This window comes from Solanum lycopersicum, chromosome 11, assembly GCF_036512215.1.
Source record: "Solanum lycopersicum chromosome 11, SLM_r2.1".
NCBI classification, from domain to species: Eukaryota; Viridiplantae; Streptophyta; class Magnoliopsida; order Solanales; family Solanaceae; genus Solanum; species Solanum lycopersicum.
Window position 1 is genome coordinate 35,052,480 of NC_090810.1, and position 144,179 is coordinate 35,196,658.

Here is a 144,179-nt window from a genome sequence, read left to right on the forward strand (position 1 = left end):
TTCTTCTCCCGTGCCTTTGTTTATTTTTCATTTTTTTTCTTTTTGTTGTGTAGTTCAAAGATCTACGTTGATCCTATGTTTTACTTACAAGTGCAATGATTCATTCTAGTCCCATACATCCAATAAATTATGTAAGTAATCCAAAAGATTAAGTAAATGATTTGACTACCCTTACCATAAGTTAATCTTTCTATTCATGTTAAATTGGGCTTGAAGTATTTATAAGACAATTTTTATTGGATATTCCCATTATTTTATCATTTACTTAATATAAATATTATGTGTATATATTCACCCTCTAAATGATTGAGACATTATGTTTTTCTCTCTTTATTGGCATACATTTATTGCCTATTCCCATTATTTGATCATTTGCATAATCTGTAAATACTGGAGCATATATCTTTTTTGGCATAAGAAAATAATTTATTAAAACATCATTTTTATCAACCACTAATGATTTGATATACTTTAAGCTCTTGCTTTCTTAGTTCACTTTGAACTTACAATTCTTCTTCTTTCTTTCTTACTTTCTTAAAGAAATCTTTAGCATAAAGATCATGTGAGCTAACATTAAATCTAGTGTCTGCCCCACACCGAAAAGGGTTGGTTCACCAATCAAAGTGAACCTATATCATATAAGTTAACATGAAATCAAGTGTCTGCCCTACAGTGAAAAGGAGTGATTTACCGGCTAAAGTGAAACTAAGTCCACTTTCTTCCCCACACCGAAAAGAGGTGGTTCACTGTTAAAGTGAAACTAAATATTTTTGTTGAGCATTAACTGACATAGATCATGTGAGCTAAACATGGAATACAGTGTCTGCCCCACACTAAAAAAGGGTGGTTCCCCTGCCACAGTGAAACCTAATACTACCTAGCTCTTTTAGGTGGAATCCACTAGCTAATTCCTATGATGGCACCATAGTTCGAAGACTAGGAGATTTCAGAGACTACTTATTCACGATGGTGGTAGCCTCATGTCATGAGGCTTACATGTTATTTCACAATCTCATTTCTAGTCTAAGGGTGCTTTGTTCAATTTCTTATCCTTTTTAACCTTTAGAGTTGGCACATGTATTATGGAAGCTTGTTTCTAATATGAGTATGATAAACTCACTGGATGACATGTAACCCCTTTATTTAATTGATTAATGTGAACTTATACCTTACATTATAATCATTGTGTTATTGAGACTTGTTTCACAATTTCTAATACACTCTTATGTGATTATCTTTAACATTTTCTTTATGGTGCAAGTGAGACTTGTCTCAATTCCTTTAACACCCCATTCTAGACAATTTCAAAACGTCATAATGTTTTAGTTATTTCACTACTCACCTTATCGTTCTCAATGTAATTTTGCACATTATATCATTATTTATGGAAGTTCTAAACTTATTAAACATACTACTATATTCATAGTTAATTTGTATAGGGTATGTTGGGTCTTCTCCTAATGATTTTAATACCCTTGGTTATGAGTTCATTGAGTTACATTGGTCATGCTTAATTTGGTCTAACTTAGTCATTAGCCAATTTTTTTTATCATAATTTCGGAATAACATTGTAAGTCAATTTATTGGACTAAATCAAACTATGATATTATCACTAGCCAAGTCATTTATTTCATAAATACATTATAGTAATCTAAACCTTCATTTTAAGAAAGCCAACTTTTAACATTTGTTTAGTTTATAAGAACAATTTAATCTTCTTAAACACTATTGGCATAAGCCAAAATTTCAAATATTATAGTAATATAAACCTTCATTTTAAGAAAGACAACTTTTAACATTTAATTAACTTATAAGAATAATTTCGTGTTATATTGGCCACGCTATAAAGTTGATTTGGCATTGAAGATTCATTAACTATCTTTGATTCACATCTTGTTTCTTCTTTAAAACCTTAAATAATTTCGACAATAATAAAACCCTTTGGACCATCATATGTTAGGTACTAGGATGTTTCTTCAGTTAGTTACTAGGCTAGTGTCACCCGATTAAATCTTAGGTTGTCGGGTGCACTAGTTTGTTATTTTTGGTTAGTCCTAGGTTAGTTATCTAGTTAGGTAAGTTATTTAAAGCCTATATTTCGTTAGGAAGCTATGCCACACATGTATTGAGTAGTGTGAATGCCTGCCCCCCAACCGCCCTAACCGAATTTAGTTGGTCTTGTCCCTTGGCCGGTTTGCACATGTGCTTGCACAGGTGTTGCTGCTTATTTGTTGTTGTCACAAGTATCCCCATTATATCCTTGGGAACATCTTACTCTACATGATTATTTTAAATGATCATGTGCTATGGTACCTAGGCTTGACACTTTGATTCCTCATACCTAATTTGTGAGTTAAGGATTAAGCATTTTAGTTTAGGGTCTTCATTGCAGTTACTTTTCCTAAACAAGCTCGAATTGGGGATTTTGAACATCAATTTATATTTTAATATGTAGAAATTTTCTAACACCCTTAAGTCAATATGCTCAAATATGACAAATATTACTCAATATTGGACATTAGAATGCCTATGTAGCCTAATACCTATCCTTAAAACTTAATAGACTCTTTACTAGACGAGTGCATATTCTAGAATGGTTCATTATCTCCAACTTAGGAACATTTTGTCACAAGCCAAAACCATAAGGTAGAAGTTAGGGCGCAATCTCGAATTATGTCACGGCGTCGTCAAAATCTCAGAGCTCTTAGATAAGCCTTTCATATCATACATTACATATACATAGTTTAAAGTAGTGCATAATTAAACCTATTCACAAAAAAATTGTATATAATTCCAAATCTTTGTAATATAAAAATATTAGGAAATAATAAGTCTCAATCTCATCATCTTAAGAAACAAGAATACTTGGGACACGGCGCATATTTCAAATTTCAAATATAGAAATACTTGGTTTAATACATTACTTCAATAAGAAACATAAAAGATGTATATATGCCCTCAAGTAATGTGAGGACATACTTCAAATTCTCTTAAATGATGTTCTAAGTCTAAGTCTTCACTTTTAAAAGCTCCTCACATACCATGAACTATATAGATACAAGTATGGAGTTAGTACAACCACATGTACTTAGATGGCTTATGCATAAAATTCATTAATACGGACTTTATTGGAAATATGCATATTTTAATTTAAAAATTATATTTTACTCACAATAAAATCATAAATCAATTTAGAAATCAATAATACACTTCTAGCATGTAAGTTCCTCACTTAAAGTCACCCTAAGATAGAATCATGCTCACAAAAATCACCAACACATAGATTATATGACATTTTCTTCCCAAAGTATATGAAAAGACCTACTTAAGTAAATTAAGATAAAAAGTCCATGGTGACCTCTTCATGATAACCTAAATAATCCTTAAGACTACCTAAGGCTTATATCATGTCCACAAAATCTACAAACTTCCCTAACTAGAGTCATACTCAAGACTTCAAAAGATAAGACATGAAGAAAATATCTCTTATGTCCTCTTCACACTTTAGCTATGAAATTCTTAAGTCACTTTAGATTAGGTACACATTTATTTACATAGTCCTTAACATAATTAATTTGTTCATTAGTTCATTCATACTATTACATATCATAAAGGACATTCAAATAATGGTCTTGAAAAAGACCTAGGAACTCTACATAACACCTTCAAGGTCTATTGTGCAATGTCTAGATAGAGTCCCATACCACAACCTAAACTCCTCAAATTCTAATGGGTATTCCATATTATGAGAATAGAAAATAACCTACATAGACAATGCTAGGAAGACATGGAATCCGAATTTATATCCTACTCTGCTGAGGTTGTTCTACTTGCCAAAGATACATCCCATGTAGGCACATCGTTAAGGAAAATGAAGGGCTTCTTTGTATTCTAGTCTCATACTTAACTAGAACTATTTCCCATACCATACTAACTCGGTTCTAGCCTTCTTTCTCGTAGAGTAATTCATATGTTAGGTTCACATTAAAAGGGTTCCATAAGTAGTTCATAACCCAGCCATATTTACCATACCAAGGAAGGTGCATTAGGCATACGTTACCCTTAAGTAAAGGTTTTCACATAATAGACTCTCATATAATCATTTAAAGGAACATGTCATTAATACATTCATGACTAAGAGCTGTAACACCCAAAATCAAGACATTGCATATTCATAATCATATATACATAAAGCAAGATATACAAGTTAATTAAGACAAGACATCACATATTTCACTTTAACACATAATGCAAGTCATTCTAGAAAAACCTCTAAAAGAACCTAACATCTTCAAGTAATCATATATGTCATCATAACATCATTAATATACTCCACAAAGAGTCATAATGTCAATTACGAATAACCAAGATTTAGTCTAACACTATAATAATAATGTCAAAGTCATCGTCTAACATGATCACTTCAGGCAACATAAGTATATATGACGATATAACATCACATGTAGATAGATAACGTCAAGCTTCACATAATTAAACTACACAAATAGCCACATAACTTCAAGTAGTTGTGAATAAGGTCATGCTCATAATATTGCATAAAATAACACCGACAAGGCCACATCAATTGCAAGTAAAACACATAATACCGCCATCAAAAGTGTACCATACCAATAAAAATAGAATCAAAGTATAATTAATATCAAATTAATGAAATCCGTGAAGCGTATCCCTTATTCACACTTCAATTTTATGCTAAATCGTCCATTTCATCATCCCAAGGCCATAACCAACAATTAGAGCAATAATCACAAAATCAAATGAAATCTCTATAAATTAAATGTAGGTTTAACAATATAGGATCAATTATATAGCAATTGAATATAATTCTTATATCATTAGAGAGACCATAAGAAACTACATGACAATTTATCAATCTTAGGTTAATTTCAAGCAACCAACATTATAATAAAAAGACTAGGGTTCATCAAAATTCATGGGTACATAGGTAATTTAGATTTAAATCACCAACACAATATAAATTTTATCATAATTCAATGTTTAGAATTTATTTATGCAAGAACCCATGATAGAATCATGAAATTTGACAATTCTCTTTAGAAAGCATTGAAAAACATGTTGAGAATAGGGATCCTTCAAGAAACAAGTTTCAAGGATCAAAAGTCATTCCTAAAGTATGATAATTCTTCACTTCGATGAAGAATTTCTACACAAAACCCCTTACCAAGCTGCCTTTTCAAGTTGGACTTGAATGGAGGTTTTGGAATATTTTCTAAGTGTTTTGGGTTTATGATATTAAAGAATGTGGTCTTCCATGTGATTACCATTTGTATACTTAATTAAAATAAACAAAAGCCCCTTAATAAACCTTCCATGAATTAATTTAAAAATGGGATGAATTTTCCAATTTACCCGTAAGTGGACATCAGCACCTACGCAGGAAGGCAGGTCATGCGATGCCAGTCCTTGACAGGGCGTCACCACCTCGGTAGGCCATCATAGGACTCCTTAGGTGGCAACAGTAGCTGTTCAATCTTCCTCTATTAACCCTTGGATAAAACCCTCACGAGGGAACCCTTTGACGGGGCGTCATAGCCACGACTGACTGGTGACTGCTCCGTCGCCATGGTCTCCCTGGGACAGCCTGCACACTTTTATTGGTTCATTCCTAACGGACCCTTCAATGGTCCTTGGGGATAATTTGCTGGACATTTCCCAACCGAATACGATCATATATAAGTTTAACACCTCTTAAATGAATTTCATTCAAAACGAACTCGGAAAACTCGATGAAACTCTTCTAGACGTACAAGGTCGACTCAAGGCATATCTTCGAATGCCTTGGACGTTATTGGTCGTCTAACCTTAAAATTTTGCGAAACTATAATTTTTGCCTATAAATGATATATTAACTCTATTAAGAACCTTAAAACACCATTAAACACACATAAACACATAGAACCACATTTTAGACATTTAGGTGACATTGTCGTCGAATGTCTTGGTCATTCCTTGATGTTTGACTTTCAACACCTCTAATACTTTAGCTACTGCATATATACAATTTATTAGACATATTTCGTACCTTAGAAAATTAATACCAACATGTTAGTCTCTAGTTAGCCTATGTCATTTTCAGGGTCTTACAATCTCCCCCACTTGGATAATATTCGTCCTCGAATGACACTTGCCACTCTCCGAAAACTTTGATGATTAGAGACTCAACTAGAAGCTAATTATCATCCATACAACACATAATTACAAAGAAAACATCAATTTCACATAGTCAAGAGATCTACAACACAACAAGAAACTAGAAAAAATATTCTATAACTCATGATGCTACAAAACTAACATTCTTCATTCCAACTAGTTAAACCTCAGTTTATTGTCAATACCCTATTCATATAAATCAGTTCTAACCATCTTACAATTTTTTTAGGCAAACAAATCAATTAGTCATTTTTTCAAAAATATGGCAGCATGCAGTTTTTAGAGAGACAATGACTTTTAAGCAATTTTTTTTCGAAAATCTACATTCTATTCAATTCATGATATAAACATGGTAATATGTAAAGTAACATCATATAAATACATCTTACAAAACAATCATGTCTTTAAAAAACACACAATGCAAGAAGTTAATGAAATTCAATTTCAACCAAACTACTAAACATCATGAAAAAGCAATAATTTCAAGGAATTCTATCCCATCTACAAAATATACTCCACCACATAGAAGAAACTCATATCTTAATAAAAGAAAGAGAAATTACCAACATCATCATCACTCTCCTTCTCATCTGGCTTCTCCACTCTAGAACGTAGTTCATTGAAACGACTCTTTGTTGAAGCATCATCTTTTGAAACTCTAGGAGCAACTTGCTTACCATCTCTACGCCTAGAAGCAATCATAGGACAATCTCTCATTTTGTGTCAATCATTACTACAACTAAAGCAATTCCAGGTACACAATAGACACTCACCATAATGTTTTTTTCCACAATTTGCACAAGTAGACTTTCCATCCTTGGAACCACCACCTTTCTCAAACATAAACTTAGCACTCCTAGATCAATCTTAGGGATTGAACCGTATTCATAAGCCAAGTTTTCTCTTGATCACTACCACCAATCCTTTCCTAACTTCTAGCTTTCTTCCTATGTTTAGACTCTTAAATTGATTGATCATACACCATGTTTCTAGCTAGGGTCATATGATCATGCAACATAGTGTTACAACATTCTTCCACCACTATGTCGGCTAACCCCGTCACAAAATGACTCATTTAATCTCCTGGATTAGACACAAGAGAAAGTTCATACCTAGACAAAGTTGTGAATTAAAAAGAGTACTCCACAACACTCATATTGCCTTGCTTGAGATTGATAAGCTCCTCCACTTTAATCTCTATCCTCTCTCGGGGAAAGTACATACCAACAAAAACTTGCTTAAATTCTACACATTCATTAGGACCCGATCCTTCAGGCCTATTTTCCATCCATTGAGTGTACAAAATATAAGAAATGCCCTCAATTGGTAAGAAGCAAACTCCGTGTTCTCTTTAGATGTAACCCCCATAGCACTCAAATATTGTACATTCCATCAAGAAACTCTTGGAGATCCTCAATTACATTAGGTCAGAGAAAGATAGGTGGATTAATCATAAAAAAATCTCTCATCCTTGATGTCATAGTGCTCTCCAAAACACTAGGCATCATATTCAAATTAGCTTTCATAGTCACTACTCGGGCTACGGAAATCAAAGCCTCTCTAATCTACCTATTAGACATCTCCGGAACCTCAATACCTCCTTCCACATTAGGAATAAGATCACCTTGGGGAGACACTTGGGCATATGGAGCACCTTTATAACCTTACCCACCTTAGCTTAGCATCGAGTGAAGAAAATGAGCGGTGTTGGTTTCCCATGAAGGAAGATTCATCATTAGGTTCTCATAAGGTGCTGACTTCCCTTGGACGAAAATTTAACTATGGCTATACATGAAGTGTTTACTCACCTTTGAGGAAGATTCAATCATGGTTTCTCTTGACATGAGGACTCCAATTCTCATAAGTATGGAGAGGGTCCAAATACAATATCGCTTAGTAAAATAAACTATGCTTGCCCCATAGGATAAAACAAGTGATATCACCTAATATGCTAGAATGATGTTAATGTCCTACTTTTGCAAGGTATGTACGGTTCTAAAACACCAAATTCCATGTTTAGCACCTATGGTCTTAGTATAGGTTAAGGCTATAGTTTACCTAAAGTATAATGGACAATGAAAGTAATGTATGGACCCTAAGTAGGATAACCTAAGGGAAATTGGTTTGTGTAGGTGAAGGTATGGGATTTTACCTATGCAATGCACAAGTAAATCTTAAAGGGAGTTCTAGGAAGGTGTTCTAGTGTATATAATTACGTTTTTGTTCCTTATGTATGACATTTTAGTGTTGTCTACTTGTTGTGATTATATAAATTGTATGAGTCCTAATAAGTCTATAAGATGTTGTCTTCCCTTATATACATAATGTGGGTCGTATTGGCCATATGATGATGGTCTTTTCTTGACATGTATGAAGTTGTCTATACTTGTCTAGTTGATGTATGAAGTACATGTTAAGGCTTGTAGTCTCTTGGTAGGTTTACATAATATGTGTAAGGTTATGGGACTTCACAGGCACATTGCACTAGTAGACTTAGGATGATATTATGAGTAAGGTGTTCTAACGTCTAAGTGAAGTGAAGTCTAAATACACTATTGATTGAATAATGCCTCATATTATAATATAGGTAAGTCTTGACTTATGTGTACACTTGTAATGAGTTCTGTTATGTTGTTCATATAAAATGTTTGGTCAAATGTGAAGTATGCTTCTTATGATATGCTATGCTTCTATGTATATAAGTTTGATGATTAATATAGTTTGTATGTAAGATTACCATGTCACTTTAAGATGATGCTTGAGTGTGGATAGTGTAACATGTAATTATCTATACAATGCACCAAGCATTGGTAGAGGGTACTTGGGAAAGTCAAGGAGTTAAATTAAATAAATCTCACTTTAAAGAGAAAAAGAGGTTATTGTAAGTTACTTTAAAGTGGTCCTAAATGGTTTTTAAATGTAATGTGTGTTTTTATTTGATATTATAATGATTGTATATAACTAAATAAAGTATGTGATTGTATGATGCTTGATCTATAAAATTTTATTAAGTTTTCACAAAAAAGCATGATGCATGGTTTCAACGTAAAATATCCCCTTTTAAACAAATATTTTTGCGTGGTTCTCATACTTAATGCATTCTTGTACTAATACCATTATTCTTTACCTTTTACACAAAGTGTAGGTTATGAATGCTCAAACGATGTCTCTAAAGTGAAGGGCTTGATATGATTTCCCAAGCTTAATAAAAGGGTCCTTATGTTCCAAGGATTTCATTTGTCGAGTTTATATTAAATGTATTGTAATAGCATAAATATTATGTTATGTTGTTAAAGGGTAGTATCCCTATTGTACTATATTGATGTTGAGTCTATGATGGAAAAAGAGACTTAGAGTCTATATATGTGATGACGTATATTTTATATATATTGGGAGTGATGTTCTAGCATATGATGTGCTACGAATGTTTTAAATTTTCTGCTAAATTTACCTATGACAATGCGATAAATGATAACTATGGGCTTCTATGAGAATTTCGAGAGGTCAAGTATGTCACATTACATAGAGGGTATGTTCCCGTTTGTGAAAACCATTGTATGAAAGCATGACGTTTATAAAAGTCGTTTAGGGTCAAAAGCCTCATATTTCTACATCTAGTACATTCTCGATCATCGGTTTTAAGTCGCGACACATCTATAAGAAAGAGACAATTGATATGTATACAATGATTTATGTTAGGGTATGGTCATAGCTTGTAAAAGAAGTTGTTACATTTGAATTGAGCTTCCTTTTTTAAATGACATGTTGCTATATTGTTTGCATGATGATAGCGTAATGTTATTGTTTGAGTTTGAAATGCTTTGAAGAAGTGTAGTAAATAGCTAAAAGATGCATACTGCCTTATATATGTTTAATGGTTAAATGTTTGTAACACTCTGGAAGTACCATGACTTAGACTAGAGCTTAGATAATTCAATAATTGTTGAAATTATGTTTCCAGACCTATATTAATGTAACAAACTCATTAAGAAAAGGTTAGAGCCAAAACGACAAACAAAGACATTGATGTCCGGAAACTAGCTAATTCGAACTAGTTGGCGTCCGTATGTCTGGTTAAGGTTTTGAAGTATCAAATAAAGTCCAAAACATGTAACTAGACTTTATATAGGTAATATGTACTAGAAAGAGTCCAAAACTCTTGTAACAACATCCCAACGACCATCCGAGAGGTCCTTGGAAGGACCCACACATGGGCAAGAAGTCTTTCAAAGCAACCTATGAGAGTCAAGGACCAAGGGGCCGTTGCACGATGTGCAGACCACACAAGGTTCAATGCCTCAAGAATTATGAGGAATCCTTGTGACGGGGAGCTGTCACGAGTCTCACTACCTCGACCCAAAAATGTCGAAAAAGAATGGGAATCGGCCCCTTAACGAGTATCCACTTCCATGATTTGTTACCCTCATACTTTTTGTAAGATAACTTCACAAATAATCCCATTTAAGTCAAGGGTAGGTCAATTTTAGACCACTTTTACACACTTCAAATATGATAACGAATTCCTCCCATCTCTCTCAAGAACACTCTCTTTTTCATACCCATTGAAGAACAATAAAAATCTTAAGGAAGAAGACAAAGATTTCAAGTTTTTCAATCAAAATTTATGGATTATTTGTTAATAAGGTACGAGTTTTTCATTCTTGGGATTCCTTTCTCCAAGAGGTCCTTTCAAATATTGTTTCAAGATTTCAACTCCTAGGGTTTTACTCTACAAAACTGGTTCTTCCTAACTCTAGATTTATGAGTTTTGATTAAGTATAATGATTTTCTATGGTAAATTAAGTATGTATTTTTTGGTAGTTGACTTGGAATGTTTGAATTCGTGTGAAGCATGTTTCTTCTATAAATGATAATTTTGGATTGGGTTATATTTACTACTTTACATGATGTAAACATTGGAATTGGAAATATGGTTTGAATGAATTCCTCAATGACCCTCTCCCTTATCCTTAAATAGGAAACGGTCTTGTCTACTACTTGAAGAGTTTGTATTGATTATGTTATTGATTATTTCAATATGTTGTTGGTTGATTGTTGTATATTGAACATCGGTTCTTTATGAAGGTCCTTGGAAGCAAGAGGTAAGTCTTCTAAAGTCGTGATTACCCTACGATGCATATGTTAGCCTATAAATAATGTTCTAATTATAATGAAGTATTTATTATGTTGCTATGAACATATGTTCTGCTACGAATATCTTAAATGCTAGATCATGATAAGGATATGATATTGCAAGTTTATGATGTTCTCTTGTATGCTTTACATATGATGATTATGATAGACTAATCTAACAAATGAAGGGTCGTGAGGAAAGGAAACTATCATCTAAATCTAAAGAGATTATGATCATGTTTATACAAGGAGTTAATATCCTATGACTTATAAGAATTATGAATAAATGATGATTTAATCATTATTCAAAAAGGGACTATAGCTTAGCACCAATTGAACTAGATATGAGAGGTGCCCTTTCTGTAGTTTGAAGGTAGGTTCACAATGATTCTCATGATATATTGGCTGTCATGTAATGTGGAACTCTGGGTCTGCAATATATCTCCTAGTTCTTGAACTATGGTTTTCACATAGTATACTAGCTAGTGGATCCACCTTGAAAGCAATGTAATGTTTGGTTCTACTTTCGCTGGTAGACCACCTTCTTACAGTGTGGGGTTTCATGACACCGTATTCCATGTTTATCTCACATGGTTTAATATTGGTTAAGGCGATTGTTCCATCAAGTAAAATTAAAGATAAGAAAATGGACATTTACTAGGGTGACTTGAGGAGTCTACTTCGTAAAGGTAGGGGTATAGGACTCTACCTAGACATTGCACAAATTGACTCTAATTGAAGTCCTCGGAGATTGTCTTTATGTTATATGATAAAATGGGAGGTATAATGCTGATGATACATGATGTTACCCTTATATGATGTTGGTTATGTTGATTAACATGTTATTGTCTATATTTTTGTATGAGGTGATGACTTTTTTTGTGTAACAAGTCATATGAAGTAAAGCTTTACCTATGGTCGCCTATCTTATTTATTTGATAATTTAGGGTTATGGTCTTCACATGATCATTGCACTTGTATTATTGGGATGAGAATCATTGGTAAGTGTTTTGCATTTTAAGTTGATATGCACTATTGAACATGAAATGTTATATGACTTTATGATATTGTGTCTTTGATTATTACTATGCTTTATGCTGATAGTGATCCTTATCTCGTATATGCCCTATTGTATGTGCACTAAAGGTTTTCAAATGGCTTAGCATGCTTCGAGAAATGATCCATTTTCATGGATGTCATTAAATGTTCATGTGCATATACGCATACTTAGTACATGTGACATACTAACCCCTTACTTTATATCACTATAAATGTTGGTTTCTGCATTGAAGATTAAGAAGATCGATTGAAGAAGCTTGGACCTCTTTCTCCAGGTGTTGGTAGGTCCTGATGTTAGGGGATGCTATCTTTTCATTATACTATTTGATGAAGACTTTATTAGTTTTAAGAACACTCTTTATTACGTTTTATGTTCATTGGATTCTTTTGTGTTAATACCTATATGGATTATTGACTTTTAATGGGCTAAGTCCTGATTCGTATTGGTTAGATGGTTCTTACGTTAGAAAACTTTTAGACTATCGCTACGTATGTCTTCATGATTGCTAACAATGAAGTCCAAGTAAACTTCACATATTATGAAATTTTTTTAAATTTTTCCACAAGTTTAACTGATGACATGTTATGAGTAATCCTAAGGGCTTGGCTATGTCCTCTAAGAGGACGACGACGACGGTCACATCTAGGGTGTACTCTATTGATCCTTCCATTGAAGACTCATAAGGTCAATTGAAGAAGCTTTGAACTATTTATCCAAATTTTGGTAGGTCCTCATGTTTAGGGATACTATCTTTTCATTATTCTAGCTTATTAAGATTTTAGTTGTTTTAATAATACTCTTTATTCCATTTTATGTTCTTTGGATTCTTTTTTACTAAGGCCTATATGGTATATTGACTTTTTATTGGATAAGTCCAAAATAGTACTCTTTAAGTTCTCCTTATATGAGACAACTTTTACACTATCTCCACGTACGTTTTGATGATTTTTAAGTATGATGTCTAAGTACATTTCACATAGTATGCAAAAGTTTTAAATTTTTCAAATTTTTTTTACTAATTACATGTTATAAATAATGGTAAGGGCTTGTCTTAGTCCTCTAAGTGGATGACGACATCGGTCACATCCTGGGTGTACTTGTCACTACCCGCACCTATGCCCTAGAAGTTAGGGCATTACTTAGGTCATGGACCGACGCACTTGACCTGTCAGATATCTTGTACAAGGCCTTCTGTATTGTTTATCGCGTATATACATATGAAAAGTAGTGTGAAATAGTAAGTTTCACAAACATTCTAGTAGTCTTTACTTCATATAAAATCCATAGAAAATACTAAGTCTCATTTCATCAAATCCTCAGAACAAGAAAACTTTAGGACACGACCCATACACAATGGAAATATAGTACTACTAAGCTATTACAATACTTCAATAAGTGAAATAAAAGATATTTATGCCCTCAAGTGAATTGAGAACATACTTCCACTTGCTTGAACAGTCCTCTAATCAAAGATTAGCTCACAAAAGCACTTTTACCTATGAATCACTTTAGAGATAGATAAAAACATGGAATTAGTACAAAAACATGTACTAAGTATGACATAATGCATGCAAATCATGATAACTAATATTTATCATAAATATGCATCTTTTTTATTTAAATACCATAATATTAGCAGAAGAACAACATTTAACACCTTAGAAATACATAAGAAATAACTTTGTCAATTTAGGACATGTTTAGAAAACCTTATAGTGAAGTCTTGTCACATTACAGTGACTTAATACACTGTTTTAGTAAAGTATCTCAACTTTACAAAGAGCTCTTCCTACCATGGAATTGTCTCACTAAAAGTTATTCTAAGACGTACTTAAGTAAGATAATGAGATATCGCCCATACAACCTCTCTAGGCACACTTAAATTATCCTTAAGGCCATTTATAATGAGATATACATGCTGACAATACACCAAACATATAAACTTGAGATCCTCTTACCAAGGGTTATTCTTAAGGTTAACTTGATTGAGTTGTGGAGCGACTGCCCATTGAATCCCTTTCATACACACTTAAGAGATAGGATAAGATCATTCTCACTTAACACCATAGCATTCATAGAATATGACAATCACCTTCCAAGGGTTATCAAAAAACCTACTCAAGCAACTCAAGAAGATAATGCCAGTGTTTTACCTCTTCAAGATTACCTGAGTTTGGATCATGTCTACATAATCAAACAAATTCCTAACTAGAGTCATTTTTAAGACTTATCTAGGTAAGATACGAAGGAACCATTCCTATGCCCTCTTAACCCCTTCACTAGACAACCGTTAATTACTCTATATAAGTACTTATTCATTTAAAATATTTATTAACATAAGTCATTAATTTTATTAGTTCATTTTAGACTCATTTATTAGATCGATACATTAATGAAATGGTCTAGGGGAAGACCTAGGGACTCTCACTAACATCTTCAAAGCCTATTGTGCAATGTCTAGATAGTGTCTTATACCACCACCTAAACATCATAGAACTTCTCCGATACTAGTAGGTAACCCATATGATGATAATAGGACATAACCGACATAGACAATGGATGGAAAGCGTGGAATCCACGTTATAACTTACTCCGGTGGAGGGTGTTCTACTTTCCAATGGTAGAACTCGGACACATCCCATGTAGGCATATTTTTAAGGAATATGAAGTGGTTACTTTGTACTAAAGTCTCGTTCTTCACCCGATCTACTTCCCAAACCGTACTCACTCGGTCCTAGTCTTTGTTCTCATTGAGTTATTACATAAAAGGTTCATATAAAGGATTTCCATGTCAAGTTCCTAACCTTATCACATTCAACCTACCAATTAGGTCCCTTAGGCAAACCTTTCAATGGCTACAAAGATAGTTTTAATGACTTTTCTAAGGATTATACGATGTTGTTCCAGCCAACGACAAACCAACCCTTTGTTCATCATTCATTACAAGAAGGATAACCTTCTAACTATGAACTCCAATGTTCATAACCCACTGGGTACAAATTTTCACATTAAAGACCTTTCAAACATCATTCAAGGTCTCATATCATTCATACATTCAAGACTAAGAGTCTTTAGCATCCTAAGTTGGGACATCCGGGTAGCAACCCCTTAGAAGTAACATGGCGTACATGATCTCTCGAAGGTCTTATGGAAGCCCATAATTTATCATTCATCGCATTGTCATAGGTAAATTTAGCGGAAAATTTAAAACTTTCTTAGAACATTTTATTCTAGAACATTACTTCATATATATATATATATATATTAAATATCATCATACATAGTTAAAGACTCTAGTCTCTTTTTGACATCCTATACTCAATATCATAAGAGTAACATTAGGTACAAGGCCTTTACGACATAATAATAAATATAGAATTACAACACATTAAACATAAATTGACATAAGACATCCTTGAATCATAAGAATTTGTTTTTGTTGTGCTTGTAAAACACATAAAAACCTCCTCAATAATAGAAATCCTCCTAAGCATCCTTAGCCTACACTTTGTGTAAAAATATTTAGAGAAGAATGAAGTTAGTACAAGAATGCACTATGTTTGACAACCATTCAAAAACATGCATTTAAAAGAGACAGTTTCTTGAAATCATATTTCATGCCTTTTTGAGTAAACCATCAAAAAATACTTATACAATAGAATTTATATCAATCACATACTTTATATAGACATGTTCAAAGTCCAAACATCATATAAATTCACATATTGAATTTAGCTATATTTGACATCACTTTACATTGAGCTCCTTTCAGTTTGCAGCAAACTACATTCCTTTCACAATAAAGTTCTTCATTTAACTCATTAACCTCCCAAGTAACCCTCTTGTGATACATGGTGCAATGTATCACCTTAAGGTCACACGGAAAACCATACATACAACTTACATAAGCAAATTCATACCATCATAGGAGTATAACACAGCAAAAGAACATCTAAGATAATAGCATAAGAACCTTAAAGTAAACTCTAGTCATTATGCATATATACTTGTTTTACTACACATAGAACGTTAAGATAGCTTACTCATAATCCAAATCTGAATCGACTAGTGCAATGTACAAGTGAATCCCCATAACATCACACATACTTAGTAGACCTACCATTAATCCACAAGCCTTAACATCCAATGCATACATAAGGAAGTAAGGTAAGACAACTTCATTCAAGTAAAAAAAACATTAATCATATAGTCATTAAGACCAGAATACAACATATAAGGACAGGACCACCTCACATAGATCCATTAGGACTCATACCATGCACTTCATACACAACTAGAAAATCGGTACAAAGTCATGCATCAGTAAAACATACATTAGAATACCTTCATAGGACTTCCCTCAAAAGTAACTTGTGCAATGCATAGGTGAAGTATCATACCCCTGCCTACCCTAAGAGACTACCGTTAGGTTATTCTAGTTAGAGTACTTACTTTACAACCATTGTCCATTTTATTTTAGGGAAACTATAGCCTTAACCGACACTAAGACCATAGGTGCTAAACATGGAATTTCATGTTGTAGAGACTTACACCAATGAAAGATCTTCTTATCTAGCCAAGGTAGAACCTTTACACATGCTAGCATATTAAGTGAATTCACTTTTTCATCCTAAATTGCCAAGCATAGTTTACAGAATGAAGAGATATACATAACCCTCTTCATGCTCATTGGCATTGGAGCCTCATATCATGAGAAAACAATGGTGAACTTTTCTTCTTAGGTAATCAAACACCTCATGTGGAACCATAGATTAATATTCCATCAAGGGTAGTCAAACCTTAGGGGAACCCAATGGTGAATCTCTTCCAAAGCAAGTCAACACTCTATTAGAAAAAAATGGTGAATCTTCCTTTATGGGAAGCAAACACCTTTCATTGTCATGATCACTCAGTGCTAAGTTCACATTTTATGAAAAACCTTTATTGCTTTACTGCATAAGACATAGTCTAAGGATATTGATTCTTTATATGCTTATACAGTATTCAATCACCTATCTAGTTTTAGGGTAAACATGAGCAAATATTTTAAGGCCAAACTATTGTATAGATATTCATTCACGTGTCCGTGTACCTGTATGTGGTCAAATCTTTCACATAATACATAAATGTCACATATGTTCATATATGAATGCACAAGTCTATAGGTATAACTATATGAGCAATCCTTTCATATAAAAACACCAAGACACTATGCACATTCATGTTTCATCATATCATATAATTTAACACATAACATATAAGACATTAAAAATATGTATTTATATTCGTTTTCATGTTCATAGAAAAACAAACTAGGAAACTATCCTATAAAGGAACACACGTGCAATGCATAGACAAAGTCCCATACCATTGACCATACTAGTACACCAATCAAGTCATCCTAGTTAATAAAATACATAACCAATGTGTGGGGGGGGGGAAGCGGATTTGTAATATTAGAGTAGAGAAAAGATTGTTGGATGAAGGATGATTTATTTATGAAGGCAAATGCCTCTTATATAGACATACATAATGACCTTTAATCCTTGCTAAAGGACGATTGGCCTTTACTATTTACATAGTGACTTGACTCTTACTATTTACACTGACTCTTACTATTCATGATTATTATTCATGAATAGGACACTAACACTATTTACTTTTAGACTTTTTTACAAAAAACAAAATAAACTTTGGCCAAATGGCCGACATACTATTACAATACTTTTTACATATGGCTGATATTCAGCCGACACAAAACGACAAACATAATAAAGACATATCTTTCTTTATCTCATACGAATCTTTTTTTCTTTATCTCTTTATCATAATTCAACTGTTGGTATTACGTTATCTTCTCCATTACACTTGGAGCATCTATGATCTGGGTATTTGTTGCTGATAAGTTTACAATAACTTACTAATAACTCTTCTGAAATAAATCCTTTTTTCAAGGCTCTTGTAGTTGGTTGATCTTCTGGCTTTAGCAATGACAAAATCCATCGCTGGACTTCATCCATATCTGATTTCCTTAGCTCTTTGTAATTAGAATAAATCATTACTTGATCTTGTGCATAATAACTCCAAATAGCATTGCCATTCAGATAATTATTGGCTAACTCTTGTACAATTGTTGCTTTTCCAATCATTCTTTTATTCGCATAAAAGCCTGGTATCTCTATCTTTGGTATCTCAGCTTGTTTTTCTATCTCTTCTGGTATAATCATATCTCTAGTCAGGCCAATCTTTATAACTTTTATTGGCGACTTTATCTCCTCATATAATATTTCTTCTGGTTCTGTATAGAATTTTATAAAAAATAGGTTTCCTTTAGTAATTCTTTTATATGTCATAAATGTTTTATGTAATTCTGGTATTCCAATTATTTCTTCTCCATCGTATGTATATACTGTATTTAGTAGTCCATAGCTATAACATGTTTTAACTAAATTTGGACTAGTTTTGGGTTGTGCTATAAGTCTGTTATATCCTTGTAACTTCTGGGTTATATAGTCTTCTTCGGGATTTTTTGTTTGAGTAGATCTTGGGTTCAGGTTTAAATATGTCTGAATTTTGTATATGTTTTCGATGTAGGACTGCGTAATATACTTGTATCTCTTTTTGTCGTTCTGTAGGCTAACTGCATATGTAGATGTTTGTGGTTCTACAGGTATTTGTATCTGTGGTTTTTGGATAAATGGTTTTACGAATAGTTGGTTTAAATTCATATTTTTTGGTTTCTAACTACCTCTTTTGCTTGTACCTGCAGCTGAATTTAAACAAACTCTGTTATGGGATTTTTGGAGTTTCCCAACTTCTCCTTCTAGCTCTGGCTATTTTTCGTCTGCCGAACGACGTAGCTCCGCATGTTTATAGTCATGCTGCTTACTTGTAGATTCTACATTTTCTTCTAGCTTTTGAAATCTCAAGCCCATACTATCCACTTTTGTACAAAGTGTAGTTAGGGTTTTGAGTATGTTTTCCATAAGATTATCTTGTCCTGGCTGTGTAACTCTGTCTTGATAAGTAGTCTGCAATCATATTTTTGTCAGTTTTTATTACCTCAATCGTAAATGTAAAATTTAATATATTTAATACTAGTCTCCTTATTTCTTTTGTTGTAACTGAATCATCTAATTTTTTTGTTATCCACCATTTTACCTGTGTATTATCTGTTCTTACAATAAATTTATTGTAAATAATATATGGTTCAAATGCTAATAAACATTTATATAATGCAAATAATTCTTTTCTATTTATTTCACATTTTATTTGTGCTTCTGTATAAGATCCTGAATAATATCTACAATGGTGTTCTATTTTTTCTTTTTCATATTTGTATTTTAAAACTCCTCCGTAACTATGATCACTCGAATCTGTTTCAACAATATAAGTAAATGTTTTATTTTCATCGGGAAAATATAGTTTTGGTAATTTTTTACATAAATTCTTAATATTTCTTATATGTTCTTTGTCTTTATTATCAAAATAATATTCTACATCTTTTTTAAGTTTTTTATGTAATGGTTTTAGATGTTCTGCTAATTTTGGTATGTATTCTCTTACCTGAATTACTAATCCTAGAAAGGATTGTAATTTCTTTTTTGTATCTATATTTTCATCAATAGTAATTATTTTTTGTACTATATGAGTTTGCATTTTTATTCCATTTTTATCTATTTGTATTCCTAGAAATTCTATTTGTGATTTCATAATTTCTGCTTTTCTTTTACTCAAACTTATACCTGTATTTTTTACTATATGTATAAAATTTTCCAATAATCTTATATGTTCATCTTGTGTTCTAGAATATAACAATATGTCATCTATATATACGATACAGTTTTCTAGCTGGTTAAAATAGTTATCCATAAAATGTTGGAATCTACCTGGTGCATTTTTATATCCAAAAGGTAAAACATTCCATTCATAGAAACCTTGCGGTACTGTGAATGCTGTTAATTGTTTAGATTCTTCTTCTAATTTTAGGTGGTAAAATCCTGATTTAAAGTCAAATTTGCTAAAATAATTATATCCTTGTATTTGTCTTATTTTTAGTATTTTGTTTGGTATCGGATAATTGTATGTTTTAGTTTTAGCATTTAGATTACGGTAATCTATGACCATTCTACTTTTACCTCTTTTTTGTTCACTATGTTTTATAACTATAAATGCTGGACTTATGTGTTTACTATTGCTTTTTTGTATGTAATTATTTTCTAATAATTCATCTATATGTATTTTAAATTCCTTTAAATCATCAAAGTTATATTTTAATGGTTTCTGTGTTATTATGCTATTTTCATCTATTAATTCAATTTTTACTTTTGTCTTATGTTTTTCCCATCCTTGTAATGGATTTTCGCTATATAATTGTTCTAGTTGTTCATTAATTATTTTAATTTTGTCTATAGCAAATATAATAATTTCTAATTGTGTTATTTGTTTATTATTTATATTTTCCATTTCTTGGTTTATTTTTTCACTTCCTTTTATCCATTCCATAGGTTTTCGTTGTTTATTATTTACTCTTTTTGCTCCTATTTTGTTTCCGCATGGTGTGGTAAACCACCAATGTGTTTTTGTTATTATGTGTGGATAAAATCTATCTAGAAATGGCATTCCTAATAACATATCTTTTGTGGTAAATTCAAAATTATACATTTCTTCTATTGTTAGTATCTTATCCCATATTTGTATTTTTATATTTTTTGCTTTATATTTAATCATACTTCCTTCATTGTTAAATCCTGTTACTACCATAGGTGTTTTTAATTTTTCCCATTTATCTTCTGGTAAGCAATTATATTTACATATATTCGCTTCTGCTCCTGTATCTATCATAGGGGTATAGTATCTGTTGTGATATCCTTCTACAATAATTTTTGCAAGTATAAATATTTTCATCTATCATTTTGTTCTTTTTATAATTATTTTCTTATTTTGACAAGTTATTGTTAATTGTTCATTTTCTATGCTGTATGGTTTAACCTTTTCTAACCATTTTATTCCTAATGTGATATTATGATTTCCTTCATATATCTTAAATTGTATTTTTAATGGAATTCCTCCTATAATTATTTCTTTTTCTTTTGTTTCTTCATTTGTATTTACTATTTCACTAGGTAATCCAGGGCATATATGTCTTGTTTTCATAATCTCTTCTTCTAATACTAGTTCTCTTGTTATATGATTTTCTTCTTGTCCTGTGTTTATTAAGATTTTATATTTTCTCTGGTCCATTATACCTGTTATAAAATAATGATATTTTGTCATTTCTTCTAAATCTTATGATATTTCATATTTTCTTTTAGATGAACTCATTCTTGATGAGGAAGCTCTAGTCATCATATTTAATGTGTTTGTATTTGGTGTACTTGAGGTACTCAATCTTTCTTTTACTATCTCCAATTCTTCTTCTGTATCCATTTATTTATAATTCTTCTTCTGTATCCATTTATTTATAACTATAGTCATTATTATCTATTACCGTAATTATTCTTTCGAAAGGATTTTCTATTTTTATTTTATCAATTTTATTTCTTGCTGTTATTTTATGTTTTGTTGTTAATATATAAAGATTTTTACATCTTGCTGTGAATACCTTACTTCCTGGTGCTAACTCTATTCCTGACATTTTCCAATATAATACTAATGATTTATCTATATTTGTAACTGTTAATGCTACTGTATAATTAGCACTTATTATAAATTTAAATTTTTGGTATATTAAATTTCCTTTAACTGCATTATTACACTTTTTTCTATAGGATGTTTTATTCTATCATCTGCTAAATATATTTCAATGGGTGTATCTATTCCTTCTCTAAAACAAGCTTTTATTAGTATTTCTGTTCCTCCTAAATGTACATATTTTATAGCTTCTTTATTTCTTATGTTTTGTATTTCTTTATTTATTATTAGTTTGTTTATTATAGGTATATATGCTTTTCCGCTTGTATATTTACCGTCTATGATGTGTTCTTTTTGACTAACTACATAGTATTCTTCTTTCTGTCTTTTAAACCAGTTTTTTAGTATAGGTATGTCAAGTATTTTTTCAACACTTAAATCTAATTCTTTTCCTTTTATTTGTTCAAAAAGTGTATTATCAAATATAATTTTTTGGTGTGATGATTCTTCATCTTCATAGTTCTCTTTAGATATTATTTCGTGTTCAGACATTATATTTCTTCTTCATTTGTTTCGTTATTATCTAGGTTAATATTTTCTTCTCCATTTTCAGTTTCTATATCTGATACTTCATATATACTATCATTTTCACTTAATTCATAATCTATGTATTCTATTTGCATATATTTTTCATCATCTATAATTAATTCTGCTATTTGTTTTCTTTTTGGATTTCTAGGTAATTTACAATCTTTAGCTATGTGTCCTATCTTTCCGCAATTATAACAAGTACATTGGGATATCTTTCTTTTTTGTATATATGGTCTTTTCATTTTATAGTTTTTTACATAATACCTTCGTCTTGGTTGTTTATATTTATACTTTATTTTGTTTTTTCTATAATTTTTATATCTTTTGGATTTTTGTTTTTTAATTGTACATCCAAATTGTGGTGCCATTTTACTTTTACAACATGATAAATTTTTATTTATTACCTTTTCTATTTTTAATTTTTCTTTTTGGTTCTCACATAATTGTGTAAACCATTGAGATAGAAATTTTATTCTAGCTCCTAAAGTATCTACCATTCCTTCATTATTTTTGTACTAAATGGTTCTGGTAATTTTGTAAAATATTGTTTTCTTATTTCTTTTGCTTCGTCTAAATTGTATTTAGATTTGTAATAGTATTCTTTGAATGCACAAGTATATTCTTCTATATAACACATTTTACATATAGCCAATTTTGTCATAAGTTGTCTATTTATTATTTTTTCCCTATTTTGTTCTCTTATATCCGTGGTCATACCTCCAAATTCATTTCTTATTGCTGATTCATATTTTGTCTAGTATATTTATATTTGTTGCTGATGGGGATCCATCCATTTTCTTATCATTCCTAAGTACTTCTAAACTTTCTGGGAATAGATTTTCTATCCATAATTTTGCTGTTCCTACGAATGTTCTTTCTATGTATCTCGGTGTTTTTGTTGTTTCTATTTTGTTATCTATTAACTGTTTAGATATATTTCCTGTCCATAGTAATATTGCTTTATTTACGTCTGTGACACAATCTAAGTCTAAGAAATTATATTGTTCACTTATTGGTTTCGGTATCCAATTTTTATTCAATCTACTGTTCCATATTGCATTATTTCTATCTGATTGTTGATAACTTTCTGTATAATAAGTTGGTGGCGTCCACCTAGGACAACTTCTAGGGTTATTTCTGGGACTATTATCTGGGGTTTTGACTCTTGACGTACTAGGTCTATTCATATCTCCAGTGTTTATTTCCAATTTTTTTATTTTATTTGTCTGTTCTAAGATTTCTGTATATGTCTCACTTATGTCACTTACTTCTGATTTTTGGTCATTTTCATTTTCATCTATTTCATTTACTTCATTTATCTCAATATCTTCATTTAATTTTGTTCCATTTCTTTTATTTCATTAGTTAATTCAAGCTCTTTATCTTTTTCCTTTTGTTTTTGTTTATTTTCATATAATAATTTTAGCCTAGCTAATTCCTTTTCTAATTCACTTATTCTTGTATTTTTTATTTCTTCTAAATGTTGTACTTCTTGTTTCGCTTGTATTTTTATTTTTTCAATTTCTTTTGATTTGTCTATTTCTTCATTTTCTTTTGTTATTCTTATCATAGCTGTTAAACTATCTTCTAATTTTGCTGTTTCTTTTTCTAACATTAAGTATAGATTATTTCCTATTTTTTATATCTTCTTCCTAGATTTGAAAATATTATTTTTATTATTATTCCGTCTTGATTTTCGTATGTTTTTTGGTCTACTGCAAATTCTTCTTTATTCATTATATTTTATGTATTATATTATGTTGTAACTCATATTCAAGACAATCTTATTCTAATTTTAACATGGATATATCTTTTCTTTGTGCTAGTATTGATTTATTACATACTTCTGCTAATATGTTTTCTTCTAATCTTCTTTTTCTATGTTGTAATTCTTGTTCTTTTTCAGCTATTTCTTCCCTTATTTCTTCTATTAATCGTTGTTTATAGATTTCTCTGTTCATACTCTTTTTTCAAATAGCGGACATATTTATATTCTGTTTGTGAAATTATGTTTATCAATTGATCTTTTTTATGATTATCTGTTTTGACTAGTTGTGATAGTTCATATTCTGTATATAAAGGTCTTAATCTTTTCCATATTTTTCTTACCTTTTTATCTATCTTGGTTCTTTTTATTTTATTTTTATCCATCATAATTTTTTATATAATATTTTAAAAAGCTTATTTAATTTATGTGGATATTTAATCTTTTTTTACTTGTAATTTCTACCATATCGCCTTAGCCAATATTCAGTCATATTTAATCTCCAATATCTAAATCATCATATAAATCATACATATCATAATAAAGTTCATCCTGTATGCTTTGTATGGTTAACTTAGTCGAACCTTGGGTTGTTATTTCTATTATCTCATATGTTAATAATTTATCATAAATTGCCATTTTTGTATCAATATTAAAATTTTTTAGTATATAAAGTAGTAATATCTTGTAATCAACATCATCGTTTAATAGGTAAGTTTCCATTTTTATCATTTTTATTTTCACTAAAATTTTATTCCTTCCAACCTCTTAATAAATTATACTTGCTTATTATGCCAAAATAATGATTTAATAATCATCTCGTCTGGTCACTACTACAGCTTTCTTCTTTGATTAGTTACCCTAACAGCGCCTCAACTTTGTTTACTCCCCTAAATGGCCTTCTCTGCTTACCGGTTTCAACCTTAGGATGAGCATACCTATGTGGTAGTTCCTAAACGTGTATACAAAAATACTTGGGGTGGAAACATCCGGATACGACTCCAATTTTGACCCGCAAGGGGCCCTAAAAGAGGTCCAAACATTGGAGTTCAACACTACCGGCAGTGCCCAAACGACGACCCAAACGACGGCCTGTAGACAAGGAAACGACCCATGTGTGGTCTTGTCTATGGATTAAATTTTATTTCAGATTGAGGGGTCTCTAAAGCAACCAATGAGATACCATCGACAAGACGTGGGTGATACCACAGACCGTCAATGCATCCGTCGATGGGTCAGTGTGTTTCTGCTAAATTTCTATTAACTTGAGGGGTGAAGTATTAAATTAAACCCAAGTCTTATTAAATGTGAGGACGGTTGTTTTGAATGTCTATGGGTATTTTAAGATTATATAGGTCATTAAACTCTCATTATATTCCTAGCATCTAAATCAAAACATATTCCGTCAAAAAGTTTCTTCAAAAACCTCTATGTCAGTTCAAAGTGAAGATTGAATTTTAAGATGGGTATTCAATGGAGTTTCTTCTTCAATTTTGATTGGGTTCTTCAAATAAGGTTTGAGATTTCTTCATCTAAGGCTTGCTATCACCTTATAAAAAATTTCAAAGATGATTTTCAAGGAATTCAAAAAGATCAAAAAGTCTAATTTATACTCTAAGCCTTAGGTACTTGCATAAATAGTTTCCAAATGTTTAAATATGATGAAATTGATGTATTATTGATTTTTTCCAATGAAATTCTCCATGAAACCTTGACATTTACAAATCTATCAATTTGACTAATATATGGTTTATGTGATCATGCTTTGAGAATGATGAATTCATGTGAAGATTGTTTTGGGCTATAATTCATGTAAAGATTATGGTTATGTAAGACCCCAAACATGACCTGGGTTAACTAGAGCATAAAATTTTGTCCTTGGTTTTCTAAGATACTAAATATGTCTAATATGTGGAATAGAGGTAGTAGCTAACGTATTATAGGGGTTTGAACTTAAATGTCAAGGGATGACTAAGAGGTTTGACGACTAAGTCACCTAAATGTCTAAACTTTTGTTCTATGTGTTTATGTGTCTTTCATTGTGTTTTAAGGTTCTTAAATGAGTTATTATAGCATATATATTCATAGGTTAATGTTTCGTCAAGCTTGAAGGTCGAATGACCAAGAACGTCCAAGGCATTCGAATTCTTGAGTCGACCTTGTACGTCTAGGCGAGTTTTGTCAAATTTTACGTGTTGATTTTGGATGAAATTGATGTTAGAGGTTTTAAAATTATAGAATATTGTAGTTTTGCTGGAAACGTATGGGAAATTATCCTTAAGGACCACAAAAGATCCCTTGAGGAAGGACCAAAAATTGTTGGCTTGGCAATCCCAAGTAGACCCCAAACGACGGAGCATTCGATGGTTCGTAGGCCTATTGACGCACCATCAAAAAGTGTTTTTGATGGGTAAATATCCATGGCAGGGAAAGAAAGTTTGTCACTCCACTGTATACAATGATGGAGGGCTGTGACGGCCCGTCAAGGAGAAGAGTCGCATGACCAGTTCCTGCGCAGGTGTTGCTGCCTAGTTAGGGGTGAATTTCATAATACACCCCATATTTAAATTAATTCATGGACGATTATTTAATGGTTTTTTGGTTATTTTAATTAACTATATAAAGGTTAATCACATTGAATACCTCTTTCTTCAAAATAATACACCCAAAACATTTAGAAAATAACCCAAAACCTCCGTTGAAGTCCAGCTTCAAAATGCAGCTTGGTGAGGGGTTTATGTGTCTAAATTCTTCATTAAATAGAATAATTATCATCCTTGAGGTATGGATTTTTATAATTTAACTCATTTCATCAAGGATCCCAATTCTCAACATGTTTGTCAAAATTTTCTAAAGTGAATTGTCTAATTTCATGATTCTACCATGAGTTCTTGCATAAATTAATTCAAAAACATTGAATTATGACATAATTCATATTGGATTGATGATTTCAACACAAATCACCTATGAAACCATGAATTTGGATAAACCCTAGATTTTGACAATAATGCGGGTTACTTGATATTAAGCTAATATTGATGAATTGTTATGAGTTTCATATGGACATTCTAATGATATAAGAAGTATAATAAATTTTAATCTAATATATCATATAATGTTAAACATAGATTGAATTGATAGATTTCATTGGATTTTATGATTATGTTGGTTACGACTTTGGGTGAAGGCCTTGTGACGTTGAATTGGACGATTTCGCATTTAATTGAAGTGTGAATAAGGGAAAGAAGGCATGCTGCTCAGATTTCTTTAATTTGATATTAATTATTCCTTGATTCTTTTGTGATTGGTATGGCGGTGTTATGTGCTTTACTTGCAATTGATCTGGCCTTGTCAGCGTTACTTTATGCAATATTATGAGCATGTCCTTCTTTGCAACAACTTTAAGTGATATGGATATTTGTATATTTTCATTGTGCAAAGCATTACATTTTTTATATACATGTTAAGTTATATAGTCATATATGTATTCTTCTAATTATTTTGCCTTAAGAAATTATGTTAGACCATGACTTTGACATTATTATTATAATGTTAGGTTAAGTATTTGTTATTACTAATTGACTTTATGATTCAATGTGGAGTATATTAATTATTTTATGATGAAATATATTATGAAATGAAGATGTTAGGTTGTTTTAGAGGTGTTTCTAAAATAACTTGTATTATGTTAATAGTGAAGTATGTGATGTCTTGTCTTAGTTGACTTGTATGTCTTGCTTGATGTATATATGATTATGAATATGTGATGTCTTGATTTAGAGTGTTATTACACTTACTCTTGAATGTATGAATTACATGTAACCTTAAATAATTATATGAGAGTCTATTATGTGAAAACATTGACTTAAGGGTAAGGTTAAGATTGATTGAAGTATAAGACGTAATCGTATCTTTCAAAGTAAAGGAATGACGGACTTAAGGTTTTTTGTGTGGAGCGTCATCATATTAATCCTTATGAAAGTCATCATGAGCTTTTTGTCTCCATTATGAGGTCGACCTAGTTGACCTTCCTTGGTAGGGTCAATGTGATTGGGTTATGAACTTGTTATGGAACCCTTTATGTCAACCTAATGTATGAATTACTCTATGAGAACGAAGTTTATCACCGAGTAAGGTAAGGAAAGTAGTTATAGTAAAGTATGATGGTAGAATACAAATAAGACTTGTATATTCCTTAACCATGTGCCTACAAGGGATGTGTCTAAGTTCTTCCATTTGCAAGTAGAACAACCTTATCGGATTAGGATAGAAATCCGGATTCCATGTCTAGCTATCGTGGTCTATGTCGATTATTGCCTATTCTCATCAAATGGAATATCTATTAGCATTTGAGTAGTTTATGGAGTTTAGGTGGTGGTGTATGATGCTATCTAGACATTGCATAATAGACTTTGAAGGTGTTTTGTAAAACTCTTAGGTCTTGACCAACATCATTATTGAAATGTTCTTTGTGTGATGTATGAGTCCTAATGAACTAATGAACTAATGCCTTATCTTAAGGAGTATGTAAATAAATGAGTGCCTAATCTAAAGTTACTTAAGTATTCCTTAGCTAAAGTGTGGAGAGGGAATAAGTGATGATCTCTTCATGTTTTATCTTTTGTTGTCTTGAGGATGACTCTAGTAAGGGAAGGTTGTTGATTTTTTGACATGATCTAATCCTTAGGTAGTCATAAGGATTATTTAGATAATCTTGAAAAGGTCACTATACACGTTATCTTCTTGATTTACTTAAGTGGGAAGATAATGTATATGTGTTGTTGACTTAGTGAGAACGATTTTATGATAGGGAGTGTATAAGATCTGTTAAGTGTGTGTGTAAGGGATTGTATGGGCGGCCGCTTCACAACTCAATCAAGATAGACTTAGAGTTAACCTTTACAAGAAGAATCATATGTTGATATTTATGATAGCTTTGTAAGTATGTATGTGACTCATTATAGGTAATCTTATAGGTAATCTTAAGGGTCTTTTAAGCACATCTAGAGAGGTTGTATGGGAGGTCTCCCTTTGTGTGACTAAGCGAATCTTAGGATAACTTTAAGTGAGGAAATTACACGCTAGTAGAATCTTATCTGTTTCTTAATTGATTTATAATGTTATTATAATTATAATATGATTTTTAAAAGAAAACATGCATTTCCAATAAATTCCATTTTCATGATTTTATGCATATAGCCATACTTAGTACATGTGGTTGTACAAACTCTATGCTTTTATCTATCTATAAAGTTCTTGGTAGGTGAGGAGTTTTATGTAATGAAGACTTGGACTTAGAAGATCGTTCAAGAGAAGTTGAAGTATGTCTTCACTTTAATCAAGGGAATATATGTGTCTTTTATGTTTCTTATTGAAGTATTTTAATTAAGTATTTCTATATTCGAATTTTTAAGTATTGACCGTCCCAAGTATTCTTGTGTCTTAAGATGTTAGGATAAAGAGTTAGTATTCCTATTACTTTTAGATGAAAGAGATTTTGAAGACTATATTATGTTTTGTGAAAAGTTTTAATTCCGCACTACTTTTAACTATGTATATGCAATGAGTGACATGAAAGGGCTTATCTAAGAACTCCGAGAGTTCAACGACATCGGTTACAATCCAATATGGTACCCTATCTTCTAGGGTATTGTTTCGGGTTGTTAGAATATTGGTATCACATCATAGGCTGGTGGAAGCAGTATTAGTAATCAATAAATCTAATCAAGTCACGTCTAGTATAGTCTTAACCATCGAAATAAGTCACGATACATCTATGGGAGAGAGAATATAGGACAATAGATTTTCCCTTGTTTTCTACTACTATGTCGTGTGGTAGAATTAATTTTATAATTATTTTTAATATGATATTCCTTGTGTTTTCTAGGATATGAATACTAGATGATTTGCCTCTAGATTGTTGGAAGAGGAGCGGGTGAATGAAAAGGTTTCCCCTCAAGTAGAGCAAGCTGAGTAAGTTCCTCAAGGCGGGCAAGGAGTTTAAGGTGCTCAAGATGACCAAGTGCCTCCCCAAGGAGATCTTATTCCTTATGCGGAAGGAGGTATTAAGATTCCCGAGATGTCTAATAGGGAGTTTAGAGAGGCTTTGATTTCTATAGCAAGAGCCATGACTATGCAAGGTAATTTGAATATGATTCCTAGGATTGTGGAGAGCACTATGACATCTAGGTTGAGAGATTAATCCTACTATCTTTCTTGTCTCTATGTTAAATGAGGATAACCAAGATTTTCTTAATGGAGTGTACAAAGTTTTGAGTATTATGGGGTAACATCTAGTGAGAAGGCGGAGTTGGCTTTGTACCAATTGAGGGATGTTTCTAAAATTTTATACAGCCAATTACAAGATAATAAGCCGGAAGGACCGGAGCCTATTGAATGGGAAGAATTTAAGGAAGCATTTCTTGGTATGTACCTTTCCCAAGAGAGGAGAAAAATTAAGGTAGAGGAGTTTATAATTCTCACGCACGGCAATATGAGTGTTGCGGCGTACTCTTTGAAATTCTCAACTCTGTGTAGGTATGCCCCTTCTCTTGTGTCTAATCCTAGAGAGGAAATGACTAGTTTTGTGACTGGTGTAGCCAACTTAGTTGTGGAAAAATGTCGTACCGCTATAATGCATGACATATGACCTTAACTAGAAACATTGTGTATGAACAATCAATTGAAGTGCCTAACTTAGGAGGATTCTAGAAGTTTGAAAAGAAGGGTTGCTAGTGATCAAGAGCAAATTAGGATTAAGATAAGGTTCAATCCCGAGGATAATCTAGGAGTCCTATGTTCAAGGTTGAAAATGGAGGGTTTCCAAGGATGGCAAGCCTACTTGTGTAAATTGTGGCAAAAAACATTATGGTGAGTGTCTATTGGGTACCGGATTTTCTTTAGTTGTGGTAAAGATGGGCCTAAAATGAGAGATTGTCCAATGAATACCCTTAGAGGTAGAGAGGGTAAGAAAATATCTCCTAGTGTTCGAAAGGATGATGTTTCAATAGAGAGGCTTTTCTATGCACTCCGTTCTAGGGGGGAGAATCCGGATGAGAAGAAGAGGGATGATGATGTTGGTAAGTTCTCTTTATTTTGTTAAGATATGAGTTCCTTCTTAATGGGGGAGTATGGTTTGTAGATGGGATAGAAGTCCTTGACATTGTTACTTGTGCATGATGTTTAGGAGTTCAGTTGACATTGAATTTCATTATCTTCTTGCATTTTTTTGTGTTTTATGAAGCCATTATTATGGTGTAAGATGTGTTTATATGATGTTTTTTTTGCATATTTGCATGTTTAAATAATGAATTACTCAAAAAAGTGGATTTTTAAAAAAAATATTATTGCTTAAAAATTCTTTGTTGCATTAAAAACTGCATGCTGCCATATTATTGAGAAAATAACTAATTGATTCGTTTGCCTAAAAATATTGTAAAGTGGTTAGAACTAATGTATATTAGTAGGGATATTGAGTATAAAGTGAGTTTTTACTATTTGGATTGAAGAATGTGAGTTTTGTAGCATAATGAGTTATAGAATTATTTTCTAGTTTTTTGTTGTGTTGTGAATCTCTTTACTATGTGAAATTTATGTTTTCTTGTTTATTATATATTTTATGCGATGGTAATTACATACTATTTAAGTCACTAATCTTGGAAGTGTTCGGAGAGTGGCAAGTATCATTAGAAGACGCATGTTGTCCAAGTGGGGAAGATTGTAAGACCCCGAAAATGACCTAGGTTAACTAGGGCATAAAATAATTTTATTTGTGTTTTAAGGTCCTAAATATGTCTAATATTTTGTATAGAACAAGTATCTAAGTTATTATAGGTGTTGTAAGTCAAATGTCAAGGGACGACTAAGACGTTTGATGACTACGTCACCTAAATGCCTAAAATATGGTTCTATTTGTTTATGTTTGTTTTATTGTTTTTGAGGTTTTTAAATGAGTTATTATAGCATTTATAGGCAGTGGTTAATGTTTCGTGTGGATCGGAGGTCAAACGAGCAAGAACGTCCAAGGAGTTTGAAAGATATGCCTTGAGTTGACCTTGTATGTCTAGGCGAGTTTCATCGAGTTTTACATGTTCGTTGTGGATAAGATTTATGTGAGAGGTGTTAAACTTATAGATGACCTTATTTTGGTTAGAAACATTGGGGAAATTATCCACAAAGACCACCAAAGGGCCCTTGAGGAAGGATTAAAATTATTTGGCATGTCACTCCCGGGCAGATCCAAAACGACGGAGCAGTCGACGGCTCGTAGGCCTGCTGACGCCCCGTCAAAGGGTTTAGTGGATGGGGACATAACCAAGACAGGTAATAGACAGAAAATGTATCCAACAACAGAGGGCTATGACATCCTGTCGTGGCTGTTACGGCCCGTCAAGGGCAAGCGTCGCATGACCTGTTCCTGTGCAGGTGCTGCTGCCAAGTTAGGGGTGAATCGGTAAATATACCTCACTTATAAATTAATTCATGGAAGGTTATTTAAGGGTTATTTAGTAATTTTAATTAATTATATAAAGGGTAATAACATGGAAGACCTCATTCTTCAAAGTCATAAACCAAAAACACTTGAAAATATCCCAAAACCTCCATTGAAGTCCAACTTGAAGAGGTAGGTTGGCGAGGGTTTTTTTTTGTCGAAATTCATCATAAAAGTGAAGAATTATAATCCTTGAGGTATGAATTTTTATCCTTGAAACTGGTTTCTTCAAGGATCCCAATTCTCAACATGTTATTCAAAGTTTTCTTAAGTGGATTGTCCAATTTAATGATTATACCATGGGTTCTTTCACAAATGATTTCTAAACATTGAATTATGATCTATATTGTATTTATTATTTCAACATAAATTATCTATGAACCCATGAATTTGGATGAACCCTAGTTTTTTACTATAATTTGGGTTACTTGATATTAGGATAATATTGATGAATTGTTATGCTATTTCTTATGGGCTATCTAATGATATATGAATTATATTCAATTGTTATATAATTGATCCTAGATTATTAAACCTAGATTGAATTGTTACAGATTTCATTGGATTTTATTATTATTGCTTGAATTGTTTGTTATGACATTGGGCAGGTCTTGTGATGTTGAATTAGACGGTTTAGCATTGAATTAATGTTTGAATAAGGGAATGAGGGTATACTTCCCGGATTTATTTAATTTTATATTAATTATAATTAGAATCATTTTTTTAGTATGGTCCACTTATGGCGGCAGTATTATGTGCTTTACTTGCAATTGACGTGGCCTTGTCGGCGTTACTTTATGCAATATTATGAGCATGGCCTTATTGGCAACTACTTGAAGTTATTTGTGTATTTCTGTAGTTTTTTAGGTCTGAATAATGACATTTTCTATCTACACGTAAGGTTATATAGTCATATATGTGTTCTTCTACTAATAATGCCTTAAGTAATCATGCAAGACTATGAATTTGACTTTATGATTATAGTGTTACTTTAGGTTTTGGTTATTCCTAATTGACATTATGAGTCTATGTTTAGTAAATTAATGATGTTTTGATGACATATATGATTACTTGAAGATGTTAGGTTGTTTTAGAGGTGTTTTTAGAATGACTTATATGTTAAAACTGAAGTATGTGATGTCTTGTCTTAGTTAACTTGTATCTCTTTCTTGATGTATATATGATTTTGAATATGTGATGTATTTATTTAGGGTGTTAGAACTCTTAGTATTTAATGTATGAATGATATATGACCTTAAATGATGATATGCGAGTCTATTATGTGAAAACCTTGACTAAAGTGTAAGGATAAGATTGATTGAAGTGTAAGCAATAATGGTATCCTTCAAAGCAATAATGGAGTGATGCAATTAAAATTTGTTGGCTGGAATGGCAACATATTAATCCTTAGGAAAGTCATCTTGAGCTTCTTGTTGCCATTGTGAGGTAGCCCTAGTGGACCTTCCTTTGTAGGATAAATGTGATTGGGTTCTGAACATGTTATGGAAACCTTTTATATGAACCTAATGTATGAATTACTCTATGAGAACGAAGTCTAGCACCAAGTGAGTATTGTAAGGGAAGTAGTTCTAGTTAAGTATGAGACTAGAATACAAAGAAGCCCTTGATACTCCTTAACCATGTGCATACATGGGATGTGTCTAAGATCTACCATTGGCAAGTAGACCAACCTCATCGGAGTACGATACAACTCCGGTTTCCATGTCTATCTATGTTGGTGTATGTCGGTTATTGCATTTGAGGAGTTTAGGGAGTTTATTTGATGCTATTGGACACTATGTAGACATTTCACAATAGATTTTGAAGGTGTTATGTGGAGTTCCTAGGTCTTGTCCAAGACCATTATTTGAATGTCCTTTATGTGATGTATGAGTCCTAATGAACTAATTAACTAATGACTAATATTAAGGACTATGTAAACAAATGAGTGCCTAATCCAAACTGACTTAAGGATTCCTTAGCTAATGTGTGGAGAGGGAATAAGAGATGATCTCTTCATGTCTTATCTATGGAAGTCTTGATGATATCTCTAGTTAGGGAAGTTGGTTGATTTTGTAGACATGATCTAAGCCTTAGGTAGTCTTAAGTATTATTTAGGTAATCTTAAAAAGGTCATTATGGATATTATATTCTTCATTTACTTAAGTAGGTCTTATGATAGCCTTTGGGATGCGAATGTTATAGCATCTATGTGTTGGTGACTTAGTGAGAACGATTCTATCTTAGAGAGTCTATATCATCTCTTAAGTGTCTGTGTGAGGGATTGTATGGGTGGTCGCTTCACAACTCACTCAAGTTAGTGAGAACGATTCTATCTTAGGGAGTCTATATCATCTCTCAAGTGTCTGTGTGAGGGATTGTATGGGTGGTCGCTTCACAACTCACTCAAGTGAGACTTAGAGATCACCTTTGGTAGAAAAATCTTACCTTGATGTTTATGATTGCTTTGTAAGTATGTATGTAACTCATTAGGAACATCTAAAGAGGGTGTATGAGCGGTCTCTCTTTGTTTGACTTAAGTGAATCTTAGGATAAGTGTAGGTGAGGAAATTACATGTTAGAAGTATCTTATGTGTTTCTAAATTGATTTATAATTTTAGCATGATAATAATATGATTTTCTAAATAAAAGATGAATATTTCCAATAAAGTCCGTTTTTTAATATTTTTATGCATATAGACATACTTAGTACATGTGGTTGTACTAACTCCATGATTTTGTCTATCTATATAGATCTTGGTAGGTGAGGAGCTTTGAGAAGTGATGACTTAGACTTAGAAGATCGTTCAAGAGAAGTTGAAGTTTGTCCTCACTTGACTCGGGGGAATATATGTGTCTTTTATGTTTCTTGTTGAAGTATTGTCATATACTAAGTGTTTGTATATTCGTATTTTGAAGTATAGGACGTGTGCTAAGTATTCTTTTGTCTTATGATTATGAGGTTGAGACTTAGTATTCCTATTAATTATATAACGAAAGAGATTTTGAAGACTATATTATGTTTTGTGCAATTTTTTAATCCCGCAATACTTTTCACTATGGATATGCAATGAGTGATATTGAAGGGATTTTCTTAGAACTCCGAGAGTTAGACGATGCCGGTTACAATCCATGATTGTACCCTTTATTCTAGGTTCGGGTTTCGTACTGTGACAAGCTTGGTATAAGAGCATAGGTTGGTGAAAATAGTTTCACGAATAAAGAAGTCTCATCAAGTCGCTTCTTGTAGAGTCTTGACCATCGGTGTGAGTCGCGACACATCTACGGGCGAGAGGCTATAGGACGCTAGAGTTTCCTTTCTTTTCTACTCCTAAGTTGTGCGAAGAGTAAATGTTATTATTATCCTTCTTATGAGTTTCTTTGTGTTTTAAAGAAGATGAATACTAGAATATTGGACGCTAGAAGGTTGGAAGAGGACAGGTTGAATGAGGAGGTTCCCCCTCAATTTGAGCAAGTTGAGCAAGTTTCTCAAGGTGGCAAAGATTTCAAGGTGCTCAAGATGCCCATGTGCCTTCCCATGGTGATCATATTCCTTTTATGGAAGGCGATATTGATGTTCCGGATATGTTTAATAGGGAGAATATAGAGGCTTTGACTGCTATAGCCCGAGCGGTGACTATGGAAGGTAATTTGAATATGATGCCTAAGGTTGTGGCGAGCACTATGACATCAAGGTTGAGAGATTTTCTGAGTATGAATCTTTCTATATTTCTTGGCTCTAAAGTAAATGAGGATCCCCAAGAGTTTCTTTATGGAGTGTACAATATTTTGAGTGCTATAGGGGTTACATCTAGGGAGAAGGCGGAGTCGGCATAGTACCAATTGAGGGATGTTTCTAAAATTTGGTACACTAAATGGAAGGATAATAGGAATGAAGGATCGGGTCCTATTGAATGGGAAGAATTTAAGGAAGCTTTTCCTTAAATGTACTTTCCCCGAGAGAGGAGAGAAATAAAGTTCGAGGAGTTTATCAATCTCAAGCAAGGAAATATGAGTGTCGCGGAGTACTGTTTGAAATTCTAAACTTTTTCTAGGTATGCCCCTTATCTGGTCTCTAATCCAAGAGATGAAATGACTCATTTTGTGACAGGGGTAATCGACTTAGTGGTGGATAAAAGTCGTACCGTTATGTTGCATGACGATATGACCCTAGTTAGATTCATAGTGTATGAACAATAAATTTAAGAGTCAAATTAGGAGGATTACTAAAAGTTTGAAAAAGAGTGGTAGTAGTTATCAAGAGCAAACTAGGTCTAAGAATATGGTTCACTCCCAAGGAGAATCTAGGAGTGCAATGTTCAAGGTTAATAAAGGAGGTGTTTCAAAGGATGGCAAGCCTACTTGTGCAAATTGTGGCAAAAAACGTTATGGAGAGTGTCTATTGGGTACCGGGAGGTTCTTTTGTTGTGGTAAAGATGGACACAAAATGAGAGATTGTCCAATGATTACTTCTAGAGGTACAGAGGGTAAGCAAGTTTCTCTTAGTGTTCCAAAGGATGATGCTTAAACAAAGACGCGTTACTATGCACTTCGTTCTAGGGTGGAGAAGCCGGATGAGAAAGAGAGTGATGATGCTATTGTTAAGTTCTCTTACTTTTGTTAAGATGTTAGTTCATTCTATGTAGGGAATTAAGGGTTGTAGATGGGATAGAAGTCCTTGACATTGTTTCTTGTGCATGATTTTTAGGAGTTAAGTTTAAATTGAATTTCATTATCTTCTTGCATTGTATGTTTTATGAAGCCATGATTATGTTGTAACATGTGTTTATATACTGTAGTTTTTCATATTAGCATGTTTATATCATGAATTGTTTAAAATGTGGATTTTTGAAGTAAAAAATTGCTAAAAAATTCGTTGTTTCATTGAAAACTGCATGTGCCATATTTTTAAGAAATTAACTAATTGATTTGTTTGCCTGAAAATATTGTAATGTGGTTAGAACTAATGTGTATGAGTAGGGCATTGAGTATAAAATGAGTTTTTACTATTTATATTTAATAATGTGAGTTTTGTAAAATAATGAGTTAAAGAATTGTTTTCTAGTTTCTTGTTGTGTTGTGAATCTTTTGTCTATGTGAAATTTATGTTTTCTTGTTGATTATGTGTTGTATGGAATGAATATTATCTTCTAGTTGAATCTCTAATCATGGAAGTGTTTGGAGAGTGGCAAGTGTCATTCAAGGACGAAAGTTGTCCAAGAGGGGAAAATTGTAAGACCCCAAAAATTGACCTGGGTTAACTAGAGACTAAAATTTTGTTACTGGTTTTATAAGGTCCTAAACATTTATAATATTTCGTATAGAAGAAGTAGCTAAAGTACTATAGGTGTTGGAAGTCAAACGTCAAAGGACGACTAAGACTTTTTGACGACTAAGTCACCTAAATGTCTAAAATATGGTTCTATGTGTTTGTGTGTTTTTCATGGTTTTTTAAGGTTATTAAATGAGTTATTATAGCATGTATAGGAAGTTTTTGAAGATTTTTTATGTTTGGAGATAAAACGACCAAGAACGTCCAAGGCGTTCGAAAGATATGCCTTGAGTCGACCTTGTACATCTAGGCGACTTTTGTGGAGTTTAACGTGTTTGTTTTGGATGAAATTCATGTGATAGGCGTTAAAATTATAAACTGTCATATTTTGGTGGTAAACGTCTGGGAAATTATCCCCAAGGACATCCGAAGGGCCTTGAGGAAAAACCCAAAATCGTTGGCATGGAAAGCCAAGGCAGACCCCAAACGACGGAGCAGTTGAGGGCTCGTAGGCCTGTTGACGCCCCCTCAAAGGGTGTAGTGGATGCGTAATTAACCATGGTAGGTTAATGAAGCTTGTCCATCCACTTTAGTGAACAACTGTGGGCTGTTACGCCCAATCGTGCCTATGAAAACCGGTAAAGGGCAGACGTCGCATGACCTATTCCTGCGTAGCTGGTGCGGCCAAGTAATGGGTGAATTGGTAAATTCACCCCACATAAAAATTAAGTCATGTACGGTTATTTAAGGGTTATATTTGTATTTTGATTAAGTATATAAAGGGTAATCACATGGAAGACCTCATTCTTCAAAATTATAAACCCAAAACACTTAGAAAATATCCCAAAACCTCCATTAAAGTCCATCTTGAAGAGGCAGTTTAGTGAGGGGTTTTTGTGTCGAAATTCTTCATAAAAGTGAAGAATTTTATTCTTTTATAGGTATGGATTTTTATAATTGAAACTTGTTTCATCATGTAACGCAAGTCTAAACATGTTTCTCAAAGTTTTCTCAAGTGGACTGTCCAATTTAATGATTCTACCATGGGTTCTTGCATAAATAATTTCTTAGAATTGAATTACAATATAATTGATATTGTATTGATGATTTAAACATAAATTACCTATAAATCTATTAATTTGGATGAACCCTACTTTTTGACTATAATGTTGATTACTTGATATTAAGAGATTTCATTAGATTTATGATTATTGCTTGAATTGTTGATTATGAATTTGGGTAAGGGCCTTATGAAGTTGAATTGGACGACTTAGCATTGAATGGAAGTGTGAATAAGGGAATGAAGGTATTCTACCCAGATTTCGTTAATTTGATTTTAATTATACTTATATTCTATTGTGAATTGTATGGTCCAATTATGGTGGCATGTTATATGCTTTACTTGCAATTGACGTAGCCTTGTCAGCGTTACTTTGTGCAATATTATGAGCTTAACCTTATTGGAAACTACTTGAACTTATGTTCCTCTTGGTGTACATGTGAAGTTATAAAGTCGTATATGTATTCTTCAACTTATGTTGTGTTAAGTAATCATGTAAGACTATGACTTTGAAATTTTGATTATAGAGTTAGGATAAGTCTTGGTTATTCCTAATTGACTTTATGAGTCTATGTGGAGTATATTAATGATGATATGATGGCATATATGATTACTTGAAGATGTTAGTTTTTTCTATAGGTGATTCTATAACAACTTGTAGTATGTGTTAAAAGTGAAGTATGTGATGTCTTGTCTTAGTTGACTTGTATCTCTTGCTTGATGTATATATGATTATGACTATGTGATGTCTTTAATTAGGGCGTTAGAACTCTTAGTATTTAATGTATGAATTACATGTCACCTTAAATTATGATATGAGAGTCTATCATGTGAAAACCATGACTAAAGGGTAAGGTTCAGATTGATTGTAGTGTAAGTCATCATGGTATCTTTCAAAGCAAAGCAATGATTGTATTAAGGTTAGTTTTCTTGAACCGCATCATATTAATCCTTAGTAAAGACGTCATGAGCTTCTTGTCGCCAGTGTGAGGTAGCCCTAATGGACCTTCCTTGGCAGGGTAAATGTGATTGGGTTATGATCTTTTTATGGAAACCTTTTATGTCTACCGAATGTATGAATTACTCTATGAGAATGAAGGCTAGCACCGAGTGAGTATTGTAAGGGATTAATTCTAGTTAGGTATGATACTAGAATACAAAGAAGCCATTAATATTTCATAACCATGTACCTACATGTGATATGTCTAAGTTCTACCATTGGCAAGTTGAACAACCTTATTGGAGTTGTATAGAACTCTGGATTCCATGACTAGCTATGATGGTCTGTGTCGGATATTGCCTATTTTCATCATATGGAATACCTATTGGCATTTGAGGAATTTATGGAATTAAGGTGGTGGTATGGGACGCTATCTAGACATTGCACAATAGACTTTGAAGGTGTTATGTAGAGTTCCTAGGACTTGTAAAAGACCATTATTTGAATGTTTATTATGTGATGTATGATTCCTAATGAAGTAATGACTTATCTTAAGGATTATGTAAATAAATGAGTACCAAATCTAAATTGACTTAAGAATTGCTTAGCTTAACTGTGAAAGAGGGCATAATAGATGATCTCTTCATGTCTTATCATTGGAAGTCTTGAGGATAAATCTGTTTAGGAAAGTTTGTTGATTTTGTTGACATGATCTAAGCCTTAGGTAGTCTTAAGGATTATTTAGTGATTCTTGAAGAGGTCATTATGGACGTTATCTTCTTCATTTACTTAAGTAGGTCTTTTGATAGCCTTTGGGAAGAGAATGCCATATAATCTATATGTAGGTGACTTATTGAGAACGATTATATTTGAGGGAGTCTATAGGATCTCCTAAGTGTGTGTATAAGGGATTGTATGGGCGGTCGCTTCACAACTAATTCAAGTGATATTTAGAGTTCAGCTTTGGTAGAAGAATCTTACCTTGATGTTTATGATTTGTTTTTAAGTAAATATGTGACTGATTATATATAATATTAAGGGTCGTTTAGGAACATCTAGAGAGGGTGTATGGGCGGTCTCTCATTGTGTCACTTAACTGAATCTTAGGATGACTTTTTGTGAGGAAATTACATTCTAGAAGTATGTTATGCGCTTCTAAATTGATTTATTATGTTATTATGATTATAATATGATTTTTTTAAAAAAGACGCATATTTGCAATAAAGTCCTTTTTCATGATTTTTGTGCATATAGCCATACATAGTACATGTGGTTGTACTAACTTCATGCTTTTATGTATCTATATAGTTCTTGGTAGTTGAAGAGTTTTGAGAAGTGAAGACTTAGACATAGAAGATCGTTCAGGGAGAATTTGAAGTATGTCCTTACTTGACTCGACGTTATATATTCGTAGCATGCAATAGGGGTTAAATTTCGAAGATCCAAAATTCAGAATAAATCATGTAGCATTTGAAAATAAGAATGAAATGTAGTTGATTTAGAGATCAGAACCACATACCTTATATTGGAGAAGATGAAAACAAATTAAGGCACACAACTCTGGTGATCAGGAGAAGAACAATTGACTCTGACCAGCTGACTACTTGAAGAAGCAGGGAAATTGAAAGAGTAAATATTAGGGGAATTTTGGAAGGGATGAGGAGTATGATGTTTTAAGGGGAGGAAGAGGGTGTTAGGGATTTTAAGAGGGAGTAAATGGGGTAAGTGAGGGAAAGAAACGGTTAGAATAAAGAGGTGGGAAGTAAAAAGGTTAAAAACGTTAATACTCGTCGGTCGGGTCGGGTCGGATTTACTGGTATTTATCCGACGAGTCCCCGTCGACAATCCGTTACAAGTGTGGCAGTCCATCATCGGTGACCTAATTTATAAAAAATAGAAAAACTCACCTGGGCACGACGAATGCTTGCGACGGTCCATCGCAGGCGCGAAGGTCAGTCGATGGGTTCGTCAATGAGTTTTGCAGATTAATTTTTTGTGATATACTACCTGCAAATTTAACTCCCATGATGATATTATTTTTGTATTTTCTTGACACTTTTTGGACACGTACCCTAAACGACGCTCTAGATAACACTTCTAACTAAATAAAAAATCTTGAAAAAACTTATAGTTTGATTAAAGGATACATATTGGGTTGCCTCCCAACCAGAACTTGATTTAACGTCGCGGCATGACGGAGGACACTTCATTACTCAGACTTCATCAAGATGGTATGCCTCAATCACTTCATTTGCCATTTCAGCATGACCCAGATAGATTTTTATCCGTTGTCCATTTACCTTTAACCGCACAGCCTCCTTGTTTGCCAACTCAACCGCTCCGCGATGGAATAGTTGCGTGATCAATTAAAGGCCAATCCATTTGGAATTGAGTTTGCCCGGAAACAAGCTCAACCTAGAATGGAATAAAAACACCAAATCCCCAACCATAAAAAAGTATTACTCAATCTTTTTTGTCATGGTACTTCTTCATATTTTTTTTGTAGAGTGCTGAACTTTCATAAGCTTTAAGGAGAATTTCATCGAGCTCATTCCACCCATTTAACCTCTGTTGTGTAGCCTAATTCCAATCCATTTTCAACTTCTTCATTACCCTTATGGCTTCATGCACTAACTATACTGGTAAGGAACAATCCTTCCCATATACAAGTTGGTATGGGGACATACCTATGGGAGTCTTGTATGATGTCCGACAGGACCAAAGAGCATCATAAAGTCACCTCGACCAATCCGTTCTACTAGCGATCACTGTTTTAAACAAAATATGCTTATTCTCCGTATTGGACACCTCATCTTGACACTAGTTTGAGGATGGTAAAGAGTGGACACATTATGACAAACCCCATATTTCTCCAATAGTCCCTTAAACAATTTGTTGCAAAAGTGGCATCACCCATCACTACTAATAGCCCTTGGTGTTCCAAATAAGGAAAATATATTCTTTTTAAAGAAAACGGTGACACTCTTCCCCTCAATATTTGCGAGTGTGATAGCTTCTAGAAATTTAGACACATAATCAACTACCAGTAGAATGTACTTCACCACATGAGAACTCACAAAAGGGCCCATAAATTCAATACCCCACACATCAAATAACTCAATCACAAGAATGAGAGTTAAAGTGAGCTCTTGCTTTCTTGAAATGCCACAATCTCTTTCGCATCGATCACATGCTTTGGCAAACTCATGAGCATCTTGATTAATAGTTGGCCAATAGTAGCCACATTGTAAGATCTTGTGAGCGGTCCAGATACCACTATGATGTCAACATAAGGGTGAAGAATTGCATGCCTCCACAACACTCAACATCTCAACGTATGATACACAACACTGAATAATCCCATTGACACAACTACAATACAAGTATGTCTCATCCCAAAAGAACTTTTTCACATTATACATGAAAATTTTCCTTTGATGCAAGTACAAGTTCGGTTGGATGATACTGCTAGCCAGATAAATCGCAATATCTATGAACCATGGAGTCAAGTCTTGAGTTGCGGCAATTACATGGTCTTCGGGGAAAGTATCATCAATTTATGTTTTATCCCCCAACTCTCCTCTCATTTATTTATCTTCTAAATGGGACAAGTGATCAACAACTTCATATTCGGTCCCTTTTGTATCACTAACCTTAATGTCAAATTCTTTCAATAATAATACCCAACGAATCAACCTCGGTTTCACATCCTTCTTAGCCATCAAATATTTAAAAGTAGAATGATAACTATACACTATAACCCTAGTGCAAAGAAAATAGCAGCAAAATTTCTCATATGAAAAGAATACTGCAAGGAGCTCTAGCTCAGTCACAGTGTAGTTCTTTTGGGCTTCATTTAGGGATTTACTAGCATAGTAATTGAGTGAAGGATTATGTACCTTATTTTCCCCAATACACAACGAAGAGCAACCCCACTAGAATCACATATTACCTCAAATGGCATGCTCCAATCAAGCGAAATAATGATAGGTGTTGACACCAACTTTTCTTTCAACTCACCAGAAGTCTTAAGACAAGATTCATCAAAATAAAATTTACACTCTTTCTCAAGCTACTTGAACAAAGGATGCAAATTTTTGGAATAATCCTGGATGAAACTTTGGTAAAAATCTGCATACCCAAGAAAGCTTCTCACACCTTTGATAGAGATAAGTGGGGGAAGTCTCTCTACTACCTCAACTTTAGCTCGATCAACCTCTATGCCCTTCTAAAAAATGTGATGACCCAATACAATTCCCTTTTTCCCATGAAGTTACATTTTTCCATATTTAGTACTAGATTTCAGTCTTCACACCTCTTAAGAATCTTAAACAAACGACTTAAACACTGTTCAAGGGAGTCACCAACCATAGAGAAATCATCCATAACCACCTCAATAGTGTCTTCCACCATATCAGAGAATATCAACATCATCCATCTCTTAAATATGGCGGGTGCATTACAAAACCCAAATAATATTCTCTTGAACGGAAAGGTCCCATATGGAAAATTAAAGGTTGTTTTCTCTTGATCTTCCGGTGCAATAGAAATCTGATTATACCCCGAATAACAATCATGAAAACATTGCCACTCTTTTCCGGCAAGTCTATCCCCCCTCTAATCAATGACAGGCATATGAACATGGCCTTTTTTGGTCCATGCATTTGACTTTCGGTAATCTAAACACACCCTCAAACTAGTTACCGATCTTATCGGAACAAACTCATTTTTTTCATTGGAGACCACAATCATTCCCTCTTTTATAGGTAGACACTGAACAGGGCATACCAAACTACTATCAATGATTGGATATCTCACTGCGGCATCCAACCACTTAATAATTTCTTCTTCATTACCTCTTGCATTTGTATATTTAGACGTCTCTTATGATCAATACTTGGCTTATGATCGGGTATGAGTTAGATTATATGAGAACAAATGCCGGGAGGGATCCCAATAATATCTACAATAGTCTACCCAATAGTTGTTATGAACCTTTTTAACACTTTCACCAAACTCTCAACTTGATGCACGTTCAAATATGATGCAATAATAATCGGCAAGGTGTAATCTTTTCCCAAGAATTCATACTTCAGATGAGGTGGTAGAGGCTTAAGTTTTAATTCTGGAGTCTCCTCAATAGGCGGTTTTTTTGGGTGGAGATTCGCAATGTTGCATAACGAACTCAGATTTCTTTATTTTAAAATGAACATTAGCTCAACAAAGTGCCGCAACCAATTGCCCATACTCTTCAATGTCATCACTATAAAAATTCACTTCCACTAATGCTTCTACAATCAGAAGCTCTTCAATTTGTACTTCAGAAGACTCTTCAACTCTGTAGGATATAGCAGATATGGACCTACAAATGTTGAAGGTCACTTGTTCATTGTTCAATAAGAATTTCATCTGCCCTTTTTTCAATATCAACCAAGGCTCTACCTAAGAAAGGAATGGCCTCCCAATAATAATAGGCACTTCAAATCGGCCTCATAATCAATAGTCACAAAATCAGCTTGAAATATAAACGACTCCGCTTTTACTAGCACATAGAGTATACCAATGGGACTTTTTACCGTTCGATCGGTCATTAGTAGACGCATCGTAGTGGGTTTTGAATCACCCAAACCTAACTTATTGTAAATTGAGAGAGGCATGAGATTTATACTTTACCGAAGATCACATAATGCTTTTGGAAAAGTTAATAGCCCGATTGTACAAGGAATAGTGAAATCACCCGGATCTTCTTTCTTTTACACTAGAGATCTTGTAAAAATGGCACTACAGTGCTGCATTCTATCAATTTCCTAAAAAATGACTGATCTTATCTTTTTAACCAAATCTTTCATCAACTTGGCACATTTGGTCAAGAGCTTCTACCGAATGGACAATGATAGAAAGCTGTTTCTACAACATTATAAAACACTGGAATTTATCATCCTCAATATTTTTTCCTAACCATTATGGAAGAGGAGATGGTGGTCTAGGCATGGGGATCACCTTTTGGGGAATTTCAAAATCTTTTACTGTTTTATATTCTAACTCTCCACTAACCTCCACCACTGTATCATCATCTCTTATGACTTTTTCTACACCAGCCGATTTAGGTGGATCAATGGTTCTGTTACCACCCGGAGTAGTGATTTCCTTACAATGCCCATCATTTTTCAAAATTTAGACAGTATTGCTAGGAAGAGTGCCCAGTTGCCATGTGTTCACAGTTGCAGACAATTGGACCATTTTCAACTCAAGATGCTAAAGCGAGATTGCAAGTGTAGCAACTCTCTTCCCTATACTTGCTATGTCATTTCTTAACTCTTTAGTGTGCGCATCACTAGCATCGAGTATCCTCTTCGTTTTCAGCATCATATCCTCAACTCACACCATACTACCTCCATTATCCCTAGGATCAATTTCACGATTTTGAGGTGGAACATAGGGTCCAATCCTATCAGTTTTGTTACCATAGTTATCCCGGTCGAAGTTATTGTGGAGGTTGTAATTCCCATCTCGGACATAACAACCGTTGCGGTTATAATTACCATAGTTCCAACCTTTGTTTCCTTTACCTTGCCGCAAATTCTCCTAGTTTGAGCCTTGGGCATTCGGTTGAAAACCCCATCTGTTCATTCAATACTTAGGAGTCCTCCTCATAGTAATATTCATCATTTGGCGGTGGTGGTTTAGACAAGTAGTTCACCACATTTATAATTTCCGCATCCCCAGCAACATGTTTCAACACAAACCCAAGCTCATTTCTCATTTGATCTATCTCTTCAAGATGATCATCTTCGACTGAGTTCTGTGAAGATTGGACTATGAAGATGTTTCTCCCAGTATCTAGCTTCCTAGTACTTCAAGCTTTATTATTTCGAGAGATTTTCTCTAATTTTTCAGCAATCTTAGCATCAGGACACTCCCCATAAGAATTACCCGTTATTGTATCCAACACTTATTTGTTATTATCATCTTGTCCCAGATGAAATATTCTTTCAGGGACTCATCATCTATGGGTTGATTTGAGATACTTTGGAAGAATGAAGTGAACATATCCCAAGAACTTCTAACTGACTCTCTCGGTAGTGCCACAAAGTTGTTCACTGTGTCTTTGTAGTTTAGTTTCTTTGACAACATGTAGTATCGTGCAAAAAAAGCATCCCTCAGTTGATTCCAAGTGAAGATTCTGTTATAGGAGAGCTAAATAAACCAGATAGGAGCCTCTCCCGTCAGTAAGAGAGGAAAAACTCTTAAGACCGATTTCATCAATATTCAAATCGGGCCTCCCTACAAAACTTTTGCATAGTGCCCTTACCTTAGCGATATGGGCATGTGTATTCTTAGAAGGTAGCAATGAAAAAAAATTCGCGTGGAGTGAGAATTTGCATTAGACTACTATTACATCACAAGTGTGGCCGTGTGGTAGAGGGGGCAAGACGAGTGGCCCATCAGAGCCTACGATATTTTTATAGCCCCTATAGAACTCTTGAGGGCGTGGAGTGAGAGGCTATCTTCGTATTTCAACCTCCCCATAAATATCAGGTATTATAAGGTCACGAGCGTCGACCAATGAATGCATTTGCGGGTCGACCTCATAACCTTGAATGCCCAAATTTTGATTCAATCATCTTAAAGTACGCTCAAGTTTTGAATAAGGTTTAGTTACGGGTATTCCTCTACTCTGTGTGTTTGGCATGTAAGGAAGTTAGATCTGTAGGAGACAAAAACAAAAATAAAAAGTGTAATTAGGAAAATATTGACTAAACATCGGTAATAAGATTAAAGTTAATCTTAAAGCCACAATCCCCGACAACGGCGCCAAAATTTGATATGCTCTAATTTTCATTCTAGAAAAGAAGTAAAAGTGGTCGCATCATGTAAAGAACCCAACTAGTGAGGTTGATCTTTCCTACGAGGAAAAAGGTTCAATCTTAACTTTATGCTATTATTACTTCTATTTAGTCAATTATTTTCCAAAAAAAAACTAAAGGGGGTTTTGATTAATAAAAGCAATTAGCTAAATTAAAGTAAACAGATGACAGGCTTAAGTAATAGAGTTTAATCATGCAATAAGAGTAACTAGAGCGTAAGTGTTCCCCACAAGATCCTAACTCATTAATTCTAGCTATAATAATACTTTCCTAGTATCTTGCATGCAAAGTTATAAGTTAGGTATCTCTACATCCTTGGTCAGGAATCTAGAGAATCTCACTCCACACCTTGGTCCGACTACGTGTGTTGCTTTACTGAATCTTATCTTTATCTCATATTAAGAATCATATTCGATATTTCACTATGTTTTTACATCGTACCAACCGACACTATCCTATTAGATAGTATCCACTAAATCTATGTTGATAATTATTTTCTATTATAGATCTCATATGTACGGCAAGTAGAAATATGGCTAGTTCTAATGTTGGTCATCCGTTAAAGAGATTATTATGTGAAAGAATTAGCAATACATGCAAGACACTATTCTAGAATTGTTAGTTTATCTAGATTTTACCTTGTTATTTACCCATGGTTCCCACAACCCTAGTTATGGAGTTTAGTTACCCATACTAATAATCACATAATTCATATTGACAATATGAGAATTCATGCACTTACTTTTATGAGAATGATGAAAATCCTGAAATTCACTTGACTAATACACAACAACACCAACAATTGATTCCAGAAAAGTATGATCAAATACAAAAATCAAGAGTTCAATACTTAAACAAGAGAACTAAAAAATATCAAAAATCTAACCCCAAAAATGATGTTTTTCAAACTATTTATAATAAAATCAAACCTAATAGAAGAAGGAATCTATTGAAGGAAAATCTGTCCAAAACGCATCTAAATTGGCGATCCCTGCGACAGACCGTCATGAACACGATGTACTATCATGGGCTACATGGTTCCACACTTTGCATAATTTTCTATTTCTTTGTTCATTAAGTTTTTGTTACCCTTGACGGAGAGATATGACATTCCGTTGAAAGTACGACGGTCAGTCGAGGGGTTCTTTTCAAGAACACTAAGAAACTTCTTAAAATCGGGTACTAAAACTACTCTATGACAACCACGATGGATATGCAGGATGGGCCATCCTATTTACTTTGACTTACTTCCCCAACTTACTTTAGCAGCCATTTTCTTCTCACATCAATGCCACCTACATACTATCACAGTTACGAAGGACCATCATAGGCTCCGTAGGTGGTCACTTCTGTAATTTCTTCTCAAATCCTTATGTTCTCCTTTGGATATATTTCCTGAAAAATAAAGAGAAACCTACATAAAAACTCAATACAAAGGCTTTATACACACACTAAACTTATGTAAAATACATTGAAGGTACCGTGAAACCACAATACATCATCAATTTAGAGATGTTTCACTGGCTAAGGGAGATAATGATGGTCCAAATGAAGATGCCAAAAAATACTATAACTTAGTTGAAGAGGCAAGCCAAGAATTATATCCTGGTGGTACAAGTTTCTCTAAATTATCATTCACACTTTGTTTATAGTTTTTGAAGTGTCTACACGGATGGAGAAATGAATCATTCACTTCTCTTTTAGTATTATTAAAAGAAGAAATGCTCGAGTTGAACATTTCTTCGTCTTACAATACAAGCAAGACTATGGTATGAGAAAATTGATAGATGTACACATGATGTCATGTTGTTCAGGAATGAACATAAATATGATGAGTTTTATCATACATGCGGAGCTTCATGATATATTAAAAGTCCTGAAGTTAATGTTGAGGGTTAGTCTTCTAAAAAATCAGATTGAGTTTCAGCAAATACTTTGAGACACTTCCAATTAATTCCTAGACTCAAAAGGTTATTTATGTTTTCAAAGACAACAGATTCTCTAAGGTTGCATGATGAGGACGTTCTAAAGATGGAAAGTTAAACATCCCACTGATTTTCTAACATGGATAGATTTTGATAAGATGCATCCAGATTTCGCACTTGATTATCGCAATGTGAAACTTAGATTAGCCACCGATGGGTTCAATAAATTTTGAACCAGGAGTATATCTCATGGAACATGGCCAATTATGCTGATGGCGTATAATCAGCCTCCTTGGATTTGCATGAAATCTGAATATCCTATACTTTCTATAATTATACCTTGGCCAGGATCACCTTGCAATGACATTGATATTTACTTACAATCGTAGATTCAATGTTTGAGGTATGTCAGGGTGTTGGATATGACATTGATTCACCTATTGATCGGGGTAGTGCACAAGCTATCAAAGGCCAATATCCTCTACAATCTTCTGGGTGAACTCATGATCCGATTATTTAAAAGGTATTTATATGTTTTTCAAATGTTATTTTATAGAACAATAAGTTAACAAATTACTATCCGAAATAACAATATCATATGTGATTGTAAATTTGTGATAGTTGGATAATTAGTCCTCTCAGTTTCTCCGAATTTATTCTTTGTGGTAGTTGTGTTATTGATATAGTTAATTTGCAATATTCGAAATTCATGTTTGAATAATTCAATGTAGATATAGTTTTTGCATGAATGATATGAAATTTATATTGAGAAATTTCATAATTTCAATTTCTTTATACAAAATCTTAAGTTCCAACTATATAGTCAAGTTGCTTTGTTTTAATAGGGTAAATGTTGCATTGGCTTCTACTTATTGTTCAAATCAAAGCATTTTGCTTTTACTTGGATACTTTTCCACTAACAATGATATTTGATGTTGTATACATAGTCTAGTCTGACAGGGATTCTGCAATACTATAAAACCGGCGTAGAAGCAGAAAACGAGATCTTTTAAAATTTGGAGTTGCAAAGGTATGTGATTAGTTGACTGCTATAAAAATATAGATCTCCATATGGTTTTGAATATTGTTGAATGCAGGTGAAACACTATGAATGCTTAAAAGTTTCTTTTTTAGTTGTTATTAGTGGCTTTTTTGGAATTGTTGGATTTAAAGCGGCTTCTATCCTTTTTTTTATTTATGGTCTTGTGATGCTACCAATTACTTTTAAGCTTTTGTTTCCTAGTTATTCCTTGTCCTGCTAGTATCCTATTTCCTTTATGATGTTTTTTTTTCTAGAGTGTTACCTCTTTGGATTAATATGTTCCCTGATTTATGGAATGTACATTATGTTTTAGTATGTTTCAAGGGGAAAATGTATTACCTTAGAATCTTTTTGTGGGCCATTTTTAAAAGTTGGGTTTGTTATATATGGTATAACGATAGTGTCTTGATAATAGTTTTGAGTATTGAAGGTTCATAGCAATGTCTAATTAACTATGTATCAAGTAAAATATAACGAAAGTTAGGATAGTTGTCTATGAAATGACATCAGGTAACCAAACGCTAAAAAGCATTTCCCTTCAAGGAAAATATGATTTACTGTTTTGGCAATCTGGAATAGCTGGGCATTTTTGGATATTTGGGATAGATATTTTCTATAAAATGTTTTGGTTCCGATAGGGTGTTTTATGATTTAGATGGAGAACTACTCTGATATCTTTGAACTTTTTTCTGATAAACAAGGTTAAAACATGAAACCTATTGGCTGTTATTTCTCAATTTTGACCTATTTTCATAGGAATATTGAGGTTATGAATCCATACTTTATTTAAATAGTGTAAAAAGTACATCTCAGTAGTTTGATATTGTTTGAATGATAAAATATGTTGTTTCCAAGTTCCTTAGTAGTAAGTACACATTGCAAATTGTGCAATATTACCTCTAAACAGTAAATTGAGAGTAGCAAATATTTAAAGTATGAATTATTATATAAACTACTGCAATATGGATTTCTTGCATCTTCAATAAATATTTCAATATGGAAAATCTTGCCTATTGTATAACCATCCCAATTTGATTTTGTAGGGAAATGGAGGTGAACAATTTTAAAGTGGATGATGAAGAGTTTTTGAACAATTTGAAAAGTTGAATATATTACATTTGATTTTGTGAAATATATTCATTGGTGGAATATATTAAACTATTGCAGGAGTACTTTTTGAGTTAGTGTGTACACATTTAGAATATTGTTTTATAAGTATATGTATATACACAACACATATTATGTTTTGAAGTTTATGGAAAATCTGTAAATTTGAAAATCTATTGTAAGAGTACTTAATGCTTGAGATTATTTATAGTGGTGTATTTTAATTAGAAACTGTGGCATATAAATTGTGCATGCATATAGGCAAAGACTAAACTTTAAACAGTTGTCATATATTAGATATAAAAGGCAACACTTCATAATTGTGGGCAATATTGAAGCAAATTCCACATTTAAAAGTGTAGCAGGGAAGGCAACACTTTTTAACGTAGCTGCAAAGTGTGGCCTTTTTACCTATTAGGCTACTCTTAAAAGTGTCCTTGCAAAGACCACAATTTTAAGCGTTGCTAAGAAAGTTTGGTGTTTTTACCTTAAAGACTACGGTAAAAAGTGTAGCCTATATGGCAACAATTTTAAGCGCAGCTGCTAAGGCAACGCTTTTAAGCGCAACCTAAAATCTAAGGTTACGGTACTTTAATCCACCCCTTAAAAAGTGTGGCTTAAAATAAAAAAATGTGTACTTTTATCAAAGGCTACACTTTTAGATATTTTAGGCCACACTTTTCTAGGGTGGTTGTAGATTATAAAATGTTGTAGTGAGACTTATAGTTCCTATGGTTGTTGTAAAAGGTGGACATATGGTGAAAGACTGTCCAAATGAGAGAAGCCAAGGTAAGGGGAATGTCCAAACTCAGCCAAGTGTCACGAGCTCTGAAGCACAATAAATTAACCGTTTCTATGCGCTCAAGGCTGGGGGTGAACAAGAGAACTCTCCCAATGTTGTGATAAGTATGTTACAAGTCTTATATATTAATGTTTATGCTTTGATTGATCCCGGTGATAACCAATAAAGTCATTCTTGTTTATTTGGGTAACTTGACATGTTTGAAATTGATATTATCTTTTGTATTTATCGTCTTCATGCATGTTTTGTTCCCATAGATTGCAGAAAAAGGGTAGTAAAATTCAAATTTTCAAATGAACCCATTCTTGAGCAGAATGGGGGAAATTCTATGCAAAGTGTTCAAATCATTTCTTCATTAATGACATGTAGGATTATAGCAAAGGGTTGTTTATACAATGTTGTGAGGTTTACACACATAGAATGTGAAAATCCTTCTATTGAGTAAGTCCCTATGCTAAGGGATTACCTAGAGGTTTTTCCTAATGACCTTCCAGGCATTTCTCCCGAACGTGAAATTGACTTTGGCATTGACTTGTGATAGGATACCAATACCATTTCAATTCCTCCATACATGATGTGTCCTGCTAAATTGAAAGAGTTGAACATCAAAATTAATTATTTACTAAACAAGGGTTTCATTTACCCATGTATTTCTTCATGTGGTACTCCGATCTTGTTTGTTAAGAAGAAGTATGGGTATCTTAGAATGTGCTTTGATTATCGCCAACACAATATGGTAACCATAAAGAACAAGTATCCTCTCCATTGAATCTATGATCAATTTGATCAATTATAAGGTTCTCGTAACTTTGTAAAGAATTACTTACGGACGGGATACCACAACCTTAGTATGAGAGGTGAAGATGTTCCCAAAATAGATTTCTGAACTAGATATAGTTATTATGAATGTCTAGTTATGTCATTTGGTTAAAAAATTCACCACCGGCATTTATTATCCTAATAAATAGAGTTTTCCAAGATTACCTTGAGTAATTTGTTATTCTTTTCATTGATTATATTTGAAAAATACTCCAAGAATTAAATGGCGCATGGCACACTTATGGATGGCCTTGCAAATCCTCAAAGAACACAACCTTTATGCAAAATTTATTAAGTGTGAATTTTTTTTGAGGTCAGTTACTTTTTCTTAACCATGTTATCTCTTGTGAGGGTGTAGAGGTTTATCCGAAGAAGACAGATGAGCTCAGAAATTGACCTAGACCTTTGACTGCAACCGACATAAGAAGTTTCTTGTGTCTAGCTGGGTATTATAGAAGGTTTCTTTATGGATTTTTTCCTTTGCTTCTCCTTTGACATTCCTTACCCAAAATAAGGTGAAGTTGGAGCGGTCGGAAGCTTGTGATTGACGTGTCCAAGAGTTGAAAGATAAGATTACCTCTGCCCCAGTGGTGACCGAAGGGTAGTGAAGGCTTTTTAATGTATTGTTATGCTTCTTGAATGGGATTGGGATGTGTTCTCATGAAACATGGAAATGTGATATCTTATTCTTCTAGACAACTAAATGTTCAACAGAAGAACTACAAAAGTCATGATCCTGAGTTAGCTGCTACAATTTTATCTTGAAAATGAGGACACATTACATGTACGGTGTTCATGTTAATTTGTTTACTGACCATAAAACTCTTCAATATGTGTTTACAAAAAAGGATTTAAATCATTGATAGAGAAGATGATTAGAATTGTTGAAGTATTATGACATGAGTTTCAATTACGACCCTAGCAAGCCCAATGTGGGTGCAGATTCATTGAGTAGTATGACTATGGGTAGTATGTCTCATGTAGAAGAAGAAACTAAAGAACATGTGAAGGATGTTTATAAGTTGCCTCAATTAGGTGTGAATTTAGAAGATTCTCCAAATTGTGGTTTCATAGACCATCATGACTATGACTCATCATTAGTGGTGGAGGTAAAGTCTAACCAGCATCTTGATCCACTATTGATGGAGTTGAAGGAAACGGTTCTTGGTAATATCAATGAGTCATTCACCAAAGGGGGGACTGTGTTCTTATGTACCAAGGGAGATTATGTGTACAAGACATTGAGGATTTGAGAAATTTAATTCTAGAAGAAGCGAATTGTTCTCGTTACTCTATACATCCGGGTGCTACCAAAATGTATACTGACCTTCGAGATGTCTATTTGTGGGATGGTTTAAAAAGGGACATAGAAGAGTTTTTTCTAAGTGTTTAAACTGCCAACAAGTTAAAGATGAGCATCAAAAATAAGATGGTTGAACCGAAATCATGGATGTTACTACATGGAAGTGGGAGGCCCTTAATATTGACTTTGTTGTTGGGTTGCCTTGAACCCATAGGCAAAATGATTCCATATCGATTATTATTGATAGGTTGACCAGATATGACCACTTTATTCCTGTAATGTCCACTTATATTAGCAAAGATTATGCAAGAATCGACATTAATTAGATTGTGAGTCTTCATGGGATTCCTTTGTGCATCATTTCGGATAGAGGTTCACAATTCCCTTCTCTTTTTTGGAATGCTTTTCAAAAGGGTTTAGGTACTCAAGTGAGACTTAGCACAGCTTTTCATCCTCACATTGATGGTCAAGAGGAACATACCATTAAGACCTTTTAGCATGTGTCAAGATATTGTGTTATTGATTTCAAAGGGATTTGGGATGATCATTTGCTTTTAGTTGAGTTCTCCTACAACAACAGTTACCATTGGAGCATCTCTAAGGCACCTTTAGAATCCCTTTATGGTAGAATATGTAGATCTCCACTTTGATGGCTTAAGGTTGTTGAATCCTCTCTAATTTATCCCGAGTAATCTTGATACTATAGAGAAACATATAATCATAAGAGATAGATTCAAGACAACCTATAGTCGGCAAAAGTCTTATGCAAACAATAGGAGAAGTGAACTTGAATTTTATATAGGTGATCATGTTTATTTGAAGATTTAAACTGCGAAAGGGGTGATGAGGTTTGTAAGAAGGTGAAGTTGAGTCCCCGGTATGTTGGTCTTTATGAAATTTTACAAAGTATAGGGAAGGTTGCCTATGATTTGAAACTACCTTTTTAACTAGCTCTAGTTCATCTAGTGTTTCATGTTTCTATGGTAAAAAAATGCATAGGCGACCCAGTATCCATTCAGCCTATTGAAGATTTAGGGGTGGATGTGTATATCTCCTATGAAGAGGGTCCAATTGAGATCCTAGATCGCCAAGTCAAGAAGTTAAAAAATAGAAAGGTTGCCTTCGTAAAAGTTCTATGGAGGAACCGTTTTGTAGAGGGTGCAACATGGGAGCTTGAAGCCAACATGATGTCCCTCTACGCTCATCTTTTTACTCTTTTAGGTTAGACATTCATCATAATAATGAAATTAATGATAATGATATTGACTTGTTTTCTAAATAGTTGCATGTTTTGGTAAAAGTTTTATCAACTAGAGTTTTAAGAAAATGCGTTTATATTCTATTCTTGCACTTTTATGATATATATTTGCATGCGTCTTCTTATGATTTTTGATGTTTTGTTGTCATATTGAGATGAATGATAGCATGGTAAATCCTTGTTGTATTTTGAGCTCATTATAAAGTTGGGAGGGAATGTTCTCTCCACGTGTTATGTAATGTTGAGCTCTTATATGTTTTTGCATCATGAATTTAGTGATATGTGTAATGTTGTGGTATGTGTTTAAAAAAGTTGTGATTTACTTCTATGAGTTGTGAGTCATTAGGATTTTATGCTATTGTTTGTTTGGCTGGTATTATTGAGTCTTTCCTTACCCTCCAAAAGCTTTTCTTGTCATTCGTGACGAATGTTCCTAAGGGGGGATAATCTAACACTTTGGAAGTTCCATGACATAGACTAGAGATTATATTATTGATTAATATTTAAAATGATCTTTCCAAACCAATATTAATGTAGTAAACTCATTTTGAAAAGGTTAGAGCCAAATCGTCAAAGGAAGACCTTGACGTACGGAAACTAGCTAATTGAACTATTTGACGTCCCTATGTTTGGTTAATGTTTATAAGTATCAAATGAATTTTAATAACATTTAATAAGACTTTAGATAGGTAATATGTAGTACGAAGTGTCCGAACGGGTGGTGATGACACCCCAATGACCACCTGAAGGGTGCTTCTGGAGGACCCAAACATGGGTAATCATACTGCCAAAGCAGCCTTTCAGAGTCAAAAACCAAGTGGGTGCTACGCGATGCACATCACACACGAGGTGCACTGTCTCAATAATTGGGAGGCATCCTCACGACGCGTATCTATCACAAGGCTTTCTATCTCGATGAAAAAATTCAGAAAAGGAGAGGTAATTGGCCACATGACGCGCAACCACTTACCAGATTCGTCAAAGTCATACTTTTGGTAATTTAACCTCACAAATAAACCCATTTAAGTGAAGGATATTTTGGGTTTTTATGGTACGACTATATACTGATTTTAGGTTAGTTTTAGATCATTTTTACACACTTCAAATCTGATCAAATGAATTCCTCCTATCTCTCTCAAGAACGCTCTCTTTTCAAAACTCCATTGAAGAATTAGAAAAAGCTTAAGGAAGAAGACGAAGACTTCAAGTTCTTCAATACAAATATGTGGATTTGTCATGACCCAAATCGGGTCGTGACTGGCACCCACACTTACCCTCCTATGTGAGCAAACCAACCAATTTAAACCTTAACATTTCAATATAATATCAACAGAAAGTAATGCGGAAGACATAACTCATTAATAAAAACTAATTCATTAACTTCTAAAAACTGAACAACTATTATTATTCCCAAAATCTGGAAGTCATCATCACAAGAACATCTATGATCAAATTACTAAACTAAGAGTATTCTAAGAAGCTAAAACAAGTAAAAGCTAGTCCATGCCAGAACTTCAAGGCATCAAGACATGAAGAAGAAGATCCAGTCCAAGCTAGAAGCATTAGCTCACCCTGAAATCCGGTGCAATTGAAGACTGGCTAGAGTTGCGGTTGAGTTGAAGACGACAGCACGTTTACTGCACTCCACAAATATCAAAGAAGAAAACATAAAAGTAGGGGGTCAGTACAACCACAAGTACTGAGTATGTATCATCAGCCAACTCAAAATAGAAAATAGTATATATAAGATCATATCATAAATAAACTATAATACTCAATCTGCAGCAACAACATGTACAAGAATCATTGATAAATAACATCAAGTACACTCATGAGGACTCAATCCTCCATATCATATGGGAAATAGGTTCTTTCCATTGAGTATATTAGCATCTTTCAAGATTCATTATCTTTATTCCTCTCGTGTCGGTATGTGACACTCTGATCCTCATCATACTATCCTGGTGTCGGAACGTGACACTCCAATCCCCTAATACTATGTGTCGGAACGTGACACTCCGATCCCCTAATTTTACGTGTTGGTTCGTGACACCTGATCCCCTAATTCTATGTGTCGGTTCGTGACACCCGATCCCCTAATTCTACGTGTCGATTCGTGACACTCGATCCCCTAATTCTACATGTCGGTTTGTGACACCCGATCCCCTAATTCTACATATCGGTTTGTGACACCCGATCCTCTAATTCTACGTGTCGGTTCGTGACACCCACTCCACTAATATCATTCTATTAATTCGTCAAGCCTTCTCTTATACCAAGGCATCATCATCTCATTACTTTAGTTCATCAAGCCTTCTTTTATACCAAGGCATCATCATCTCATTACTTTAGTTCATCAAGCCTTCTATTATATCAAGGCATCATCATTAACAAGGGGTTTTCAAGATTTGGGATTCAATAGCTTAATCATGCTTATTTCATCACAATTATATAATCACATTCATGCAAGCATACAGTTAAGCACATAGAAGGGTTTACATACTACCCAATACATATCATTCGCTATTAAGAGTTTACTATGAAAAGCATAAAAACCATAACCTACCTCCACCGAAGATTCGTGATCAAGCTGGCAATTTTCTCAAGGCGTTGTTTTCTCTTCGTTTACCTCTTCTCTCGATCGTTTCTCTTTCCCTCTCCTTGTTCTTTCTATTTTTTCTTATTCAAACCCTTCTTTCTTTTACCCTAATTAGCATATAATTAAGAATAAAAGATGGCAATAATAACCCACTAATTAACTTAAGGTTGCCTCTTTTAACCCCCAAGTAATTAGACTTATTAAAACTAACCCACTAGCTTTATAATTAAAGCAGGAATAGTCCAAAACGCCCCTTAAAATAATTACAGAAATCCGACCCAGCCTGGGATTACGCAGCCTGTGACAGCCCATTGTGCCTGCGATGGTCCGTCCTGCTGCTCCGTCACAGAGTTTGGAGACTCAGATCTCTGAAGAGTCTATGACGGTCCGTCCTACCATTCCGTTACGAAGTTCAGAGAGTCAATTTCAGTACCCAATTTTTAGAATTCTAAGTATTTTGGAACGAGATACCCTCGACGGTCCGTCGTGCCTACGACGGTCCGTCGACTCAGTCAGTTTTTCCCGAAATAAAATCTGCTACTCAAAACGACTAAACAGGTCGTTACAATAGATACCAATTTACCCATCGTTCGTCCCTCAACGATCACAAGAAGAAAAACAAGGGCGAAAAGGAGTACCTGAATCTGTAAACAGGTGTGGGTATCTTTCTTGCATATCTGCCTCCTTCTCCCAAGTGGCTTCTTTAACTGGTTGATTCTTCCATTGAACTTTGATGGATGCAATCTCCCTTGACCTCAACTTTCGGACTTCTCTATGTAAAATAGCAACAGGTTCCTCCTCATAAGACAAATTCTCATCAAGCAACACTGAATTCCAACGGATAATGTAGTTTCCATCCTCATGGTATCTTTTCAACATAGACACATGAAATACCGGATGCACTCCGGACAGCCCTGGAGGCAAGGCTAACTCATAAGCCACCTCTCCTACTCGCTTAAGTACTTCAAATGGTCCAATGTACCTTGGGCTTAGCTTACCCCTTTTTCCAAACCGCATCACCCCTTTCATGGCCGAAACCTTCAACAAGACTTGCTCACCCTCCATGAACTCCAAGTCTCTCACCTTTCAATCTGCATATTCCTTTTGCCTGCTTTGAGCCGCTAAACGATTTTCTTTAATAGATTTCACCCTCTCTAATTAATCCCTCAAAAGGTCAGTACCCCAAGGTCTAACCTCAAATGCATCAAACCACCCGATGGGAGACCTACATCTTCTCCCATACGGTGCTTCAAATGGGGCCATATCAATACTTGAGTGGTAGCTATTGTTGTAGGAGAATTCTGTTAAGGGTGAGAAGCTATCCCAATGGCCACCAAATTCTATCACACATGCACGAAACATATAATACAACACTTGAATCGTTCGCTCAGACTGACCATCGGTCTGAGGATGGAACGCAGTACTAAGGTCCAACCTAGTAGCTAATTCAGCATGCAATGTTCTCCAAAACATAGAAGTAAACTGCATACCTCTATCTGATATGATGGAGAGTGCAACTCCATGCAATCGCACAACTTCCGAGATGTAAAGTTTGGCTAACTTCTCTGCATTGTAAGTTACCTTGACCGGAATGAAATGAGCAGACTTAGTTAACCTATCGACAATCACCCAAATAGAGTCATACTTACCCATTGTCTTGGGAAGACCAACCACGAAGTCCATTGCAATCCTTTCCCACTTCCATTCAGGAATGGGCATTTTCTGAAGTGTTTCGCCGGGCCACTGGTGTTCATACATTACTTGTTGACAGTTTGGACATTTGGCAATAATATCAACAATATCACGCTTCATTCTACTCCACCAAAAGTGTTGCTTTAGGTCACGATACATCTTGGTTGCACCAGGATGTATAGAATACCTTGAACTATGAGCCTCTGTCAGAATAGTGTTGATCAAATCATCAACGCGGGGTACACATACCCTTCCCTTGATTCTCAAAACACCTTCCTCATCGATTTGTGCTTCCTTAGCCTCTCCTCGCAATACTTTATCTTGGATTCTGTTTAGTTTCTCATCATCAAACTATTTTCCCTTAATCTTGTCAAGGAAGGAAGATCTTGCCTCCACACAAGCCAACAATCCTCCCTTCTCATTTACTTCTAACCTCATAAAGTCGTTAGCCAGGGTCTGAACCTCTCTAGCCAATGGACGTCTAGAAACATGCAAGTGAGCTAGACTTCCCATGCACCCTGCCTTTCTACTTAAGGCGTCTGCCACAACATTATCCTTTCCCGGATGATACAAGATAGTGATATCGTAGTCCTTCAGTAGTTCCATCCATCTCCTCTTTGTCAAATTCAAATCTTTTTCAGTAAAAACATACTGTAGGCTACGATGATCCATGTATACTTCACACTTAACCCCATATAAATAGTGTCTCCATTTCTTTAATGCAAACACTACTACAGCCAATTCCAAATCATGGGTCGGATAGTTACGTTCATGCACCTTTAATTGCCTCGAAGCATAAGCAATTACATTTTTCTCTTTGATTAGCATTGCACCCAAACCAGAATAGGATGCATCACAATAAACAATGAAGTTCTTACCTTCCACAGGCAAGGTGAGAATTGGTTCAGTAGTCAACAGAGTCTTCAGCTTCTGAAAGCTTTCTTCACACTCGTCCGACCATACAAATGGAACATTCTGCTTAGTCAAGTTCGTCAATTGGGAAGCAATGGAAGAGAATCCCTTTACAAATAGACGGTAATAGCTAGCTAAACCAACAAAGCTCCTTATTTCTGACACATTAGTAGGTCTTACCCAATTCTTCACTGTCTCAATCTTAGAAGGATCCACCATCACTCCATCCTTAGACACCACGTGCCCCAAGAAGGACACTGAATGAAGCCAAAACTCACACTTGGAGAATTTGGCATAAAGCTTTTTCTGCCTCAACATCTCCAATACCATTCTCAAATGCTCCTCATGTTCTTTCTTGCTCTTTGAGTATATTAGTATATCATCAATAAATACGATCACAAAGAGATCCAGATATGGCTTAAAAATCCCGTTCATCTAGCTCATGAAAGCAGCAGGGGCATTCATAAGACCAAAAGACATCACTACGAATTCGTAATGCCCATATCTGGTCCGAAAAGCAGTCTTTGGCACATCCGTTGCTTGTATTTTCAATTGATGATAACCGGATCTCAAGTCAATCTTAGAGAAGACACAAGCACATTGTAACTGATCAATCAACTCATCAATGCGAGGAATAGGATACTTGTTCTTAATGGTTACCTTGTCCAACTGCCGGTAGTCTATGCATATCCGAAAACTCCTATCCTTCTTCACAAATAACACTGGAGCACCCTAAGGAGATGCACTTGGTCTAATGAAGCCTTTGCTCAACAACTCTTGAAGTTGGGCCTTTAACTCTCTTAACTCCGCGGGAGACATTCTATAAGGGGGTATAGAAATGGGGCGAGTGCCCGGTTCAAGATCAATGCAGAAGTCAATATCCCTATCTGGTGGCATACCAGGAAGATCTGCAGGGAACACATCCAAAAACTCACGGACTATCGAAACCGACTAAATCGAAGGTACTTGAGTAGTGTCATCCCTGAGATGTGCCAATAAAGCTAAACACCCTTTATTAACCATTCTCTTAGCACAAAGAAAGGAGATTATACGAACCAGAGTGGAAGTGTAGTCGCCCTCCCACATTAACGGATCTGTCCCAGGTTTAGCTAACGTCACAGTTTTAGCATTACAATCCAAGATCGCAAAATTCGGAGAACGCCAAGTCATACCAGAATTACATCAAAACCAACCATTTCTAAGATAACCAAGTCTACATAAGTATTACTCCCCACAAAAATCACCAAACAAGATCTATATAATTTTTCAACTATCACAGACTCACCCACCGGGGTAGAAACACGAATAGGCATGTCAAGCAATTCACAAGGTAAATTAAGACCATTAGCAAATGAGGAAGATACATAAGAAAATGTGGATCAAGGATCAAACAATACAGAAGCCATGCAATCACAAACCGAAAGATTACCTATGATGACAGCATCAGATGTCTCTGCCTCAGATCTCCCAGGGAAAGCGTAACAATGGGCCCCATTACTTGTCTGTCCGTTGCCCCGACCATGTTGTGTTGTAGTGGCTCCAGTTTTCCCATCACCCCGGCCGTTTTTGTGACCACCATTACCTCGGCCACCACGTCCTCCAGAATAACGGCCTCTACCATGACCACCTCTACCTCTAGCTATTGGGGGTCTATAACTCTATTTTGGACAATTCCATCTAATATGTCCAGTCTCCCCACATCCATAACACTTTCTGGAGTAAAGCATAGGTCTCTCAGAGAAGTGTTGACCGGTCTGAGGTGGACCCCCAACTACAGTCTGTAGTGAAGACTGAATTGGTCGAACAGAGTAACCTCCTGAACCCTGTCCTCTAGAGTAAGAACCATTAAACTCACCTCCCTTTCAAAACCCTTTTGATGTTGATGCCATGGTGAAGTCATCCGACTTCACTCCCTCTACCTCTATCACAAAGTCTACCACTTCTTTAAAAGATTTCGCTATAGTCGCTACCTGTAAGGCTGAAATTCGCAACTCTGATCTCAACCCCTTCACAAAACGGTGAATCCGCTCTTGTGGACTGAAACATAGTTGGGTGGCATATCGGGATAATGCACGAAACTTAGCCTCATATGCAGTAACCGACATCCTACCTTGTTCTAGGCTATAGAACTCATCTCTTTTCCTATCCCTCAAAGTTCGGGGAATATACTTCTCCATAAACAAGATGGAGAATGATGCCCAAGTCATAGGTGGTGCCTCTGTTGGTTGACACTCAACATGTGACCGCCACCACATTTTGGCGTTCCCTTGAAACTGATAAGTCACAAATTCAACACCAAACCGTTCTACTATACCCATCTTGTGTAGTAGCTCATGACAGTCAACTAGAAAATCGTAGGCATCCTCAGATTCAGCACCCTTGAAGACAGGAGGTTTCAATTTAAAGAACTTACTGAAAAGTTCATGCTGATCATTTGTCATTATAGGACCTGTAGTCAAACGAGGAAATGTGCCTATTTCCAATGCGGCATCCATGCGGGGAGCCACAGTAGCCGCATGTTGTACCTCCGGAGCCTGAGGTGCTGGTGCAGAAAACACTGGAGGCGCTTGGCCTTGATTAGATAACCCGCTAAGATAAGCAAGAACCTGATTGATCATCTCTGGGGTAGGTTGGGGTGGCATTTCCTCATTCTGCACTTGTTCATTCTCCCCTTCCTCACCCTCTCTTACCACTTCCTCAGTCGGTGGAGGAGTCACCGCCCTAGTACCAGATGGGCTAGGTGCTCGTCCTCTTCCTCTAGAGGACGTCCTCCCAAGACCTCTACGCGATCTCTTGCCACTGCTCCTCTTCGAGCTATAGTCTCAGTGGCTGGCTCAGATTCATCTTGTCTTGCTGATGATGATGTTGGCGCGGTTGTTGCTCTAGTTCTAACCATCTGCGAAATAGAGTGAAGATGGTCAGATACCAATTTGTATCACCTAGATACCAATTGGACCCAAGTAGTAGCACGAAAGAAAGAATGAAAGAATGGAATTTTCCTAAAGTCTTATAGCCTCTCAAAGAAAAGTAAAGGCGTCCCCCTACCGTTCCTTAAGACTCTACTAGACCCTTTCTTGTGTGATGAGACCAACGAACCTAATCCTCTGATACTAAGTTTGTCACGACCTAAATCGGGTCGCAACTGGCACCCATACTTACCCTCCTATGTGAACGAACCAACCAATCTAAACCTTAACATTTTAGTATAATATCAACAGAAACTAATGCGGAAGACTTAACTCATTAATAAAAATCAATTCAATAACTTCTAAAAACTCAACAACTATTATTATCCCCAAAATCTGGAGGTCATCATCACAAGAAAATCTATGATCAAATTACTAAACTAAGAGTATTCTAAGAAGCTAAAACAAGTAAAAGCTAGTCCATGCCGGAACTTCAAGGCATCAAGACATGAAGAAGAAGATCCAGTCCAAGCTAGAAGCATTAGCTCACCCTGAAATCCGGTGCAATTGAAGACTGGCTAGAGTTGCGGTTGAGTTGAAGACGATGGCACGTTTACTGCACACCACAAATAACAAAGAAGAAAACATAAAAGTAGGGGGTCAGTACAACCACAAGTACTGAGTATGTATCATCGGCCAACTCAAAATAGAAAATAGTATATATCAGATCATATTATAAATCAACTATAATACTCAATCTGTAGCAACAACATGTACAAGAATCATTGATAAATAACATCAAGTACACTCATGAGGACTCAATCCTCCATATCATATTATTTGGGAAATAGGTTCTTTCCATTGAGTATATTAGCATCTTTCAAGATTCATTATCTTTATTCCTCTCGTGTCGGTACGTGACACTCCGATCCTCATCATACTATCCTAGTGTCGGAATGTGACACTCCGATCCCCTAATACTATGTGTCGAAACGTGACACTCCGATCCCCTAATTCTACGTGTCGGTTCGTGACACCCGATCCCCTAATTCTATGTGTCGGTTCGTGACACCCGATCCCCTAATTCTACGTGTCGGTTCGTGACACCTGATCCCCTAATTCTACATGTCGGTTCGTGACACCCGATCCCCTAATTCTACATGTCGGTTCGTGACACCCGATCCCCTAATTCTCCGTGTCGGTTCATGACACCCACTCCACTAATATCATTCTATTAATTCATCAAGCCTTCTCTTATACCAAGGCATCATTATCTCATTACTTTAGTTCATCAGGCCTTCTTTTATACCAAGGATTCATCATCTCATTACTTTAGTTCATCAAGCCTTCTTTTATATCAAGGCATCATTATTAACAAGGGGTTTTCAAGATTTGTGATTAAATAGCTTAATCATGCTTATTTCATCACAATTATATAATCACATTAATGCAAGCATACAGTTAAGCACATAGAAGGGTTTACAATACTACCCAATACATATCATTCGCTATTAAGAGTTTACTATGAAAAGCATAAAAACCATAATCTACCTCCACCAAAGATTCGTGATCAAGCAAGCAATTTTCTCAAGGCTTTGTTTTCTCTTCGTTTCCCTCTTCTCTCGATCGTTTCTCTTTCCCTCTCCTTGTTCTTTCTATTTTTCTTATTCAAACCTTCTTTCTTTTACCGTAATTAGCGTATAATTAAAAATAAAAGATGGTAATAATAACCCACTAATTAACTTAAGGTTACCTCTTTTAACCCCCAAGTAATTAGACTTATTAAAATTAACTCACTAACTTTATAATTAAAGCAGGAATAGTCAAAAACGCCCCTTAAAATAATTACAGAAATCCGACCCAGCTGGGATTACGTAGCCTGTGATGGCCCGTCGTGCCTGCGACGGTCCGTCCTGCTGCTCCGTCACAGAGTTTAGAGACTCAATTCTCTGAAGAGTCTGTGACAGTCCGTCACGCCTGTGACGGTCCGTCCTGCCATTCCGTTACGAAGTTTAGAGAGTTGATTTCAGTACCCAATTTTCAGAATTCTAAGTATTTTGGAACGAGATACCCTCGACGGTCCGTGGTGCCTACGACGGTCCGTCGTTGGGTCCGTCGACTCAGCCAGTTTTTCCCGAAATAAAATCTGCTACTCGAAATGACTAAACAGGTCGTTACAGGATTATTCTTCCATAAGATATGGTTTTTTCACTCTTGGTATTCCTTTCCCCAAGAGATCCTTTAAAAGATGATTTTCAGGAATTCAACTACAAGGTTTTTTACTCAATAAAATGGGTTAATTAAATATGTATTGTTGAATATTTGACCTGGAATGTTTTAATTTTGTGTGAATAAGGTTCTTTCTAAAAATTATAAATTTGGATATGGTTATATTTACTACTTCATAAAATTGAAACGCAGGGATTGGAACTATGGTTCGAATGAATGCCTTAATGACCCACTCCCTTATCCTGAAATACGAAATGGTTTTGTCTATGAGTTGAAGAGTTGATATTGATTATGTTATTGAGTATTTCACTATGTTGTTTGGTGATTGTTGTCTATTTAACATAGTTTATTTATAAAGGTTCTTGGAAGCAAGAGATAAGTCTTCTAAAATAGTGATAACTCTATGATGCATATGATAGCCTATAAATGATGTTACAATGCTATTGAATTCTATATGATGTTTCTATGTAAATATGTTGGGCTATAAATATGTTATATATGTGATCATTTTAAGTATATGAAAATGCAATTATATGATGTTCTCTTGTATGCCTACACAAAAATGATTACGATATGTTAATGTCACAAAATGAAGAGTCATGATGAAAGGAAATTATCATCTAAACCTAAAGAGCTTATGATTAAGTTTGTACAAGGAATTTATATCTTATGACTTATAATAAGAATTATTAATAAATAATGTTATAAAGGTTAATAAAAAAAATACCTTACCATCGACTGAACTAGATATCAGACGTGTCCCTTTCCTAGTTGAAAGGTAGGTTCACAATGACTCTCATGAGATAGAGGATTCAATGTAATGTGGAACTATGGGTCTCTAATATATCTCCTAGTTCTTGTAATATCTTACTACCATAGGATACTAGCTAGTGCATCCACCTAGAAAGTTATGTCATGCTTAATTCTTCTATGTCCAGTAGCCCACCTTTTTTCGCTGTGGGTTTTCATGACACAGGATTCCATGTTTAGATTGAATATTCCAATGTTTGTTAAGGCAATTATTTCCTCAAATAAAATGAAAGATAAGAAATAGGAAATTCACTATGGTAACCTGAGGAGTCTACTTAGTAAGGGTAGGGGTATGAGACTCTACCTAGACATTGAACAGGTTTACTCTAAGAGAATTCCTAGGAGATACCCTTTTTGTAATATCATAGCATGGGAGGTATAATGCTGATGATACATGATGTTACACTTATATTATTTCGGTTATGTAAATAAATATGTTATTGGTATATGATTCTATATGAGGTGATGACTATTTATGTTACAAGGCCTATCAACCGAATTTTACTTATAGTCTCCTATCTTGTTTACTTGGTTATGTACGGTTATGGGGTTTCACATGATCATTGCACTTGTATGCGTGGGATGATATCATTGGTAAGTTATTTGCATGTTGGGTTCATATAAACTATTCTATATGAAATGTTAATATGACTTTATGATATTTACGTCGTTGATTATGACCGTACTTAATGTTGAATGTAATCCTTATCTTGTATATGCTCTATTGTATGTGCACTAAAGGTTTTAAAATTATTTAGCATGTTTTATAAAAAATGATCCTTTTTCATGTATGTATTTGAATGTTCATGTGCATGCACCCATACTTAGTACGTCTAGCATACTAACCCTTTCTTTATATTACTTCAAATATAGGGTCTGGCACATGAAGATTAATAAATTTTATTGAAGAAGTTGGAAATCTTAGTCCAAGTGTTGGTAGGTCCTCGTGATGGGGGATGTTATCTTTTTATTATTCTAACTTCTGAACACTTCATTAGTTCTAAGAACACTATTTGTTATGTTTTATGTTCTTTGGATTCTTTTGTATTAAGGTCTATGTGGTGTATTGATATTTTATAGGATAAGTCCATATTCGTACTCTTTAGATGGTTCTTATGTGAGACAACTTTTAGACTATTTCTACGTATATTTTCATGATTGTTAAGTATGAAGTATAAATAAACTTCACATAGTATGCAAATGTTTTAAAAATTTATGTACTTTTGACTGATGACATGTAATCACGAATTCTAAGGGCTTGTCTAAGTCCTATGAGAGGATGATGGCAACAGTCACATCTTGGGTATTTCCTTCGTATGTGACAATATTGCCTTTGCATGTATCTGTAATGCTTCATCGTTGTATGGTATCGATTGGATTCCTTTGTATAGACTTGATCGTAGAAGTTAAGGTCGTGTGTTTATCTTTTAGAGTGTTTATATGTGTTTGAATGACATAAAAGTCACCATAGCTTAGTATTGAAATAAAATAAAGGGGCTTTGTGGATAAGCCTCATCTATTGTTTCCCTTAAGGTTTTCATGACCCTTGGTAATGGTACAATTCAGACCCTATGTTGTTTGGTAGTATGACCTAACTTTATGATTACGTACTTCCTCTGGGTGTTAGTCCTGGAGGAATGATGATGATTGAGTTAGTAGACTCCTTATTGTGAGATTAGGAGTGAGACCCTCAATGATGTTAAAATTTATTGTGTGAGGAATATGTAGGTTGGTTTTTTACTTTCCTTGAGCATGGTGTTTAAGGACATGATGTGATTGGGATTACCCCAAGAAGGAGTTAATGTGCCTCAATAATGAGATTTAGTGTGCCCTTGATGTTCCTATGTTGAGTTCTTTATGTTCAAAATAACTTTACAGTGATGTTGATGGAGGGTGTGCTTAAGTTTATATCCTAAGAGTGGGATGATATGCTTAGTTACAAAGGTTCGTCGGCTTAGGTTCTATTAAGGTTGAGCAAAGTTGCTCTTAAATGGGTTTACCCTATGTTGGGGATGGTCATGAGAGTACTAAAGTTATAGATATCATTATCTTTTCCTTCTATTTTTACTTGAGCTTCGAACTAAAGAGTTCCTTGTAGCTTTGTCATGACAGAAGTCTTGCCTAAAAGTATAAGTTGCATGTTCTCCATATGTTATGTATATCTTAATTGACACTAGTTAAGCATGTTTTGAAGATTCATATTAATATGAAAAATGATTTTCTGATCAAAATCATATTTTCATATGTTGATTCCGCATCTTGATATGTTTGTTGTGCATTTAACTTCATGAGATGATGTTAGAGCATGTTATATATTACTCACAATGTGTGGTGTTTAGCCTCATAATGAGAAATTGTGTCTCCTTTAAATGAAAAATGATCAATATCTTGAAAATTATGAGACTTTTATGGTTTGGAAAGCATGATTGTAGGTTCAAATTTTAACAATAAAGGTGTGTTTAGCCAATTTACTTGTCTATGCCAATCAATTGTAAAAAATTCCCAAAATTGATGCATGCTTATGAAGACTATAGTTATTCTAGAAATTGAAATATATGTGAAATGACTTCCTATTTTTATAATGTGTGTGACGTGAATCGTCATTTTGACTTCATTAGGAAGAAAGTATGAGCGTGTTTTGGTTAAAGTTGAGATGTTCTCATTAAAATGAGTAAACCTTTGTGCATTGCTTGTATATGATCTCTATGATATAATGTGATTATGCTAAGGATAAGGACATTCCTCCTTAATCATAACTTAACAACCAGATATTTTATGGAACCTTAATGTTTTCATGACCAAAGTATAATGAATCTTTTTTGATCTACTTGGCTAAAGTCTATATGCTTTGAAGTGTGAGTTACTTGTATGCTTCTTGAGTGATGTTGAACTTGACTATGTGTAACTAAAAAGATTTTGTATAATCAGATCTTAATGATATAAGATGTAAAGAGCATGTCATGATTAGTAGAAGGATGTTCCATTTATGAACATGACAAGAGCCTAGGTGTTTGATGCATTAAAGAGTGACTTAATAAAGCTTATTAAGTGCGAATTGGGTATGAATTTAGTTTACTTTGTAATTTTGGTGCATTTAATTCTATGTGATGATGTGTTGTATGTGATGAGCTGCTCTATTATTCAGTGAGCCCTTGAAAGTATTTTAAAATGTCATTCGAGTATGAATTTTATCATGTGGGGGATATTGTAAGGATCCTCAAAATTAACAAACTTTCATAACTATAATAATTCTTAAGAGGTAACTAGGTAACATAGAAGTGACCATGTTATGCCCTTTTTACACCTTAGCTAGAGAACCCTTCATTGCGCTAGATAAGTACTCATTAATTTAATTTTCTTGCTTAATGGAAGTCATTAAATTCCTTAGTATTTAAGACTCATTCATCACATAATGGACTCTAAGATAATGGTCTTGGAGAATACCTATGGACTCTCAGTAACATCTTCAAACCCTATGGGCAATTTTTGGGTAGCCTCCGATACCACAACCTAAACTTAATAGAAATTCTCAAATACTTCTAGATATACCATATGATGAGAATAGGAAATAACCGACACAGACAATAGTAGCAAAGCATGGAATCTGGAGTTCTAACACACTACAATATATGGTAATCTACTTCCCAATGGTAGAATTTAGACACATCCCATATAGGCTCATGGTTAAGGAATATGAAGGGTTTTCTTTGTACTCTAGTCTCGTTATTCACCAGATCTATATAAAAAACCATACTCACTAGGTGCTAGCTTTTGTTCTCATATAGTAATTTACATTAAAGGATCATACAAAGGGTTTCAATATCTTGTTCATAACCCAATCACCTTTACCCTACAAAATAGATCACTTACAGATTCCTTATAATGGCAAAGAGGATAGCTCTAATTACTTACCTAAGCATAATATGATGTTGTTCTAGACAACCAACCTTATGTCAATCATTTACACAATACGGATACGATTATGACTTTCGACTTTAAGGTTCATAACCTTAGCACTAGGTTTAAAATTTCACATAAAGTACCTTCTTCGATCATTCAAGGTCTCATATCATTCATACATACTAGACTAAGAGGATTTAGCATCCTAAGTCAATAAATCTCGTATTCACAAAACACTAGTCTACCACACAATACATACCAATGACTTCACTTTATCACATATAGCATATCATTCTATAAGTAATGCACATAGCCATTATAATCTATAAGTAATCCGATGCAGTTCTATAACATCATCAACATATTCATGATACATTCATATATTCAAGTACGAATAATCATGCGTCTATTCTAAGACTACACACATAAATAACTACAGAAGGCATCATAGAATATCAAGTAATTTACCGACAAGGCCATGATCAATATAATACATAAAGTAACATCGACAAGGCCACATTATTCACATGGCACTGCCACCATGAGTGGACCATGCTAATCACAAACTAATTCAAGAGCTACATTACATAAAATAAGGAGAAATATGACAATGTACCACCACTCTATTCTAACCACTTCAATCAATAGCTAAATAATCCAATTAAATACCAAAAAGCCCTTACCCATGGTTATGAACATCAATTAAATACAAAAATCATCATAATCAATTAATCTAGGTAATTCAATATATATTTATCAATCTTCGACAACCTATACATCAATTAAATACAGTTCTTACATCATTCAATAGCCCATAGAAAACTACACTAGAATTCATAGGCATTAAGTCAATATCAAGTCAAGCATAATGTATAAAACTAGGGTTCATTAATAACATGGGGTTCATAGGTTAATTGAGTTAATATCATCTAATTAACAACAATTCAATCAATATACAATGATTCAAAACAATTAATTTAAGAACTCACTGATATATCATAAAATTGGACAAGTGTTTATTTAAAAATTTTAGAAATCTCTTTGAATTTTGGACTCGTTGATGAATAGATTTTCAAGGATCAAAAACCATACCTCAATTATGTTAATCCACAAAATTGATGATGAATCACCACTCAAATCTCCATCAAACCAATTCCTTAAGTTTTGGTTTAAATGGAGTTCTAGAGAATTTCTAAGAGATTTTGTGGTATTGATTTGGAATGACTAAATTTATCTAGGTATTTAGGACTTATAAACCCACTTAGAATATCTAAAATACCCTAAGTAACCGCCCAACATCATATTTCGATGTTGGGTAAACGTACCAATTAACTGTTGCAACTAATAGTGAAGTAGCGTAAAAACAGACCCATCAACGACTTGGCCACAACCAGACCATTTGGTTTGGCGGTCGTTTGGAACTGACACTGGCCATTGGGAGCTTGAAGTAGTCTAAGTATAGACAAATTACTCCCTACGTCAAGAACCATTGTTTTGTCCTTCGAGATGTTTGACTAGATTTTTCAAACTCGAATATGTTCATATGTGTTCAAAAACTTCCACATCAATTGTATAAAAAATGAACACATAAAACTCAACAAAACATCCCAATACACACAAGGTAGTTTCGAGGCAAACCTTTCGAACGTTGTGGACGTTCTTGGACCTTTGACCTGCATATATAATGAAAATTGACATTACTCCAATAAAAATTATAATAAATCATATAATGACCTCTTCAACTCACGAAACAGAAATATAGAAACATAACCATAATAAGGCACATAAGTGACTAGTTGTTGAACGTCATCGTTGTCCCTTCAAATTTGACTTCCAATGCACCTAAATCTTTAGAAACTGCTTCACTAAAACATTATAAAACATCTTAGGACCTTATACCCTCATTAAAAACATGTTAGTATCTAGCTTCACCTAAGTCATTTTTTAGAGGTGTCACATTGTCCCCCACTTAGACAACGTTCGTCCTTAAATGACAGCTGCAGCTCTGCGAACACTACCTAGACTAGAGATTCAACTAGAAACTCATAGACATACCATAAAACACCTTATATAATGGAAAATAATTAAGAAACATCAACTTCACATAATCAAGAGACAACACAACACAAAATGATACTTGAATATGTTCCACAACTCATTATGCCATAAAACTCACATCCTTCATTCTAAAAAGAAAAACTCTATTTATATTCATTATTATTTTCATTTTCATCAGTTCTAAACACATTACAACAATGTTCGACCAAAGAATAAATAAGTCAATTTTGCAAAATCTTACAGTCACAAGGCAGCCTTTAGTGAATTATGCGATATTTTTTAGTAATGTAACCTTTATGATTTTCATGATGGAAACATGCTAATATGCAAGATAAAATAATATATACATATTTTGCAACATAATCATATCTTCATGAAATACACAATCCAAGGAATTTATGAAATTCAATTTCACCAAACTCCTAAATACCATGCACATGCAACAAGCTTCTATGACTTTCTATCCATCTATAAACCATACTCCCATACTTAGAAGGAAATCATGACACTAAAGAGATATAAGAACTTACCAACATCGTCATCATCATCCGTCATTATTCCTCATGCCCGGAGTGCATAAAAATGAGCCTTTCCTTTTGGAGTATCATTGCCCGTAACACTTGGAGTAAGTTGCTTTCTCTCTCTTCATCTAGAAAAAATATTAGGACAATCCTTCACTTTTCGGCCATATTTTCCGCAACAAAACAATTACCAATACAATTTATACACTCCCGATAAATCTTATTCTTCTTGAGTTGCAACCTTCTTCTTGAACCTAGATTAAATTTTATCACTTGAATTACCTCTGTTCAAGTTTCTAGCAATCCTACCATGTAAAGACTCCTCAATTTATTGAGGATACACCATGTGTCTATCTAGGGTCATATCATTATGTAACATGGCCGAACGACATTCTTCTTTCACAAAATCGGCGACCCAGGTCACAAACCTACTCATCTAATCCCTAGGGTTAGACACTATGTATGGAGCATATCTTGGCAACCTAGAGAGCTTCAAAGATTATTTCTCAACATTCATATTTCCTTGTTTGAGTTTTGTAAACTCTTATACTTTCACCTTCCTCCACTCACGGAGAAAATATTTTTCTAGATAAGCTTTTTTGAAATCTTCCCACTGTATAGTACCCGAATCAACCAACCTACTATCTTTAAATGGAGTATACAAAACATAAAAAACCTCTCTTAATTAATACGAAGCTAACTCTGCATTCTCCCTATAAATAATCCCCTTAACACTCAGCACCTTATACAATCCTTGTAGGAACTCTTGGGGATCCTCTCCCACCTTAGAGCAAAGAAAGATAGGTGGATTCCTCCTAACAAAATTTGTCAATCGAGATTTAATATTGCTCTCAACAACATTTACTCTAGGCACAATATTCATAATCTCATTGGTAGTAAAAGATCAAGATAAAGTGATTAATGCCTCTCTAACTCCCCATTAGTCATTTGCAGGGGAACCAAGGGAACCTCATTACCTCCACCCACAATAGGAACTTGATCACCTTGAGCACCTTGATGAACTTGCTCAACTTGAGAAGGAATGTACTCATTCTCCCTTCCCTTTTCCAATCTTCTAGAGACCATTCGTCCAGTATTCATCTCCTACAAACACGAGGAAAACCATAAGAAAATAGTACTAATAACTTTACAAAATGTCACATCATAAGAGTAGAAAAGAAGGGAAACTCTATCATCGTCTAGACTCACACACGTAGATGCGTCGCGACTCATACCGATGGTAAGGACTCTACTTGACGTGACTTGAGAAGACTTTTGGATTTCGAAGACCACTTTTATAACCTATGCTTTGATAGCAATCTTCTAACATCACAAGAGCACACCCTAGAAGATATGGCACTCTAGTATTTCAATCGGCGTACTTAACTACTCAGAGGTTGTGTACAAGCACTTTGACATGATTCATCGTATATATGTATGAAAAGTAGTGCGGAATTAAAACTTTTCACAAATATTCAAATAGTCTTTCTAAAACTCTATCATATAAAATACATAGGTAATACTACAAATATTATAATAACTCATATAATGACCTCATTAACTCATTAAACACACATATTGGCACATAAAAACACATGAGGCACATAGGTGACTAGTCGTCGAATGTCTTAGACGCCATTAAAAATTTGACTTCCAATGCACCTAAATCTATAGACACTTCCACAATATAATATTTTAAATAAAATTATGACCTTAGAACCTCATAAAAAATATGTTAGTCTCTAGCTTCACTTAAATTAGTTTTTAGAGGTGTCACAGGTAGTGTGCCTTAGCCTATTTCATTAGGTTTTAGGGGTCAAAATTTTATGAAATTTGGTGGGAAGGTGTCAAAGCAGTATTAGAGTAGGTGTAGAGTCTAAAAATATGGGTACAAATCCTCAAGTTTAACCCTAAAGAACTTTGAGGAGGACCCTTCAATTTTAGCCAAAAAGATGTAAAAATACAATGTCTACCTACAGTTGCAGGCGACGAGGCTTAGTGGATCGACTGGTCGTCAATGCCTCCTTCAATGACACTTAGAAATTTCTCCAAAATTTCAAAAATGATAAATCTTTGGACATGTTAACGGACCAGTAGGACGGTGTGGGAATAGACATCGACTAACCTATGGACCATATGTCAAGGTCTCGTAGGTCAAGTCTGAAATTTTTATTATCTTATTTTAAGATGGTTTAATTAACTATTTAATTAGTTAGGGGTTTTATTAGGGGTTAAAGGATGTCTAATTAAGTTAGTTTAACTAACATATAAACTACGCTAAGCCTAAACTCAACTTACAACCCCATAATTCCCTAACCCAAATCACTCTACCATGTCTTTACTTTCTCTTTGTCAAATAAAAATCCATTGAAAGGAAAGTTCCAAGGGTTATAGGAAGAAATAAGGTCTCTTTTCTCAATAAATCATAAAAATTTAACAAGTTATGAAAACATTTTACGTTTGAGATTCCTTTCCCCAAAAAGGTTCTTCCAAAATTTATTTCCAAAAAGATGAAATCTATAAGGTTTTCTTCCTAATCGAAAATTGATCTTCTAAATTCTATTGTTTATGGTTTTCTTATAATTATAATTATATTATGATTTATTATGGTTCAATTTTGATATTTCTTGATCAATTATACTGCAATGTGGCATATATCATCACCTGACCCAAATTCCCTTACTCTATGTTCTGAACACATGTTCAATTGATTATTATTAATGGATTTGACTTAGTGACTTTGTTATTTACTATTTAATGATGTTATTACACCTATTTATGGATGAAATTTTATTGGTTAAGGGTAATATCAATGATGATTTATTTTGAATGAGAATTGGTATGATTTTGTGATCTTGAACATTTACTTCAATTGTTATGGCTTGCACTTGGCGATGAAGTTAAATTAAAGAATGTATTTTAATTATGTTAAGTAGGTGTTTTTATGATGATGTAATTTAAATGTCTTGATTATGTTAAAGTTTTATTTTATGTTTAAGATGTAATGATATAAGGCTTGTTATGAATTGCCTCTGTTCCTTACTATGACATGATAATGATAATGTGTTGATGTCACATATAAGGGTTTTATTGAAAGGATATTCTCATAAAATTCCTACTGAGATAATGACAATGAATATAAGGGATTATTCTCCTATGAACTATACCAAGTTATGATTTATAAAATGATGAGATAAAGACATTTTAAAAAAAAATTTATCTTAGCAACGGATCAAGTAGTGTTCACTATTGTACATATTAAATTGGAGACTATAAGTCAATATGAATAAAGAGTTTCCCAAGTATATCTCCTAGTTCTTGACCTATGCTTCCCCATAAGAATACTAGCTGGTGGATCCACCTAGAATTGGTGTTCATTTTCCGATACTACCTTGGAAAATAGTCCTCTTTCTTTCACTGTAGGGTTTCATGACAGGGAATTCGACATTTAGCTCATATGTTCTATGTCTATTAAGGCAAGTTTTCTGTTAGTTAAAACGAATCAATAAAGTGAATGCTAACTAGGATGACTTAAGAAGTTCGACTTAGACTAAGTAAGGTTATGGAGTTCTTCCTATGCATTGCACTAGTTGTCCTTGAGGGATGACCTAGTAGGTTGTTCTTATGTTTTATAGAGTAAATGATATGTATATGTTGACTTCACATGTTAATTATTCTATAAGATGATGGCTTCATTTATGAACATGTTATTTGTCTATATTGCCAGATATGATTACAATGTCTTTTAATGCTATGTTATGTGAGTTTAGACTTTACTTATGGTCCTTTAATTTGTCATTACACTTGTGGGCTTGATGTTGGGGTATGTGTAATGGTCTTGTATATGTTGTAATGTTATGAACTCTTATACATGCTTTCTTCTTATATCATTATGTTAGAGTTCGGTTGATTATGTATTAAATAGGTTATTAAACATGTTGACCTTATTATACTTGATGATATTGGTATTGTGTTGTATATGGTTTTGTCTTAAAGAATATGTAATAATTCACTCATAAGTTTTCTTGGTTGTGAATAAATCTTTCAAAAAAACATTGTAACGTTTTGCACAAATGTTCCTTTTAGAATGATTTCAAATATTTATGTGCATGTTTCCGTACATAGTTCTAGTGTGTAGTAACCTATATTAATATATTTTCTACAATTATGTTGGTTTCGACCGATGAGCTTCTAGAAGGATCATTTGAAGATAATTTGGACTCTCATTCACCATGTTTGGTAGGTCCTCACCTTCCGAGGAAGATGACACTATGTATCTATTGATGTTGTTCTAGTGTAAAGACATTTAGTCTTTCCCTTTCATTTGAAGATGATTGTTGTATATTTTCATATGTGGATTTTGTTTAAATGATTTAAGGGCTATGCCCAAATGTTGTATTCTATTTAGATGATTTTTATTTGACACTTATCCTAGGTTTCTTATTATAATATCTTTATATATTCTTGATGTGAAATAGAAGTAGAAGCTTATGTAGTGCTACCTATGCGAGGAGTCTATGTAAACTCCATAAGCATATATATTATGTGTAAGCAAGGTGTCTATGAAAACCTCAATGTAAAAGTAGATTAAAGTTTTAAATTTTCCGCAAATTAACCTATGGAATGTAATAATGAGTTCTAAGACGTTAGTATTATTCCTCTCTGAGGATGACGACACCGCTTACTTCTAGGAGATGTTCCCTAGATATGAGAATACCAGATGGTTGAACCATATCGATTGTATTTGTTGATCATCCTCACCTTCTGGTGTGCCTTATTTAAAATTTGTTCATACAGTTGGAACATGTTTTGCCTTTGTCTAGGATTTGACTATTGATTGCCATAGGATTTTGGCGTTTTGTAGCATTTAGGCCTTGTAATCTCCCCAACATTATTTCAACGTTATACATCCATCTAGATTGATGGTACATATATGAGTCTTATAGTTTGGGCCTTAGTGAATCACTAGCACTAATCTTGGAACTGGATATCCATAAATCCATGTTTTTTTGGTTCCCTTATATCTAATTAATAATGCGGAAGCTACTCGTCTATTCTAGTTTGATATGGCTGGGGATGACATGATTTATTGATGGAACTCAGATCGAGATTACTCCTGATAATGAACAATTGGTCAATAATCTTATTTCTAGATGATTGACCTCTATTCATGGTTCAAGTCCCCCAATTCACTCCACCGGCGTTATTCAAGTCCTCGCGTTAGAATTGTAACCTTGATTTATGTTTTGTCTTTCTTCACTCGCGGTGTCAGTCCACCACCTTTAGCAATTGTTATTCAAGTCCACCGATCCTTATAGATTGGTTCAAGTACATGTGTACTCACACCTTGTTTAAAGTTCTTTGTCATATTTATGGGTAGTTCAAGTCAACCATTCTTCTTGAAATTTTTACACAAAATGTAGGTGTTGATGGATAAAGATGTCTCCTAAGTGAAGAGCTTTGATAGATCTCCCATGTTCAAGTAAAGAGTCCCTTATGATTCAAGGGTATAATATGTTAACATGTTCTTTAGCTTTATATAATTGTTTATACATTATTTTTTTATGTTGTTAAGGGTCGTATCCATAATCTATTTTAGTGGAGTTGTTCCATAAGATTGAAATGAGACATAGAGTCTAGTTATGTACTTATGGTATTTTTATATATAAGAAGATATAACTCTAGCATATGATGTTCTCTGAAAATTTTTAAATTTTCCACGATTTTTACGATTATGTAATAAAAGATGTCGAAGGGATTGTATAAGACCTCCGGGAGGTCGAGTACGCCGTGTTACTTGTAGGGGTTACTCCCTGGTCGTGACACCCTTAACTATCATAGATTTTATTGTTTTACTAGGCTCTGAGGCCCTTACATTCAAAGACATGACTGTGATTTTTTACAACATGTGGTTCATTTTTCCCAAAGGGAAAGAAGAAATCTAGTGAGTTGAGACCGGTGAAGTATGTAATGGTATGGAGAATTGATGTTTGGTGCAATAATGAGTACATAAACATTGTACTAGATAGAGATCTGCATTATTCGGACCCTTATGCTAGCTAACACCTTTTATTTTTTATACAACCCCTTAGGTGGGAGCCCCTATTGAGAACATCAACTAGAGTGTTGCTGCTCGGTTATGGTAATGTTTATCCTCCACAATTCTAAGGCAGCATTCCTTGGGTCCATCATACCCAAGAAGAGTATCGACATGAGACTTTTTATTGAGACAGAGATGGATATCATGGCCAAGAAAAGGCATAACTTCTTTCCATTCCCAATCCTGATTACTATGTTATGATGGCATATTGGAATGCCCTAGGGAAACACAAAAGTCTAGGTTACCCAATCTTTCTCCACTGTAATCTAGCTCATTGAGGCAAAATATACCAGAGAGGGGCTGAATAGAGGAGGGTTTAACCTATGGACATATCCATGGAGGTAAATATTTACTCGATACCTGGATAGGAATGATTTCCTACTCCGGCCTATTGTCTTTTATGAACTTATTCCCCTACCTCTTTACATGCTCTAAGCACCTCAAACTCAAAGAATCCTTTCAAGATTACTTTGGTGATGACTCTGAAATTGAGGCATCTTGTCCTTCATTATAACATATGGGCTACACGACTTGAGATACTTTTATGATTAAGGCTGCCATCTTTGTTGCACTTACCCCGTTCAGACACCCATTGACACTCTCCCCACAAAATTTAAGGCTTGTATGAGCAGACATGGGGGAGACCTTTGATGTTACGGCCGCAAAAGTAAAGGTACTAGACATGAGGAAGGACGTAGACTATCTGAATTATACTAATTTCACATCATTATTGGAGGATGCACATACTACAAAGATATCTTCGCCTACCATCAAAGATGTATGAAGGAACGAAGCAATAATTGATGAATGGGATGTTGAGCCCTACAAGGATCAGATTGATATACCGGAGGAGAGCACATATGAAGACATTTCAGATCCTAAGGAGTCAATTATTCAATCGGTGATCCTTACATATTTGACTGAGACGTCTATGGCTTCTTTCCAACTTCAAAGGGGTATGTCCTTCACAACAATATCTTTTCTTTTTGTTTTTGGCGTTGAAGGACCTCTCACTCAAATATTCGATGCCCTTCCCATTAAATTCTTTAATTTTTTTTTATTATAGCACTCTCTCTCAAACTCTCATTAATGCCCTTCCCATGTACTCGTTTTTTATTTTTTTCTTTTTCTATATTTTCATCTAGATATGTGATTCTTCTTCTTTTGTTATGTTGCGCTTCCTTAAATCAAATAATATTTTTGTAAGTATATCTGTCTACAATTTTTTCATGCATATATATTTAATTATATTCCATCAGCATGATCATTAGATAGATAAATGACATATATAGGTGAGAGTCGCACAACGACATCGGAAATGAAAATATATTCAACAAAGATCATAGAAGCTTTGGTACCACTTTGAAGAAAGTAATTTTTTTTATAAACTCAAAAGTTCTATATCTTACTTCAAATTCACTATATTTTATATTTTTATTTTTCTTCATTTTATGTATACTGAAAATAACTAGCAACATCCATGTTTACAAAAGTAAGAAAACAAATTACTAGGGCTAGGGAACACTATGACTTACAAATCCTAATTAAACATAAATAAGTAAATGACATAACTATCAAATAATTATGATTCGTACTACAAATTTGAATTATTATTTCAACAAAATACAAGGTACATCATCTTACTGAATTTCCAAATTTTGATTGATTATCTATTAATGGTACAACTTACTTAACTACATAGCAAAGGAATAGACATATCAATAGTGAAGAACATAAAGAATGAAACATACAATAAGTACTACAAACTGTAGGAACATATACGAAAGGATTTTATTGGGTTATAAGTTAAATTTTTAAGAAATTTAAAAATACATTAACCAAAATGAAAAGTTAATAGTCTAAAACACAACTATTTTCAAATAGATGAACTTATAACATTTTTTTCTTTGATAAATGGATTATATTAATCAAATACTCCACATCCCTTGTCCTAATATTATCGAAAAGTTTGTATTCACTCTAATTTTTCAAATACAGATTTTTTCTCTCTAAACATACTTATTCAAAATTATTATTAAAATTGTTTGGGGATTTAGGACTACTTTGATGGAGTAGATGCTTTGATTTTGAGTTTTTTAATCAAACTGTAATTTAAAACACCAATTTCAATTTACGATTGATAAAAAAGTAAAATTTTAAGGACCTAAACCTACCATGAATTTTGTTTCTCTTTTGTAAATATGGGGTAAAAATATTTTTTATAACATTTCTGAGCATGTAATTACTTGTTATGCTCAATTTAGTCAAAAATTTCAGAAATAGCAATAAGGTCTAATTATCCGATAAAGTAATAGTTTTCTTGATTATCATTCATAACTATCATTCATGTATGTATATTCAACATTCTTTGTTTTAATTTTTTGAGGTACTTTTTTTATCTTTTAACGTAAACACATTACCAAAATGAGTCTTCCGTAGTGCAAAATAGATTAACATACAAGGTTTTTAAAATAAAGCAAAATAAGACAAGAAACATATAAGAAGAATACAAAGGAAATATAGAGACAATGAGATCTTTGCTTAATATTTCAAGTCTTCAAGTGTTCACCAAATCATCATGTCTGTCAAATTTTAATTAACTCTAATAATAATTCAATGAAATTTATGGTGACATACAAAAGGTTAATCATAAACAATGCATTAACAATAAAAGTTATGGATACATTAACCACACAAGTAATGGAGAAATATCAACGGGGAGGTTATGGAGGTGTGCAAGTTAGTATACATTATTGTATAATTACACGTTACAATTATGAACATTCACATATATATATTTACCATAGTCCCCATTGCGTGATCGATAATATGCTTTACTAAACCAGAGGAGAAGCCATGTTTTAAAGACTTCGGGTTCACTAATATAAACTCTTATGTAAAATTAGAATAAAAAATGAAATAGGTAACTAGCTGGGTTTGAACCTGGGTTTTGTAAGTGACACCACTAAATCATACCAACTACGAAAGGGCACATTTTTTTTATTTATGGATGCACTATTATTTATATCCTTATTTTGTTTGTTTCTTGAGATCGATATATGCATATATAAATAATTGTCATTAAAGTTCCCTTACCAAGCCATGTGAGTCTACCCCTAATTAAAATCTTACTAGGAAAAATCCCATGGGAAAAGTTCTAATGAAATTAAAAAAGTACGTATATCTTGTAATTCATGTTAATTGGTGGCTAATTAATCCTTTCTCGGAAAAACCATTAGAAAAAACATATATGAATGAAATAGAGGGCAACGGATATGTACACCCGTGATTTTAAAAAATCACTTAACATTCCACATATAACACATATCAATCTTGTCAAAGAATTATTGAACTTTGTGCTTGTAAAACATCAATAAAATATGCTTACTGTGTTTCGTTAAATATCTTATTCATTCAATAAAGTAACTTCAAGTTAACATTTTTTAACGAGGATGTAGGTAGTTCATCCCACACATAATTTTTTTCTTCTAAACATATCAACCTCTAATGTTAGGAAATCTAACATTTACCCTCAAACACATTTGAGGATCAATCTTTATGAGATTGTAAGGATTTGATTTTGAACCTAAATCAAATATCATGAACCTAAACTCACTCATACTAAATTTTATTTGAGATGCTTATTGCCATAATCATTGGTCTATCTATAATTAAAGACATACAATTCCCTCTTAACCAACCATCATTATCTACATAATTTAATAGTTTTGAACTATGCTATAAATTTAACAATTCGAGTAAACAAACATATAAAAATCAATTTGGTAGTTGATATAAATGCGCATGTCACCATAACATAGATGCATCTATTAGATCATCATATTAAGTCATCCACATGGCAGGTGAATTGAAACATATTCACCTTTTTATACGTTCCACTAATTTTATGGTTACTACCCAAAATTTACCTTCTACAATGATCATTTTCACATGAGAAGAAATAACAAATGTGAATTCTTCAAGAATCATTTGTTTTTCAACATATATACACGATAATTCTAAGGTTTTTTTATTCATTGGATTGAAATGACCAACCGACTATGTCAACTAATATTAACACTAGTAAACTCTTAGATTAATTTTATATGTGACTCCACTAGCATTCACATTTGCATAAAACAAAGTAGACAAAAACCAGTTAATATATTACGAAAATATTTATAACTAACATTACTCACTGTTTACTGACAGCTTTGACAAAGAAGAAAGCCAAGTTTTAATGGACAGAGACTTGTTAGATTAGTTTCCAGGAGCTCAACGATAGACTCACTTCAGCCATGGTGCTTACTCTGCCTAAGTGTTGTTAGACTAACATTGTCCATTGTGATGCATCTAGGGTTTGTTTGGGTAGTGGTCTTATGCAGGCTGGTAAGGTGATAGCATATGATTCCAAACAGCTCAAGGTTCATAAGAAGAATTAAACCACTAATAACATAGAATTTTACAGCTGTGGTGTTTGCACTAAAGATGTGGAGGAAATATCTATATGTAGTGCATGTGGATGTGTTCACAAATCATAAGAGTCTCCACTACGTGTTCATAGAGAGGGAGTTGAGTCTAGGTCCGCGAAGATGGTTGGATCTGTTGAAGGATTATGAGATATGCATTTGCACTACTATCCAAGTAAGGCTAATGTTGTGGGTTATTCTTTGAGCAGGATTAGAATGGGGAGTACAGCCCACGATGAGGATAAGAAGAATGAATTTTCAAAATAGGTACACAGACTCGCCCGACTAGGTGTGCAATTAGTTGATTCTACTTGTGGGGGTGTTTAAATTCATCCAAGTTCTGAATCATCCTTGGTAGTTGGAGTTAAGAAGGGTCAGAATGTTTATCATGTTTTTGATGGAGCTAAAGGACTCAGTGATGTTAAAAATGAATGAGTCTTTCACATTGGGAGGTCATGGCATACTTAGGTATCATGACAGGTTCTGTGTACCAGATGTGGATGATTTGCGGACGAGCATTGTGGCAGAGGCCCATGGTTCCTGATTTTCCATACATCTAGGTTTCACCAAGATGTATCATGGTCTTAAGAAGATCTATTGGTGGGACGACATGAAGAAGGACATTGCTGAATATGTGGCTAAGTTTCATAATTGTCCGCACGTGACTTCATAGCATCTTAAGCATGGTGGTCATTGTGGTTGGTATTTCGAGGACTCGGAGGCAGCATGACTCCTATGGATTATTGTGGACAGGTTGACTAAGTTTGCTCACTTTATCCTTGTGAAGTCTACCTATAGATTCGGGGATTATGCGAGACTTTAAATTAATGAGATCACAATTCTTGAGATCTTTTGAAGAAATGCATGGGCATGCAGGTAAAGCTGAATACCGGCTTTCATACTAAGACTAATGGGGAGGGAGAGCCCACTATTCAGACATTGGAGTACATGTTTAGGGCTTGTGTTATCGACTTCAGAGGTAGTTTGGATTATCATCTGCCTTTGATAGAGTTCTCGTAAAATAATAGTTATCACTCCAGCATTGGGATGACAACGTCTAAGGCACTGTATGGTAGGAGGTGTAGATCTATAGTTGAGTGTTTTGAGGTTGGAGAGTAATTCATTTTTTGTCCAAAGATCATTCATGAGGCCTTAGAGAAGACTAGGGACAGGTTGGCTACTGCTTACAGCCAGCACAATTCAGATGCAGGTACCAGAAATCTACCATTAGAATTTGATGTTGGTGACTAGGCTTACTTGAAGATATAACCTATGAAAGGGGTGATGAGATTTGGTAGAAAAATGAAGCTGAGTACGAGGTATGTTTGGACATATGATATCCTACAATGTGTGGGTGAGGTGGACTATGAGTTATCATTTCCTGCGGATCTAGCTTCTGTTCAACCAGTCTTTCATGTCTCTATGTTGAATAAGTGCTTATGTTATCCAGCATCGCTTCTACTTGTGAAAGGTTTGGGGTTTTATGTAGACTTTTCTAATGAGGAGGTACCTGATGAGATCATAGACACACAGGTCAAGCGGCTGAGGAACAAGGAGATTGCCACAGTGAAGGTATTGTGGAGAAATAATCTTGCTGAGAGTGCTACATGCGAAGCTCAGGCCGACATGATATCCCTCTACTCTAATCTTTTCTGTTCTTGAGGTTAGACTTCCTACTCTTAAGTCTATGTTTCCATATCTGTCCGTATTTTCTTGTTTTTGGTTGACTATGCATAATGATTATGTGATAATCTGATTGGAATTATGATGTTTAGTGGTAGCGCCATTCGGGGAAGAATGTTCCTAAGGGAGGGATAATGTATCAACACTAAAAAACTTAATAAGATAAATGCTTAAGGTGTCAAGAATGCTTGCGATTAGACCAAGAATTCACACGGATTGATACACATAGAACAAAACATCATAACTCTTACTACATCTAAGCAAAGAAACATGGGGATTCGGTTGAGTTGTGAAAGGTTGAACCAACCATCTAGGGCTCACAAATACAAAGATTTAATCGAAAGAGTCTTTAGCATAATTAAAAGAGGAAATTTAAGTTTTGAGGGTCCAGGGGTAAAATGGTCATTTCAAGGGAAAGGGTAATATCTTAATTACCCTAAAGAACTAATTAATTTATTGGTTAATTTAATTAAAGAACCATAGCTCAGGTTGACCAGAAATGGCCCATTTCGCAAGGGTCAGCACACTCGAGTTTGAGCCCCAATTGAAGCAACATATTGGTGATTTAATTATGTTTTATAATAAGATTTTTTTAGGGAATAATGGTCCTTTTGACTAAGATGATTGAATAAGGTTTTTATTTAAAATTAATAAGGTGTCCTAGTTTGGCTAATTCCTGAATTAAAATTCCTAATATTAGACTACTCTTTCACAAAGTCTCTCTCACGTTTCATCATCTCTTTCACTTTGGTTTATTAAAAAACAACTAAAAGAACAAAAATAATATTAAGATTTCTTCCCACATGAAGAATATACATGAAATTTTAAGAAAAAAAAATAAACAAAAACGGTTAAGGCAAAGAGAAGTTGTCCGTCGAGTGGTGTGGACGTTGAGGAAGCTTGGACTGATTTTTGAGAGGGTTTTGGGCAGAAACTTCAGCGTTTGAACAATTAAATAAGGTATTGGTTTCCCTTCCGAAGTTATTTAATTTTAAATTAAAAATAAAGATAGGAGGCTGTGGCGGTTCAAACCCATAACATCATAGCCACTAGCAAAATTTAAATTTAAATAAGGAGGCTGTGGGGGTTCGAACCAACAACCTCCCGATTCCCAGTGAAAATAAGAATAAATAACCTCTTTGTTTAGTCAAAATTGGTCTACAAGATGATAATGAAGAATAAAAAGGGGTTGTAGGTGTTCGAACCCACAACCCTTCGGCCAACCAAAGAGGAAAACCAAGTAGAAAACTAAAGATACAATGTTAACGATGGGGTTCAATCTAGTGTCCCAATACATTAAGATCAAAAATAAAATTAATCAAAATTGTTAATGTTATCCAAGTGATTCGAACTTGGGTTACCTTGGCCAAACTTCCGTATTGATACATAAGTCATACGTGAACAAAATATCCTATAATAATGACACCTACTTAGATTGAAATAAAGATCTGAGCATATATATACAAGATACATAAGTCTTGTACTACGTAATCATAGGAATGTATGAATCACTTAAAAAACTATGAATGAAGCCCCATGGATTGTGTGTATAGACATATAAGTCTAGCATACGTCCAAAAGTAAGTGAACCTAAGATCTATGTAATGAAATGATGAACCCTGGAAGGGTTAAGTATGAGTGTAAGATATAATATATTGCCAAGTGATTTTTCATAAGATGAGATGAGCAATGAAATGAGGAAAGGAACACTAAATTGATGAAACCCTAGAAGGATTAATTAAGGGTGTGAAACACACTTAATGTCCAAGCGCATTGGCATATTATTAAATGAACATTCACGTAATAATAAGGGAGTAACTATGAAAAGAAAAGGTGCTAAATGTAATGAAAGTGGTGACAACATTATATCAGTATAATGTAAATGATAAGACAAATCTCAAATGAGCCTAAGTAAATGATATCAAAGCGTACTCACCTATGAGAGTGTAAGATAATGAAGAGACCAGTCTCTATGAACACTTTAATGAAAGTATTGAGATTAAGACACTTAATAGTAACGATGAGATGAGAAATCATCTAATGAGATAGGACGTCCTCATACTAGATGCTAGCTTCCATGACTTGTGAGATGAATGTAATGGAACATTATACTGAGCACTGATAGTCTAGCTATGAGCGGTGATGCCTTCATTCGTGAAGGGTGGACGTTACGTAACTCTCATGAGATGAGACTGTCCAGCTTGCCGGGTATGGGTCTCCTTATATCTCCTAGTCTTCGAACCTATACAACCAATATAGGGATCTGGCAGGGTTAAATTCCCATGTACGTTACCATGTTAAGGGTAACTTTGCCGAAGATTCAACCTCTTTTTGGTGTGGGGAAGTCACTAAATTTCTTGATTCTCACATGATCTATGTCGATTAAAGTTAAAGTTCCCAATGAAATAATGAGGCCATCCTCAAATGATGTATTGAAATGAATGATACCAAAGATGTTAGGATAGTATAATGGAAAGGTGAGTTACATCCAAGTAATGACATTAGGTCATTCTTGGTCATTGCACAACGAACCTAATGAAATTCTTAAACTACATACTAGGTATAGGTGGTGTTTACACTTTCCAATGAATGAAATGAAATGGAGTACGTATGAATGAATGAAGCATACTTTGTGTTTTCTAATGAAGACTCCCTAGTTGAGGTCTAATCTGTTGAGCCCTCATTTCTTTAATGTCTTGATGTTAAGTCCATGATTCCAAGGTCTAATGGCATATTAATGAATGATATTAATGAATTTATGTGCTACATGCAAAATGTGTTGTATTCTATATGATATGTGCTTTGTGTAAATGTTATGTGCTGCGCGCAAATGTGAAAAGTATGATGATGCATGTTATTCTCTTGGTATAACTTTCCTATTCCAAATCTCGAAATCTCACTGACTTTTCTAATTAAAATTTTGAAAGATCATTGACTTTCCTAATCTAAATTTGGAATCTTCCCTAATCTCAATTTGGCATGTCTAGTTATTTGACAATCAAAAATCATGTTGTTAGAAAAGAGCTATTTTTTCTCATGCATTTCCTTTGTGTGTGCTTGCATATACCTATACTTAGTAAAAGTGTGCACTAATCCTACACTAACTCTACTTTTTAGGTACAGGCACAAGTGGACAATAGAGCTATAGTATCATCGCTACAGTTATCCGAACGTTTAACATTCATCCGATTTTGGTAGGTCCTCATGCTTTTGAGGATGTTGTTGTTTTATATTCTAGTTTAGTTTTAGAGTTGAGATAGTCGAGCATGTTCCACTATCAGTTTTTCCTGTTTTTATTAAGATTATGTATTGGTGCCATTTTGTCAATTACACACTTAATAAGAATTGAACTATTTCTTTCAGTAGCTTATTTCATAATGTTAGATGTTTGATGGTGAACAATTACGTAACAATGAGAATTTTTATATAAGTATGTTAAGAAACAAAAAGTTTAAAATATTCTGCCAATATTAACCTATGTTGAAGTAAGAATGACGTTAGTATGCTTGTCTGCAACCTTTGATATGTCATTGTCTCCGGTCTCGTCTGGGGTTTAGATGCTAGTGCGACAGGCATACTCGATTACTATGGTAATTATCTTCTAGAAAATATTTTTGATTGCTTCTTAAAAACTCAATTCATAGGGTTTATGCAAAATTATGGACATGAATGGCTCAACTTGGGGATCTTAATATCAAAACAGAAATTGAGTACTCATAACTTGAGAACTGTAAGATCAAGGACTGAAGAACTCAAGAACTCAGAACATAGAACTCAATGATACTACTCAACTCGTGAATACTCAATTCATACAGTTTTTGCAGCTTTATGATCCTTAACATCTCGACTCAAGGATATAACCAACAATAAATAACTCATGGGTACAACTATTCTCATTCTCGTACTGACTTCCTCAAGAATTCGTTCAAAATAATGGCAAAATTCAAAAGCAATTCTCAAATTTTACTCAAAAGACCAACTCAAACTTTCCTCTTAATCTCTCATTAAATTGGAATGTAATTTAAGAGATTTTTTTAGAATATGAAATATTATTAAATGAATAATGAAGAATTTAATATGTAATATCAATAAAAGAATGATGATATTATTTAAATGAACATATACAGAAAAAATGATGGACATGAAAAAGGTTCGAACACTCTCTAGTAATGGGGGGGGGGGAGGGGGTATCGCTTAATCCCCTAACGTCCAGGGGCTGATCTTGGGTGCATTGTAGGCATTGATTGACATTTCTCGTGGTGCTTTAGGGGGCCCATTATCTCCTAGGTATAAACTCATCTAAAATCCGACAAATTTTCTTCTTAAATTTTGGGATCAGTTCATCATGAATATATAGGTTTCCTCCAATATAATTTTGATTCACAAAACCAACACTAAATTATGAAGATTTAACTTAAAATATTTCAAGAACTACCACCCATTGGAAAGACACCACCACAAGAACTCAATACCTTCATTGATAAAGAATGGGTCTAGAAGTCAAGAATTACAAAAGATTATTTACATAAACGATTCCATGATTCTATAAATTTAATAAATACATGATTGGAATAAGTACAAACATATCCTTCACTATGGGAAACCTCACATACAAGGAAAAAACCATGATCTTGGAAAAAATCAATGAATCTTGATGAAAACTTGAAAACCTCCCTTTAAAAACTCTATGTCTTTTCCACGTGAAAAGGTATTTAAATTCTAATTAAACACTAAATTAGGTGAGGAACAATTCATTATGATAAGTGGAAAAAAGGATTAATCTAAAATACCAGTTCCTAAAAAGGATTAAAATCCCTAACAATAGAGTCTTCACTCATACTTCATAACCTTTTACTCAGAGTTCGGAATTTGATAATCTTGGTTGCATTGGAAAATTGAATCAAATTCCTATGGTTTAATATTTTATGGGTCATGTAATTATTTAAGTGATAAAAGATATTATATTTGTATGTTGACAAATTAACGTCTCACGGTGAAAGTAAATTTGAAAGAATGTTTCAACCAAACTATATGCTAGAGAATTATAGTAACCTCGCCATCTAAGCAAATATAGAATCACTCGGTAAAGATAGTATTCACCATAAATAATGACTCATTTTTTAATTTAGAACTTTTCTGAACTATACATTATCTCCCCCTTGTGTTTCGTCCTTGAATGATAGTTTGACTATGAAATGGGAAGGGGTTACTATTACTATATTCATGCAAACTCAAAATCATATAGTACTTCCCATATAAGGACCCTCAAAATGAATTTAGGTGATTATTGAATAACATGTGTCTAAAAAGGATTAAAATATTTTAATTAAGATTGTGAAAAAATTCATACTTTATTTGAAGTTAGCCCTTGAAACGTGATTGTGTGTTCTAGGGTTCGTTTGTATGTTTTATGTGATGTTTGGAGTTCAAGAGTATGTCAGAGGTTTCTAAAATGTATAAGAGAGTGATTGAGGTGGAAACTTCTCGGCAAAAATCCCCAAGGACAAACCAAAGGATCCTTGAGGAGGACCTAACCTTAGACCAACAAGTTTCCTAAGTCCGCATCTTTTATTCCTGGATGTAATACGTCTGTGTCAGGGACTTTGTCCTTCATAGGTAAAATGTTGGTCCGCGTCGTGGATACCACGCATACTCAACTTCCCCAGAAGTTATTATCAGAATAATAATGCGGGAACAGCTCCGCGTCGTGGACTTTCTCCCCGACGAAGATTTTAAAAATAAAATTTAAGATTGACATGTATAAAAGACCAAATAAATGTGGGGTTTTTTTGTTAATATTGGTAGAAGGTTATAAAAACTTTTTAAGACTTTTTTAACCCTTTCCCAAATAAAACTTTCACTAAGGTCACTTTACATGCAAATGCTGCACATTAAATACACAACAAAATGCACAATTCAAACGCTGCAAAAACATTAATTTCAGAACTAGTTGAAGAAATCAGAGGCTGGAAAGTTTAACTACAAAAAAAGTTGCAGAACTCGGAGGCTGCAAACATTAACTACACAACAAATTGCAGAAATTTTCTTATCTTGGATTCATTTCATAAAAATAAGATCTCTAACTCAAGAAAAACTAAACAAATTGCCAACCACTTATGATAATAAGTTATTTAAAGTAAATTTTTATCACCTAAAAACTTCTTGGTATTCTCTATGACAAAATGAACAAATTCTTAATGTTCTTTATTTCTTCACAAAGCTTTAAACAACTTTTTAATAACCTAACAAATTGCGGAAAATAAAGTGAAATATATATATATATATATATATATATATATATATATATATCTATATACCATATTTGTTTTTGTTAAAATTTGGTTTAAAAAGAAATGTTTGTGTCGAGAACAAGCCAGGTAATATCATTCACATTCAGCTCCAGCATAGCGGACACTATATTTTTAACATATTTCCACTCTATAGGTCAAATAAACCATTAGTTTTATACAAAGTCTTAATTTTTTCCTTTGTCTATTTGCAAGCTAGATCATATCATAAGCACTATTTACGATTAATAAGCTCTATCGTTGGAACCTATTAAATACATTCTCCTTGCCCATTCATGAAATTAAATTTAATATTGTATATATTTGATGAGTTTCCTAACATTTAGCATGGCTTAGTCAAAAACCCATATTTAAAGTCAGTACGAATTTGTTTATCATTTCACTAAGCTAACAAGTTCTTCTATAATGTTGAGTGTGTATTGTTATATTGTAAATTTTACTTTTAGGCAGATCAATGGAAGTACGGTTGGCAAGCTATAGAGTGCTCAAACTAATGAACCTCTCATGAAGCCACCCCTTCCCTTACCTATTAATTATTTTAGAATATTATCTATGTCCCGCCCTGGCCTACTCTGCGCTAACCCATTTTAATATTTCCTTGACCTTCCGATTTAAACCTTTAACCTACCCTGCCTTGCCCTTCTCTAGAATTCTTCATTTCCATCCCTAGTAAACTAACATTATTTATTACCTAAAAAACATACCCAACAAAAATTATAAGCAAAAAAATTAAACCAACACTTTTTTCTTGAGAAATGATAGATAATGTGGGAGTAAGGATGGGGGAGAATCCTATATAGAATTCATCTTTTTTGAAATTGCTTTTGGAAGAACACTTTTGCGTAAGGAATCCCAACGGTGAAATATTCCCATAACTTGGTAATCTTTAAAGATTGATAGAGAAAAGAGACCCTCTTGCCGCCCTAGATCCCTCGCAACTTTCCCTTCGATGGAGTCTTTTTTGTGAGAGAGAAAGTAGAGAGAAGGTAGAATCGTTTGCGATAGGGAAATGTAAGGTGTTAAGTTGAGATTAGGATTAGGGTAGTTTATATGTTCATTTATATAACTTAATTGTCATCCTTTAACAACTAATAAAACCCCTAACTAATTAAATAGTTAATTGCACCATATTAAAACAAGACAGTGAAAATTGAAAATTTGACCTACGAGACCTTGATTTACGGTCCGTAGATTAGTCAACGCCCATTTCCTTCATCGTCTTGAATATCCGTTGAATAGTTCAGATACTTGTGATTTTGGACATTTTTGATATATGTCTATGTTTCATTGAAGAGGGAATTGACGTCCCGTCGATCCACCTAGCCTTGTCTCCTGCAACCGTAGGTAGACATTGACTTCATACAACTTTTTGGCAAAAATGGAAGGGTCCTCATTAAGGCCTCTTAGGGTGATACTTGAGGATTTGTACTCGGATGTTTCGACCCTATACCTACTCTATTACTAGTTTTACACCATTCCACCGAATTTCATCAATTTCTAACTCCTGCATCCTGGTTAAATAGGCTAAGTCACACTAGCTCTGACACCTCTATAAACTAACTTAGGTGAAGCTAGATCCTAACATGTTTTTCATAAATTTTTGAGGTACTAATATTTTTTATGTTATTTTTTGAGGCAGTGTCTAAAGATTTAGATGCATTGGAAGACAAATGGAAAAAGTCGATCAAGACGTTCAACGACAAGTCACCTTTGTGCCTCATGTGTTTTTATGAACCTATATGTGTGTTTAATGAGTTAATGAGGTAATTATATCAGTTATTATACTATTTATAGTATTCCCTATGTATTTTATATGAAAGATATTTAAAAAGACTTTTGGAATATTTGTCAAAATTTTTAATTCCGCACTACTTTTCATACATATATGTGATGAAACATATAAAAGGGCTTGTGTGCATCCTCTGAGAGGTCAAGTACGTCGTTTGCACTCCAGTTTCATATCTTATAGCGTATAATATTAGGATGTGAAAAGATTTGTATAAGATCATAGGTTATGAAAGTGGTCTTCATATCCAAAAGTCTCATCAAGTCACGCCTAGAAGAGTCATGTCCATCGGTTTGAGTTGCGACACATATTTATGGGCGAGTTGTTATACGATGATAGAGTTTTCATTATTTTCTACTCTTATGACGTGACGTTGAGTAAAATTTATAAGTACTCTTTTCTTGCGGTTTTCCTTGAGTTTATAGGAGATGAATACTAGACGGATGGTCTCTATAAGGTTGGAAGAGGGAAGGGAGAACGAGGATATTCCTCCTCTAGTTGAGAAAGTTGATAAAGGTTCTAATGGTGATCAATTCCATATTATGGGAGGAAGTAATGATATTCCGTTAGATCCCCCCGTAAATGAATAATGGGGACATTAGAGAGGCTTTAATCACTTTAGGTTGAGCTTTTACCACCAATGTGATTATGGGTATTGAGCCTAGAGTGAATGTTGTGTAGAGCATAATTACATCTATATTGAGAGACTTTTTAAGGTGGAATCCTCCTATCATTCTTGGCGCAAAGGTGGGAGAGGATCCCCAAGAGTTCCTAGATGCAGTGTTTACGGTGTTGAGTGTTATGAGGTAACTTCTAGGGAGAAGGTAGAGTTAGCTTCATATCAATTGAGAGAGGTTGTTTAAATTTGGTATACTCAATTGAAAGATAATAGGTTGGTTTAGTCGGGTCCAATAGAGTGGGAATAATTCAAAGAAACTTATCTAGAAAAATACTTTCTCCGCGAGAGGAGGGAGGTGAAGGTAGAGGAGTTTAAGAATCTCAAGAAAGTTAATATGAGTGTTGAGTAATACTCTTAGAAGTTTTCTAGGTTTTCTTAATATGCTCCATCCATAGTGTCTAACCCTAGGGATTAGATGAGTAGGTTTGTGATCGAGGTCGCCGATCTAGTGAAAGCAGAATGTTGTACGACCATGTTACATGATGATATGATACTAGCTATACACACGGTGTATGATCAATTAATTGAGGTGTCTTTAGTTGGTGTGATTACTTCAAACTTGAAGAGATGTGCTTCAAGCGATCAAATTCAATCTAGGTTCAAGAAGAAGGTTGCAACTCAAGAAGAATAAGCTTTATGGGGAGTGTTTTTTTGTTAATATAATTTTTTTGGTTGTGGTAAAGATGGACACTAAGTTAAGGATTGTCTTAATATTGCTTTTAAATGAAGAGAGGTTAAGCAAGTTACTACAAGTGTTCCGGGCAATGATGCTCTATAAGGGAAGGCTCGTTTCTATGCACTTCAGGCAAGAGGATCAAAGCCAGATAATGATGAGGATTATGGTATGTTCTTGTATCTCTTTAGTTTCATGAGTTCCTTATAAGTAGGGGAGTATGGTTAATAGATGGGCTATAAAGTCATAGAAGCATGTTGAATGTGCATGGTGTTTAGGAGTCTTGTGGTATTGGATTTCATTGATTCCTTGGATTGTCTATTTCATGAAGACATGATTATGTTGAAAAATGTGTTTATATGATTTCATATTTTATATTAGTATGTTTCCATCATGAAATGCCTGAAAAATGTGTTTATATGAAAAACCTTGCATAATTCACTAAAAGAGATCTCCTCACTGTAAGATTTTGCAAAATTGACTTATTTGTTCTTTGGTAAAAAATTGTTGCAATGTGTTTAGAAGTTATGAAAATTAAAATAATATTGAATATAAAAAAAGTTTTTGGTATTTACAATGAAAGATGTGAGTATTATAGAATAATAAGTTGTAGAACTTATTCTATTTTCTTGTTGTGTTGTGAGACTCTTGATTAAGTAAAGTTGATGTTTCTAGTAGATGTTCGTACTGTATAACGTGTCATATGGTATGTTTATGAGCTTCAAGTTGAATCTCTAGTCTAGGATGTGTTCGCATAGTGGAATGTGTCATTCGAGGACAAATGTTTTGCAAGTGGGGGAAAATGTGAAACCTCAAAAATGACTTAGATGAAGCTAGATACTAACATGTTTTTAATGAGAGTATAAGGTCCTTAAATGTTTTATAATTTGGTATCGAGTCATTTTTAAAATATTTAGGTGCATTGGAATTTAAACATCAACGAATGACCAAGACGTTCGATGACTAGTCACCTATATGCCTCATGTTTTGTTTTGTGCCTATATTTTTGTTTAATGAGTTCAAGAGTTCATTATCTTATTTATTATAGTATTTACAGTTTGAGTGTAAAGTTTAATGAAGTTTGGAGGTTAAACTACCAAGAATGTCCATGACGTTTAAAAGGTTTTCATCAAAACGACCTTGTGTGTATTGGCTTGTTTCGTTGAGTTTTATGAGTTCATTATTGATGAAATTTATTTTGGAGATACTGAAATCATGGACGAACATATTCATGATTGAAACGTCAAGGCAACCGTCTTCAAGCACTACTCAATTGTCCATGAGGAAGGACCCTTCCTACAACAAAAGGTTGTAAAGACCAGCTCCAATAAACTGAGTAATATGACGTTTCATTGGAAAGTCGACGACCAATTGATGGAATTAATTGGAAAAGACTTATACTATATCAATCTCAAAATGGTCAATCTCATTCCCAAACGACGACCAGACAGGAAAGTCTATTTGTGGTCAAGTCGTCGATGGGTCTATTATTGCACAACTTCACTGTAAGTTGCAACGTTGAATTGGTAAATGCACCCATTGTCCAAATACGTGTGTGGGCGGTTACTTAGGGTATTCTAGGTATTTTAAGTGGGGTTGTAAGTCCTATATACCCAGATGAATTTAGTGTTCCAAATCAATACTCCAAAATCTCTAAGAAATTCTCTAGAACTCAATTGAAGTTAAAACTCAAGGGAGATCTTGGATTTACTATTCAAGTGGTGATTCTTAATCAATATTATAGAATAACATAATTGAGGTATGGTTTTTGATCCTTGAAATTCTATACATCAAGTAGCCCAAAATTCAAAGTGATTTTTAAAGGTTTCTAAAGATAAACTTGTGCAATTTTATGATCTATCCATGGGTTCTTGCATTAATTGTTTTAAATCATTACACATTTATTGAATTGTTGTTAATTATATTGATTAAAACGAATTAACCAATGAACCCATGTAATTAAATGAACCCTAGTTTTTTATTACTTTATCGTTGACTGGATATTGACTTAATGCCTATGAATTCTAGTGTAGTTTTCTATGGGCTATTGAAAGATGTAAGAATTGTATTCAATTGATGTATAGGTTGTCTTAGATTGATAAATATATATTCAATTTACATAGGTAAATTGACTATTATTATATTTGTATTGAATGGATGTTCATAGCCATCGGTAAGGGCTTTGTGGTATTGAATTGGAGGATTTAGCTATTGATTGAAGAGGGTAGAATGGAGTGGTTGTACAGTGCCCTATTTCTACTTTCTATGTAAATAATGTTTCCCTTTTAACGTTACCTTATGTATTATATTGATCATGGCCTTGTCAGCAACTTACTTGATATATCATGATGTGTTGTATAGTGATTTGCGTGAAGTATGATTCTACTTGTAAATAATGTGAAAGTATGTGTCCTTGTACTGAGATTAGTTGATCATGTTAGACAATGACTATGTCCTTATGTGTGTAGTCTTAGAGTTGATGCATTATTATTCCTACTTGAATACATGAGTCTATGATGATTATTTTGATGATGTTATCATACTATAAAGGATGAGTTATAGATGATAATGATTATGTCTGTTACTTCTAGAATGATATGATATACGTGATAAAGTGAAGTCATTGGTATGTCTTGTGTGGTAGACTTATGTTGCTTACTTCATACATGTATAAAAGTGAATATGAGATGTATTGACTTAGGATGCTAAATCCTCTTAGTCTAGTATGTATGAATGATATGATACCTTGAATGATTTGAAGAAGGTCCTTTATGTAAAATCGTAAACCTAGTAGTAAGGTTATAAACCATGAAGTCGAAAGTCGTAATGGTATTCTTACTTTATAAAAGATGTACTTAAGGTTTGTTGACTGGAACAACATCATATCGTCCTCAAGAAAATCAATAGAGTTATCCTCTTCGCCATTGTAAGGCATCTCTCGGGGACCTTTTTTGTAGGGTGAATGTTATTGGGTTACAAACAAGATATGGATCATCTTAATATGATCCTTTAATCTAAATTACTCTATGAGAACAAAGGCTTGAACCGATTGAGTATGGATTGTAATGATTTATAGACCATTACCTGAAAGTACATTAGGTGATGATTGAGTCTTTAATAAAATAAGGAAAGTAATGACTTACGTTAAGAAAGCATGTTAAATAAATGAGTACTTATCTAGAGTAATTAAGGGTTATCTATAGAAGGTGTGAAGAGGGCATAGAATGTTCAATTCGCATATTACCTACATATCTCCTAACAATGACTCTACTTAGGAATATTGGTTGGTTATGCAGATAGGATCCGAACTTAGGTAGTCATAAGGGTTACTTTGGTAATCTTGAAGAGTTCAAGTATGGACATTCTATTCTTGATTTACTTGATTAAGTGTTTTGGTAACCTTTTTGAATAGAATGTCATATTTTATAAATGCTATTTTTTAAAGTGAGAATGATGTTATTTTAAGATTTTGTGATGGGGATAGTATGGGCGGTTGATTCACACGTCACTCAAGTGAACCTTAGAGTAACCTTTGGTAGGAGGATTACATGTCCATATGTTTGGGTCATTTTAAGTATGTGCTTTTCATTATAAAATGTCTTAAGAATCATTTGGGTGTATCGAGAGAGGGTATATGGTTGATCTCTCTTTTTCTATACTTAAAAGAGTCTTAGGATAACTTTTAGTGAGAGGATTGCATGATAGCAAATGTTTCTTCTGAAGTTGAGAAACTTCACTGAAACAGTTAATTAAGTCACTCTAATGTGACATGGTTTTAATGTAATGTTTTCTAAAAATGTCATAAATTTATTTAAATGTTATCTTATGTGTTACTGAGGTGATCAATATTGTTCTTATGCTTATATTATGATATTTAAAAAAAAAAATTATACTTCCAATAAATGTCTATTTTCATGATTTTTACGCGTTATGCCATACATAGTAAATGTGTTTGTACTAATTCCATGTTTCTATATATCTCTAAAGTGATTCATAGGTGAAGAAGCTTTTTGGAGGTAAGCTTGGATTATACAACCGTTGAAGCAAGTTGAAGTGTGTCGTCATTTGACTCGAGTGCATAGATTATTTTTATTTCTCTTATTGAAGTATTGTAGTAGACTTAGTTTCACTATATTTTCTCTTTTATGGTTCCTGTACCAAGGTAATATTGTGTCTAAGATTTGATTAAATGATACTTAGTATTTCTTATGTATTTTATATGGAAGAGTTTTTGAAAGACTAGTCGAATATTTGTGAAAGAGTTTTAATTCCGCACTACTTTTAGTATATATTTATATATATGGGAAGAATGATATGCAAGGGTTTCTACAACACATCCAAGAGATCAAATGCACCAGTTGCACTCAAGAGTCCGATTTTTTCTAGGGTGTGCTCTCGGGATGTGACACAAGCACATATTTTACAAGTCTCTGTATATCATGGACCTTTCTTGACGTCTTCACACTAAAACTTCCTAAATGGCTTATATACATTATTTGTTTTTAACACTGTGCTATAACCCTTAGGTACTAATGTGAGTCTCTATATTAGGTCTTAGAATTTTGGAGTATTACATTATCCCACCATTAGGAAACATTCGTCCCCAAATGACAGTAAAATCTTTTGTAGGGAAAGGATAGACTTAATACTAACAGCCCAACCAATCAATAACACAATGAAAACATGAGTACAACTCCAATAAACATAACAACATGACATTTAAATGTAGCAATTCAAAAAATCACTTACTACTTATAAGAGCTTAACATAACAACATGTGGAGTTTCCTTCTAAACATCAACATGAGCTCAATAACACGTGATGTGTCATTTAAGACAATAAGTCAAAACACATCAACATTCTCAATATCATTTCATTAAGGCCACAACATACCAAATACACAAATAACTACATATCAAGTAAAAGAGCATCTTTTTCATGAAAATCTCATTTTAACAGAACATTTAGAATTTTAATGCAAAACTTTGCCAAACAAGTAAAAATTCAAGTTTATACGTTATTTTTGTTATTGGTAGGAACAACTAATTTTATGATATTACGTCATTAAAAAACATTAGGAACAGACTAATTTGTCACTATAATTATAAATTCGTTGCTAATATCACAACTATGTTTGTCATTGTTAATTAATTCGTGATGGAGTTTTCGTCCTTAATCTGTCGCAATACAATACGCATTTGAGCCAGTACATTTGGCAGAAAACAAGTTCGTCGCTGGTCCATCACCATGTTTGTTTCTAAATTTTTTCCTATAACTTTGATTTATTTCATCATGGTGCTAATATAATTCAAATTAGAGCATTAAACGTTGAGAATAAAATATATTTTGAAGGAAAATGCAGATGCATGCTTAACCTTTTAAGTATTAACATTATTATAAAAATTGAGGATTAAAATTTCAATCTATGAAATTCAACAAACTATGAGTTCTTCTATATTTCAATTGGATCAAGTGAGCATATTGTGAGAGATCATGAGGGTACTTAGTTGCGAATAAGAAGAAGTTCTAGACTATAAAAAAAATAATCTATAAAGTGCAACATCCTAATAGGAATGTGTTTCCCCTGTCTACTGCCAAGAAATGTATTATACTCCAAATTTAGAGAACCATATTTCATCAACTGATGATAAAAAAATGCATTTTAAACAGTGATTGATCAACTTCACATCAACATACCAATATTTTATCGAAATAAAGAAACAGATGGATGAATTAGAAAACAGAATTGCAGAAGTTACAAATCATGCAAATGAACCAAATGTTCCCAACTAATATAAAGGATCAATTCATACCTAAATAGAAGCAATATATACTGTAGATATAAATAATTTATGTTTTTATCTTTCACTTCTAGATTATTAATTCAGTATTAAACACAAATTGCTTAAACCGTTCATTTTAACTAAAGAATTGAGTTTTCAAAAGCTCCATAGCAGTTGGCATGTCGTATGAATTCTCTCTAAGACAAGGGAGAAAAATCACCTCAAACTCCTATAAAAAACCATTTTCTTTCATTTACCAAAAGACATCACTTCCTAATGTTTGTTATCCCTCTTGATCATCATCTTGTAATGTGATTTTGGAAATTTCTTCATAACTGTATAAGAAGCTTCTATAAAATAAATTTTTTTTTTTGCCAAGAACATCCTTATATTATCCGTATTATTTAAGGTGCATCCTTCAATTAGGCTTTGTAACAAAAAAAACATCCTTACAGTGTAAAACAATTGGCAGTTTTCATCCAGTTGTTACGCTCCGACAAAAAACGGACACCTACCCTTTGGCTGCAATTCACATGAATTTTCGATCCTAAAATCCCCAAATAACATAGAACTAATGTCGAAATGAGAAAACTAAACAAGAAATAAAACCCCCTATACAGAATCGAAGATCAACATACAAGCTAACGATCAAGAATAAAAAAAGACAACTGTAGAATGTGTATCCTGTTCTGCAAACTCATCATGTTTAGGTAGAGGAACAAATAAAATTGAGTCATATTGCAAATATCTCGGTAACTAATAGGTTTAATGGATTGATTTAAAAGTAATACATTTATTACACTTTCTAAACTAACTTATTGTTAAAAGTTATACCTTGACAAACTTTTCCAGTTGACTCTAATGGAATCAACATCATTTCTAAAAGACTTAGCTATGAAATTCGAGCATGTATAAGAAGGTTCCAATCTGCATACATTTGAAGAGATTATTTGAATAGTTATCATTAAACAAAAAATAATAATTAAATGTATATGAAATTATATATATAAGTTCTTAGAAAAAAAGAATACTCATAATATAGAGCTGCTGATTTTTCAGATCCATTATTTATTCACTATAAAAGTTATATAAGTTCTGATCCTCTTACTCTCAATATTAAAAACTTTCATTGTGGTCACGTTACATGCAAATTCAAAACATTAAATACAAAACAATTTGCAGAATTCAATGGTTGAAAAAAAAATTATTGCACAACAAGTTGAAGAATTCAAAGGCTGCACAGATTAACTACACAAAAAGTTGCATAACTCAGAGCCTGCAAACGTTAACTACACAACAAATTGCAGATATTTTCTTAGCTTGAATTTATTTCATAAAAGTAAGATCTCTAACACAAGAAAAACAAAAAAAATTGCCAACCACTTATGAGAAGAGGTTATTTTTAGTAAATTTTTATCACCTAACAAATTCTTGATATTCTTTATGACAAAATGAACAAATTCTTGATGTTCACTGTTTCTTCACAAAGCTTTAAACAACTTTTTCATCACCTAAGAACTTGGGGAAAATAAAGTGAAAAAATATATATACCATATATTTTCTTGTTAAAATTGATTTAAATTGAGATGTTTGTGCCAAGATAAAGTAATGTAATAGCATTCACACTGAGCTCCAGGATCGTGGACACTATATGCATAACATATTTGCACTCTTTAGGTCAAACAAACCATTAGTTTTATACAAAGTCTTATTGATTCTTTTCCTTTGTCTATCTACAAGCTAGATCATATCTTAAGCAGTACTTACGATTAATAAGCTCTACCTGCTTATCCATTCATATAATTAATTTTAATATGGTATATTTTTGATAAGTTTCCTAAAATTTAGCTTGAATTAGTCATTAACCCATATTTAAAGTCAGCACAAATTTGTTTATAATATCGCTAAGCTTAGAAGTTCATCTACAATGTGGAGTGTGTATTGTTCTTTTGTAAATTTGCCTTTCAGGCAGATCAATGGAAGCGTTATTGGCAAGCTATAGAGTTCTCAAACTAAGTAACCTCTCATGAACCCACCCCTTCCATTACCTATAAATTTTTTTAGAATATTAGCTATGTCCTGCACTAGCCTACTCCGTGCTACCCCGTTTTGGTATTGCCCTGCCCTGACCTTTTAAACCTTTACCCTACCATGTCCTGTTCTTGACCTTCCTCATTTCCATCCCTAGTAAACAAACTATTTATTATCTGAAAAACATATCCAACAAAAATTATAAGAAAAAAAATTAAACCAGCACACTTTATGGAGAGAAAAAAAGCTATTCTGGGAGTAACGATGGGGGAGAAAAAAGTGATACGTTATGATAGAGCCAATCATATTGAATACAACTAGTCATTAAAAAAGTTCTATCGGTGGTACAAAAAAAAACATAAATAACTGTGCAATTACTTTGCAAAAAAAGTATATCGTTGTTGAAATAAGAAATCAAGACTAAGCACGTTGTTGCAAAATTGGAGTTGTTCGATAAATTAACATTTGGGTGTGAATGCAAGCGAGTAACTACATTCTGCATAATTGTTTCTCATAAGAGTAGTGTCATGAGGAACATTCTTAATGCAGAAAGAGCTGGCAGACTAGAACAAACTTATTTCTTGGTTAACTCCAATGAAATGAAGTTTGCATTCTTTCAATATTTAGGTATCCTATTATGCGCTATAGTAGTAACAAAAAGGTCGTCACTTACACGTTGAATATCAGAGGTGTCCATATATCGAATCATCTTACCGGTGCACTAGAAAGAGACAGTAATAGTGTTGTTGCAGACATAAGTGGTGACACAAGGATGTTATATTCGATGTTGAGAAATATTGTAGAGGAAAGGGGGCAAATGGGGGTGAAAGTGTTACTTGTCAGCCACATAATAAAAAACTGCGCAAAATCATTTAGTTGTAATGCTAAAGCAGCTCTCTATTTCAAATGTTTTAGTTTTCATCAAGTATATAAAGAAGAAAACTGGAACCTAAAGCATTGTACAAAATCATTGATTTTTTTCTTACTAAACCCTATTTTCAGTACACCAAAACTTCTAATTTCCTATTTTCAATAAAATTAACCTTAATTCCCCAAAAGTGATTCCTCCCAAAACCCCATTTCCTCGAAACTGAATCCTCAAATACTGCACGTAAATCGGGTTTGTTTTTGCAAAACAACTGTTGTCCCCCAAAAAAAAGTACAATACTAAAAAAACAATTAATTGATTAAACTAAAAGAGTACTTACTTGTAAATGGAATATTTGATTTAAAATTTTAAGGAAGATAGAGTTGAAGAGAGAGAAATAATGTTAAAAAGATAGTTCATCTGTTAAAGATGGAGAAACGAAGAAGAATTTACTCACTACACTAATAGGAGATAGATAGGTTGAGAGCTCACTTTCTTCGGTTGAGAGCTCACTTTCATCAAATGAGAAATAAATGTTGATGTGAAATTTTTCCCTAGAATATATGACATAAATAAATTCATCAACGGACTTAGGAACGCGTATCATTCGTTTCTACCAAATAAAGATATTTATTAAGATTAAATTCTAGCCACGAAATTTTCTGTCGCTATAGGATATAATTTTATAAAAACATATTTAAAAATTTAGCATACGATTTTCCGTCACTAATTTCATTGAAAAATATTAATTATATTTCTCATGAATAATTTGTTACTAAATCTGTAGGAAATTTTGGATGCCAAACTTTTGCGTTGATATTTATTAACGTAAAACATATTCCATCATTAATATGTCACTATATCATAAGTCACAAAAATTGTGATTTTAGCAACAAAGTTGGACTTTCGTTTCTAATCCATCGTTATTTACTGATAGAATATAATTCGTCGCTAAATACTGGTGTTTTAGTAGTTTCGGTGGTTCTTCCATAGCACTTTTACGGAAGGGACCTCCTGTCAACTTGTTCACTTGTTGATCAAGGGTTTTCACCAGAACCTCTTCATAGGATATATTTACATCCACATCTAGACGTACAATAGAAAGAATGAACTCGAGGTTACCAATGAACTTGATAAGCATAGATACATGGAATACCGGATAAACAAAAACTAGGTCACTAGGTAATCTCAACTCATATGAAACCTTACAAACTCTTTTAAAAATTTCACAGGGACCCAAATAACTAGGATTTACCTACCTTTTCTTGAAAAAGATCATCACACCTTTCATGAGTGAAATTTTCAAATACACCGTATCACCTTCTTCAAAATCTAAGTCTCTCCTCCTATTTTTGGTATATGAATTTTGCCGGCTACAGTGTATTTTCAGTTGGTTCCGTATGATATGAAGTTTTTCAAATGTTTTATTGATCAACTCAGTACTAAAGACTAAAGAATTGCTAACATTAAAATACCTAATCAGCGATCTACATCTCCAACCATACGTGGCTTCAAAAGGATCTATGGATATAGTAGAATGATAAATATAGGTATAAGTAAGCTCATCCAAAGGCAAGTGTTCAACCCAACTTCCCTTGAAATTAATTACACAAGCTCTAAACATATCCTCAAGGGTTTGAATAGTTTGTTCCGCTTGGCCATCTGTTTGGGAATGAAAAGCAGTGCTCAACTTTATTTGTGTACCTAACCCTTATTGGAATGACCTCCAATATTTAGACATAAATTGAGCACCTCTATCTGAAATGATGGATAAAGGGATCCCATGAAAACTCACAATCTGGTCCATAGATCCTTGTGTAATCTTCCGCCAATAAGTAGACTTAATGGGGATAAAGTGCACGGATTTCGTCAACCCATCAACAACCACCTATATAGAGTCATTTTTCCTTCGTGTTAGAGGCAAACCCACTAAAAAGTCTATATTCATGTCTTCCCACTTCCAATTGGTATGTTTCATTTCTTGATGTATGCCACCAGACTTTTGGTGCTCAAAATTCACTTGTTGGCAATTTGGACACTTTGCAACAAATTTCGCTTCGTCTCTTTTCAAGACATCCAACCAAAATACTTCTCTAAGGTCATGATACATCTTCGTAGAACCAAGATGAATCAAATAACAGGAACTATGATCTTTCTCGAAGATCAAATTTCTAAAATCATCTACATTGGGAACACACAACTTCTCTTGGTACCATTAAACACCATCCCACCAAGGAGAATGACTCATTAAGATTTCAAAGAACATATTCCTTTAATTCCATCAATGATGGGTCAATGTGTTGGTTAGACTTCACCTCAACCACAAAAGAGGATTTGAAGTTATGATGGATCATAAAACCGCAATTAGGGAAATCTTCCAATATAACACCCAAACGAGCCAACCTATGGACATATTTCAGTAGGTCTTTCTTGACTTCTTCAACATAAGAGACACTATTGATAGTCATACGACTTAGAGGATTCGCAACCACGTTAGTGTTGCCGGGGTGGTATAGAACACTCATGTCGTAATCTTTCAACAATTCCTTCCACCTCGTTGTCGGAGGTTAACTCCTTTTGAGTAAAAACATAATGAAGAATCTTGTGGTCGGTGTACAAATCAACATGAACACCATATATGTAATGTCTCAATATTTTCAAGGCGAATACCATGACTTCTATCACGACATCATGAGTTGGGTTGTTCTTTTTATGAATATTGAGTTTCCTAGAAGCATAGGCTAGAAACTTCCCATTTTGCATAAGGGCACAACCCAATCCCACTCGGGATGCATCACATATATCACAACACCCTTGGTACACTCCGATAAAGTCAACACTTAAGCAGTAGTAAGTCTATCTTTCAAGGCTTAGAAGGTTCATTCACAAGACTCCAACCACTAAAACTTCATATTTTTTGGGGTCAAAGTTGTCAAAGAAGATGAGCTATAGTACCTCGCCAGACCCATGAAACTTCATATATTTTTCGGAGCCTATGGCCTAGGCCAATTTACAACCTCCTCGATTTTCTTTGGATCAACCTCTCCTCCCTAACTAGAGGTGATATGATCAAGAAACGCCTATGACCTTCATCAAAATTCAAACATCCAATACTTGGCCAATAGTTGGTGTACCCTCCATACTTGTAACACCACACTTAAATGCCCCATATGAATATTCTAATCCTTTGAATACACCAAGATATCGTCTATGAACACAATCACAAAGGAGTCTAGGTACTTTCGGAACACCCTATTCATTTTATCAATGAATACTGCCGGGGGATTAGTCAACCCAAAAGATATCACACCAAAATCTTAATAACCATATCTTGTTCGATAGGACATTTTGGGAATATCCTTCATCTCTCACCCTAAGTTGGTTATATCCCGACCTCAACCAAATTTTTGAAAAGTAGCTTGCCCCTTGGAGTTGATCAAACAAATCATCAATCCGAGGAAGTGGATACTTATTATTAATGGTCCCTTTATTGAGTTTTCATTAGTTATTAAACATCCTAAACAACCCATTCCACATCTTTACAAATAGAACCGGAGCAGCCCATAGGGAAATACGAGGTTGAGTTAAGCCTTTGTCTAGTAAATCTTTAGGTTGAGCTTTAGCTCTTTCTATTTGGACCGAACCATATAATAAAAAGGAGTTGAGATGGAATTTTTATTCGGTAGTAACTTAATAAAATAATCAGTTTCCCATTCGGGAGGAATTACGAGAGATCACTATGAAAGACCTCCGATAATTCGCTCACTACGGGAACTAACTCAATATTAGGAATGTTGGATTCTAAATCATTGACTCTCACAATTTGGTATAGATACCCTTTAGACATCATATTGCAAGCATTTAGACGATAAATAATACGACATCTAGGAATAGATATTCCCCCCTTACAATCTAAGACTGTGTTAATTAGGAAATTTGAACTTGACCACTCTTGTCTTACAATCATTGGAAGCAAAACAAGAATGCAACCAATCTCTATACACTCTTTTTGGAACGTAGGACTCACCTAACGTGGAAATCACCATAAAAGGTTCATTCAACATATCGTGAAAAATATCAGAAAATACTTTTTCATCTTTTTTCCAGCATAATGATATAACAATAAAACATGTATATGATTTAATAATATTACAACACAAACAAGACCCTTACCCATACCCTGACGTTAAGTCCGCAACTGCAATGACCAATTAGAGCCCCATAATCTTACTCAACCATGTATATCCAGAAAGAACCATAAGGAATATCTAGACTCACATAACATAACATAATAAGTTTTTATCATCATATCTAGAAATATAGGGAAAGAACATAATCATAAGTGAAGAAAGTATCATATAGGCTAAAATTCAATATATGCATATCATTTACCGTATAAAACATAAGAAAAACCTTCTAGGACTTCCCTCAAAGGCAACTAGTGAAATTTGGTTGAGTCCCATACCCTTATTAAGACTAAGTAAAACCCCATAAGTAAGCCTAGTTAGTGTTCACTTTATTATTTCCTTTTACTTTTGGGAACAATTGCCTTAACCGACATAGATTGCATAAGGGAAATGTGAAATCCGTTGACATGTACCCTATACAAAGAAAAATGTGGACTATATTCCAACGTAGTATAAAACATGACCGTAGAATTATCAGATGGATCCACTAGCTAGTATTCTTATGGGGGCAACATAGTTCAAGAACAGGAAGATGTACTTGGGACCCTCTTTATGCACATTGCATTATGCTCTCCAATCTCATGAGTAAAAAAGTGAACCTACCTTTCCACATTGGAAAGGACACTCCTCTCTACTAGATTGCTAGGTGCTAAGGTAGGATCGCTTTTTGAAATGTCTTTATATATTTTTTTCACAATCATAAATTAGTTTTGGACATAGGAGACTAACCTCTTGTATATAGATAGTCATTAACTCATTAGAAGTTGCATGAGAATGTCTTTTAAATACAACCCTTATATGTGCGATCAACACATATCATCATCATGTCATAATAAAGCACATAAGCAATTCATAACGAATCTTATATCATTAAATCATAAACATAATATCAAACCTTAAAATAATTAAGAAATTTCAATTGCAACTTCATACCGACACCTAGTTAACATAATCACAAGACATACTTCAATTGAACTTCATCGGCATGTACAAGCCATCACAATTGAAGTAAAGGTTTAAGATCACAAAGACTTACGAATTCTCCTTCAAAAGCCATCATCATTTTTTTACCCTCAGACAATCCAATTTAATCCATGAATATGTGTAATACATCATTCAATAGTAATTAACATAATAACTAAGTAAATTTTATCATTACTAATCAACTCAATATGAGTTCATAACTCAGGGTTAGGGAATTTGGGTCAATGCATGATCTATTCCACATACAAGGTTTGTTATCACGAACTAGCATAATTTAACCATAGTAAATCATAATATATTTATAATTATCAAAATATATAATAAAAAATACAATTTAGAAGATGAATTTAAGATTAGGAAGAAATGCACATATAATTCATCTTGTTGGAAATTAATTTTTTAAAAACCATTTTGGTAAAGGAATCAGTAAGGTTAAAGGTTCACATACCTTGTTAATTTTTAAAGATTGATGGAGAAAAGAGACCTTGTTTCTTCCCTAAAACCCCTAGAACTTTCTGTTCAATCGAGTCTTCTTTGGGGGAGAGAAAGTAGAGAAAAAGGTAGAGTGATTTGGGTTAGGGAATTATGGGGTGTAAAGTTTAGTTTAGGCTTAGGGTGTCTTATACATACATTCAGCTAACTTAACTAACCACTCTTTAACCCCTAAATTAAATACTAACTAATTAACTTGTTAATTGAACCATCTTAAAACATGACGATGAAAATCACATGCTTTACCTTTGAGAACTCGACCTAAAATCTGTAGTTCACTCGACGCCCATTGCCCCACACCATCCTGCAGGTCGTCCTTTAAGTTCATAGACTTGTTATTTTGGACATTTTCATGAAACTACTAAATGTACATCGATGGATGCATCGACATCCTTTCGATCCTCCTATGCCTCGTTGCCTGCAACCGTAGTTTGACACTATCCATTGACAACTTTTTGGCCAAAATGGATGGGTCCTTCTCATGAACCCGAAGGTTGGTCCTTGGGGACTCATAATATTTTACCCTAAACCTACTCTAATACTAGTTTGACACTTTTCCACAATATTTCATCAAATTCTGAGTCCTAATGCCTCATAAGATAGGCTAAGGCAGACTAGCACCTCTTTCACTATAATTTTGACGTCAAGGATGTTTCATGACGTATTACTCTAAAACATCCTAAATGGATTATAAAAAAATATTTTTACATTAAAACAGTGCTATAATCCTTAGGAATTAATGTGATTCTCTATATTAGGTCTTTGACTTTGGGAGTGTTACAAGTATACCCGAAATGTAGTCTATGGTATGGATTCTAGGTATTTAACATGCTTTACTTCCATGTTGATCCCAAATTTATAGAAATAGACATATAGTTACTTAATCATTCTTACTCTAGTTAGAGGGAAGTCGTAGCTTACTTGTAGGAAAATCACGCGCTCTCCAAGTAATGTTCTATGACCTTTCCCCTTCTGTACGATTACGGAATGCTGCCACACAATTAAAAATTTAATAATAGCGTGAATAATTTTGTTTTGACACCAAATTCACATTGATGGAGACAAAATCAGCTCTAAAGTTCTGTTATGGGACCCACATTAAGAATCCCAAAATTGACTCTTTGAAAAGGTTTGTTTTATCATCCCGAACATGTGTCACAAAATGGAACACAATTAGGTCTCAAAAAATCCTGAAACCAACCCATCTATTTAAATCATTATTTAATCTAAACAAAGAGAGAACAAAACAACTAAAAAGTAATCCCCCAACAGTCCATGGCCACATAAATTATCCACACAAATTTAGAGGAACCAACCTCTTAATCCCCCAAAACACGTGTAAAATGAGACAAAAATTGCGCTAAGAAAATGAAGGTTGAATGCTTATTTTTGGTTTCAACGAATGGCAAATCAGGTCGGTAAAAAGGAATATAGATCGCTAAAAGGGGACTTTTTCTGGTCTATAAAAGTCTACAGTAGATATGTGTTTTTCCAACCTTTCCTAACGGACCCTTTGGATTCATTCGGACAAAATAAAGAAATATCAGATAAAAAAATATTTCTACGTCACAAATACCCCCTTAGAACCCATTAGCGCTAAAAATAAAATTTTCACATAAACACGAATAAATCTAAAAGAAGATCTTAAGACGCCCAGGAAATGTCTAAGAAGAAAAAATCCAACACTTTGGAGCTAATGGTGCTCACGCAATTCTACTATGACAAATAATTATATTTATGTTTACCACAGTCAACTCTAGGATAATAGGATTTAACATCTCGTCTAAGTACTCAAAACTCACCGTGGAAGCCTTAAGACACTAAATAAATGTCCTTCTACACTAACCTCGATGTTCCAGAGCTAACAACGTCAATGGAATAATATTCGAATGTGTTTACCAAGAATATTTACCACGGTCAAACACCGGTCAAAACTTAAAACCTAAATTTCCTAATGGAATAAACTCACACTTAAAGCCTCAGGATTTGAGTTGACAATGCCACTAGCCTAAACTGACATTTAGGAGATGATGGAATAATCAAAATTCCATTTTGTGGTTCTTTATGTGAAGTTTTGACTAATGTCAACTATTCATGTTTCAAAAGCTCCAAAATAGGGTAAAGTGTATAAAACCCAAATAAACACCATGCAACCAAAAAGTTAGTTCCAAAAAGTCATAAATTACTTTGGGTTTCCATAAGAAGTCTATAAATGATGAAACTAAGACATTAAGTTAAAAAAACCTAGAGGATCATTACAAAATTCCGCTACTAAAAAAACCTCGATCGCAAAAAATCCCATCATTGGCTAAGAAGGTAATTACATCCTTGATATAGGTCAAACTATCATTCAAACCGACCATATAATCTTGGAGTACATAACACTAATCTGGGACATATTGGTGCAACATAGAAAAATGGGAAACTAGAAAGTAGTTGTCAATATAGGAGGCAAGGTTAATTCATAGGTAACATCAAGGTAATACACTAGGATTAATAACTTGTTATTGAAGAGGTCCATAAGATTTATGGTGAGCTCCCTGATCTTTTCTAGTGACATCAGATGAGGTTGAAATATTACGGGTAAGTGTCTCCAAGTATATGGATAAATAAATCTCACGCTTTGGAGGGAGGTAAAACATATTTGTGGGAAATATATTTGCAAACTCCCTAACCATTATATCTGATCAATTAAAGGGCTATCCTTACAAATATAATACACATAGACCAAATAGGCTTTAAAAACTAAAGCAACCAGTCCTGTAGCACGCATGAGAGAGATAACTCCCGTTGGTGCATTACTATGTCACTGAGCTACAAGACCAGAGGAATGACAAGTATGACTGTGGTAATGGTCTTTGCATAGCAATACAAGACCACATGCGGTGGGGATAACAAATCCATGCCCATAATTATATAAAAACTACCATATCAATGTATATAAGGTCAACATAGGTGGATGTCCTGAAAGCAGTCACCAATAAAGATCCAAACGGTTAATAAAATATTAAGGACTCGCCCATTGGTTCAAAACAACTAGCAATCTTTTAAGGGGATCTTGACTCATGCACAACTAAGAATTATAATATAGTGTTACATAAGAATAAATGGAGCATAGATAAAATAAAAATTGAGCTGAGCAATTATTAAAAAAAATCTATACATAATTACATTATCCATTTCCTCAGCTACTACTCTATCTTGAGCTACACAAACGTATAGCTATGTGCCTCAAACATCAACTCAACTACAAGTCTTGCCTTCTAGAGAACCTTTCTATGTACCCTTGTGACAACACAAGTGATCTTGGTCCTGACCTCCTTTTACAATATGAGTGATGTTGTAATTGCAAGTCTAACTGCATGCGGAGATGATGCAACTAACGTACACAGAGGGTACTCTATTGATCAATAATTGATCTTCCTGCTGTCATAAAAACCACATGGTGGTCTTCACAATACTAGAAGCTGGAAACCCTAGCGTAAAGAATATGAATAAACACCATCTAGACCCTAACTCTGTCACGACCCAAAGTAAACTCTATCAGATAAGGAATCCCTCATGTCAAAACACGGCGTACTTGACCTCTCAGAGATGTCGTACAATCCCTTAGACATCAATCATTGCATACATACGAAAAGTAGTGGAGAACTAAAACATTTCTTCGAAAATATAATGCAAAATCATTTCATAAAACTTTTATCATTTGTTTGAAAAACAATCTATTACAACATGAATAAAATAGTCTTTGGTCACAACACATAAAAATATAACATAGAAAATAACACAATTAGTAATATAGGAGTGATTTCCTCAGATGCTATGAAGGATCACCAATCTTTACTTCTTTATAAGCCTTGGAAAATGTACCTTTCAAAGAAACTTAATCTCTTCAAGACCGTACACTGGATTAGAATGTAAAAATGGGTGTTAGTACAAAATTTAACATGTATGTAAACTATCATACCATAATATTAGATATATAAAAGTCTTAGTCATATTCGTCATAATTATAAGATGTAAAGAAATAAGCATAACATTACTATTTTAATACTCCGAAAGTCTAAAGCATAATATAGAGACTACAAAGAGAGTGTAAAGGTTATATCATAGGTCAATTCATTTAGGAAGTTTTACAATCAAAATGTCAAGGAACATCCATGACTTTCAAAAACAAGTTGAAAGAAGTGCTAGGGTGACTTATCTTATTTGGCTATGTTTTAGGAGTCAACATTCAATAAAATTTCGTTTTATGGTGTCCAAAACATATTAGAGTTGGTTTATATTGTAAATGATTTAGTACGACTCTCAAATGACCAACCAAGAGCTCTTGAGGAGGACCCTCACAATTAGGCAAAAAGTTGTCATGAGGCAGTATTCATCAATGAACTACAAGCGACGAGGCATTTTTACAGTAATAGGGAATCGATGCAGACTTAGCCATGTTTTTTTAGGGTTTATTTTACAAAGACTCTAACCAAATCCACGAATGTGCAGCATAGACGCCACACTGCCCGTCAGTCGGGGTCTCGTAGGTCAAGTCTTTGTTTGTCTGTTATTAAAAGGCTATTTAGTTGATTAGGAGTAAGGGAGGTTAAATTAAGTTAATTAAGGAACCCTATATAATGACTCGGCCTAATTAAACTAGAGCTAACATTCATAATTTCCCAAACCAATTGCTCTTCCTTCTCTCCCAATGAAATTCAATAGAAGACCAAGCAAAAGAGGGTACTAAGGATTCAAAGTATGATGTCTTCTCCATAAAACTACATCAATTTTAAAGGTATTGTATTCCATTAACCTTTGGGATTCTTTCCTCAAAGTGTTTCTTCAAATTGATTTCAAAAATAAGAGTTTTCATGTGGGTTTTCTTCTATTACGAAAATGATCAACCAATTGGCTTTTTTATGATATATTTAGATTATAATGAGTATATTATAACTTACTTTAATGTAATGAGTATAGTTCTTGATTAATTAACTTATGTTGTGAAGTAGTTCATGAATTTTACGTTAAGTCTATAACCATAGGCTAGAAACTAGTGATGAATGGTTGTGTAGTGATTCAATTGACTTCATTATTGTGTTTATTATTATTGTGTAATGATATCATACCAATTTTTTGGTTGAATGTTCTGGTTGGTTATAAGGTATTGGTGATGGCTTGTGAAAGATATTGGGGTAAGTCTTGTGATCTCAAACCTTTACTTCATTTATGATTACTTGAGTTTAGTTTTGAAGATATATTGAAGTATACCTTACGATAGGATTGAATAGTGTTGGTATGGTGTTGAATTTAAATGTCTTGATTATGTGATTTTGTGATTAATCTTATGATGTGTTGATATAATGTTAATGTTTGTGATGAAGTACCTATGTTCTTAACGTTAATGTAATGATTTTAATGTGATAATCTCACATTCACGGGTTGTAATAAAAGGTTTTCTCATGCAATTCTAATTTGGATATAAATTTTACTATATAAGGGTTAGACCTTATGATATAAACAAAATTTATGATTATTAATGAAAGACATTTCAAAAAGGACTCTAGCTAAGAACCTAGTGAACTAGTAGCGAAGAGTGTTACTTACCACATAGGGAAAGTAGGATAACTAATGTAATCATGATATTGGATACTAGAATGCATCTAGCATAAAGAGGGTCCCAACTATATATCCTTGTTCTTCAACTATGTTTCACCTGTATGAATACTAGCTAGTGGATCCACATAGATGTTATGTTCATTTTTTGGTACTACCTTGGAAAGAAGTCCACCTTCCCTCGTTCTAGGGTTCCATGACACCGGATTCCACATTGTCTCATGTGGTCTATGTTTGTTAAGGAAAGATGTTCCCAAAAGTAAAATGAAGTAATAAAAAGGACTCTAACTAGGATAATTTGAGGGGTTTGACTTAGTCTAGGTAGTTGTATGGGACTCTACCTATATAATGCATTAGTTAGCCTTGAGGGAACTCATTGAAGGTTGTTCTTATATGATTATATACTTATCAATGTATATGATATATATATATATATATATATATATAAATATATATTGATCTTACATGTTCATCATACTTCACTTATGGACAGGTGGATGGTCTTTATTGCTAAAGTATGATGATGTTTTTTTTTAATTATATAGTATGTAAAGTTTGATATTGCTATGGTTGTTTTTGAGTTCACTTGGTTGAGTGATTTTATAGGGCCTTACTTAGTCATTGCAATAGTTGACTTAATATGTGTTAATGAGTAAGCATATTGTTTTGGTTATGATGTTATGACCTTTTATACATACTTTATGATAGAGCTGTTTTAGTTATGTGCTTGATTATGTTGAAACGCATGTTTACTTGACTAAACTTAGTATTGTTGTTCTTGTGATCTACATGTCTTTACTTAATAAAGATGTTCCATTAACATGTATTGGTGCTTGAATGTGCATAATGTTTCAAAGTAAATTAGCATGCTTAAATAAAATGTCACTTTTTAGCGTGATTTCTATGTTGTATGTGCATATGGTCCTACACTTAGTACAAATTATGTTTTAACCCCGTTTCTACCATTTTCCCCAATTTTTTAGGTTTTGGTCATTGAAGGCTTCATGACTACTTTTGAGGAAGACATAGATTATGATTCTCCAAGTTGGGTAGGTCCTCACCAGTGTGAGAACAATGTCATTTTCTACCATTGGATGTTGATTAGTCTTAAAGACACTATGTTCATTCTCTTTCATTTGAGTACTATAATTGTATAGCATAAAATGTGACTTCCGTTTGAAGACTGTTGTTAATCTAATATATATAAGTCATAAAAGTAGAAGACAATGTATTATTCCTATACAAAGGGTTTGTATATACTTGATATGAATATATTATGTGTACACGAGAGGTCTAAGTAAATCTCAATATAAAAGTTGATTAAAAGACGGAAATTTTCCGCTAATTTAACTTATGAATGCATACGAAAAATGCTAAGAGGTTAGTCTTAGTCCTCTTCGAGGACGAGGACACTAGTTACTTCTAGGGGGTTCTTCCTATATGTGACAAACTTGGTATTAGAGTATAAGGTTTAATATCTTAATAAGTGATGTCTCACTAAACCACATATATGAAGATTCCTATTCATAATTGTGAAAATCTCCAAACATATGAATGAGATACTATGTTATGCTTAAAAACTATAATCTTCTTGTATTCCTATGTCGTGCCTATAGAGTCTTGTTATGTCATTTTCACCTAAATCTTATATAATAGTTATAGGCATTAATACTCGAAAAAATTGTTTTAAGAAGGGATGAGGAAGAAATGGCTAATGTGGGGAATGAAGATAACCATGTGCCTCAACTTGAAGATGTTTATATGGGTGATCATGTTTTTGATGATCCTCCACAAATGACCCAGATAGATATGAGGGTGTTTTTTTCTATCTTTAACTCAAGCCATGAAATCTCAAGCTAATGTTGTCACTTCTCAAGTCAAAGCCATGATGGTCCAAATGAATAGGGAGGTTGAATCTAGAGTTCCTCAATATGCGAACAACATGACCTCTCATTTGAGAGACTTTACTACGATGAATCCACCTATGTTTATTTGGTCAAGGTATGATGAGGGCCCTAAATATTTATTCGATGAGGTCTATAACATTCGCTATTCTATGGGTATGACCTATGTTGAGAAGATTGAGTTGGCGGCCTATAAACTCAAGGATATGGCCAAAACATGCTATGTGCAATGGAGGGATAATTGGTCATTAAAAGGTTGCTCGGTGAATTAGGAGATCTTCCAGAAGGAACTCCTTTATAGGTTCTTTCCTAGAGAGTTGAGGGAATATAAAGTGGAAGAAATCGTCAACCTTCATTAAGGAAGTATTAGTGTACTTCACTACTCATTGTAGTTTACTAAGTTGCCAAAGTATTCTCTATCCTTGGTTTCAAACCCAAGGGATGAGATGAGTCATTTTCATATGGGGGTTTCCGATGATTTCTTTAAAACATTTCATTTGGCTATGCTATATGATAATATGAATATCTCTCATCTCATGGTTTATGCTAAACAAATTAAAGAAACTTTGTTAAGGAGAAAGAGTAGGGAGCCAAGAATACCAAGAAATATGAAGGTTTGTTCCTATAAGGGTAGGCTTGAGATTAAAGACAAGCTTAGGTTAAATAATAGGTTTTCTAGTCAAGTTCCTACAAAATTTTCCAAAATCACGAGGATAGGGTGTCTAACCCTAAGTCTCAGAAGGGAAAAGGTACTAGTTAACTAACCAAGAAGCCAATTTGTGGAAGGGTGGAAAGAATCATTATGGTGATTGCCTAGTTTGGACGGACAATTTGTTTTGGTGTTGCAAGAGTTTCCATGAGGTTAAGGATTGCCCTAATTTGAAAGGGAAAGACAAAGGATGTGGGAAAGATTAAGCTTGTGGTTCTAATGTGGACGCTCCAAAGAATAATCACTTTAGTGCACTTCGTTCAAGGGGTTAACAAAAGAGTTCTCCCATTGTGGTGACTAGTATTTTACAAGTATCCTTTATTAATGTATATGATTTACTTGATCTAGGTGCTACATTATCTTTTGTTTCTCCAATGATATCTACAATGTTTTATATTTTCTAGATATCCTAAATAATCCTTGCATGGTTTTACCCCGGTAGATGATTTTGTGGTTGAAAGAGGGTATATAGAAATTTTTATATAATTTTCCCAATACATTAACATATTTTGAATTAGTAGAACTTGATATGGTTCATTTGATGTCATCTTGGTGATGGATTGGATTCATGATTGGTTTTGTTCCACTAATTGTAAAACAAAAATGGTTAAGTTTATCTTCCAAAATGAGCCCATTGTAGAACTGAAGAGGGGAAATTAAATTCCTAGAGGTCGTACTATGTCTTATCTAAAGGCTTGTAAACTAATCTGAAAAGGGTGTTTATACCACATAGTGAGAGTCAATGATTTAGACTACGAAAATCCTCCCATTATGTTAGTCCCCGCTCTAAGAGAATTTCTAGAGGTATTTCCTAGTGTTCCTCCCGGAATCCCTCCCGAACTGGAAATTGATATTTGTAACAAGATATCAACTTCATTTCAAATTCTCTTTATCGTATGACTTGTGCAATCCTGAAAAACTGGAAGTTTCAACTCAATGATTTACTAGACAAAGGATGTGCATTGATTATCGGCAACTCAATGAAGTCAGTATTAAGAAAAAGTATCCTCTCCCTCGGATTGACGACTTGTTTGATCGATTCCAAGTGGTAAGCTACATTAGTAAGATTGACCGTAGGATGGGCTATCACCAAATTCTTGTGAGAGGGTGTGCTATACCAAAAAGTGCATTACGAACTAGATATAGTAACTATGAATTATTTGTAATGTCCTTTGGTATCACTAATGCCCCGGTGGCATATATGGATATCATGAATAGTGTGTGTCAAATTTACCTAGATTCATTTGTCATTGTTTTCATTGACGACATCTTCGTATATTTAAAAAATTAGGGTGAACACATGGATCATTTGAGAGTACTGTTGCAGGTGCTTAAGGAGAACCAACTATTTGCAATGTATAGCAAAAGTGAGTTTTGATTAAGGTCGGTGACATGCATTGGTCAGCTAATCTAAGGTGAGGGTGTTGAGATTGATCAAAAGAAAATTGATGCAGTCAATAATATGCCTAGACAAATAACTCAAACCGACATTAAGGGCTTTTTAGGTCTAGAAGGATGTTATAGAAGGTTTGTGGATAGCTTTGTTTCCATTGCATATTCATAAAATATATTGACCCAAAAGATTATTAACTTTGAGTTGTCGGGGGCATGCGAAATAATCTTCTAAATCTTGAAAGAGTAACTTACCTCTACTTGTTGTTAACATTACCGAAGGGTACTAAGTAGTTCCTGGTACATTTTGACACATCCCGAGTGAGGTTGGGGTTTGTGCTTATGCACCATTAGAAGGTAGTGGCATATTCTTCTAGACAACTTAAATTGTATGAGAAGAATTACCAAAATCATTATGTTTAATTAGCGTTGTGCTATATGCCTTTAAAATATGGAGGCATTATTGTATGGTGTCAAAGTATATGTGAATACTGATAACAAGAGTCTTATATGTATTTACTACAAAAAAGTTGATTCTCCTGCAAATAAGGTCGTTGGAATTGTTAAAGGATTACGATATGAGTTTTATCGACAACCCTGGCAAGGCCAATGTGGTTGTGGATTCTCCAAAATCGTATGACCTTGGGTAGTGTGTCTCATATATATGAAGCCAAGAAAGACTAGTAAAGGATGCTCCTAGGTTGGCTAGGTTGGGGTTATATTGGAAGATTCTCCGAGTGGTGGTTTTATGGTCCATCATAACTTATAGTCATTTTTGGTTGTTGAGGTGGAGTCTAAGCAACACCTTGCTAAATCATTGATGGATTTGAAGATATAAGTTCTTAGCAAGGTGAATGGGTTATTCTGCTTAGGGGTGGATGGAGTCTTGAGGTATCAAGGAAGGTTGTGTGTGCCCAAGGTTGATGACTTGAGCAACCAAATTCTTCAGGATGGTCATGGTTCTCGTTATTCCATTCATCTTCATTCTAAAATGATGTATAATTACCATAGACAAGTGTTTTGGTAGAAAGGCTTTAAAATAGACATAGTTGAATTTGATGCAAAATGTCCAAATCGCAAACAAGTGAAAGCCGAACAACAAAAGTTAGATAGTTTACTCAAAGAAATGCAAGTTAAAGAATGGAAATGGGAAGGCATAAATATGGATTTTGTGGTAGGTTTTCCACGGACACAAAAGCTACATGATATTATATATGGGTGGTTGTGGATAGGTTGACCAAATCGTCTCATTTTATTCCTGTCAAGTCCACATACTCGGCGGAGGATTATGAGAAGATCTTCATAAATGAGATTGTGTGTCTCCGTGGTATTTCATTATCCATCATATCGGATAGGGGTTTACAATTAACATCTAGGTTTTGGAGGTTGTTCCAAAAATAGTAGGTACCAAGGTGAAGCTAAGCACCACTTTTCATCCTCAAATAGATAGTCAAGCAGAGCATACTATTTAAACCCTTGGAAATACATAGAGCTTGTATAATTGACTTCATGGGGAATTGGGATTAAGAACTTTACTTTGGTTGAGATTACTTATAACAATAGTTATCATTAATCTATATCACTGGCTCCTTTAGAGGGCTTGTATGGAAATAGATGTAGATTAATTGAAGTGTGTGAGTCTTAACTTTTGGTTCCCAATTTGATTTATATGACTTTGGAGAAAGTTCACATGATTAGGATTCCCTTGGAAACAACCTATAGTCAGAAAAAGTCTTATGCCGACCATAGGAGAAGTGATTTAGAACTTCAAATGGGAGATAAAGTGTATCTCAAAATTTAACCAATGAAGGGAGTGGTAAGATTATGCAAGAAAGGGAAGTTGAATCCTTATTATGTGGGTCCCTATTAAATTTTACAATGAGTTGATGAGGTTGCATACGATTTGAAGTTACCTAGTGAATTGGCTTCGGTTCATCCGGTGTTCCATGTTTCTATGCTTGAGAAGTGCATCGGTGATCCCGAGTACATTCTTACTATTGAAGGTCTAGGTGTAAAACAGAAGCTCTTGTATTAGTAGTTTTTGGTTCAAAACCTTTATCGACTAGTAAGGGAGTTAAGGAACAAGGAGTTTATTTCGGTAAAGGTGTTATGAAAGAATCACCTATTTGAGGGTGCAACATGGGAGGTCCAGGCCTAGATGATATCCTGTTACCCTCATCTATTTATTAACAATGGTTAGTTGTTCCTATTTGGCGTCGAAACATTGAGTTTATTTAAAGTTGCATTGTTTTTTGTTAAAGATTGAAATATATATTTTGTTATAGTAATTTAAAATGAATTATGCCTATCGTAAATGAAAGATTTCAATAAAATGCTCTTGTACTTGATTTGAATTATGTTGTGCATTTTGGTATATTGGTTATCTATAAGTTGTATTGAGAATGTTGACATGTGTTTGATAAATGATTTGGTAAATTGAATAAGCATTTAATGAATAATGAACTCTTATGAGCTGAAAATGATGTTTTGAGTTGTATTGTTAAAATGGTCATGTATTATGTTGATTTTGATTGTACCTCATGTTTTGGCATGTTTTTTTTTGTCGGGATGCTAGTCTTGAGTCTATTCCTTCCTTTCAATGAATTGTACTGTCATTTGGAGACGAATGTTCGTAATTGGGGAATATCGTAATACTTCGAAAGTCTAAAGACTAATATAGAGCCTAAAATTAGAGTCTAATATTTTTAGCACTATTTTAAAGTCATAAATATTTTCGGTAAGTCATTTCTGATGTTTCAGAATCAAAACGTCAAGGAAGGTCCATGAAATCCGGAAACTAGTTCAAGGAGGTTCTACTGTTCTTTTGTCTATTTCACTAAGCATTTGGAGTCACAGTTCAATAAAATTTGGGGGTAAGGTGTCTATAACGTAAAATTTTGTGTACGACTCCCAAACAAACAACCATGTTCCTGTGTGGAGGACCCTCGAAATTTGACAAAAGGCTGCCATAAGGCAGTGTCCATCAACAAACTGCAGGCGATGAGGCATTGGTACATTAATGAGCTTTCGATCCCTTCATCTATGAAGACTAAGAAAAATTTATGAAGGGGTCATTTGGAAAAGTCACTTAACAAAACCACGGTTGTGCAACATAAAGGCCACACTGCCCGTTGACTAACCTATGGCCTGTCAGTCAGGGTCTTGTAGGTCAAGTATGTGTTTGCTTGTGTTGTTTTAATTAATTCATATAATTACATAAAAGGCTATTCAGTTTTAACGGTGAAAGGAGATTCAAATAAGCTAATTTAGAACCTCTATATAAGGATTTATCCTTATTAAAAATGACCTAACTCTCATATTTACCCAAACCAAATTTCGCTTCCTTCTCTCTTCTTTCTCTATCTCAAAGAAACTCCATAGAATACCAAGCCCAAGGAGGGTTCTAGGGATGAAATGGATCAAGTTTTATAAATAAACTTTCATCATTTAGTAAGTATGGGATTCCATTCACTTTTGGAATTCTCTCCCCAAAGGTTCATTCAAAATTGATTTCAAATAGAAGAGTCATCTTGTGGGTTTTCTTCTATTACGAAATAGATAATCTAATTGTCTTTGTTTATGACTACTTTATATAATTAGGACTATATTATAACTTATTGTAATATAATTATGCTAGTTTTTGTTTTATTAACATAGGTTGTGAAGTAGATCATGAATTTGACCGAAGTCTCTCACCCTAGGCTATGAACTAGTGAAGAATTTTTGTGTAGTGATTTAAATGACTTCATTATTGTGTTAATTAATATTGTGTAATAATATTACACCCATTTTTTGGTTGAATTGGTTGGTTTATGGTAAGATCTTGATCATGATTTGTGAAGCAGATTGGGTTAAGTCTTGTGATCTCAAACCTTTATTTCAATTATGATAACTTATGTTTAGTGATGACGTTATATTGAAGTATACCTAATGATAAGATGTATTAGGGTTGGTATGGTCTTAAATAGAAATGTCTCGATTATGTGATTGTGAGATTATGCTTAAGCTATATTGCTATAAAGTTGTTGATTAATTACCTATGTGCCGTACTATGATGTAATGGCGTTAATGTGCTAATCTCACATTGGAGGGTTTTAATGGAAGGTGTTCTCATGCATTTGTTATTTATCTATGACTATGACTATATAAAGAGTAGACACTATGACCTAATTTTAGTAATGAGTATTAATGAAAGACATTTCACAAGGTACTGTAGATTAGTACAATGTGAACTTATAATGAGGAGTGTCCCTTAGCACATAGGGAAGGTAGGATTACTAATGTACTTATGAGATTGGAGACTACAATTCATGTAGCATACAAAAAGTCTCTAATATATATCCTATTTCCTAAACTATGCTGACCCCATAGGAATACTAGTTTGTGGATCAAAATACATGCTATGTTCATGTTTCAGTACTACCTTGGTATTTAGGCCACCTTCTTTGGTGTAGCATTTCATGACACCGGATTACACATTATCTCATATTTTTATGCCTATTAAGGCAAGATGTTCAAGAAAGTAAAATGATTTAATAAAGTGGACTTTAACTAGGATGAATTGAGGGGTTTGGCTTAGTCTAGATAGGGTTATGTAACATTCCGGAAATGCCATGACTTAGACTAGAGCTTAATTAATCATGTTATGTTTAAAATGATTTTTATAGACCTATTTTAATGTAATAAAGTCATTTTGAAAAGCTTATACCCCAAACGTCTAACAAATATCTTGACGTGTAGAAACTTTCTAGTTTGAATTAATTGACGTCCCTATGTTTGGTTAAGATTTTGAAGTGTATAATGAAGTCGAAAACTTGTAAAGTGACCTTGGATAGGTAGTACGTAGAACAAAGGGTCCAAACGTCTGATAAAGACACCCCACTGACCATGAGGCATATTGTGCGATGCGCGCTAGACAGGAGGAGTTCTGCCTCAAGATTTGAGAGGCAACCTTACGACGCGAGGCTTACACGCACCTCACTGCCTCAACTCCAAATTTAATAAAAATTATGTTATTTCGCCCCGCGACGTGCAGCTACCACTAAAAATTGTTAAATTTATATTGTTTTTACTTTAACTTATTAAAAATACCCATTTAAGTGGAGGGTCTTTTGGGTAATTCATAGGAAGAATATATATATATATATATATATATATATATATATTATATCAGTTTTAGAGAACTTTTACTCGTCCAAATAATATCAAATGAATTTTGTCTCATTCTCTCAAGAACACTATCTTCTCCAAAATCCATTGAATAACAAGGAGAGCTTAAGGAAGAAGACGAAGACCTCAAGGTTTTCATCCAATTTTTCTGGATTCTTGATCTATAAGGTATGTGTTTTTACTCTTTGGATTCCTTTCACCGATAGGTCCTTTTAAGATAAGTTTTCAAGAACTTCAAATACTTGGTTTTTTACTCTCCAAAATGGATTTTCTTCCTAACACTGGATTTATAATTTTTGATGAAAAGTTAGTATTTTCTATCGTATTTCACACAAATTGATGAGAATGTAGTTATTTATGTTTGAATTGTATGTGATACATGTTCTTATCGAATTGATGGTTTCATATGGTTGTTTTTACTATTTGATGACATGTGAACACATGGGTTGGAAATAAGACTAGAAAGAACTCTTAGATTTTCCCTTATCCTACATTACGGATTGGTTTTTATATGATTTGAAGAATTTTTCTTGATTATGATATTGAGTATTTCACTATGTTATGGTTATGAATGTTGTAAGTTCAACGTAAGTTCTCAATAAGGTTCTTGGAAGCAAAAGGTAAGTCTTCTACAGTTGTGATTACTCTACAAATGTTTATGTTAGCCTATAAATCATGATGATATGTTGTGGACGTATGTATGATTTTTCTATGTTGATATGTTTGGCTATCAACATGTATTTATGAGATCGTGATAAGAACATGGAAAACTCCAGGTTATGATATTTTTCTAATCACATAATGCTCGTGATCATGCTTATACAAGGAGTTAATCTCCTATGACAATTTGATAAGCTTATGATAAAAGAAAACTTAGATGTTAATCTAGAAAATGACTTATGTTTCACAACCGGTATCTAGACCCTAGCAAAAACTGGTGTGGCTGACCTCTCGTAGGTTGCACACAAACCTACATACGTTTTAATTACATAATATAAGTTAATTTTTGCGGAAAATTTAAAAAGTTTGTTTGCTTTGAATTATACATAGACTTCATAGTAAGAATAGCATTATATCACATTATTTCACAAAAATCATTTAGTAATAAGATATTCTAATGAAGGAAATAGTTCATAATTCCATCAACATAATATTGCCAAAAGGCACCAATACGACGTCTAAAAATAAGGAAAAGAGAAACACTAGTGGAACATGCTCCACTAGCTCATACCTACGTCTAAGATAGAAAATAAAAGATAAGCATCCTCGAAAGAATGAGGGCCTACCAAGTCCGAATGAATGCTCCACGTCCTAATATTTTCAATGTTGTCTCATAAGCTCTACCGTCGACCTACACTTGCATGTAAAAGTAGAGAATTGTATGGAGTTAGTACACTATTGCACTATGTATGGGTATATGCAAGTACAGACCAAATACATGCATGTTTAAGAATATCTCTCTCCTAACGAAATGAATTATGGAAAGCCAAGTCAGTTGACCTTTACAAATTAGAATAAGAAAGTCATGCTATGAGAGTAACATGCATTATCATTCGTTTAATATTGCATAAAACACATAACATATTTCATTATAGCATACAAATATATCACATATCATCCATTCTATACCATGAGGCCTTCGAATCAAAGATAGGACCAACTGATGAATCAACATATGTGACCTCGTCTTGGGAGCATTCTTTACCAAACACAGATTATGCGTCATTCCTTCATACGTACTTCATTTTCATTCATTAATATATCTAGGATTTTGTTTAAGACTTTCATCGAGTTCACTATGCATTGACCATGTACAATCTTGTGTCATTCCTTGAGTCTACTTCACCTCTTGATTATCCTATCCAAACACCTTTGGTATTATGCATTTCATTGTGCACATTACTTCAGGATGGCCTCATTCTTTCTTCGGGAAGTTTAACTTTCTCTGAGATAGATTGTGTATGCTCCATGAAATGCACTGTCTACTCACATTTAAAAGGGGTGGAATCACCGGCCAAATTTAAACCAAAACATACTAGAGTATATAGGGAACTAAATCCTTCTAGAACCTTATGTTGGATGCATATATTCAAAGACTTGCAGATATATGGAGTCCCATACACGCCTAAATGGACAGTCTCGTGTCATGAGATTTACAGGAACCTCTGCCTTCCTACAAGAAGAAATCACGACTCATAGCTAGCCTATCTATTCTCCATACAATGTTCCATTACATTCATCTCACACATCATAGAAGTTGGCTTCTATCATGAGGGTTTGATTGCTTATAAGAAGATTTCTTATCTAATCATTAGTATTAAGTTTGAAATAATCTCAATACTGTCATTGGAATGTTCTTAGAGACTGGTCTCTTTATTATTCTGACACTCATATAGGTGTGTATGGTTTTTTGTAATATTTACTTAGGCACATTTGTTATTTTTCTCGTCTTTCGTATTAGCCTATTATCATGTTGTCACCACATTCATTAACTTTGACATATTAGCACTTCATAATTACTCACCCCTTTACGTTAATGTTCATTTAGTCGTATGCAAAGCACTTGGCCTTTTAGTGGGTGTAACACTCTTACTTAACCCTCTTGGGGTCACATCATTTCATCACATATATCATAGGTTCACTTATTTTTAAACGTAAGCTTGAATTATGAGCCCATACGTAAAAAACATGAGGCTTCATTCATTATTCGTCCAAGTGACTAATACTTACCGAATATTATGTTGTACAATAGTTATGCATCTAGTAAATGTGCCAAGGTTTCGAGTTCGATCCCTATGGGAATCATTTATTAAATATTTATTCACGTAAGACATATGTATCAATACGAATTTGGCGATGGAGATCCAATTTCAAATACTTTGATAAACACTTAGTATTGTATTAATTTTGATTTAAAGTTTTGGCATTGGGGAACCTGAGGTTGATCACCAAAACCCATACTTCCCTTTTTTTTCTTTCTTTTCTCTCCTTTTTCATTTGAGACCAAGAGGGTGCGGGATCGATCCCCCAAAACCTCATTTTATTATTCTTTATATTTTCACCTAATATTCACACCTATTATAGAGGTTGTGGGTTCGATCCCCACCCACCAAATTTTATTAATTTTTATTCTTCCATGGACTGAACTTAATTTGGGCCAAGGACACACGGGTTTGAATCCCATGTGCCTCATTTCTTTTAATTTATTTTCTAAGTTCTCTTACTCGGCAAAGACTAATGTTTGATTCCTTCTAACCTCACTTTTATTATAAATTCTTCAGTTGCGTGCATATGGGGAGGTATTGGGTTCAATCCCTCATGACCTTACACCTAAAGATTTTTTTTTTAAAAAAAACAAAAATTTCTGCCATGCTTAGCCGTGACTAAATTTCTAGGCTTCTGGATATTTGGTCATCGTTTCCCATACATTTTTCTTAATCCTTGTAAATTAGATTTTTATGAAAATTTTCTGGACATTGTGTATATTATTACATGAATTATTTCAAGTAACTTCATACAAAATCAAAAGGATTTATCATACATGTTTCATACTCCAATTCGTACCATTTTCATTCCCCAATTCGAGACCAAGAGACAAGGCCACATACACACATTGCACACGTTCATCATCACATAATTCTAAACATACATACATGAACATAATCATCAGCAAACATACCCAATCGAGAATAATCGATGAACCTATTGACAGGGACATGCAAAGGGGAACATTCCTAGTATTCGGATTATATTTACGATAAATCATAGGGATCTCTTGGGAAAAGGATAAAGAGGAAGAAACCCCATACCTTTTTCATCGTTTAACACATTTCAAACCTTATCTCATGTTCGGCCAACTCAAACGAAAAACTATTCTTCTCCGAGGATACCTAATCTCATTTTTTTGTTCTATTTACTAATGACGAGCGTGAGAAAGAGAGTGAATAGGCGTGAGAAAGAGAGTGGAGAGATGTGAGAGTAAGTTTATGAGTTGGAGTTTTAGTTGAAGACTTAGTCAAACTATGACTATTTTAAATTAAAAATATATTTTTTTACTTAAATAAGCAAATTAATTACCAATTGAATAAACTCTGTATTGCTTCAACCAAGAATCGAACTATGGTGGAGCTTATCTCGTGAAAAATGGGTCAATTCATATCAAACCTACTTGAATTATCCACTATATTAATTTATTAATTAAATAATTAAATATTTAGGGTAATTACAATATTACCACTATCGTGGAAAAGACCATTTAATCCCTACACCCTCCGAACCTAATATTACCCCCTTTCATGTCCGGGTAAGACACATCCAGGTGAATCTTATTATTCGGGTGTCCTACATAGAGGGACCCAACATTTACTAGTTCAACTAACTCACCAAGTTTATTGTCTTTGCTGGTGCATAGGTTCTGAGGTCTGGTTCCACGCGCATCAAGTCGTGTCAACCAGGTCTAATCTATCTTCTTGGTAGGTTTAGGCTTTACTTAGCATAGTAATTTTTGGGCTGTTTCATTATCCCCCGTTTACGAACATTCATCCCGAATGATACTTTTAAATCCTGTAGCACGATTCAGTCATAAAACAACATAAGTGTGATACACAATCAAGCAATAACAACAATGAATACAAGAGATAAGGAAACATAGACTTAAGAGTAGCGAGTCCAACCTTAAGAGTTGAAAATATGAGGCTAGCAGGTTTTGATATTGTCCTCGGCCTACCACTTAGTATTCTCAACAAGAAGTTTTCTTCACAATACCTTCACTTTGGAAACATCCTTTTTCCTCATCCACTTAACCTGCCGGTCTTAAATCTCAACAGGAACCTCCTCATAGGAAAAATCCTCATCAACCCCCAAACCTTCAATAGGAAGAATCAATACTGGATCACCAATGCACTTCTGTAACATAGAGACATGAATGACTGGATGAAACGAAGCTAGCTCCACAGGCACATATACTCCTAAGCCACTTCCCCCACACGTTATAGAATCTCGTATGGCCCAAGGTACCTCAGACTCAACTTTCCTTTTCTACCAAACCTCATCAACCTTTTTCTGGGTGATATCTTCAAGTACACCTGCTCACCAACATCAAACTCATAACTCCTTTTCAGGTTATCTGCATAAGGCTTTGGCTGACTATAAGAAGTAGCAAACATATCCATAATCACCCATACCTTCTCTAAGGCCTCATTAATCATCTTAGGACCCAAAACGGATGACTCTCCATCCTCGAACCAGCAAACTAGAGATCTACATCTCCTACCATAGAGTTTTTCAAACGGTGCCATCCTAAAGGTTGAGTGAGATTTGTTATTATAGTAGGTCTATATCAATAGGAGATGGTCGTCCCAACTACCTCTGATGTCGATCGCACTTGCGCTCAACATGTCCTCAAATGTACGAATGGTGCGCTCTATCTGCCCATCTGTCTTAGGATGGAAAGCAGTACTGAGCATTCTTCCGTGCCTATGCTCTTCAAGAAGTATCTCTAGAAATGCAAATTGAACAGAACTCCTCTATCCGAAATTATAGACAATGGAATCCCATTCCAGCTCACAATCTCATCAATGTAGAGTCTCACATAATCCTAGGCCTTGTAAGTAGACTTCATATGGATAAAGGTGGCAGACTTTATCATCCTGTCCATCATAACACATATAAAAGCATATTGTCTCCTAGTCCTCGGAATACCAACCACGAAGTCCATGTTTATGGATTCCTAATTGAAAGTCAGAACCTCAAACATATAATTGAACTCCTTCTTCATGTTATCCCACCAATAGATCTTATTTAGGTCATGATATATTTTTGTGGAACCTTGATGTATTTAATACCTAAAACCATAGGCCTATACAAAAATCTTGGTCCACATATAATCCACATATGGTACACACAGCCTGTCCTAGTACCTGAGTATGTTGTCACCTTCCAAAGCAAAAGAATCATTCATCTTTATGAGAAATGATTCCTTAAAATCCATCAGCACAGGATCAAGATGATGACCCTTCTTGACTTGAACTACCAAGGATTAATTTAGATCTAGGATGAACTAAAATACCCCATCTAGTAAAGCCCATCAACCGTGAACCTAGTCTTGTCATTCTGTGTACATCCTTAACCAACTCCTTCTTCCGATGATAAATGTGGATTGTACTCCCCATGCTCAACCTATTCAAAGCACCAACTATAACATTTGCCTTCCATGGATGGTAGTGGACACTCATGTCATAGTCCTTTAACATATCAAACAATCTACACTGATGTAGATTCAACTCCCTCTATGTGAACACATATTGGAGACTCTTGTGGTCTCTGAATACATCAACATTAACCCGTACAAGTAATTTCTCATGCTTGAAAGGACGCTAGCCCATTATATTCTAGCTTAGATGTAGTTTTGAGCTAGTGGAGTATGTCCCACTGGAGTTTCTTTCTCAATTATTTTCAGACAACCTATTGGTGTCCTTTTGGAAACTTTATATATTATGATTTGATTATTTCATTCAGTTGAGTATCTTCGCATTAGATGGTTTCTATGAACAATTATGAACTTATGTAGAAGAATCGTATATGAGTATAATATATCTTATTATAAAGTCTATGTATACTTTAACTAACTAAAAGTGTCAATATTTCTACTAAAATTAATCTAGATGATGTAACGATGACGTGTGTAGGATTGTTTGCAACCTCTGAGAGGTCAACGACGCCGATTTCGTCTATGGTTTAGACACCAGTCGTGACAAAGTAGGTATTAGAGCACTAGGGTAAATTTCGAGGATAATAAGTTCACATCAACAACATCGAGTAGTTTCTAACTCATGGTAGTGAAGTGCACCACTATCCTGAATTAGAGACTGCATGATGCGTAGGAAAATTCTCTTCTTCGAATCCTATCATGGCTTCTCTAATGTCTGATTTCTTGGTGTAAATAGCATATCTAACATCAAATCTTGAGATTTAGACAAATGAATAAGAGAAGAAACCCATGCTGAGAGATTGGAGGAGCAGCTGGTGGGGTAAATCAAGTTCCTCCCAAGGCTTTAGCTGCTTGAATGGAGATGCTAGTTAACCTAACTAGGTTGACAGATTGAGAAGTGAGGAAACCCTTGGTACAGATGGCCCAATCCATCACCTTACAAGGCCAGGATTTGATAGCATAGGCGCAGTAATAAGGTGTTCCCAGGGAGAACCGACCTACTAGCACCATGGCTAGAGTTTTATGGGACTTCACGAGGGTGAATCATCCTATTTACACTGAATATAAGAATTGTAAGGATCTCGAGGAGGAGTGTAGGGCATATATGTTGCATGATAGCATGGACCTTTCAAGTCTTACGGTCCTTGTCCAACTAGTGGAGGAAAGCAGGAAGAGGAACCATACAAGGGTAGGGAATAAGTCAAGGCAAGCTGAGAAGAATTTATTAAGGAAAAGTAGTACTGAAATAAGGAATAATCCTAGGCCTAAGAAGGGACTTTAACACAAAGGGGATTCAAGTTCATCCAAGCTTCTCCATGTTATGGATTTTGATCCTAGAGTTAAGATAAACATTGAAGTACATACACCTTAAGAGAGGCAACCTTGTAAGAAGTGTGGCAATCTTCTTGAAGGAGAGTTTAGGAGGGGCTATAATGCTTGTTATAGTTGTAGAAAACCGGGTCACATGATGAAGGATTGTCCTTATATGAGAGGTATAGAAAAAGGGAAGGAGAAATTTCAACCGAATGGTTCAAGTGAAGAGTCTCAAAGGAGGAAACTATTCTTTGCACTAAAGTCTAGTGGGTAGGCGAAGACACCTCTGGTGATGTCTCGGTGCGTAGGTAAAATTTGTTTTTCATCTGTATTGTTTTATACACTACTATGAAGTTAATATGTTGGAGTCATCATGTTGGTTGCTGACTTTTTTGACTTATGTGTCTATTTATGTTGTATGTTTGATGAGACTAGTTTAGGAAGGAGTTCCTTAACATAATAATGTGAAGCTGCTAGTAGGTTTCAAGGATGTGCACCAACTTTCTAATATGTAAATAAGATATTCACCAATAAAAAACTCATTGAATAGCTTATGGATGGATTTTTTCCATAAGACTTATGATAGCATAGACTATCAAACAAGGTTAGTGAGGTTTCAGTTTCCAAATGAGATAGGGTATAAAAAAATAGGGCGTGGACCAACCCAACAAAGTCATAAAATTTCAAATCTTAAGGCCAACAATATGTTATCTAAGTGGTTAGATATACTACTCTTAAGGCTGGTTTTGTTCAACAAACTCTAAGTTTTAATGCAATAGTCGACTTGGTGTTGTAAGTCCAAAATCATATGTGAAATAATTGTACTATGTGAGTTAAAATGAATCCATGTTTGCATGTCCTTTTGCTGTTTTTGCATAGCGTAGACATGATTTGTGTGTTTCATGAGTTGTGAGGGGCATCAAGTTAAGTGCGATTGAGAAGGAATTTCCTCAACATAAAATATGAAGCTTCAGATAAGCTTGATTATTATACATTGTCCAGAGTAAGTGTGAAATAGAAATTCACAACGAGAAAAGTCTCAAGTATGTTAAAATATCTTCAAAAATTACCCTGTTTATTTTAAAATTATCTGGAGTTTCATTTAAGGACGAATGTTCCTAAGGGGTGGATAATGTAATTACCCGATGCTAAGTAATGATTAATGTATCTAGAATGCCTACGATTAGACCATGTTCACATGGATTGATGCGCGTTGAAGAAAACCTTTGAACCCTTGCAACAGCCAAGCTAACTAACTTCGTGAGGTGGTTTATCTAGTAAAGGATGGGTCTAGCCATGTAGCCAACTCGAATAGAAAGATTTAACCAGATGAGTCTTAACCAGACTTAAAAAGAGGTAATCATATGTTTGAAGGGTCTAGGGGTAAAATGGTATTTTCTAGGCTAAGGGTAGTATTTTTATTACCCTAAATTTTTAATTAATTAATTTATTAATATGGTGGAGGGGAAATTCTTGTAGGATGGGTTTAAATTTACCCTTTGAGCGAAATCTTTCTCCACCCGGATTCCAACCTTGGTGTAAGCAATGATTTAATTGATTTATTGTATTTAATGAAATAGTTCATATTTTATTTTATTATATAATTAAAGTATCCACCTGACTCTCCTAATCCTAATCCTCTCATGATCACGTCTCTCACTCTAATTCTCATGTTTTTCATCAGCAAAAGAACTGAAAAAAATAATAGTCCTTAACTCTTGAAGAACTTACACACAAAAACACAAACAAAAAACAAAGATAAAAACAAAAACAAAAAACATTATTCTCTACGGATTGGGTTTTTGATTTTGTTGGTGAGATAGTTCTGTCATGGGAATAGGCAACATTTAAGGAAGGAAGAGGTATTAGAGTTGTTTCAGTGTCAAAATCTTGTCAGCATTATCCTGTGGAAGCCAAACTCTTATTTAGTTGCACGAGCAACAAGGCTGAATATGAAGCTTGCATCCTCGGTTTCAAAATAGCCATTGACATGAATGTCCACGAGTTGTTTGTTATTGGATATTCACATTTATTTATTTATCAGGTTGAAGGAGAATGGGCCTTGAAGAACCCAAAGATCACACCGTACGTGCAGCTTATATGAAAGTTGTGCAAGAGATTCCATAAGATTTAGTTCAGACATATACAACACAAATTGAGTTAGTTTATGCTTTGGACACCATCGCTTCAATGATTAAACATCCAAATAGTAATTATATTAACCCTCTCGATATAGACTTTAACAAATATCCAACAATTTTTCACATGTTGAAACATAACTAGACGGTTATCCATGGTATTTTGATATCAAATATTTAGATTCCAGAACTTATGCTGTGAATGTGACACTTAACTAGAAGAAGTCGATATGCCGTTTTGCTCTCGACTTCTTTGTATGAGGGGAAATCATTTATAGGAGGACCACAGATTTAGGTCTGCTCAGATATATTGATGTTGCTGAAGCTATGAAACTTATTAAACAAGTACATGCCGGCATTTGTGGTACGCACATGCATGGACTCACTATGGCGAGGAAGATCCTTCGAGCTGGATATTTCTGCATAACTATAGAGCATTATTGTTGCAAGTTTGTGCCGAACTGCCATAAAAGTCAATTGCATGGTTATTTGATCCGAGTGACGCCTCAAGAACTCAATTCTACGAGTTAACCTTGGCCTTTTGTAGCTTGGGTATGGATATCATCGGTCCGATAGAGCCAATCATTTCTAATAGATACAAGTTTATTTAGGTTGCCATTGATTATTTCATGACGTGGGTGGAACAAGCTTCGCTTAAGTCGGTGACCAAGAATGTTGTAGCTGATTTTATACGCAACAATCTGATATGCAGGTTTGGAGAACTAGAATCTATCATTAGTGATAATAGTGCAAATTTCAACAATCACTTAATGAGATATACTTGTGATCAATTGAAGATCACTCACTGAAACTAAACCACTAATCGTCCCCAAATTTGTAGAGTTATAGAGGCTTCCAATAAGAATATCAAGAAGATTCTAACCAAAATGATTGACAATCACCGAGGTTGGCATGAGATGTTGCCATATTTGCTAGTATATGGAACAGAAGTTGTCATACCTGCTGAAGTTGCGATACCATCCTTGAGAATCATCAATGAAGCTGTATTGATTAACGCTAGATGGGCTAGCAAGCGGATTGATCAATTAATATTTATTGATTAAAAGAGAATGGTCGCTTTTTGTCATGGTCAATTGTATCTTTAAAGAGAGTCAGATCCAAAATTTTTGAAATTGGTCAATTTGTCCTTAAACACATTTTTCCTTATCAAGATAAGTACAAAGGGAAATTTTCGCCGAATTCGCAGTGACCTTATATGGTTCGCAAAGTATTATTTGAAGGTGTATTGAATCTGTCAGAGATGGATACAAAGCATGGCCGAAACCGATCAACTCAGATGTTGTAAAGAGATACCACATGTGAAGTTTCAATTCTTACTTCTTCCATTTTGTTTTATTCATTCTATTTGTATTTGAACTACTTTAAACCTGAATTCTGAAGAATGAGATACGTAGGCAGCCTATGTCGGTCTTGGTCAGTTTTCTTTTTAAAATTATTACTGTTTTTTACCTTTGACTAGGAACTATTTTTGACCTGATTCCTGCCTCAACGGGGTGGATAGGTTCCACAAGGGTTCGGTCAAAATTACATGATTTACTCACCGACTGTTGAAGATAAGCCGAGACATGTATGTTGGATAAAAATTTTGAGGATGGCCTTACAATTTCATTATAGGTTTGTCGACAATCTAGATTTACTTTGTATACTCCCCAACATATAATTAGAGAGACCTCCAAGAGTCTGACTCAAAAAAGTTTTTTGAACCTCACACAACATCATTCTTGGCTAAAACCTCTTTTCGAAAGGCTGTTTTACGAAAATTTATTTTCTTTAAATATCTCCCATAATGTTTCATTTGTTTTTGAAAAAACTATTTTCTCTTATGTATCTATAGTTGGGAGATAAGAAGATCAACCATATAGATCAGGAAAGGAGTAGACAAGTATAGAAATCGACGCACATAAGTTCTTTTTAAAACTATTTTTTTTCAATGCGAGTCTATAAGCTGCATCTGAAATTAGCAAATTCCTTCAATCTATTAATGTGGATAAGATAAGGCAGCGAAGAGGTGTCCCATAATACACAATTATTGTATGGAAGCAGGAACTAATTTTATATTGCTTATATCGATTAATTTTGAGTGTGAATATTATTGTTTCATCAAATTCCCAATGACATGATGCCTTAAATGAAGATACAACTATGTTCAAAGATGAATAGAATGGAAACCCCAAGAAAGATATTTTATGATTTTTTATTTAAGACGTCATCCGCATCATGTTATTAGACATGAGAGTATTACTACACGGAGGGTCATTATATTTGTATCGTCGATTGCAATATTACACCACCACGAGGGTAATTTTATTTGCATCTTCAACTAAAAAGATATCAGTATCGAGAAGGTACCTAGAAGAGACTATGTTGCTCGGTTGAAGCGATATTTTCATTTGGTACCAAGGATGTCATCAAGAGAAAGATATTCATGGATAAAGAGAAAGATATCCATGAATCACGGAAGATATTCATGCATCTTAGAAAATCATGTATTGCGAGAAGATATTCATGCTTCGAAGGAAATCATGCATCGCAGAAAATCATGCATCATGAGTTAATATTCATGAATCATGGAAAATCAAGCGTTGCTAGTTAATATCTTGACTAGTAGAAAATCATGCATCGCTAAAGATCATGCATCGCGATTTTATATTCGTTCATCAAAAAATCATGCATCGCGAGTTTATATTCGTGCATCAGAAAATCATGCATCGCGAGTTTATATTCGTGCATCAGAAAATCATGCATCGCGAGTTATTACTCATGCATTACAGAAAGTCATGCATTGAAGAAGACATTTATGGCTCGCAAAATATCATGCATCGCGAGAAGATATTCATGCCTCGCAGAAAATCATGCATCACGGAAAAATGATGCTGCGCGAGTCATTATTCATGCATCGCGAGTTAATATTGGCATATCATGAAAATTCATGCATCTCGGAAATATATTCATGCTTTGAGGAAGTCATGCATCGCGAGAGAAAATTCAAGTATTATTGAAGAGAAATTGTGCATTGCAAGAGGAAGAAATTTTACATCCCTAGAAATTATTTGCTCGTTGACACCAACCGCATCTTTATTTTGACAAGAGTAAACACCAAGAGAATCATCAAAGACGACATCAAGATAAACATCAACATTGCGTCATCTTTTATTCATTTTGACATCTAATGAAGAGTACATTAAAGATTTCATTGCAAATACAAGACATAATCATTATTATCTTTACGTCAAACCAATCGTCTTGATGTCAAATGTTGAAGGACAGAAATCAAGTGTGAACACTCTAAACGACATTGTATCCCATTGGAATGCAATTTTTATGCTAATGAGTTTTATCTGAGTCTTTGTCGAGAACATCCACAAGGATGAATCCTTCAAAAGCAAACAACAGGTGTGGAGAACATCAAAAAGTATGCAGCACAACGTGGAATTTTTTCTTTGCAGTGAACTAGGACATAGTCCAAAGAGGGGTGTTAAACTCATAGGACCCGAGCAAAGGAGCGACTCCACCATAATCAAATAACCCCCCTATTATAAGGCATGTGGTTTTTCTTTAGATTTCTTGGTTTTAGTCGCGCATCTGGAATTTTGGTTTGCTGGAAGGAAGTCTCTAATCATAGTGGCAATATGCCAAGAGCTTTGAAAATTATGCCCGTGTAAGTTCGTCATTATCGTTCTGAAGTGCCCCACATTAATGTCTAAGAGGTTACAAACCTTGTCCAGAACCAAATGTTATCTATCATAATAGACTTCCTTTTCAATCTATCAAGTTGAACTACAATTATCTTGAAACCTAATGTCTAAGGATATGTAGGTGACCTCAATGTTGAAAACTCGGCTATAATCAAACATTTTGCTCTTAAATCATATTTTGCAGTGTTCTGGTCCCTTCATAATCGGATATAAAGATTACATTCAAATTCTCTAAAAATCATGCGTCAAATTAAGCTTTGTATTTAATGCTTTTACCTGCCTAACTCAATTTTATTATTTACCTTTTTAATGAAGTAGTTTTTTTTCTTCATAAATCACATTGATTGCCTATTTACTTGTGTTAATTGTCAAGAGCTCTATGTTTTGATTTAAATGAACACATGCTATACTGATCATTCCTGAGATGTAAAAAATATTTGTGTATAACTTTTGTGTGAATGGTTTACTCTATCTATTCTAGTTGCTTATAAAATATGCGTTAAAATAGTGTTACTTTTACTAACCCTTTCTTTTTTCTTTCTCTGCCTTGCGTGAATTGTGTCTACCACCTCTGCATTTTCCTATTGGTCCATGGAGGCATAATGCCATTCAATTTGAGTGACCTATTTTTGAGAATCGAAGAATATGTCTTGGACAAAGCGCACATGACCAAAAGTTGCAATTTAGAAGCAAAGGGAGTTGAATTTTTTTAAAGATTGGGCCTCGGCCCCCTCCTTTTTTAATTTATATTTTATTATTTTAGGGCATAAGTGTTCTTCAATTTTGTATTTATTATTTTTTCTAAAACTTAGGAAAGGTACAAAATTGATTGGGCTTAAGGTCTCAAAACAAAATGTGTCCAAATAGTAGTCTAGGCAAATAAAAATCGGACTAGGACAGAACTCTCTCTCTCTCTCTCTCTCTCTCTTTTACTTTATCAGTTATTTGTTTTTTTATTATTTGGAGTTAGTCTTAGGGTAAAAAATACTAACCCCAAAAATATGCTTTTTTGTTTTTATGATTTAAACTAAATGAATCGATTTCAAACGGACTTTAAGACAGTAATTTTGCAAATCAAACAACTCAATTAGATGGTAGGTTTTATGTATTTTTTCAATTGAAAAAATTCTAAATAATTCTATCAACTCAAGTTCAATATAAAATTACTTTTAGACAAATAAAGGTAGTTGTATGATAATCGCGAGTTAGCGAGTATTTTAGGTGTCGTAAACACCTTCCTAAAATTTAAAAGAATCTTTGAACCCCATTTAATATTTTCAATCGGCTTTCTGTTTAAATCTTTTTGAAAACTAGGTTTCCTTAATTTTTCTTTAGAAATTAAGTGGCGACTCTAAAAATGTCTAAAAACATATAACATATTTTCTTCCGATATAAGACAAGGACGACTACGCCGGTTAGTTCTAGTAAACACATTTATAGTAAGTATAATAATTTTACAGCAAACTAACCTTCCTTTATTCTGAACTCATTTTCTTCTAAATTCATTAACCTTCCAAGTAACCCTCTAGTGATGCTTGGTGAAAAGCATCACTTAAGGCCACAAGGAAATCATACATATAACCGACATAAGTCAACACATACCATCATAGAAGTACAGTACATCATAAGACACATTCAAGTCAAGACAAATAACACAATTACAGTAAGCCATAGTCACATTGCATATATATTAACTTCACTTCACATAGGCCACTACAATTTCCTTAGGCACAACCACCCTATGTCTACTAGTTCAATGTACATGTGAAGCACCATTATCTCACATATAGTTAGTAAACCTATCATGAGACCACAAGCCATATCAATTAACTTCATACATCTTCGTAGCAACTATTCACACTTCATTTGTAACACTCCAAAAATGTCATGACTTAGAATAGAGCTTAATCTAATGAATAATGTTTAAAATGATATTTCCACACCTATATTAATGTAATAAGTTCATTTAGAAAAGGTTAGATCCAAAATGACTTAGAAAGACCTTGACGTCCGGAAATTATCTTAATTGAACTAGTTTTTGTCATTATGTTTGGTGAAGGTTTTGAGGTGTAAATGAAGTGTAATACTAGTAAAAAGATTTTGGATAGGTAGTATGTTGTACAAAGAGTCCAAACATCAAGTAACAAAACCCCAAGGAACACCCAAAGGGTTCTTGGGGAGGAACCCAACATGGGTAGGCAGGCTGCCCAAGCAGCCTGCAATACAACATTTTGTACCTCTAACAACCCTAGATAATTGTGGCCTAAATTATGAAAAATTGTGTCGTTTTAGCGTATGCTTTTTCAGAGGTGGCCGAAAGAAGTGTTACTTTAGAGATTAGGAAACATTTGACATGTTCTCTTATCAACTGCACTTAAAAGCGTAGCCAAAAATACAAATAGGCGAAGGTTTTTTCAGCTGCGCTTAGAAGTGTTTCCTTCTAAGCTAGCCTTAAAAACGTCACCTAAAAGGAAAAAAGGATACACTTTTCTAGATACACTTAAAAGTGCTGCCTAATAAACTATACTTAAAAGCGTAGCCTAAAAGGCAAAGAGGCCACACTTTTGCAACTATTCATAGAAGTGTTACCTTTTGATCTATTCATAGAAGCGCCGAAAAGAATAAAAAGACCCCGCTTTGCAACTACGCTTAAAAGTGTCTCCTTACAAACTACACTTTCAAGCATGACCCTTTCTTCCATATTGTCAACAATTTTAATGTTTTGCCTTTTCTATCATATGTATGACAAAATTTGAAGTGTAGTCCTTTCCTATATGCATATCTTTCAACATACAGTACTTTGGCTCCACTTCTAAGTGTAATAATATTAAATTTGCTCTAAATAAATTACATGTCAAAATTTCTAATTAAAAACAGTAATATTGTTTTGCAATAAATAATCTCAAGCATCAAGTTTGCTAATAAAATATTCAAATATATAAATTTGCAATAAACATCAAAAGATAGTCTTGTGTACATATACATACACATAAAAAGTTCAAGAAGTATTAACGTTTTTGCAATAGTTCAAAAACTCTTCATTAATCATTCGATATCACTTCAGCGAGATCAAATTAACTTGTGGCGACCCTTAAAATTTTAGCACCTCTATTTGCATATACACATTTAAAATGAAATATAATTAACCATCAAAACAAACCAACAAATCAGATTGCAATAGTTTGTATCAGTTAGCTCCAAGAAAACACCAAGAATTCACTATTATAAGAGCTAATAATGCAACAGTTTGTATCACTAGACATTCAACATCAATACTTACTCTACACACTCACGTCTTTTCTAAGAGTTTTGCTTTCAACATTTCAAATAGTCATGTTGTATAAAATAATGGTAATCCAAATCATATAATATATGAATCACTTCATGAAATAACACAGAGTCAGGAAACACATAACATAACATATCAAAAATCATACTTAAACAAATTTGGAAAATAATCTGGTAAGATAGAACCTATAGATTAAACATTAATTTTTGATGCACTTAGACGGACAAAACAGAAATTCCTTTAAACATAATGCTTATTTGATGATGGAATCTCTTTGTTTTTCGTTGAGTAGAAATATGATGGTTTCTTATGTGTAGAAGAAAAGGGTGATTGAAAATTAATGCACATTTTCCTTAGAAGTGTGGTGGCGTGTGATGTACCGTGGTTTCACGGTATAATTAATACTTTTTACATAAGTTTAGTGTGTCCAAAAGCCTTTTTTGTGCTAATTTTTATATAAGTTTCTCTTTGTTTTGCAGGAATATTGTCCAAAGCTGAATGCGGAGTTTTTGAGTGAAGAAATGCATAAGAGACCACCTACGGAGCATATGGCAGTCCTTCGTGTTGGTGAAGCTCCGTAGGTGGCAGCGTAGTGCAGCTGCTGAAGGAAGATGGGGAAGTCTGACCAAGTTTGGGATTACGAAGCTTGTGACGGTCCGTCATGTCTATGACGGTCCGTCCTGCAAGTTCGTCATGAAGTTCAGAGAAGTGATCTCAGTACCCATATTCCATGAGTTGAAGAGTTTTGATACGAAGGCCCTCGACGGACCGTTGTGCCTATGAAGGTCCATCATACTTGCTGTCGAAGGTGGTGAGAGAGCAGCAGAAGAAATTGCATAAGTACGGGACGACAGAGTCCATGACGGTTTGTCGTGACCACGACGATCTGTCGCGTGGTCCGTCAACCCAGCCGCGTTTTGGAAGATTTCCAGCGAATAGAGTCCTTGTTTAATTAGTTCTTTTATTTTTTATAAATAGTACAAAAAACCTCATTTTTGAGGTTGGACTTTGTTAGGGTAGACTCTTAGATTGTAAAATTCCTTATTGGTAAATATTGTATTGTGAGATTCTTGATAATCATTAGACTTTTTGTGAGATTATTGATTACTTTGAGATTCTTGCAACTGAATATTGGTGATTAATCAAGCAATCTTTTGGATTTTACTCTTTCTTATTGAAGTAATTACATGAACTCTTATTTAATATATTTGAATATTGTGTTTATGGCCATGAGTACCTAAACTCCATATCTAGGGTTGTGGGAACCATAGGCAAATAATGAGATAAACCCTAACTAAAATAACAATTCGAGAATAGTGTCTTGCATGTATTAATAATTCTTTCTCTTAGAAGTCTTTTTAACGGATGGCCAACGTTAGAACTCGCCTTAATACTACTTGCAGGACCAAGGAGGTAGATAATAGGAAAAGAATTATTAACATAGATTTAGTGTATACAATCTAATAGGCTAGTTTTGATTGGTACGAGGCAATAACTTAGTCAAATATCGAATCCGATGCTTAATATGAGGTAAGGATAAGGGTTAGGATAGCAACACACGTAGCCGGAACAAGGTGCGGAGTGAGATTTTCTAGATGCCGGACCATTGATTAAGAAATACATAACTTATCACTTTGCATGCAAGATACTAGGAAAGAATTGTTATAGTTAGAGCTATCAAGTTTTGAACCTGTGGGGAACACGTAAACCCTAATTACTTTGATTAATTGATTAAAATCAAACTTTCAAAGTTTTAAGTGTCTCTGTCAAGTTTGTTTATTAATTTTACTTATTTAGAAATAGAAACCCCCCCCCCTTATTGTTTTTACTTTCCAAGGAAGTCATTGACCAAAAAATAGTAATAACATGTTGAAATTAAGACTAGACTATTCTCGTGGGAACGATCCCAACCTCACTAGTTGGGTTATTTACTTGACACGACCGCTTTACTTCTTATTTGAGAAGTAAGTTTGAGTGTATCACTTTTGGCGCCGTTGCCGGGGATTCTAGCTTTTAGATTAACTTGAACTTATTACTATAGTTTAGTTGATATTTTCTTGATTTTGCTTTGTTTTATTGTTTTTGATATCTTTTCAGAACTGTCCTCCTTGTATGCCAATTATATGTAGAGGAAGAGAACCCTTATTTCCCTACGATCACGAGTTAGAGCGTACACTACACAATATGAATAGAAACTTGGGAATAAATGATGACGATCCAAACCAGAACATCCCAGCTCCGGTTGATGTTCATGGTCAGATGTTACCTGATGCTCTAGGTGAACATCAATAGAGGGGACAATATCCCGTTCCACGGCCCCAAGCATACTACAGAGGGTATGATTACATAGCAGACACGGATGGGCCACTTGTCTTGCCCCCTCTACCCACAAGCCACACCTTTATGGTAACTAGTAGCCTGATGCAAATGCTCACTACAAGAGGTTTGTTTTCAGGGCTACCTTCTGAGGATCCACATGCCCATATAGCTAAGGTAAGGGCAGTGTGTAAAAGTTGTGTGGGGAGACCTGATTTGGATCTAGATGTAATAGGGCTCAGAGAGTTTCCTCTCTCACTGACGGGAGAGGCTGCTATATGGTTCACTGAGCTCCCATACAACTCAATCTTCACTTGGAACCAATTAAGAGATGTTTTCTTAGAACGCTACTATCCTGTCTCCAAGAAACTAAACCATAAAGACATAGTGAACAACTTTGTTGCACTACTAGGAGAGTCAGTTAGTAGTTCATGGGATATATTCACCTCATTTTTGAAAAGTGTTCCAAATCACCGTATAGATGATGAGTCA

The 144,179-nt window shown here is 34.1% G+C and overlaps 1 protein-coding gene across 1 annotated transcript; it reads right to left on the reverse strand.

Moving 5' to 3' along the window:
• Positions 1-18,210: 18,210 nt before the first annotated feature.
• LOC138339375 (uncharacterized) lies at positions 18,211-74,989 on the reverse strand. The gene is made up of 2 exons (XM_069290969.1): positions 74,866-74,989; positions 18,211-18,683 (listed from the first exon to the last, which is right to left on the reverse strand). Exons 1-2 carry the CDS (start codon positions 74,987-74,989, stop codon positions 18,211-18,213), a joined length of 597 nt encoding a protein of 198 aa, XP_069147070.1.
• Positions 74,990-144,179: the final 69,190 nt, after the last annotated feature.

Coding starts and splice junctions, on each gene's coding strand:
- LOC138339375 (XM_069290969.1), bottom strand. CDS start 74,989: ATGAATACTGGACGAATGGTCTCTAGAAGATTGGAAAAGGGAAGGGAG. Junction 18,684..74,865: donor AGTTCCTATTGTGGGTGGAG/GTAATGAGGTTC, acceptor AATTCTATACAG/AACCAGAAGAAATATTATAT.